Source organism: Monodelphis domestica, chromosome 1 (genome assembly GCF_027887165.1).
Source record: "Monodelphis domestica isolate mMonDom1 chromosome 1, mMonDom1.pri, whole genome shotgun sequence".
Lineage (NCBI taxonomy): Eukaryota > Metazoa > Chordata > Mammalia > Didelphimorphia > Didelphidae > Monodelphis > Monodelphis domestica.
In genome coordinates, this window is record NC_077227.1 from 568,982,124 (window position 1) to 569,126,302 (window position 144,179).

Sequence of the window (144,179 nt, forward strand, 5' to 3'; positions counted from 1 at the left end):
ACCAGATCATTTTATAGATAAGGACATTGAGGCAAACAGGGTTAAGTGACTTGCCCAGGGACACACAGCTAACAAATATCTGAGGCCAGATTTGAACTCAAGAAGATGAGTCTTCTAAGTGATTACCCTAATGCAAATATTGATAATATAGAAATAGATCTTGATCAATAACACATATAAAACCTAGTGGAGTTGCTCATTGGCTACGGAAGGGGGGTGGGAGGAGAGGAGGAACATGAATCATGGAATCATGGAAAAATATTCTAAATTAATTAATCAAATAAAATTTTTTTAAAAAGATGAGATGAGTCTTCTTGACTCCAAGCCTGGCACCACCTAGCTGCCCTTTTAATGGTGAGCCCTGCCAAAATAACATTCTAACAAGTATTTGTTATTGTTAAGATGTTAAGAAACAATCCATCTATTGGAAAGGTGCTAAGAATACAAAGATAAAATGAAAGACAGTCTCTACCCTCAAGAAGCTTACACTATGCTGGGCAGGATATATAAGTTACTAAAATAAGTAAATACAAGATAGTTCAAGGCAATACAGTGGCCACCCAACACTCAGAAATCAGATGAAACTATAATCTGTAAATAGTTAACAAAATAAATAAAAATACAATAGAACATAGATAATGTTAGCATGTGGTTTCCCAAGTCAATATGCAGCTTGCAAGTATCTTTCAGTACAGTTCAGTGGCCCTGGGTTCTATTTGCATTTGACACCACTGATATAGAACTTAACAGGCAGAAAACTGGGGAAAGCTACCCATCTGCAATAATGCCCAAGCTGAGCCTTGAAGGAAGCTAAGGATTCTAAGGTGGGGACAAAATGGACCACAAACATGTAGGCCAGCCTGTATGAATGATGTAGATATTAATAATAGTCAACATATTAGACATGTGCCTTTATAGATATAAATATGTATGTATATTTATACAAAATGCATGTCTATGAGAGGGATGTACAATATTTATCCCCATTTTACAAATAAGGAAACCAAGTATGAGAGTGACTTGACTAAGATCACACAGCTATTAAATGACTAAAGCAATGGGGGCAGCTAGGCAGCTAGGCAGCTCAGTGGATTGAAAGCCAGGCCTAGAGATGGAAGGTCCTGGGTTCAAATCTGGATTTGGACACTTCCTAGCTATGTCACTCCCAGGGAAGTCGCTTAATCTCTATTGCCTAGCTCTTACTGCTCTTCTGCCAAGGCAGAAACTAGTTAAAAACATTTTTTTTTAATTTTGCCAATTACATGTAATAAATTTCCACATAAATTTTCCAAAGCTATATAATCCAAATTGTGCCTCCTTCTCTCCCCCATCCTGGAACTGGTAAGAAATTCAGTCTGAGTTATACATGTATTATCACACAAAACATATTTCCATAGTATTCATTTTTGTAAGTGAATAATCTTATAAGATCAAAACAGAACCCCTAAACAAATACCCAAATAAACAAACAACAAATCACATGTTTTCATCTGTATTCCTACTCCAACAGTTCCTTCTCTGGAAGTGGATAGTATTCTTTGTCTTTCAGAATTGTCCTGGATCTTTGCATTGCTGAGAGTAGCTAAAGTCTATCCCAGTTTATCATTCCACAATATTGCAATTACTGTGTACGATGTTCTCCTGGTTCTGCTTATTTCACTCTGCATCAGTTCACATAGGTCTTTCCAGCTCTTTCTGAAACCATCCTGTTCATCATTCCTTATAGCACAATAGTAGTCCATCACCATCATATACTATAATTTGTTCAGCCATTCCCCATCGATGGACATCCATTCAATCTCCAATTCTTTACCACCACAAAAAGAGCTGCTGAAAATCCTTTTGTAGCTAAGGACTTTTTTTTTAGTGTCTAAGGCAAAAATCAGAGTCAAGTCTTAATTTCTAGACCAGTCCACTATCCACTGTCTCACCTGGTTGCCTCAGAGCTTCTCCCTGTTCCCCTTTCTTTTAGTACTACCAAATATTCCATTCTAATCCAGACACTTTATTGAAAACTTGGCATGTTCCAGAAAAGGGAGTAACTATATTTCATTGCCAACCAGTGACTGGCTTTCGTGCTTTGGAACAGAGTGCCAATGAGTCCAGCTCATCTCTTCTGCTGAAGGAAGAAAGGACCCCTAGCTGGAGTATAACTCTTCTGAGGTCCCACATCCCATCCAGCACATAGCACGTGGTCTAGCACGAGGCAGATACTATTGTCAACCTAGCATTGGAAGGCCATAGAAATGGGATTCTAACCACCACATAGTCCAGATTCCTTTTCCCAGACCTGCCTCACTTGACTCGTAATATGTACTCACCAAACCCTTCAAGAAGGTTGGCTCGCACCACTCATAGTGTTTTAGCTAGGTGGCACTCCATTCATATACTGTTAGGCCTAGAGATAGGAAACCCTGGATTTAAATATGGCCTCAGACATTTTACTATGTAATCTTGGACTTATATGAACTGTTTGCCTTAGATTCTTCATCTGTAAAATGTAAAGATAACTTATATCTCATAGGTGTGGATTTTTTAAAAAATTATTGTAGCCGGAGGATTTAATTTCCCAGCATTCTTTATTCTTCCCGGGGTCCCCTTGTCTTGCATCCCTGTGTTGCAACCTGGCATGGGTTTGTTTATAAATTTAGCTGAAACCCACACTGCAGAGCTTTGGGGATTTTGCTTGGACTCCAATATGGAAGGTGGGAGTCTCTGGCTCTTTGCTCTGCTCACTTGGCTGAAGGAACCCTTTTCTCTCTCACTTTGTTGTTATTAAATCCTATAAAATTTAAGTACTTGGAGTAGTCATTCCTTTTTAGTCTCACATAGGGTTATTCTGAGGAGCAAATGAGATAATTTTAACACACTTAGCACATTGTCTGGAAAGTAGTAAGACTGTCAGAAATTATCATAGGAGGAAGGGCTATACTCATTCAGTCTGACACCGAAGGACAGAACTAAAAGCAATGGGTGGAAGTTCAAAGAGGCATATTTCAGCTCCAAAGAAGGAAAGGAATTTCTTTTCAGGCAATAGTCAGGCTTAACTTCCTGAGTGCCTTTGAACCCTGAGATTCTGTGATTCCATGAATATGTTCCTTCTAAAGGTATCATGGAATCAGCCAACAGAGGAGATGTGAACTACAGAGTTGAAACAGAGATCAATTGTTAAGCAAATACAGGAAGGAATATATCAAACTCCAGACAGCTAAGATATTCACATTTTCTAAGACCAGATAAATTTCCCACATTTCACAGAATCATAGACTCTCATCATTGGAAGGGACAATAGCAATCGTTGAATTATTCATCTCTTAAAGAAAAAAAGTCATGAAACTACAGGGCAAATATTTCTAGACTGGAAATGAAAATAACTGGGTTCCAGGACTACTTCCGCCATTAAATAATTGTATGGCCTTTAGTCAGTCACTTCCCCCTTTGGCCCTCAGATTCTACCTTTATAAAATAAAGGGGCTATAATAGTGATCTCTCAGGTCCCTTTTAGTGCAAAAGTTTTATGATTTTGGAATTCCAAGATCATCATTTTCCATCTTCTCTGTAAAGATGGGGCACATGTAGACTTTAGTGGGTTTCTAAGGTCATTGGGGTGGGCACACATGAACAAACTTTAACAAGAGTGGTGTCAGCTATATTTAAGAGCAAAGACATACAAACCCAAACCAGTTTTCAGAGAAAGAAGGTATCCTATTCCTATTGGATTTGCATAAGATCTTGGACACAGATGACTTTGATAAAGCTGAATGCTAAAGGATGGAAAAGTCTTCCTCCTGGGCAGTGGCTTGGCATAGTGGTTCCTTGGAGCCAAGGTTACCCAGGAATCAAATATCAAACCTAAGGACTAGGGACAAAAGAATAATAATAAGAAGCCACATTTAATTAGCACTTTTAGGTTTACTAGGTACTTTCCTCACCATAATTCAATAAGGTAAATATTACAAGTATAATAATCTCTCTGCACTGAAACTACCATTCAAAAGAGCAGTTTGGAACCATGCCCAAAGGGCCATAAAACTTTGCATACTCTTTGATCTAACAATATCGCTACTGTTTGTATACCAAGTGATCAAAGATAGGGAAAAGGATCTACTTATATAAAAATATTCTAGCAACTTTTTGTGGTGGCAAAAAACTGGAAACTGAAGGGATTTCCATCAATTAGGGAATAGCAGAACAAGGTGTCACTTATTACTGTAATGGAATGCTATTGTGCCATAAGAAATTATAAAGAAGATGATGATTTAAAAAAAAACAGCCTGGAAAGACTTATATGAAATGATACAAAGTGAAGTGAACAGAACCAGAGAGAATGTTATACACAGCGACAGCAATAACGTATTATGATCAACTATGAATGACTTGGACTATTATCAGCAGCGCAAGGATTCAAGACAACTCCAAGGGATTCATAACAGAAAAAGGTATCTACTACCACAGAGGAAAGGAGGAAGAGAATAAGGATCACAAAATGTGAGGAAAACAATTATTAAAGTTTCAATCTACATATAATTGAGAAAAATATAAGAAAAAAATTAAACACTTACTTTATTCTAAAAAAAAAGTTCAATAGTCTCCTTTTAAAAAATGTAAAAACTGAGAAATAAAGAAGTTAAAAATCTTTCCCAGGGCCACAAAGCCAAAAAGTATTAGAGGTGGGACTCAAATCTGAGTCTTCTGAAATTGAATATCCCACATATACCAAATAATCATAAGTGTTTTTGGTGTTGAGGTGAATTATGATCCTAAGACCAGGACTCTTCCCATGACTCTTCACAGAACAAGGACAGAGTTCACTTAGGAAGAGGAAATGCAGGAGTTGAAGGAGCTGAAAACCAACTATCAAACATTCCTCAGAGAGAAAAAAGGATATCTAAGTGAAGCAAGAAACTGTTCTGAGTCCTCTCTGAAAAATTTTTGAAATTCCTGAAAAAAAGGAGGGCTATATTTGGGGAGCTAGGTGGCACAGTAGATAGAGTGCTGGGCCTGGAAGTCTGGAAGACCTGAGTTCAAATCCAGCCCAGACACTAGCTGTGTGACCCTGGACAAGTCACTTAACCCTGTTTGCCTCAGTTTCCTCATCTGTAAAATGAACCAGAGAAAGAAGTAACAAACCACTCCAGTATCTTTGCCAAGAAAACCTTAAATGAGTTGAGCATGATTGAACAACAATTACAACAAAGGAGGAGTTGGGCAGTAGGACCTCCCTACTTCTCTGACTCTTAGTAAGTCCTCAAATGTGTGCGTGCAGAAGGTAACATCCAGTTTCATTCAATAGTCATTCATTCATTTGTAATCGGTATTGTACTCAGCTCTGTAATTAGGTTCAGTGTTAGGACCCACATTCATTTCATGTCTCCATCAGGTACATTCTCTACTAACAGAGCAAGCAGGACCCATGAGTCACATGGTTAGATAAATAACAAGTTAGAGAATCATTTTTGGTGCTTAGTCATAAAAGGATTCCCTTTCCCAGATCTAAACAATTCCATGTGCTGATGGGAGAAGGGAACAAATCCCTGAAAAGCTCATTCTCCAAGGTGCAGAAGGGTTGTTTCCATGCTGTCTGTCTTGTCTCACACTTGGGAAAATCTCTTCTGTCTGAATTCTCACAACTGTCTCCCAGCAACCAACTGGGCTTAGCTGCTGGAGTCAGCTCCACCTCCCTCTATTGCTCCCTGGCAGCTGTGACTCTCTGTTCCCTCTCTGCCCCTACTTCTCCACTTCTGCCATCATCTGCTGAGGATCTGCCCTCTGCTATCACCCTCCAAGGCCACAATCCTCTGCTTCTCTGTCACACGCTACTTCTATCTCAGCAGCTGTCATCTATTAAAATTTCATCCTCCAGTGCTCTCTACCTCCAAAGTTGATGGCTGATGCTTCAATGCTATCAGATACCATTTAGTGTGAACTTGGGCAAGTCACTGAACATCTTGGTGGCTGTTTTCTCTCCTGTATGTTGCATCTAAAGGCATCGAGATGACGCAATGGCTAGAGAGCCAAAACAGGCATCAGAAAGACTCATCTTCCTGAGTTCAAATCTGATCTCAGATATTTAGTAGCTGTATAACCCTGGACAAGTCACTTAACCCTGTTTGTCTCAATTTCCTCATCTATAAAATGAACTGGAGAAAGAAATGGCAAACCACTCCAGTATCTTTGCCAAGAAAACCCCAAATGGGGTCACAAAGAGTCAGACACAACTGAAAAATGACTGGTCAGCAATAACATGTTGTATCTGGGGCTCCAAATGTGGGAGGGGCTCTTGCCCTCTGATCCTATGACTCCCACCTTCACAATCTAAAGTTCCCTCCTTTGTTTTTATTCTCTGCTCCTTTCTACACACTGCCATTGCTCTATGGGTCTTTTCCCCCCATTTGGAAGTTCTGTCCCATTCCCACTGCACTTTCTGTGCTTCCTCATGTAATCAATCACTCCTTTTAGAATGTAACTCTCTCCTCCCAGCCCCCACCTAACCCCTGCCTCAACCTTGGGCCACTTAGCTTGGACAAGTCACACATTCTTTGGTTCTATTGATCAACAGTCCCAGAGCTTCTCATGAGGACTGACATTTAGACTACTGTGACACTTCCCAAAATCTTTCCCTGTCCCCATCTGATTTTCTTCTCCACCACCACCCCACCACACTTCAAAGTGCACTTGTTCACTTGCTAGATGATTATCACATCTAGTTGAGTCTCCCTGGCATAAGAAGATAAACATCCCCAAATCTTTCCATCTTTAAAATTAGACATCCATCGTGTCTCTTAGCAAATTGTTCTGGGTCATGCAGATTACTGAGATCCTCAGATAAACCTCCAGAAAGCATCAGGAATATTAAAATGGGGTGGGAGCTGGAGGAGTGGGGAGGGAGTAGCTAAGTGGCTCTATCGATTAAGAGCCAGGCCTAAAGACAGAAGGTCTTAGGTTCAAATCTGGCCTCAGACACTTCTTAGCTGTGTGATCCTGGGTAAGTCATTTAACCCTGTTGCCTAGCCCTCACTGTTCTTCTGCCTTAAAACCAATAACATCAATTCTAAGACGGAAAGTAAAGGGTTTAAATTTTGCTTTTAAAAAGAGTAATGTAGGTATGCTTTTTTAAAGCTAGAATGGATAGAGAACTAGGCTCATAGCCCCTTTCTGAAGTTATTGGCTATTAAATCCAAACAAGTAATTTAACCTTTCAGCTTATCAGGCAATTCACTAAGTAATCAAATACTTGTTAGGATACATTGGTTGAGAGCGTTTCTTTCACACAGAGTTACTGACAGCAATGAATCAGAAGTCCAGGTTAAACATGTATACACAACCCCTCAGAAAATTGTTCCATATAGGCTAGGTTAGTGAGTTTCCTCACTGAAAAGGGAGTATATGTCATCTGCTAGAGGAGAACCAAGCCACTTCCTTCTAGCTTTTCATACAAAATGTTTCAAAAGTCTTTGTATAGTTTTAAGCTATTAAAACGGAGGCACCTTGTAGATGATCCTATGAGAATAGTGCATAGAATATGACCAAAAGAAGGTGGGCCATGGGCACCACCTTCTGGAAAAGGACTGAACTGTGGAGAATAACAAAGCAGAGCTGAGGGTCAGAAAGTAGGAACTTCAGAAGATAGAAGGGGTCATGAAAGACCCACCACCATCTGCTGAGAGTGGAAGAGAGCCCTAGCAAAGCAAAGGTGGGGGGACACTGAAGGACAGCAACAATCTATAGCATCTTCTGGTAGAGAAGATCAAATGCAAGAAGAATCTAGACAGAGGAGCAAGGAGGGTAAACAAATAATTATCACCGCCAACTAGAGTTCAGTCCAAAGAAGTTAATATGCTGTATCTTTGTTTGATGGTTGCTTACCAGAGTAATAAGTATTGTCTGTGGATTCAGATGTGAATCTTGTCTATATCTACTAACTTTTCAATGAAATTGTTTAGCTACTGAGCTTTGTAAACCTGTGTGCTTGTAAGGGGAAGGTGGTGACATCAGTAAAAGTAATATTAGATCTAAAATTCCCAGATCATCTAGTTTAGTGAAGCAATCCTGAGAAGTGAGATGTTTTTAGAGTGTTTCTGACACAAGGATATGCAAAGATTAAAAAATAGTCTCATGGATCTCATGGAATTTACATTCTAGAACAGAGGTAAGTTGACTAACAAAAATTTGAAAGTTCCTCAAATATTTTCCTACTCCCTTCTCAAATAATAGCATCTATCTCACAGGGTTGTTGTAAGGACCAAATGTAATAATATTATAAATAGATATTTGTAATATTACTTATGCATTATAGGGTAAGTGCTATACAAATGATTGCTATTTTATTTTTACCAATGCTACATGAAAATATTGCATAACGCAGGGAGACAGCACTGAGAAGTTCTATTTTTCTTTATTTTTTTCTCTTGTTCAATAGCTTTGAATATCCACAGGCCTGTGGTAAAAAAAAAAAGGTAGGGGAAGACAAGATGGGCATTATTTGTAAGCTCTAAGCTATTGCTTTTTTTTTAAAACAGCAATGGTTCTTTATGAAACAAATAACTTTCTGCATCAGAAAACTCCAAAGATAATCGATCCCAGTCAGCCTAATGACTTTAGTATAGCAAGGGAGATGGGAAGTTATGCCAGAGATCTTGGAGTTTATTCCTAGAAGCTGAATCATCCAGTGATGAGCAGTGAAGGAATCCCACAGTAGAGGAGAAAATGCTTTGAATAAAGTATATTTGTCCTTGTGGTGCTCTTGGGAGATCTGTGTTCTACAGAATAGGTATCAATTGACCCCAGGTGTCATAGATTCATCAGAATCCCACATTTTCTCTAAGCATAAAGTTAGTTATCTAAGTAGTATCCAGATACAACCACAGGATTCACAATCTTATTGGATTTAAAGATGAAAGGGTACCTCAGAGATCTACTATATCTATTAAATACCAGAAATGCTCACAGATAAACTAAACTAAACAAAAGGGCTGGCCTCGACAATGCCCAGTGGATCCTTTGCTGGGCTTTTTACTCAGAAGTAGCTGTCAGAGTTATGACTCGAAAACACTTGCAGACCAAAATGAGAAGGAAAGCAACAAATTGGGAGAACATTTTTATAACAAAACTCTCTGACAAAGATTTAATTTCCCAAATATATAAGGAACTAAGTCAAATTTACAAAAAAAAATCAAGCCATTCCCCAATTAACTAATGGTCAAGGGACGTGAATAGGCAGTTTTTACAAAATGAAATCAAAATTATCAATGAGCACACGAAAAAGTGTTCTAAATCCCTCTTGATTAGAGAAATGCAAATTAAAACAACTCTGAGATACCACCTTACACCCAGCAGATTGGCCAATATAGCAGCAAAAGAAAGTGATAAAGGTTGGAGGGGATGTGGCAAAATTGGGACACTAATGCATTGCTGGTGGAGTTGTGAATTGGTCCAACCATTCTGGAGGGCAATGTGGAACTATGCACAAAGGGCTTTAAAAGAATGCCTACCCTTTGACCCAGCCATACCACTTCTGGGTTTGTACTCCAAAGAGATAATAAGGAAAAAGACAAGTACAAAAATATTTATAGCCATGCTCTTTGTGGTGGTAAAAAAAAAAGGAAAATGAGGGAATGTCCTTCGATTGGGGAATGGCTGAACAAATTGTGGTGTCTGTTGGTGATAGAATATTATTGTGTTCAAAGAAATAATGAACTGGAGGAATTCCGTGTGAACTGGAACGACCTCCTGGAATTGATGCAGAGTTAAAGGAGCAGAACCAGGAGAACATTGTACACAGAGACTGATACATTATGGCACAATCGATTGTAACAGACTTTTCTACTAGTAGCAATGCAATGATCCAAGACAATCCAGAGGAACTTATGAGAAAGAACGCTCTCCACATCCAGAGAAAGAACTGTGGGAGCGGAAATGCAGAAAAAAAACATATGATTTATCATGTACTTTGATGGGGATATGATTGGGGTTTTGATGTTAAAAGATCACTCTCCTGAAAATATGAGTAACATGTAAATGGGTTCTGAACAATGATACATGTATAACCCAGTGGAACTGCTTGTCAGCTCTAGGAGGAAGGTGGGAAATCATGAATCATGTAACCACAGAAAAATATTCTAAAGGAAAAAAAAAACACTTGCAGACAAAAAGTGCAGATCTGAAAGATAGAAGTGTGAGTATCTATGTATAGGAACAAGGAGAGAGGCATAGGGAGGCATCATTGAATTATGAATGGGAACTCCCTCCATCAAAGCAGATCTTAATTTGTTTTCATAGGATCAAGACCTTGAGTTAAAAGTGTCCTTAGAGCAGAACCAGGAGAACATTATACACAGAGACTGAAACACTGTGGCAAATTGAATGTAATGGACTTCTCTACTAGCAGCAATGCAATGACCCAGGACAATTCTCAGAGAAAGAACCTTATCTACATTCAGAGAAAGAACTGTGGAAGCAGAAACACGGAAGAAAAACAACTGCTTGATTACATGGGTCAATGGGGATAGGATTGGGGAAAGACTCTAAATGATCACCCTGGTGCAATTATCAATAATATGGAAATAGATTTTGATCAATGACACATGTAAAACCCAGTGAGATTGCACATCAGCTACAGGAAGAGGTTGGGGGAGGGGAGGGAAAGAACATGAATCTTATAACCATGGGAAAATATTCTAAATTAATTAATTAAATAAATGAATTTTTCAAAAACATGAAAAAAAAGTTTACAAGCCTGTTCATCTTATAACACTTCTGTGTTGGCACACATGCCCTGGCATGCTGGAAGGGGCTGCTCCATTCCCCCTCTCCACCACACCTGAGGAAAAATTTTTGCATGTCCCGTCCTTCTGTCCAGCAGCCTAATGCAAGCACTTCCTCCCTCTACTCTCTCTGGGATAATGGGGGGCGGGGGGAGGAGGAGGTTCACAGGTGGCTTGAAGGTGCAATTTGGGCATGAGATCTTTAAAAGGCTTACCAATGCTGACCTAGATCTTTACAAGTGAACTGACCTGTGGAGATGTCATTAAAGGTATGAAAAATCATTATTTTTCAAAAAGCATCCCCCCCCCCCAACTTGGTTCCTAGGAAGCTTTGGGAAAGGAACAATTTCCTGATGAAAATCAATTCTTCCAGGCACTCAATATTCAGCATCAAGTGTCTAGAAGGGAAGAGTTCATAAATAGCTTCCCAAGACAACTGAGTGAAAAGGGACGTTCCCCTCCTGAAGAATAGGTGAAGGGGAAGGGAGAGGAAAAGATCTGACAAAATTATATTCGCTCCACTCTAGGATAGGAGAAAATGAAGGCAGATATTGCAAGTGGTATCCAGGCTGGAAGAAAGACACAGTCACTGGTGTGGTGGCCAGATCAGGGTGGGGTAGTGACCCCAATTATTGCAAATGGAGGACTGGTGGTGCATGCAGTTGGGAAAATGGTTTCCTCAATTTATGCTCCCAGTTATCAACCCTTTCAACTTCTTTCTCTGCACTCTAGGCTCTAGACTCACCTCCCATTAATTGGAGTCAGATGGATCTGTGTTCAACATTAGCCTCAGATACTTCTTGGCTGTGTGTGTGACCCTGAGCAAGTCATTTAACCCCAATTGTCTAGCCCTGGCCTCTCTTCTGCCTTGAAACTGATACTTAGTATAGTTAGTAACAGTTTAAAAAAGAAAAAAGATAGCTCAAATGCCTCCTTGGGCATAGGCTTTCCTGATTTCCTTTTTTTTTAAACCCTTACTTTCCGTCTTGGAGTCAATACTGTATATTGGCTCCAAGGCAGAAGAGTGGTAAGGGCTAGGCAATGGGGGTCAAGTGACTTGCCCAGGGTCACACAGTTGGGAAGTATCTGAGGCCAGATTTGAACCTAGGACCTCCCGTCTCTAGGGCTAGCTCTCGATCCACTGAGCTACCCAGCTGCCTCCCCTGATTTCCTTTAATCATAAAAAAAAATGTCCTCAAATCTTCCTTTGTGTATGCACTTTTCAACAAATTAAATAAGTGAGGAGATTCTTTACAGATAAATTCTAGCACTGCAGTTTATATCATAAAGACTTCTCTGGGGCAGTGAAAGGTTAAGTGGCTTGTCTAGTGTCATATAGTCAGCATGTGTTAAAGGCAGGAATAGAAACCAGGTCTTCTGCCCCCAAGCAGGCTCTCTCTCTCCACTATGTTATGCTTCCTCTCAAATAATGAATGGGCATTTATTATTGTCAAAAAAGAACTTTCCACAGATAGAATAAAATGCCTAAGAGTAAACCTGCCAAAACAAACCCAAAGAGCTATAAAACTCTGTACATACTGACATCTAGTAAAACCAATGCTGGATCCATTTCCCAATAAGATCAGGGTAAAAGGAAAAGAAGCTATATGATCCAAAATACTCACAGCATCTCTCTTTGTGGTGGCAAAAAACTGGAAATTGAGGGGATGTCCATAAATTGGAGAATGACTGAACAAATTGTGGTATATGCTTGCAATAGAATACTCCTACATCATAAGAAATGATGAGCAGGCTAATTTTTTAAGAACTTGGAAAGAACTATATGAGATAATGAAGAATGAAATGAGTAGAACCAAGAAGGCATTATATACAACTACAGATTTAATATTTGAAAATTACTTGTGAATGTTTACCTCCAGAGAATGGACTGAGAAATGGAAACATGGAAGACACCATCACTATATTTTGCTGGATAATGCCTTCTATAGTGTAGGGAAGGGAGGAAGGTGCTGAATAAAATAAATTAATTAATTTTAAAAATTAAAAAATAGGGAGCAGCTAGGTGGCTCAGTGGACTGGGAGCCAGGCCCAGACATGGGAGATCCTAGGTTCAAATCTGGCCTCAGAAACTTCCTAGTTGTGTGGTCATGGGCAAGTCACTTAACCCCCTTTGTCTAATGCTTACCATTCTTCTTTTTGGAACCAATATCTGGTATTGATTCTAAGACAGAAGGCAAGGATTATTAAAAATAATAAAAATATTTAAATATTAAAATTTTGTTAATTTAAATTAAAAATAAAAAGAAATTTCACTCCATTATATAGCATTGCCATTTCTGTACATTGTCTTTATCTCCCTTACCAGATTATAAAATTCATGAGAGCAGAGACTGTAAAGGTCCAGCTCATACATATAATTATCATGTGAGTTTGAGTCACCTGTGGAGGGAGGCTAGAAGCTGTGAAGCAATGGGTTAAGCTTACAGGCTAGAGAAAATAAGCCATAGAAGGATCAGAGAAACAAGAACCACAGAGACAAGACATTGGCATGGTATCTATCATCAGGTCAGCCTGTCAGCTTCTCCTCAGATGGTCAGAGAGCAAGCGTGAGTGAGCTGAACTGATTTTATTAAGGAAAATGGCAATGGGGGTTGCAGGATGTCAATCAAGCAGATGGTATGACAGAAATATTAGCATAATATTGGCAATCAATTACAAAATGAAGAAATGGATACCAAGACAATGGTATAGCCAGTGCCCAGACAAGAAGCTCATTTGAAAGTCCTTCTTCCTCCAGAACCCTGGCACTATCTCATTCAGATGTTGAGTGTATGTCTTTGACATTACAAAGAAACTATTGAAATTGCTTGCCAGCCTTCCAGACTGCAGATCACCATCACCAGAAAGGCTTGATTTCTGAGTTCCACAAAATTTAAGACCCAACCAATTTAAGGATTCAGAAATCAATCATGTGAAATATTAGAAATATATCCATAAGTCTGGTCCATGAGCACTTTTCTCATTAGAGTCAGCTTTTGAATACATTTTTAACATCTTCATGATTTATTATAACTGAAACCCTAGAGGGACTATATCATATTTATTTTTCTATCTCGCATAGCAATCAACTAACAAGCATTCATCAAATCTTCATTAAATGCCAGACTCTGTTTTGAGCTCCGGGTATCAAAAAAAAAAAAAGTTGGGAGGTAGGGAATAGTCCCTGCCCTTAAGGAGTTTACATTCTACTCAAGGGGGCACCTAGCTAAGAGCACAATAGATGATTGTCAAATTGAATTTGTAAAACAGTCATCATTCTGTCTTGGGAAGATAGTGAAAGTACAGAATCATAGATCTAAAGTCAAAAGGTGCAATCTCTCTCATTTTGCTGATGAACAAGCTGAGGCCAAAAGAAGGCTACTCAACTTGCCCATGGTTGCATAAATCATAAGTATTAAAGATAGTATTTGTACCCAGGTTCTCTGATTTTCTACTGTACCTCCTTTGTATCTTCTAAAGTCTTCTAAAAATGTCCCATGTATAAAAGAGTCATTCAACACTGCAGGTTGGCCTACAACAAACTCCACTGGCCATCATCAATTCTGGGGGAAGGCTCCATTGTTTAATTCAGGGTACCAGACCCTACACTTGAGGATCCTAGTGGGACAAGGAGTCAGGATCATTCATTTGTCTCTGTTTCCACAAGCACCTTCTTGTTTCTGGGCTGTCAGCTCTTAGCTGTGGGAGAAGAGATATTATTGTCAAGCACATCAATGCCTAATAACAAATAAACACTTATTCTCTTAGAAATATTGGACTCTCTGATGGAAAAGATCTTTCTGACAGCAAATGCTAAAAGTGATAGCTTAATGGGATCCTGGCCAAGAACACTTAGGTCACTTTGTTCCCATTTATTGGTACTAAAGGGGAACATGTAACTTCTCACTATCTTTCAACTCTTTCCTGCAGGATAACTGGATTCCATCTCTTCCAGGGAATGTTAGAGGAGATTCTAGGAAAAAGAGCTTCATAAACACAAATTCCAAGATCTATGTTATATATTTTGACCTGGTTTTCTATGTGCAGGATACAGAAGTCATTCAAGAGGCAACTCCTCTCCCTCTCTACATCCCCTGCCTCCCAAAAATCCACCTAGAGATTGTTCTTGCAAAAACAAACAATACTGCTCCATTTGGTTGTCCTTGATATCTCAAGTTTTATCACCCCACTAGGCTCAGAATCTTTCTTCTGGAAGTCACATTAAAAATCATCTGGTTGCAAAAGTCTTAAAAGAGGTGGGACTGGATCTGACCAAGATTGCAATGAGATTTTGTTAGATGGAAAGAAGACGTTACTGGCATAGGTGTTGAGAAAAAGTGTGAAAGTAGAATTGGATGAGATATACACAGGACAAAAAGCAGATTAGTCTGGGTAGAAAAGAGGGCACCTTTGGGTGAACAATGAAAGATAAGGTTGAAAAGGGAAGTTCGGGTCTGCTCATACAGTCATGAATGCCAGACTTAGACTGGACAATGGTGAGCCAACAAATGTTTTTGAAGTCAAGAGCATTTACTAAGCACCTTTTATATACCAGTCACTGTACTAAATCGTGGGGATACAAACAAATTTAAACAAAGCAAAAAACAATCGGTTTAAGGAACTCATACCTAATAGATTGGAGCTGTGCTTTGGGAAAATCTGTCTGGTTGCACGTTTAAAGAATAGATTGAAGGCAAGCTGGGATTCAGAAACTATTGTAATAGTATAGGAAAGAAATCCTAAAAACCTAGGCTAAGTCCCTATTATACATGATCCAAGAACCACCAATTGGTGAAATCTGATAGGGATAAAGTTGCCACCTGACTAATTTGTAGAAAAGTATTATGGAACATTCTAACATGTTAAATTGGGGCAACTAGATGGCATAGAGGATAAAGTACTGAGCCTGAAATTAAGAAGATTCATTTTCCTGAGTTCAAATCCAGCTTCAGACACTTAAAAGCTGTGTGAACCTGGGCAAATTGTTTCACCCTGTTTGCCTCTGTTTCCTCAATTATAAAATGAGCTGCAGAAGGAAATGGTAAACCACTCCAATTTTTTTGTAGAGGAAACCCCAAATGGGGTCATGAAGAATCAGCACAACTGAACAATGACAATATCATGTTAAACTGGAAACCTACTATTGATCTCACTCTGTCCTTCTTTTTCTATCCTACCTCTACAAACCAGATAGCCCAAAGCCTAGAAAAATGGGTAGATACTTTTATCATGTGATTTGAGGCATCAAAAGGCATCCCCTTCCAACCTATCACACAGTCAAAAAAATTTGCATTTTGTGTCTCAAGAAAGTTCCCATTAGGATACCTTAGGGAGTAATTAGCAGCTGTTAATATATGAGCATGATAATAACTCATTTCCATAGGCTTTAGGGCTTCCAAAGTACTTTTTCATTATTTAAGTTTTGGGGGTTGGCATGACCTTGGTTATCCTTGTTCTTTAAATAAGGAAATGGGCTCAGACAATCCCAGTGGCTCACTCATGATCATGCATAGCTAGTAAGTAGCAGAAGTGGTATTCAAACCCAGGTCTTTCTTAATGCCAAGTCTAATGTTTTTCCTTCCAATAGCATGTCAGCTTAGCATAAGATGATTTCTCAGATTAGTAGATTGTCAATTATAGGGTATTAGGAGAAGAAGAAAGTGGGAAGAGAAAGATTTGGAGAATAGACTATAGTGCCCAGGTAGCAGGATGGAGAGGGTTGGTTTCTGGGGCCTCAGAAGGAGGGGCTGAGAAATGGTGGGGAAGGAGATCACTCCTTTTGCCTCTTACCACCAAGGCTACAAATTGACCATCAGTTTGGCTGTTCTATTTTCCTGGCTGCATTGATGCTTACTGATTGGCAACTAAAACAGTCAATGAGCAGAAATAGAGAAATGCTAGCTGATATTGAATGTGCCCTCTTTCTCCCCTCTCCTCTGCTAATTAAGCACAAGAAGTAAGTCCAGGGCAACATCTGATAATGCAAAGTCTGCCCTGGCAATGTCAGAGTCATAATGATCAGTAAATATGAAGTACTTGACTACTGCTTCATGTATACTCTCACCTTTTAAGTACCTGGTGGTGGTGATGATGAAGAAGAAAGAGACTCAAGTAGCTTATATTCTGTGATGCTGTGGTTCACATGACTCAGGTCTAGATTTGCTGCTGGCATCCAATCTATTTCTGGGAAGAGCACTGATCTGGATTTGATTCAAGAGATGGAGACTCAGACTCCAACGTATTAACTGTGTGACCTGGGCAAATCACTGCCTCTCAGTGAGCCTTAATTTTCTCTTGTAAAAAGTAGAAGGGGCAGCTAGGTGACCCATGGATAGAGCAATGAATTCAGAGTCAGGAGGACCTAGGTTCAAAACTGGCTTCAGCTGTTTCCCAGCTGTGTGACCCTGGACAAATCACTTCACCCTATTTGCTAGACCTTTCTCTTCAGCCTTAGAGTTGTTACTAAGACAGGAAGTAAGAATTTTTATTTTTAAGTAGTAGATTGGACTACTGGATTTCTCGGAACCTTCCAACTCTAATGTTTTATGGTCTAAGTCTTTTGTAGTTCTGCCCTTCTGTATTCTTAGCTGTCTTTCAGTTTTGATGTTTTCTTTCTGAAGTTCTTTCCCAGCCATGCCATTTTTATATAGGAAAGTCCATTCCAGGTCTGACATTTCATGTCTAATATTCTAAGCTCTGGCATTTCATGAATAATTCCTCAGAGCTCCTGTAACAGTTATTGTCTGCACCCCTTAGCACAAAGTCCCTTTTTAATCAGGTACTTCTGGGAAAGTCACATGACTCTGACTGGGCTATAAATTTCTAGGGTCTTATACTCCATACAACCCAAATACCTGGCCCAGTGCTGAGTATGTGATCAGTGCCCAAATAGCATCTATTACTTACAAAGTCTCTTTCAACATATAGAAAATGGGAATTTTAGTTTATTTTAAGAACATTATTTATAATATCTATAACAATGAAAATATCTAAAATATTAAATAGTAATAACATTCTTATAATAACGTGATATAGTAATGATTTTAAGTCATGCCTTAAAAATCTCCCTGGTTTTGTTCATGACTCAGGAGAAAAATACATGCAGACATACCTATAAACATATGCATGTATTCCACACATATGTATATGCACATAGGTATGCATGCATGTGTTTGTCTATGGGATTATTTGATTCCGAGTTCTGCAAATAAGTGTCTCATGTTGAAGTTCATGGTGCAGTTCAAGTCCCTTTTGAGTGCACCAAATGAGAAGGTTTCTAGGACCCAGCTCATTTGGTCTTCCTCAGGCTCTTCAGAGTGATTACAGGGTGGGAGGTAGGCTTCTGGGCTTAGTGGTATGTATGAATGAGAGGCAGAGAGAAAATCTGAACTGAAAAGATTTGTGGTAGAATAGCTCTGCCGTCGCCAGGCAACTGACCTGACGCAACCAAAAAAAAAGTCCCTTAAAAAAAAAAAGAATAGCACCGCGAATTCACAGGAGCATGGGAGAAAAAGGGAGGGAGAAAGAGGGAGAGGCAGCCACTGAGACAGTAACCGAGAGGCAAGGAAGGAAGTAAAGCCGCAACCACAAATAACAAGTTGAGTGTATGAAGGGGAAGAGAGAGAAATATGCCTCTGGAATATTAAACGGGACGGCCCCATCTCTGTGTGTGTATGTGTGTCTGTGTCTGTGTGTATATCTGTGTGAATGTGCGCGCGCGCGCGCGCGTGTGTGCCCCAGGGCACTCTGATGCGTGGATGCGTTCAGAAGACCATGAAGCAGGACTGAGACTTCTGCTGCCACAGGCATTTGAAGGACTTTGATCCCTCCTCCAGGTGAGTTTCCCCATCCGAACATTCTCTTCTGACAGGTTCCATTTGGAAGAGTCTGGGAACAGGTTTATCGGGCGACTGAACAAAAGCTATGGCAAATATTCTGGTGGGAAACTGATTTGGCTTTGGCAGGAATGGAAGAGGAGAGTCTGAGACCTATTGGATTTTTCGTTTAGGGGTTTTTGTTGTTTTGGTGCATGGCTTGGTTTTCTCAGCTTCTCAAGCATCAGTTATTGCAACTGAGTTGGAGGGGAGGTAGGGGAAAGAGGAAGAGAAAGAACAATAGCAACCCCTATCCCAAAGTATCTTCCACATCTCTCTCACAGACCTATATGTAATTAGACCAACACAGCACACACATACACACGGAGACCCACAACTCCATAGGAGAGTGGAACTGGGGGCTGATGGCTTACCCTTTGGCTGACGTCATTTAGCATACGAGGGGAATCCCTGAGGACAGAAAGGCTGGGTGGTGGGCTGTTTAGGGATGGACAGCTTAAGTATCAGAATGCCATGAATTATTTCCCTAGCTCTATTCCCAGATGTCATGGCAGGATACCTAACCCATATGTACCCCAGGCACAGTGAAATAAAAGTTCCCAGTTTCTGTTAGTAATTGCCCCCAAACAAGAGCTGATGAGATGAGAGGGAGCTGTTCAGCAGAAATCCCTAAGAGTAAGTTACAAGGACAGTAATCAAAGTTTTCATACCTTCAGTTGCTTTAAAGACTAAGCAAAGTGAGAAACTCCCACCCTGCAGAACTCTAAGATTTCTCTTTCCATAAATCATAGGCACTGGTGTCTCCTTACATTTGGCTTTTTTTTTTTAAGCCAAAAAAATTGCTTTGCTTCTTTTTTGGCTGCTTTTGTTCTAAATGGTACTTAGACCTGGGTTTGTGGCTTTGGGTATCATTTGGGCTGATTAGCAAAGTGCCTGGAACATAATAAACCTTTTTGGTTGTTAAATGATTGTGCAAGGCAGCTTTGCTCTGAGTTGGTGGTAAACAGATCCCCCCCCCCCTTTTTTTTTATTCCAGACCTCAAGCAGGGTCTCTCAAACCAAGTTTCTCCATAAACTTCCAGTGAGTTTCTGGGTAAATATGACACCTCCCCCCCTCTCCCAATGATTGCCTTGGAAAGTGCCCTGTCAGCAAGGACTTATTCCAGATTCTGATGTCTGAAGGAAGCAGAGATGAGCTGGCTTAGAGGGACAGTTTTCCCTTTAATCTGTTGAAGCCAGTCCCTACCAACTCCTCAGCCATAAGCCAAAAATATGGAGAAGACTGAACAAACTCCTGGGAAATAAAGGCAGATGTGGTCATTTCTAGTTTGAAAGCATCCCACATTGGAGAAGTTAGGGGATTAGGATCCATGGTTTCTGCTTCTGGTTTAGGGTGTTTTTTTTTTTTTGTTGTTGTTGTTTTTAACAAAAAACCTTGACAAAGCTGCTTAGAGTTATTCTCAGAGAGAAATCCTGACTGAGTTTCTTGTCACTGGTCCTGTGACTTAACTTTCTCCTCACTCAGCACTCAGAGGCTAACTTCTTTATATTTTCCACCCTCCCTCTTTGGGATCTTTTAGAGTGATAAGAGTCATCTCTTGGCTGAACCTGGGATCTTTCTTCTTATGAACTTTTAAGTACTTTAGAAAAAAATAACATGACTGAATCCAACCAACTTGAAAGGCAGATTAATCATTCCCTCAGTTTAGTCTTCTGTCCTATGCACTCATCACCAAATACTGCCTAAGGCCCACAAATTCCATATATATATCAATATTCTTGCTCCTTTCTCACCCCATTCCCCAGTTACATTTGCCATTTTAATCTACAAGCAATTGTGTTGAATGTCCACAATGAGATTTTTAGCAGCCTGACTTCCTCCTAAAGAGTGTCATCATGATTAAAAACAGTTATCTATCATGACCTAGTTACCAGGAGGGCAGGAGTCTTTATAGGACTGGTCACATAGTCTAATTGTACTGAGTCAGCAAGCAATACGCTTGACTGACTGTGTAGGTATCTCCTATATTTGTTGCTGTTGTTCAGTCTTTTTTTCAATCATATCTGACTTTTTGGGACCCCAGCTGGGGTTTTCTTGGCAAATATAGTAGTTTGCCATTTCTTTTTCCAACTCATTTTATAGATGAGGAACTGAGACAAATAAAGGCTAAGCAATTTGCCCAGGGTTACACAGATACCAAGTATCTGAGGCTGGATTTGAACTCAAATCTTTCTGATCTCAGGCCTAGCCCCTCTGTCCACTGTGCCACCAATATATTTCCTATATATTCTTTAAAAACTTACCTTACCTTCCATCTTAGATGAGATGGTAAAGGTTTCAAGGCAGAAGAGAGTTAAGGGCCAAAAATAGGGGTCACACAGCTAGAAAATGTCTGGGGCCATTTTTGAACAGCATCTCCTGTCTCTAGAACTGACTGTCAGTCCACTGAGCCACCTAGGTGCCCCCTATTTCCTATATATTCTAATGAAAACTTACTTTGACTCTACCCACCAATTCTATTTTCTTTGGTAAGTCACTTTTTTCTTCTAAAGCAACAACTACTTTACTGAACCTTGTATGTTTGTGTTAAGGGAAGGGGATGAGGAAGCAGTGTTAGGAATTGGGGTGGGCTGGGACAATTGCAAAAGGAAAGAAGGATGGTTTCAGCTTGTAGGTGCATTCTAAGGTATAGCAACAATGCTGACTAAACTCGCCTTTGCTAGTAACTAGCCCACCTCTTTTTCAGATCATACATTTCATTGCTATAATAAATTTTATTGGAACTTTTTGCATGTATATCACAGTTATGTGCCAGAGCTTACTTAGGCCCTCATAAGTCTCTACATTGCCCTCTGGATCATATGTAATTTTAATTCTTTAAAGATCGTGGTCTTGCCTGGGTAAGTTCATTGGGCCTGCTTTTTACAGAGAGCTTTGCTCTGCTGGTTGGTAACAATTTCCATTTCTCCCAACTTTTGACTCAGCTGAAATCTTTGGCTCCTTTGAAACCCTTGATCCCAGGACCAGAAAAGCCTCCCTTTCTGTTCTGCCTCCCCAGTCTTAGCTCTGAAACCTGCCATTTCCTAACAAGCAGGACTCCAGTTCCATGCATCGACCTTTCTTTCCCCTGAATGACTCTCTACTATGACTTCTTAGGATTGTTTCTCCCTGTTTTTAAACTCTTAGTCTCTGGTACAGAGTAGAACCCACCAAGGAAATTGATGTTCCATGGCAAGACTGTCATCTCTGTCAATTGAAATACAAATGAAAACACTTAAGTTTCAAAAGGACTTTTTGCCTCCTATAAACAGTAAAAGTGGCCACTCAAAGTCAGTGTGGGTCTTTGCCACACATCTTTACTCAATCATGATTCTTCACAATTTTCTAAATGCCATCCATCCTGCCTTCTTTCTCCTTTAGAACTCTTAGTCCAGCTTTTTGTCTGTCTAAAGTTCTTGTCCAAGACGTCCATAATGATGGAATGATTAAGTAGGCTGCCCAGCAGCTGCATGTCACAATCTGGACAAATAGGCATTTTCATGTCCTTGGTTCTTCTTGTGTTGTGTCGAGTTGATGTTGTCTTTAGACCAGCCAAGAATCTCAGTGAGGCAGTTCTACAATAATCTGGGATTTAATACAAAGAATGAAGTGTCATCCACAAACAAGAATATTTGGAAGACCTCTCTGTGTGGAGGTTCTCAACTGAAGATCATGAAACTTAATTTTTAAAAATACCATATTTAGATAATTGTTTTTCAATATAATTATGTTTCTTTGAAAACCTGTGCATTTTACTTTATTCATTTAAGAACACTCTTCTGAGAAAGGGTCCATAGGCTTTGCCAGATTACCAGAGTTTATCTCACAGTCTCTCTCTCTCTCTCTCTCTCTCTCTCTCTCTCTCTCTCTCACACACACACACACACACACACACACACACACACACACACACCCCAATTCCTGAAAAAGGACATTCCCCTTTTGTTAGGAAGATGCACACCTTTGCCAATCCTATTTGCCCCAATTGCCAATCAGGTAATTGGTAAACAACTGTATCTCTGTGGTTCCATATATCAAGGAATACAAGGAATAGCATATACATAAGCCATACCTTGTTAGGGCAGAGCCCACAAGGCTGCATTTTGTTCTGCTGAGCCCATAGCTTTTCAAAAATAAACAAGAAACAATAAACAAAGCAAGCTATTGTATCCTCTGCCACCCTCAATCATTTGTGTGAAGATGTATTCTGCTATAGACAATCATGGGCAGTTACTTGCCTGTTTTTATTTTCTTCAAGGATACTTTCCATACCTATGTGGATGAGGACAGTTTCATAAAGATTTTAGAGATAAGAAAATAGGCCTGTAGAAATGTGTTGTCTTCTTGGTTACAGCCACACACACACACACACACACACACACACACACACACACACACACACACAAATCTGTCAATGATTCACACACACACACACACACCATTCTTTTGGAACTTTCTTCTTTTTGAGATAGCTCGACACTTGATCCCTAAGAAGCAGCTAGGTGGCTGTATGGATAGAAAGCCAGGCCTGGGTTCAAATCTAGCCTCAGATACTCCCTAGCTATGTGGCCCTGGGCAAGTCACTTATTTCCCATTGACTATTTAGTATCAATTCCAAGACAGAAGGCAAGATTTTTTTTTTAAACGAATCCCTAAGCATGAACTTCTTGTGTTATAAGAATGATTAAATCCTACCGCTCTTTTGATTTCATATGAAACTTGACATCACATATAAGACATTTTGTTAACAGAAAAGTCTTGAATAAATTTAAATTATGAGAATCATTTTACCTCAGAACTAACAGGGACTTCAGAAAGATTATCTTGACCCCACCTTCACCTGACCTTCAATCATTTGAAAAGAATCAATCAGCCATTAAATGCTTATTAAGGATTTACTATGTACCAGAGACTGTGCTAATCTCTGGAAACACAAATGCAAGAAAGTCCCTGCCCTCAAGAAGCTTACAATCTAATGGGAGAAAACAACCCCCAAAAGACGACTTGGGAGCATGATGGCAAAACCCCAAAAAGTTGAGTTGACCTGGATAGCTTTCTAAATAAAATTCTGGGAAGAGGTCTCTACCTTCCTTTCAGAAGGTTCCCAAGAACAGAAGGTGTGGGTCCCATCACTGATATAGTCTTTCAAGATAGTGAGTTTCCTGGAGCCATGATGGATAAGTCCAAAGGAAATGGTTATGAAAGAACATTTATTAAGTACTTATTATGTGCCAAACACAGTGCTAAGCACTTGAATACAAATTGTTGTGTTCAATTCTGTGATGCCATTTGGGATTTTCTTGCCAAAGATACTGGAGTACTTTACCATTTCCTTCTCCAGCTTATTTTACAGATGAGAAACTGAGGCAAACAGGTAAAGTAACTTGGTCAGGGTCACACACTAGTAAGTGTCTGAGGCCAGATTTGAATTCAGGAAGATGAGTTTTTCTGATTTCAATACCAGCCCTCCATCATCCACCGCATCACCTAGCTTCCCAGGATCAAAATATAAAAAATCAAAAACAATCACTTCCCTTGAAGAACTTATTCTAATAGGGGAAACAAGAAAAATTGGAAGATAGGAGCTAAGGTGGTTATTGTTAAAAAAAATGTTATAGGGATGTTAAGTAAAGCCATAGGAGAGAAGATTAACATAACCTGATTAGTAGCAAAGGCAGGTTTGAGTTTTGATTATGGTTCCAGAACTGAAAAAATGGTTGTGTACGATGAAGAGGAAGGAAAAGGATTAAGAGTTCAAATGTGATGGGCAGAAATTCTGGACATATAAATTATTTCTATACTCTTAGCAAATCTAGCCCTTATTTAAAGGACCACTCTAATAAAGAGAATTTACTATCCCCTAAGGCAGCCATTTTCACTTGTACTTAGTTTTAGTTTTTAGGTGGTATTTCTTTAAACTAATCTGAAATCTTCCTCTCTACAATTTCTACTCACTATTGCTACTTCTGTCCCTTGAGGCCAAAGTATATACCTATAGTCCCTCTTCAACCTTAAAGTAATAGAGAAAAATCTATCATATCCCACTCAAATCTTCTCTACTCCCAGCTACACATTTCAAGTTCTTCATTTGTTGGACATATGCCATGGACTTGAGACTCCGGACCATCAATTCCCTCTGGATGCTCTCCAGCTCATCAATGTCAATCCCAGTATCCTACCTGATAGAACAACTCCACAAATATAATAAACCAGTGCTTTTCTTGACCTGTAAAAGCACTGATCAAAGAATGAGGCACTTAGTGGGTTACATTAGACTATTAACTCAAACCAAGAGTTATAGCAAGAATTGTGATATTAAGCAAAGATAAAAATTAGAGTGCTCCTAATGCCTGTGGCTCAAAACAACCATCTATTTTCATGCCAACCCTTCAACCAGGGTTGGGTCTTTAGGAATCTGATCTCTCCCCTTGACTCTACTGCTAGTTCTGAATGGAAAGCAGAAACGGCAGTCATTGATTTTTCATAGAACCATCAGGTTTTCTAACATAATGAGAATATTGCTTAGCAATTCCCTGTGCTGTTTAGAAAAGCTGGTGACCTTGACTGATGCTCAGGGCAGCAAAGATAGGATTGAATTAGAAAATAGACAATCTCTGAAACTGATATGGTTTTGTTATATTAAATGAAGTGATGGATTGGGGTGAAAGAGAAAAGGATAGGGAGGACTGTCTTCAAGCCAAGACAAAGTCTTAACCAGACTCTACAGCTCAGCTCTCCTCTTCCCTTCACCTTCACCTTCCAACTCAATTTTGGTGCCAAGTCAACTGGCCTACCTCAGTTTCATCTCTCCAATCAAAATTCGAACTGCAAGTTGCATCAATATTTACTGTACTTTGCTGGGCAATTACTGAGAAAACCCAACTCAGAAGCTTTAGTGCTATATCTAAACCAACATGTTTTACAAGTAGGTTAACCCATGGGCCAAGCAGCCCTGTCATAATTCAGGAAAAAATTCAAGGACTATTATATATTATTTACTTCAATTGCTTAAGTTTTTATTGATGCCTTTTGTTTTCTCATTAACTTCATTTACTAACATATTCCTCTCCCCTTTACTTTTCAGAGAGTCATCTCTTATAACAAAGATTTTTTTTCAAAAAGAGAGAACCAAATTCATAAAAATCAACCCACTGATATAACTATATATGCCATTTTCCTCATCTATAGTTTCTCAAATCTTTAAGGAAGAAAGCATGGCAGATTATCTTAACTCTTCTCTGGGGATAGGATTGGTCATTATAATTATTCACTTTATTTTATTATTCCTGTTTCGCTGTTTTGGTTGTTTTGTAACATTGTTTTGCTGTTTCTTTTTCTTCTCTTTTTGCCTTTGTATCAGTTAATATAAAGTTTTTCATGCTTCTCTTAACTCTTCAGATTTGTCATTTTTTATTGCACAATAATATTTCCTTCTTTTCATTTACAACAATTTGTTTATTTTAAAGGTCTTTTAATGAAACCTTTGAAGTTGGAAAATATCTGGGGGGGAAAGGGATTTCACAATGCCATAGGATAGGACATGGTAATATATTTCTTAGGGGACATTGAGGCTTTGTAAACTTGGATTTTGTTAACAGAAAGGCAAAGAAATGAACAAATTCCTATGTGGATGGAGATTTTTGTCTTTTTTTTTTTTAATTCTTTGTATTCCTAGTCAGTGCCAAGTCCAATGATGTGAAAAAGATTATGTGTGTTTGAGGACAGCCTGTGCATCTCTGTGCCGAAACACAAGCCATTATAAAAATAGGGCAGCTTCCACAGGGAATGGAGGGAAAGGGAGAACTATAAAACACTGGGGCAAGAGCTATGAACTTATTGCCTTTGGAAATAGAACAAAGTGTGAGTTATAATTCTATTTGTAGAGTTAAGAAGAGGTGACATTTTAGAATTAACTGTTACATTCTACTCAGCCCTGGATTTGGAGTCAGAAGACCTTGGTTCCTGGCTCTGACAGTAGCAGTGTTATTTTGGGCAAGCCTTTTCACACCTTAGTTTCCTTAGCTGTGAAATGAAAGCAATAACACTCGTACTACCTATCTTCCAGGATCATAAGGAGGATCAAATGAAGCCATGTGGGACAGTTGGAAGACAATTGGATTTGGAATCTAGAGACTTGAGTTTAAGGCTTTGCCCTGCCACTAACTAGTTATGTGAACTTAGATGAATCATCTTAACCTCACAGGGCTACAGTTTCCTGATCTATAAAATGAAGGAATTGGACTAGAGAAAGGAATGAACAAAAAAACATTATTTATGTGCCAAGCACTATGCTAAATGTAGGTATACAAATACAAAATCACAGACAGTTTATATAGTTTCTCTTGGGAATCTTGTTAGCAACCCTGGATTCAATCATTATCTCTCAGCTATTGATTCTTAAATACTCTTTGTCTAGTACTAAACTCTCCTCTGAACTCCAGTCTCACATCTTCACTTATCTGTTGGACATCTCAAAGTGGATGGCTGTAGATCTCTTCACCTCAACATGTCCAGGACTGAACATATTGCCTTTCTCTCTGACCTCTCTGACCCCTCCCCCTCTTTTGAACTTTCCTATTACAATATCAAGGCCACCATCATTCTCCCAGTCATCAAGGCTCACAACAAAGGTATCACCTTCGATCACTCTCTCTCTCCCCTTATATCTAATCTGCTGTCAACTTTTGTCAATTCTACCTTTATAGCAACTCTTATATATGGTCCTCTGACATAGCCACCACCTTGACACAGGCTCTCATTATCTCAAGCCTGGACTACTGCAATAGCTCTCCTGGTTAGTCTCTCTTCCTCAAGTCTTTCTGCGTTCTAGTCCATCCTCCATTCAGGTATCAAATTATTCTTCTTAAAGAGCAGATCTGACCATATTCGAGAAGTATCTAGCAGTGCTATGGATAGAGTACCAGGTCTGGCATTAGAAGACTTGATCTCAAATACTGCTTCAAATATTAACTAGCCTTGGGATGCTGGGCACACCACTTAACCTCTGCCTCAGTTTCCTCAATTGTAAAATAAAGATAATAATATCATCAACCTTGAAGGATTGTTGTGAAGATCAAATGAAATATTTGTAAAGAGTGCCTGGCACATAGTAGGTGCTAAATAAATGCTTATTTCTCTGCTCACCTCCTATTTAATAAAGTATAGGGTTGTTGTTGTTTTTATTTTAACCTTTAAAAATTTTTTTGAGTTAAACTCTCTTCTCTATCCCTTCTCCTCTCTCTGAGACAGGAAGGAGTTTTATATAGATTTTACATGTACAATGATATAAAACATTTTTCCATATTAGTCATTTTGTGGAAGAGAATTTGAACAAAAGAAGTAGAAATATAATATGTTTTGGTCTATATTCAGACTTTGTCAGTTCTTTCTCTGGAGGCAGATGGCCTTCTTCCTCATGAGTATCCAGGGACTGTCTTAGATCACTGAATTGTTAAGAATAGTTATGTCATTCACAAATGTTCATCACAAAATATTGCTGGTATTGTGTATAATTTTCTCCTGGTTCTGCTCACTTCACTTTGCATCAGTTCATGTAGGTCTTTCCAGGTTCTTCAGAAATCATTTTTTATATCATTTCTTATGGCACAATAGTAATCCATTACAATCACATACCACAACTTGTTCAGCCATTCCCCTATTGATGGACATGTCTTGAGTTTCCAGGTTTTTTTGCCACCATAAAAAAAAGCTGCTATAAATATTTTTATAGAAAATATTTATAGATACGCTCTTTGTGGTGGCAAAAAAATTGGAAAATGAGGGAGTGTCCATCAGTTGGGGAATGGCTAAACAAATTGTATCTGTTGGTGATGGGATACTATTGTGCTAAAAGGAGTAATGAACTGAAGGAATCCCATGTGAATTGGAATGATCTCTAGAAATTGATGCAGAGTGAAAGGAGCAGAACCAGGAGAACATTATACACAGAGACTGATACACTGTGGCATATTCGAATGTAATGGACTTCTCTACTAGCAGAAATGCAGCAATCCAGGACAATTCTGCTATCCACATCCAGAGAAAGAACTGTGAGAGTAGAAACACAGAATAAAAACAACTGCTTGATCACATAGTTCGATGAGATTATGATTGCAGATATTGACTTTAAATGATCACACTATTGCAAATATGAATAATAAGGGGGGAAGAGGAAGGAGAGGGAAAGAACATGAATCATGTGACCATGGAAAAATATTCTAAATTAATTTAATTTAAAAAATTAAAAAATATTTTTGTACAAACAAGTCCTTTTCCCTATTTTTTATCTCTTTCAGATACAAACCTAGTATTGCTAGATCAAAGGGTATGACAGTTTTAAAGCCTTTGGGGCATGGTTCCAAATTTCACTCCAGAATGGTTGGATCAGTTAGCAATGGTGCATTAGTGTCTCAATTTTCCCACATCCCCTCCAACATTTATAATTTTCCTTTTCTATCATGTTAGTGAATTCCTATTGTTGTTTAGTCATTTCAGGCATGTTCAACTCCTGGGTTTTTTTTGGCAAAGACAAAGGTTTGTCATTTCCTCTCCAGCTCATTTACAAATGAGAAAACTGAGGCGAACATAATGAAGTGACTTGCCTCAGGTTATATATCTGATAAGCATCTGAAGACAAATTTGAACTCGGGAAGATGAGTCTTCCTGACTACAGTCCTGGCACTCTATCCACTGTATCACCTAGCTGCCCTTCCTATTACCTCAAAATCAAATATAAAATTCTCTGCTTAGCTTTTAAAGTCTTTCATAATTTGGCCTCTTCCAACCTTTCCAGGCTTCTTATATCTTATTTTCTATAACATACTATAACTTAAGGTCCACCTTCTGCAAGAATCCTTTTCTAGTTCTCTTTAATCTTTGTGCCATCCTTCTGAAATTATTTTCAATCTATCCTGTATACACCTTGTTTGTACATTGCTTTTTGCATGTTTTCTCCCTAATTAGATTGTGAGCTCCTTGAGAGCAGGGACTGTTTTGGTTTTTTTTGGTTTTTCTTTGTATCTCATATTCTTAGCACACTGTCTGGCACATCGTGGATGCTTAATAAATACTTGTCTACTGCCTAACATTCCTTGACCTCAAGAAACTTATATTCTAATAGAAGGAGACAACATTTAGGATAGTGGATTTGGAAAGTAATAGAATGGTCAATTAAGTCTTTGGGGATTGGATTGACAGGACCTTGCTAGTTGCAATGACCAAGCCAATTTGATTAGAGATCCAGAAATGAAAAGAGCCTAGGTGGACAAGGAGTGACAAAGGTGAAATATGAGATGGCTAGGAAGTGAAATGGAAAAGTTCAATATAACAGGCAACTAAGGCAACTGTCTGATAAGGAGTCATTCCCCAGGATCAGAGTTCCAGGCATAAAAGAGTTAAGCCCACCAGGGTTGGATTTTTGATCTGGGTGGCATGGCGGCTGGTAAGATTGCTAGAGAGTGAAATGATCCTTAAGGTTCCTTCTAGTTTTGTCATTCTATGTTATATGAAAGTGCTCTAGAACCACAAATAACTGAATATAAACCCCTCATTTCTTTGTTCAGTTAAGTATTATAGTGGCTTTTGACAAAACAATACAGTTGTGATTCCATCCTTCAAGGCATAGCTTAGGCTCACATTTTTCCTGAAGTTCTCCACCACATGTAGCTAGGTAGAAGGACTCTAATTCCTGTCCGTGTTCCCACTAGAAAATTTGATAAAGTATCCTGACTCCTAACTTTTACAATTGAGTATGACTTCAGACTTTTTCCCATGGCTAATTGATGTTTTCTTTAATAAACATCTCTCTTGGAAAATTGGCACTATGCCAGGGACTACTTCTCAGGTTATTGATGACCATCCCTCCCCCCTGCCATGCTGGCCAGGAAAGGCAGCCGCTCCCAGGGACTGGCAGCTAGAGAAGAGACATAGTTTTTCTGTTTCCCAGGAAGCTTCCTAGTTTCCCCATTGCTGCCCTCAACTCACCCCTTTCCCTTTGTCAAGTCAGTTAATGAGATCTATTGCCCCCACTGAACAATGACTTTCTCTACCATTCTCCAACACCACCCACCCTCCCCAAGAGGAACCACAGTTCTTTCTCAATACATTTCTTTCCCATTTCTTTTAACTGGAAAAAGACTAGAAAAGGGCTAACTGTACACAGCCTGATTGCTATAAATATTCTTGATAAAGCCAGAGCTTTGTGAGTCTGCTTCCAAGCAGCTGGAAACAGTATCCCATCAATTATTCAACATTTACAGAGCATTTTGTATTTGCAAAGGGCTTAACAAATCTTTAAAAAAAAACAAAACAGTTCTTCCCTCACAGGCTCCAGGAAAGGAAATCAATGATTACCCCCATTTTCCAGGTGAGGCAATGGAGAAAGAGTTATGAATTGAGGCACCACAATTCTTCTGGAAGTTTGGACTCCTTTCCCTGAAAGGCCTTTTGTGAGTCATTCTCTCTCTGCTTTATCATCTGTAAAAAGATAACAGCTCTTCTAGCTAGCCTTCTCCTACCTTCTCATTCCATTTTAGAGTCATAGAATGTAAGCATTTGAAGGAGACTTGGAATCCATTTAGTCCAAATGCCTTATTTTAGTGGTGTGAAAATGGGGGGCCCATAGAGGGGAAATGGCTTGTCTAAGGCCCTATAGTTATAAGCAGTAGAGCAAGAATTAGAATTCAGGTCATAGGGCCATAAGTTTAGGGCTGAAAGGACATCAGAGGCTGACTGGTCCAACCTGGTCATGTTACAAGTGCAGAGATTAAGGTGCAGAAGGGAAAGTGATTCTCTCAAGGCCTAATAGGCAATAGTAGAAGAGGTCATTTTCTAGGTTCTTTAATAATGTACTATAATGCCTCCTCAGAGCTCTTTCTATTACACTGTTACCCTTCTGGCCAGTTAGAAGTTAAGCAGTTAGTGCTTAGAGTGTCAGGCTTGGAATCAGGAAGAGTCATTTTCCTGAGTTCAAATTTGAACTCAAACACTTACTAGCTGTGTGACCCTAGGCCAGTAACTTCTTTGCCTCTATTTCCTCATCTGTAAAATGAGCTGGAGAAGGAAATGGTAAACCACTCCAGTATCTTTGCCAAGAAAACCCCAAATGGGATCACAAAGAGTTGGACATGACTGAAACTACTCAACAATAACATTATGTTTCACATACATGAAATGTTAGAAGGATTAGCAAGAAATGTTTTAAGGAAGCAGGAGTGTTTCCTCTAAAAATAGAGGGAGTTAAGAAGCAGGCTTGAACCTAGAGATCTATCAGCCTTTGAGCTTGGCACAATGGAAAACAAAAGTACAAGAGGTTATCAAGACCTTTGCCAGTCCAGTAGAGAAAAGAGAACAAATGCCAAATATGCTATAGAATTGACAGAACTTGGCAACTGATTAAATATAAGAAGTGAGAGAGAAAGAGTTGAAGAGGACTCCTAGAAGAGGAGCTAGGTGACTCTGTATATAAAGAGCCTGGGCTAGAGACAGGAGATCCTGGATACAAACATGGCCTTAGACACTTCCTAGCTATGTGACCCTGGGCAAGTCACTTAACCTCAGTTGCCTAGCCTTTATTGAACTTCTGCCTTAGAACTGATATTTGATATTGATTCTAAGACAAAAAAGAAAAAGAAAAAAAGAAAAAGTTAGCAAATTTGATATTGATTCTAAGACAAAAAGAAAAAAGAAAAGGTTAGCAACTTTGATGACTAAAATCATGGTGCCCTCAATAGAAATAGGGAAGTTAAGGAGAGGTTTTGTTTTTGTTTTTTTTCTTTTTGGTTTTTGTGTTCCCAGAGTCTAGCACAGTGCCTGGCTCATGCTAATGTTTGTAGATTGATTAATTTCTTGGAGGAAGATCACAAGTTCTTTCTTAGGCACATTGAGTTTGAGATGGCTTGTGGGCATCCAAGTGTCATCCAACAGACAGCTGGTGATACAAGATTAGAGCTCAGGAGAAAGATGAGATCTGAATATATAGATCTGGAGTCATCGAACTAGAGATGATACTCGAATTCTTAGGAGCAGATGAAATCACTGAGAGAGCATGTAGAGAAAAAAAAAAGTAGAGTATCTAGGACAGTACTATAATATTAATTCCAATTTATCTTGCATGTATTCTTTTCATATATCCAGTTTGGAAAGCGAGGTGGTACAATATATAAAACACTGCGCCTCAATTCAGGAAAACTCTTTTTCCTAAGTTCAAATCTGGTTGTAGACATTTACAAGTTGTGTGACCTTAGGCAAGTCACTTAACTCTGCCTCAGTTTCTCCATCTATAAAATGAGCTGGAGAAGAAAATATTCCAGTATCTTTGCCAAGAAAACCCCAAATGAGTCACAGAGTTGGACAAGACTAAACAACAATAACAACATATTCTATTTCAACATAGTTGTTTGCATATTATCTTCTCCATTAGACAGTGAGCTCCTTGAGGGCAGGGACTGCCTTTGTATCCTGAGTGCTTAGCATGGTGCTTGTCGTGCAGCCAACAAGCATTTGCCATATGGTAGGTGATTAATAAATGTTTCACTTGGCCTGAGAGAGGTTGTGAGATGTGGATTAATGATCCAGAGGAAGAAACAGAATGAGAGGTCAGATAGGGAGGGAAAAATCAGGAGAGTACAGTGTCATATCAAGAAAACCCAGGAAAGAGAGACCTGTCCATAGTGTCAAATGCTACAAAGACCAAGAAGTGTAAGAAATGAGAAGAGGTCAGTGGACTCGGCAGTCAGGGGATCACTGCTAACCTTGGAAAGAGTGGCTTCAAGTTGACTCACAGCATGTCAGAGTTGGGAGGGTCTTTGAAGATTATCTGGTCTGATGCCCTCAAAACAGAGACTCAGAAAGCCTTTCCCAAAGTTGAACATCTCATAAGTGGCAAAGTCAAGGCTAGAACTTATGTCTCAAGTCAAAAACTTTATGCCTCCCATACAGTAGTTCTGGCTATTAGAAAGATAAATTCCTCTTCCAGAGAGAGCGGGTTGTTAAACATTTACCCACACACCATTGTTCCAAGCCCAGGACTCTTTCTGTTCCAAATTCCTATCTCCCATGCACTGTGTTAAAGACATAGAATGAGCAATAGCCCAGAAAATAGAATGCCCCTGGTGACTACAGGAAATGAAGAAGAAATCATCTTGAATGGAGTACATAGTTCACATAGGAGAACAAAACATTGTTCCTCTTTAAACAAAGAGGCCATACGCAAATAACATCATGCATTGGCAGAACTCTTCTTCCCAGAACTCATACTAGACCCAGGAAGGGAATTTGGATATGGGAAACTCAGCATTTCGACATGATACAGTGGAAAGAGTATTGGGTTTGGAATCAAAGGATCTGGATTCAAAATCTGCCTTTGCTTCCTTTGAGACTTCAGGCAAGTTCTTTCACTTCTCTAGATCTGTTTTCTCATCTGCAAAATGGCAGGGAGCAGGGCAGAGAAGGTTGGGACTAGTTAGTTTCCAAGGCCCCTTCGAGCCCTAAACCAATGATCCCATTATTCTAGATATATCGCATGCCTGCCTTTGCTGGAATGGGGATAGCATTCTTTCATCAAGGGCTAGAGAATGATTCTTTGAAAAGGGATCTCAGCTGCTATTGTTGAAAAAAGCATTTTGAATGGAGTGTCAGCAAAGGCCAGAAATCCTGGGAGTAAGTAATGTCATTGGGGCCCAGTAAGCACCTTTTTTTTTTCTCAGCTCAGAGACCCCCTTCACTGTCACTAAACAGGAGCTCCCAGGAAGATAAGGCAGGGAAGAATAGCAGCTCAAGGCTAGAGCAGCATGTGTCCCCTACTGCTCTAATTACCATGGCAACCTCAGTCAAGAATTTAGAAAAAAAATATAACACACCCATAGCTCTTCACTGCTGGTTCCCAGTAGACTCATCCAGGCAGTGCCAGGAAGCCTGAGACAGCTACTTCAAGATTCTCCTAGGGTTTCTCTCATCAGTATCCTGAGCCCCTTTCAGAGTTAATCTGTTTCTCAGTCTGATTTGGAAAGTAGAGATCTCAGATTCATTTAGGAATCCCAACTCTATATCCTCAATTGAAGATAAATATTAAGGTTTTAATAATAAAATGAAAATGTGACCAAGACCCCAAATATCCTAGGTTCTCACTTTTGCTGTTCAGCTGAGTTCAGGGCAGCCTAGCTGCCTATTCTCTCATCCAGCGGTAGAAAGAGATCTTGAAAGGAAAAAAGAGAGGAAGGAAGAAAAGAATGAATGAAGGAACGAATGAATGAACAAAGGGAGAGAGGGAGGGAGGGAAGGAAGGAAAAAGAGAAGGAGGTATGTGGGTACATAGGTAGTTATGTTGGCACATGGGTAGGCAGGTAGGTGGGTATGTAGGTGAGTAACATGAGATTTTTACTAAGGCTCTGAATCATATGGCTTTGTCTAAACCTTTTTTACTTCTTCCCCAACCTACTCCCCTTATCTCACAAAATTTCCAACCAGAGCCTATATTACAGGTGCCATAGAATACAGTGGGAGAGGTGGAATCCAGAACAGAAGGTATTGTTTTTTTAAGTACCAAGGAGAGACCAGGTGTGACTTCTGGAAGTTGTGAAACCAGAGCTAACCTGGAACCTCTACTACCTCATTCATTGTTCCCTCTTCTCTCTATCCCTAGTTGAGACTAGGTTTGAGATGTTATTTACTCCTAATAGTACTGCTGGAACTTTTGAAGAGCAAAATGTCTTCAAAGCCCCAAGGAATGAATGCCTAATTATGGAATTTCAGGGCCCAGTATTTTATTTGCCAAGAACTTGGACCAATGGATAGAAGTTACAAGAAGGCAGTTTGTTTTTTGGTGTTTTGATTTTTTTTTTTGCTCAAAATAAGCAGGAAATTCCTAATGAACAAAAATGAAATGTACTACTGTGGCTCTCTAGGGATTATGGTTATATGATGCAGTGCCTTTCTGGTACACGTAGGTACAACCACACAATCTCCCACCAATTTCTGCTACCAACTCACCTCTTCCTTATTAAGTCTTGTAAATTCAGGTTCAAATGTTTATTTGAACCTAATGTTTATAACCTGGAAGAATACTCCTTGTAAACTATCCAAAATGCAGAAATTCTCTCATTAACACAGATCATTTGAGTAAAAGGAAGGAAATCTCTCAATCAAAAATTATAAATTTGTAGGTTTAGAATAAAAATTAATGTTAATGGCCACATAATTTATTAGTAGGGTTAAGAAACATTTAAAAAAGGAGATAAATACATCTTCTAGCTATAGAAGACAACAGTAGGATTCAAAACTAGAATTTGATCTTTATCCCTTCTTACCTACACCTTCAGTAGCTTCTGAGGAATATTCTTTAAAAGAAAGGGATTGAAATTTTAATTTCATATGAATATTTCCCAAATGAGGACAAAAGAAATTTTTGACTGGACTTCACTCTGATCAACAGTTACATCTGCCTATGTGGCTTAATCTTAGCTCCAGAACACTCTTATCATGTGCTGGCCTTCTCTCATTCTCCAATATGGGTACTTTTCATCTTTCATCTTGATTCCTCTGGTCCCAAAATTGGATAGCAGTCCCTTTCTCAAGGCTAGTAGAACCTCCGGATATACTAGATTCTTCTGAATACCTAAATATACTCTTGCCCCAAGAATTCTCTATTCAGCGAAGTCCTCCAAAGTATCTTGGGAAGGTTTTCCAAAGTTTCTTTGATTGTGAGTTTCAGGAACATGGTGCTACATTGCCTAATGGAGGCAGTGAACACTTCATGGGAGCAGTGAACTCTTTTTTTTCTTGATTATTTTTATTTTACACTGTAGCCTCTCTTTCTGTGGTAGCAAGGAATTGTAAACAGAAGGGATATCCACCAAATTGGGGTACTACTGCACAAGTTTTGATACATAATTGTAATGGAATACTATTGTGCTATAAGAAATGATGGGATGAATAATTTAAGAAAAACCTGGAAAGACTTACATGAACTGATTCAAAGTTATGTGAACAGAACCAGAAAAACATTGTATACAGTAACAATTTATATGATGAACATTTTTGAATGGCTTAGCTATTCATAGCAATACAGTGATCCAAGAAAATTCTCAAGTACTCATGATGAAAAATTCCATCTAGGGGGCAGCTGGGTAGCTCAGTGGATTGAAAGCCAGGCCTAGAGATGGGAGGTCCAAGGTTCAAATCTGGCCTCAGACACTTTCCAGCTGTGTGACTCTAGGCAAGTCACTTGACCCCCATTGCCTAGCCCTTACCACTCTTCTGCCTTGGAACCAATACGCAGTATTGGTTCCAAGACAGACAGTAAGGGTTTTTTTAAAAAAAAAAATTTAAGAAGAAATAAAAATTCCATCTACCTTGAGAGAAATAACTGATGGAATCTGAATGCAGACCAAGCCATATTATATTTCTTTTTTATTTTGGTTCAATTTATCTAGTTCTGAAAGGGGAAGGTTGAGGTCCTCAACTAGTATGGTCTTTCTATCTATTTCTTCCTTAATCTCCTTTAGTTTCTCCCTTAAAAGCCTAGATGCTATGTGCATAAATGTTTAGTAATGATATTATTTCATTGTTTATAGTACCTTTTAGCAAAATATAATTTCCTTCCTTATCTCTTTTAATCAGATCAATTTTGACTTTAGCTTTTTTCTGGTATCATGATTGCTACCCCTGCTTTTTCTACTTTAGATGATGCATAATAAATTCTGCTCCAACCTTTTACCTTTAATTTGTGTGTATGACCCTGCCTCAGATGTGTTTCTTGTAAACAACATATATATAGTAGGATTCTGATTTTTAATCCACTCTACTATCCACTTCTGGTTTTTGGGTGAATTTGTCCCATTCACATTCAGTGTTATGCTTACTAATTGTGTATTGCCCACCATCTTATTTTCCCCTTTAGATCCTGTTCTATTCCCTTTCACTCTGTTCCTCCTCATCAATGTTTTGCTTTTTGTCATACACCCCCACATCCCACTCCCTCCAATTACCTCCTCATTGCCTTGTCTTATTCCCCTTCTACTTCTTTTTAGGGTAAGATAGAATTCTATACCCCAATAAGTATATTTATTTTTCCCTCTCTGAGCCAGTTATGATGAGAGTAAAGTTTAATCATTGCCTGTTACTACCCTTATCCTCCCCTTTCTAAAATGGCTTGCCATTATTTCTTTATGTTATATAATTTACCCCATTCTATCTCTTCCTTCCCTTTATTCTCAGTGCAATTATCTTTCACTCGAGTTTTTTGTTTCATATTGTTTCATATCATCACATTTACATACACATCTTATCATCATATACATCATATCATCATAATCATCTTACTTCCCCACTCTCTAAATATATTCCTTCTATCTTCTCTACTACTAAAAGTAATTCTTGAGAATTATAGATATCCTCTTTCCATGTAGACGTAAACATTTTGACCTTAATGAGTCCAAATCTTCTCTTTCTTATTTACTTTTTTTAGGCTTCTCTTGTGTCTAATGTTTGGACTTCAAATTTTTTTGTTTAGGTCTGGCTTATTCCTCAGGAATGTTTAGAAATCTTCTATCTTATTGAATATCCTTATTCCCCCCTAGAAGAATATACTCAGCTTTGCTGGATAGATGACTCTGGGTTGCAAACCCAGATCTTTCACCTTCCTGAATATCATAGTCCATGCCTTCCAATCCTTTATTGTAGAAGCCAATAGGTCCTGTGTGATCTTGATTATAGCTCCATGATATTGCAGCTTTCCTTTCTAGTTCCTTTCTAGCTCTTTGCAGTATTTTCTCCTCGACTTGGTGACTTGAATTTAAATACTATATTCCTGGAAGTTATCATTTGAGGATTTCTTTCTGTAAGTAATCTGGGAATTCTTTCAATTTCAGTTTTATTTTCTTGTTTGAGGATATCTGGGCAGTTTTCTTTGATAATTTCTTGTGTTATGATGTCCAAGGTTTTTTCTTGATCATGGCTTTCAGGTAGTCCAATAATTCTCAAATTGTCTCTCCTGGATCTATTTTTCAAGTCAGTTGTTTTTAAAATGAGATATTTCATGTTTTCCTCTGTTTTTTTCATTTCTTTGATTCTGCTTTATTGATTCTTTATTTCTCATGAAATCATTAGTTTCTAGTTACTCAATTCTAATTTTAAGGACTCATTTTCCTCTGTCAGCTTTTAGTTCTCCTTTTTCATTTCTTCTTGCATTGCTTTCATTTCTCTTCCCCACTTTTCCTCTGCCTCTCTTAATGGGTTTTTAAGTCTTTTTTTTTGAGCTGTTCCAGAATCTGTGTCCAATTCACATTTTTCTTTTGGACTTTGCATATGTTTACTTTGCTTTCACTGTCCCCTTCTGTGTCTGTACCTTGTTCTTTATCTCCATAAACTTTCTTTATAGTTAGGTGCTTTTTTGTTGTTTGCTTATTTTTCCTAACTAATTATAGGTAGGCTCTGTTTTCTGGGAGGTTGGGATACCCTCTTAAACTCCAGCCCTTTCTTGCTTCTCAGGGCAGTCAACTCTTCATTTTCAGAACTGTTCAATCAAAAGATAGGCAGTTATCTGAGTGAATATTATGGAGAAGAATAAATTCAATTAAATAAGCATTTATGAAATGCTTAGAAAAATGTTTTGTTAGCTATTTAAAGTGTCCATCAAAAAGAGGTTGAATTAGATCTCCTCAGGTCCTTTCTCAATTCCAGGATGTTATGGTCTAGGAACTAGGAAAAATGTTTTGAGATCTTTTTTTGAGACTCTTATAGTCTATCACATGAGAATTCTAACAACTTTATCTGCTCTCCAGACCAGCCCTTCTTGCCTTCTCAAAACTCTTATTATAGAATTTCATGGACAGTAGTGGCTGCAATGTCTTTAGCATCATAATTTTCTATGACTCAGACATATGTCTATGAGAGAGAGGGAGGATGATATCTCATACTTCTGCCCCTGTTTCCTAGGAATTGCCAGTGGCTCCAGAAATCCCCCATGGGTATAGCAGATTTAGAATGTCCCAGTTCTTTGCAGACATGATCTCATGTATTCCAGCTCAGGTTTGAAGAATGGGGGAAGAGGGAAATGGCTGTGTTGCTTTAATAAGTGGAGAAATAGAAGGATAGCAAGAATCATGGTACTGATCTAAGATGCTAAGACAAACATTATGTAGATGTAAAACTGTTCTCTTCTACTTTGTGTAGGGCCTTTCTTCTAGGAGTTCCTTAAACTTCTGTGTTCATTCTGACACATTCTGAACTTATTTTCATTATTTCCTTTTCTTCCTTCTTGCATGTTTCTTCTTCATCCCAAATAGATAAATCATTGATCTGTGGATCTAAAATTCTAGAATTCACATCAGAGATGCATTTATGGAAATAGAGGATTTAGCATTTCTGCATGAAATAGCAAGGAGAGCACTGGATTTGGAGTCCTGATTGCTCTGTGTGACCTCTAGCAAGTAACTTAATCTCTTGAGCAGGTAACTTAATCTCTCTGGGACTCAATTTCTTCATATATAAAATGAGTTGGACTAGAAGCCTTCTAAAACCTCTCATTCTATGATTCTATGAATCCATTATAATAATAATTGCTATCATTTATATGGTGCTTTACAAATATTATCCATTTTGTCCTCACAGAAACCTTTAGAGAAAGGCTCTATTATTATTTCCATCTTACAGATGAGAAACTGGAGGCAAAGACAGAGGTCAGGTGATTTTCCCTAGGTCAAATAGCTAGCAATTATCTGAGATCAGATTTGAACTCAGATCTTCCTAATTCCAAGTCTCTCTCTGAACAAAGGGTAGTAGAGTGGAAATTAGAAGACTGTAGTGACCAGTCTCACCTCTTCCATTCATTAAATGTTTGCAACTGACTGAGTTACCTTAGGCAAATTACTTTGCTTCTCTGGGCTTCAGTTTCCTTATGTGTTCTTTATGAAAAATATGAAGTAAACAAATGTCAAATGAATTCTCCAGAATCACATAGTAAGTATCTAAGGCTGGACTTGAACTTGGGTCTCCTTGATTCCAAGTCTATCCACTGAGCAAAAATAGGGCAGATTGGTGTTGAAAGGGTAATACTAGGAATTAGAAGGCTTAGTGACCCATCCCACCTTTTCTATTCATTAACTATGTCACTTGGGGGAAACTTTTGCTCCTTGGGCTTCAATTTTCTCATCTTTTAAAAAAGGGAGAGGGGGAATGAAAATGTTTTACCTCAGTTTTCCTCATAACATCAAGATATTAGAAAAGATAATCTCCAAGGTCCCTTCCATCTCTAGATCTATAATCCCATATCCCCACACTTAGACTGCATAAGCACCTGTCCAAAAGCTATCTGATTCTTATCCTAGGATGGAGGTTGAGTTAAAGACCTTGAAAACCTTTCCAACTCAAGGAGTCTATGTTTTTGTGTTTTTTTTTTTGTTTTATTATCCCAATACTCCTCTCAGAGTTTCATTGATCCTCTAAGTGGTTGATTATCTTTCTCTTAACACACAATCTTTCCTGCTTTATTTTAATATAATTTTTTCAATTAGAAATCTATTTTCTTTACCTCTTACCTCCCCATTGCAAAACAAAAACAAAACTCTTATAACAAAAAAGTCATACAAAACAAATTCCTGTCTTGACTGTGTCCAAAAAATATGAATTGCCCTTAACCCATCTAGTCTTTTCCACTCTGGAGAAAAACAATGGATCAGTGCCTCTTCCCACCAAAATTCCTGCCCTCTCAGGGATCTGATCTCAGCTTGCTGTCACGAGGGAATATGAACACAAATTAATTCACACTAACCAATTTGAGGTTGTGAACCTTCTCTAATGTCTAAATGTTCCTGTGGTATTCTTGGCTGGAGACTGGCCAGACCAGATCCTGATTATTTGTCCCCCAACTTCTGCTGCCACCATAATTTGAAGCCCTGGTATAAGATGTACTTACTACCTTTTACCTCTCTACTTTCTTATCTCATCTTTGTGTACCCCATATTTCTAATACTTATGTACAAGGGAAACATGAATATACAAATTCAGAAATCAGATAATCAAGGGAAGATAATTAGAAGCACCTTACCAAAATGTTCAGGACTACTCAGTACTAGGCTACATTAAAGATGTTCGAATACTTGAGTTCTCTAGACCTAGCTTGGCTTGCTATTTTCTCTTGGCCTGAGATATATTGTTTCCTTGTGATTCCAGAATAATATTCTTTATCCCTGAGGACACCCCTATGCTGATTGCAGTTGGGGAGAAATAGATGGAGTTTATTGTTCCATTCCATAGCCAAGGAAGTTAAGAGGCACATCTGAGGAGGGAGAGTATTTCAGGTATGGAGAAGAGTCACTGCAGAGTCATATGGAGAAGGGCAACTGAGTGGCTAATTGGATAGAAAGCCAAGGTCATTCTGGGTTCAAATCTGGCCTTGGATACTTCCTAGCAGTGTGACCCTGGGTAAGTTACTTCACCCCTTTTGCCTAACCTTTACTGCTCTTCTGCCTTAGAACCAATAAACAGTTTTGATTCTAAGGCAGAAGAAGGTAAGGGTTAAAAAAAAGACTGTGATGAGCAGTGAACAGACCAGTATTGGATCAGAAGGTATATGAAGGGGAATGATGTATAAGAGAACTAGAAAGAGAGGAGGGTGAGATTGTGAAAGCCTTTCAGTGTCAAACAAGGCATTGTACAGTTGGTCCTGGAGGTAATAAATGGGAGTTACTATAGTTTATTGAATAAGATTAGATCTGAGCTATAGGAAAATCCTTTAGGCAGCTAAATAGATATGGGGAAAGACCAGAAGCAAGAAAACCATTGAAAAGGTTATTACAGGAGCCAACTAGGTAGCTCATTGGATTGAGAGTCAAGGCCAGAGATAGAGGTCTTGGATTCAGAGCTGCCCTCAGTCACTTCCTAGCTGTGTGACCCTGGGAAAGTCATTTAACCCCCACTGCTACTACTTACCACTTTTCTGCCATAGAAGTAATACACAGTACTTATTCCAAGACAGAAGGTGAGAGTCTAAAATTAAAAAGATTATAACAGTAATCCAAGCCAGAGGTAATGAAAGGCTGCTGTGAGTGAAAAGAAGGGGACATATTTAAAGTACAATGCTGACAAGATGTGACAACAGATTAGATAGGTGGGGCAGATGTTATTATGTTCATTTTACCAATGAGGAACCAATCTCAGGGAAATTAAGTGAGTTGCCCAGGGTATTGGCAGATATGTGGTACAACTGGGAATCTAATTTAATCCAGTTCTGCTCTTCCAATGTCAATGCTCTCAAGTCCTTTGGTGGGTGCCCAAGGTGAATAAAATCACCAAATGGGCAGGAGAAAGAAAGAGCTTCTCCTCTTCAAAACAAGGGTGCTCCCTCCATTCAGAGCGTGAGAACCAGCAAAGCAGAAGCCAACAGTACTTGTTAACACCAGCGTACCCTGTCGAGGAAATGGGTTTGACAGGTTCCAGAGTAAACAGATTATGTCACAAGGTGGCAGAGATGTGAGCTGAATGATTTCACTGTACCCACCTAAGAGCTGCAAGGTGTTTCCGTTTACCTTAGTGAGGCTGAGAAATGAGACCAGGGCTAGGAGCCAGCCTTAATCTGGAGCCTCACCAAAAAGGGAAGCCAACACTCTCACACAGGCAATCAGTCAGGTATTTTTGAAGTGCCTACTATGTGCCAGGGGATAAAAAGAAAGGCAAAGCAAAAATAAATACCCAAGTCCCCGCTCTCAAGGAGCTCACTGTCTAATGGGTACTATGTATGTGCACAATGCAGAGTCATCAGATACTCATACCTGATTGCTGTGAAAGAGCTAATCCCACACACTCCCTTTTTAGGAGAAATCACAGGCATCCCTGGGAATATCATGATCTGATGCAACTGGGCTCCCTAATGACACACATCCCTTTTGCTACTCTTGCTTGATCTCCTCCTCCTCCTCCTCCTCCTTTTGTTTCTATATTGCCCTTATTTCCCAATACAGTTCCTTCTCCCCTTCCAAAGAGCTGTCACTTTTAACAAAGAAAAAAAGGAAAAAGGGCATTTCAGCAATAATATGGATGAATAAGTTGTGGTATTTGAATGTGATTAAAAACTACTCTAAGATGTGAACAAAGAGATGATTTCAAAGAGATATGGGATGACTTGTATGAATTCATACAGAGTGAAAAAAGCTAAACCACAAGTCACTTATCCTATAATATTAGTATTATAAAAATGAACAATTTTGAGGACTTTAATGAATTGACAAAGAATGAAATGAGCAGGGACAGCTAGGTAACAGTGGGTAAAAATATGTGCCCAAACACATCCAAGCTGTGTGACCCTGGGCAAGTCACTTAACCCCAATTGCTCAGCCCTTAGCACTCTTCTGCCTTAGACCAATACCTAGTATTGATTCCAAGACAGAAGGTAAAGGTTTGAAAAAATGAATGAAATGAATAACATCAGGAGAACAATTCATGCAAAAACTGTGAAACAAACAACTTTGAAAATTGTCAGACCTAGAATCAACACAATGACCATCCATGATTCCAAAGGGCCAGTGATAAAACATGCTATCTGTAACAGTCACAGATTTAGGGTATGGAATGAGATATACATTTTTGTTATAAGGAGCTTTTTTTTCTTCTTTATTCTAAAGGAGTGAGGGATGGTAGGAAGAAGAAAATAGATTTCCATTCATTAAAAAATAAAGAGGCAGAGGAATACCACTACTGGAACCATGTTGCATGTATGTAGAGATGAAGTCACTGTATTATAAGTTCTATTCATACTTTGTTACAAGAGATTTCTCATGTAGCAGGAGTAATCTGTCAATATAATTTCTATTTAACAAAGTATTTTAATTAAAACTTTGAAAGTTTAAAAAACAAAAACATAAAACCTCAGAAACCAAAACAACACTCCTCACCCATGTTCCCCATCCTTGCAAAGAAGGGAGGGAGATACATTCTCATCACTTGGTGGGAGAGGTTGAGGGAGACAAGTTTAGTTGTCATAGTTACAAAATGTTGCTTGTTTTTTCAAGATACCTCTGGATTCGAAGGATAAGAGATCCTCTAGCTTCATATGTTAGACCAGCAGTTCTTAACCTGAAAGTCTGTGAACTTAGTGGGGTTTTCATTTTTATTGTCATGCAAAACACACTTCCATATTGTTCTTTGTTATAAGAGTAAGCTCATACATAACCAAAACCCCAAAATAAAGCCATAAATGCACTAATGTGAAAAGACAACTCCAATAATTCTTCCTCTGGAGGTGGATGGTGTTCTCCCTCAGAAGTCTTTCAGGATTGTCCCAGATCAGTGCATTGCTAAGAGTAGCCAAGTTTTCACAGATAATCATTGTCCAATATTGCTGTTACTATGTACAATGCTCTCCCGGTTCTGCTTATTTCACTCTGCACCAGTTCCTGCAGATCTTTCCAGCTTTTTCTTTTTTTAATAAATATTTTTTCCATGGTTTCCATTCATGTTCTCTCCCTCCCCTCTTCCCTCTTCCCTCCTGGAGCTGACAAGCAATTCCACTGGGTTATCCATGTATTATCACTCAGAACTTATTTTCATATTATTCATTTTTGTAATAGAGTAGTCTTTTAAAACCAAAACCCCAAATTATATTGGCTTTTTAATTTTTATTAATTTTTCTCATTTTTATTTCCAGTTCCAAATTTCCTCCCTCTATCCCTTTTTCTATCCATTGAGAAAGCAAAAAATACGATACCTATTATGTATATAAAGTCATGCAAAACATATTTCTTTAGTGTTTTAAAAATATTTCAATAACTATGCTTCAGTATAAGTGATTTCCTTTGTAATCCTATCAATTTTGTTTGTGCTTTTAAGTACATTATTTTGAGAAAGGGCCCATCAGTTTCACTACAATAAAGTCAAGAAGCATTGCTTTTGATTTGCTTTATACTTTAAGATCAGAACAAGAATAAAAGGCCTAATGTAACCAATATTATAATTGGAAAGATTTAGGCTAGATGTAACAAAGGTCTTCTGGCCTGGGAGACTTGTAAAATTCCTTCATATTTGACAAATATTTATAAAGCAACGAGCAGGTGCAAAATTCTGGGCTGGTTCCTGGGGGGAGTAAGAAGTTTGGCTTTGACCTTAACTTTGTGGGATTAGCTGTCCAGTAACCTGAAACAGGCCACAAGGGAACTTGTAGAAACTTCTTCTGGGGAGGTCAGTAAATACAGGCACGTAAACTTTTGTAGAATTTGATTGAATTGATGAATTGGAATTACTGTTGTTCAGTCACTTTAATTGTATCTGATTGTGTGTTGACTCCATTTGGGATTTTTTTGGGCAAAGATACTGGAGTGGTTTGCCTTTTCCTGCTCTAGCTCAGTTGAGGAAACTGAGGCAAACAAGTTAACTGACTTGCCCCCAAGGCCACACAGATAGTAAGACTCAGATTTTTCTAACTCCAAGCCTGTCACTCTATCAACTGAGTGCCACTTAGCTGAATTGTGATGAAAGTTACAATCATTTTATTATTATTACTTTTGATTGAATTAACTTGTATCTTTTCTACTTTCAAACTGTGATGTGCACATATAGTTGATTTCCACAACCACGGTGTGAGGAGGGTAGCATAGTCCATCTATTTTGGAGCTCAGGACACAAGTTCAGAGAGTGATTTGCTCAAGGGTCCTCCCATTAAGATGTGGTAGACTCAGAACTCAAACCCTAATTCTTCTTCCACATGACTCTTGGCCCAAAGATCCTCTTTTTTGATGGATGGCTCATGATGTTCTTTTTTCCCATCCATAGCCACCCACTTAGTTCCTGAGTCACGAGGCTCATATTCTTCTCTTGGACACATCTGGCCTTAGATGAGTGTGTAGGAGCCCACTCTAGCCTTCAGGCCCCATGAGTGTTTGTATGATTCAGCTGCATTCCCTTTGCCTTCTATCACCGCAGAAATTCTAGTCCAGCCTTGTTCAACATACCTAGCCAGTTCCAGAAGAGGAGAGTGCTCTCACTCTGTCTACTGTCCTTAGTGACCTGGGCACCAGAAAATTAATGTCAATGAATTTATAAGAACTCATTTCACCTGGTCCACAGAGAGAAGCTTTCAACAAGCATTAACCCCAGAAGAGAGCTCAGGGGGACACCAGGCAAATCACTTAACGTTGATCTTCCTCTTTCCTCATCTACAAAATGGGGATCATTAATAATAGCATCTGCCTCCCAGAATTGTTCTGAGGATCAAATGAAATCATATTTGGAAAGAACTTTGCAGACCTGAAAGCACTCTATAAAAGCTTGGTTTTGCCTAGGAGCAAATAACCAGTATGTATCAGAGACAAGACTTGAACTCAGGTCTGCAGCTGGATTTCTTGAACACTGCCTTCCTCGACACTATTACCTGTTGATAAACATGACATTATTAAAAATGTATTACATTTGCATAGTCATCCACAGATTTTCAAAGCACTTTCCCAAATGATTCTCACAAAACTAAGAGGATATTGACTCTCAGAGAGATTATTATTTAAATAAAATTGCTTGACTTAGCAGTTTATAGATCTGTCACTCAATCTGCCAATTCATTGAGGGTTTCCTAGGAAAGATTTGAAGGAGGGCCAGGGTGTAGATATTAACATCAAGTAATCAGGATTAACACTCAGAACCCCAGAGGGACTACTTCTATTCCTGAGCTACTCTGTGTGTGCCTGCCAATGCCTTACAGAATTTGAATTCAGAAAGATAGGCACCCTGCCAACTGAAAGTCACAATTAAAAATCAATAATGAATGTGCAGCTCCCTCTCTTCCTTGGCTCCTCCCAAACACATAGGGATGATAACAACCCACTCCCAAAGAGCACTGTGGGGCAGCCACTTGGACAAAGAGATCTATAGAGATTCCAACAACATAATTCTCTGCCTCCCATTCATTCTCTGTGGGGTTGTATAAAGTACACTTGATGATGTATCAACTACCATTCCTTTTTAGCTCTTCATAGAAGTCTATCTTACATTTTAAAAAATCTTAAATCGCATCTTCTTCAAAGGGATTTGGGAGAAATAATTATAGTTATGATCGCAGTGTTATGGAACCCTGTGGGAGTTAGGAGTAGCTAACACACACAATGAGTAACTCCACCCACTACATTCTGCAGGGCTTCAAGGAAAGATTTGGCTAAAAGCAAGGACTGATAGGGAGATGCTTCAAGAAGGCATCTTGGGGGGGGGGGGATTGGGGAAATTCTAGTTTTTAAATGCCAAGTACTACTACTATGGTGGGCAGTTGGAGTTTTGTACCAGAGCGCTGAAATTTAGCAGGCACTTTTAGCCCTTGTAGTGCTTCAGGAACAATTGAGTTTGGCACTTGGTTAGCAAGGAGTAAATAGTTAGAATGGTAGCTTAACCTCTCTTCCTATCCCACTAAAGTCATAAACCTTGGACTGACTCTTCCCAGGCTACCTTCCTATACTTTCTCAACTGGTGGTAATGGTCTCTCTAGTAGTTACCTTACTATATTCTGGGGTGTCTGTATCCTCCCACTTCCAAAGGATTCTGTGTCCCAAGGTGGAGTGCCTCCAAAGGTACTTGTGTTCTAGCTGTGTGCTATTTGTCCAGGTGAGAGAAATGTTAGCTAAACTTTTAAAAAGAACTCATATTTATAGGGGGTTTTGTTGTTTCCAAAGATCTTTTCTTACCAGCCCTGTGAAGTAGTATTTTATTATCTCACTTTTACAGGTTAGAAAACTGAAGCCCAAAGAGGTAAAAAACCAAATTGTTCAAACACACCAGTAGTATGTGGCAAAAACTGGCCTTGGAATCCAGGTCTTATCATTTCAAAGTCCAAGGCTTTCTTTACTCTGTCCTCCTCTGCCACTCTGAATTTGTTCTGGTGGCCAAATCTGCTCCAGAGGTAGTCTTCGAGATTGAACAGAAGAAAAGGCATCCCAGCTCTATCAGGGAGAACTCAGAGCAAAAGGTAGGATACCAAGATGGGGAAGGGACCTTAGGAAAGCCTGGAAGTTCTTTTGTTAGGTAGGTGAATGTCTTAGTCGTCAGGAAAGGTGATAAAGTCTCTTTTTGAGAGCCTATGGGAAAAAAGACTTGCAAAGCCCAGTGCTGTGTTCCTGTTACTATGACATCAAGAAGTTCCACCTTGTGACCCACCCTTTTAATCTCTTGCTTTAGTTTCATCCTATTCTTCCAGAGCCAATTGCCATGTTCCTCTCATCAAGAAATTCTACCTTATGGCCCACCCTATTATCTTCTTATTTCATTTCATCTCATTTCTTCTTGCTCATCTATCTGTTTGAAGATGGAGAGTAGAGGTCCAGACTCTGAATGCCTAGACCCTTTGACTGGTTTAATTCTGAGCCAGAGACAGGCTCACGTTCCTTTTTTTTTTTTTTTGTATACTGGCCCCCTCATGCTACAAAATGGGAATCAATCTATCCTTTCTGGCTCCCTGGCCAGGATCTAGGAAGGACAAATGAGATCATCCAAATAAAGTGTCCTGCAGGCAGGTACTGCAAAAGGTAAACACAGAAATTGCTTCCCAAATGGGTGAGTCACAAGTATTCTGGGTAGCAGTAAACTGCTGTGTATATTCAACTCTTTTTCCTTTTGGCTGACATCTCCACCTTTGGAAGGACAGGCCAGAACAGGGTGACTTGCCTCCAGAAGTTTGCTAAAGTCAATTCCCCTGACTTGGAGCTGATTGTTAAATTTTCAGTGCAAACATTTCTACCTCAGAAATCAACAAATGCTATAAACCCAGACTTGATTGCTTGTTGATTGTCTAGACTTAAGAGATTGAGTTATAGTGAAAATGTCAATAATGCATATTAAACTCAATAAGTGTTCCAGCATATGTTTTTCCCCCAGAGGTGATTGTTAAAGATAAGCACACACACTGCCTTGCCATAGATAATTATGAAGTAGACAATTCCATAAAACCACAAACATGTATTTCATAACTACATGTGCAGAACACTGAGCTGATGTTGGGGATCCTGGAAAAGTGGGGTACAAAACTTAAAAAGACATGGCCTCTGAAACAGCTAGGTAGCACAGTGGCTAGAGTTCCAGGCCTGGAGTCAAAAGGACCTGGGTTCAAATCTAGTCTCAGTCATTTCCTGGCTGTGTGACTCTGGACAAGTCACTTAACCCTGATTGCCTAGCCCTTACTGTTCTTCTGGCTTAGAATCAACACTAAGACAGAAGGTAAGGGAGGGAGAATGAGAAATAAATCATGGTCCCTGCCTCCTGGGACTCAAGCTGATAGGAAGATGAGATATCAACACAGAGAACTATAATATACAACGTTAAGTGATAAGTGCACTGAAAAGGTGCAAAACAAAACTAGATCTGAGATTGGAAAGGGACCCATTACCCTCAGGAGGATCCAGGAAAGCTTCCTAGAAAAAGTAGCATTTGAGCTGAAAGTTTAAAGGTTGGATGGGAATTCAGCAAAGAAAGCTGAGGAAGGACATTGCAGATATGGGGAAAGTGTGAGCCAAAGCACAAGGGTATGAAGAAGTCATATTTGGGTGTAGAGCAGGGATTTTTAACCTTTATTATGTCATAAACCCCACTGGCAGTCTAGTGAAGCCAAAGGGGATCCCTTCTCAGAGCAATTTTGTTGCCTACATTCATTAACTGAAGGAAATGCTAAATTTCAATTCAAGGTTAGTGAAAACACAGATGTGTTTTTTTTTCCCCCATTTAAATTTTTAGACTTTCCTCCTCCTTAAAATCTAATCCATGGACCCCAAATTTAAGAATACCTGATGTACAGAATTATACAGTTTGGCTGAGAGAAACATTAGTCCATAGTCAAGTGAATGAATGGATGTATGGATGAATGAATGATAAAAGCATTTATTCAGGTCTTCCTAAGTGCTTGTTGCTGCCCAAGTGCTGAGGATACCAAAAAAAAAAAAGCATCAAGAAAATTCCTGTCCCCAAAGGGCTAACAGAAGAAGACAGCACACATTGGGGAGGGATGTCCAGGGGAGAGATGTTTTGGTCCTCCAGGTCACAGATGTGATTAGAGGAGTCATGGAGCAATTAATTCACATATTCTTTCTAGAACTAAGAAGGTTGATTTGAGTGCTGTGAAGATGCCCCTTAGAATAGCACAAACCTCCAGTTGTTGCCTTTCAGCATCCCAGGAGCCCTGGTGTTAAACTCTTGAGCTCTTTTGTTCACACTGGAGCCCTACTGAGCCTATATACTCATTCCCAAGTGCCCCAGGCACCAGTTACCTGAGCAGAGCTTCTTTCCTGGCACTAAGAAGTGTACTGGTTATTCTTCAGCATATGTCCTACTCTGCCAGCAGGGATAGAGGGCTTGCTTTTCAACACTGCCTAGTTCTCTGCTTGCCCCTTCTGGGTCTTCCTGGCAAAAATTTCCTCCAAAGACTCCTGCATATGCTTGTCTGTTCCTGCCTCTTTGCATAGGACAGAACCATCAAGCCTCCAAGAATGATCTTAAATCCAGCTACATTTCTGAAAGTGAGCTACAATTGCTGTCTTAGTTGTGTCATTGTGCCTTTCTTTGTTGGTTCCAGGGGCTATAAGCAACCCCAATCCTGTGGATCCTCTACATCATCATCCAGGCAATGATCTCAACAGCCTGGGGCTAAGGAGGAGAACAAGAGGAACTGCACTGTTTCCAGCAGCCCTTGATGCTTTGGTGAACCAGAAGATTGTAGGATGGCTACACCTCAGATCCACATGGAAGAAGTGGTGGATGGAGAAGGAGGATACTTAGGGACAACTCCTCCTCCTGATGACCACCTTCTGAGCCTAAAGGTCCTCACAGAGAAACTGAGGCTGCAGACCCGGAGACCTTCCTACCTGGAATGGCAGGCCAAGTTAGAGGAGCAGACATGGAATTTCCCCAGGTCTTCTGATGAACAGGAGGAGAAGGAGCCAAGAAAATCCAGGGAAGAGGAATTGTCTCCAGTAAGGAAGCTGCAACAACAGCTACAAGAGAGTCCCACCCAAAACCAGCCACCTCTGACTCATAGAAAACTGAATACCTTTGAGAGTATTGATGAAGCTTTGCATTGGCTAAGGAAGGAACTGGTGAGTGGTTTACCTTTCAAATTCTTTTAGGAAAATAAAGGATGTTAGCTTAATTCATCCCCAACCTACAAATAAATAAATAGATACCTACCATTTTCCTACTATCTGAGGGCAAAAATAATCATTTTTAAATTGTACAAGTCACCTAGGATGATATGGCCACCTCCATGAAAATAGAGTAGATGGGTTCATTTGCACCCATTTTGTTCTTTCCCAAGCAGAATTATGAAGTGAGCTATTTGTCTTTCCTAATTCCTTTTGCCTTCCTTCCTCCCATTCCTATTTTGAGAAATCAGGGTGCCTAGTGTCTTTGTAAAACTGTTCTCTTTGATGGCAATGACTCTCCTCAATACCCCACCCCAACTAGCCCCCTCTCCTTCATCCAAATTTTTACTCTCCCCTGTCCAACCCTGTAGGGTGACTGTGATGGTAGTGTTATAGGTATGGTGGAAAGATCATTGAAGTTGGATTTGGAAGACCAGTGCTCAAAAGAGACTTGGTACAGCAGAAATTGTATTAGATTTATAGTCAAAAGACTTCAGTCCATTCTCTGTTCCTTATTATCTGTGTGCCTTTAGGCAAGTCACTTAACCTTTCTAGATCCCAGTTCCTGACCAAATGAGAAGGTTGGAGGACCAGAGAGTGTCTGAAGTCCCCTTTAATTCTTAATTAAGAGTTCTATGATCCTGACTCTCACTGTGCCACTTTAGCGGCTCCAGTGAGGATAACCATTTGCCTATCTTTCTGGATTGCTGGGAGTCTCATTAATGAGGCTGATCATAGATGAGAAGTGCTTTTGAATAGCCTCTATGAATGAGTTATAATTAACCAAAATACCCTCTTCCCCCTTCCCCATCATCACTTTCAATGAGGGTTTCCTGTAGCATTCCAAAGCCAGATGGTAAGGACTACTTTTATCTGCCACGAGGAATTAGAGCTGGTCCTCAAAGCAGGCTGAGTAGACAATTGCCCCCTTAGTCTGATTTAAGAAGGTTCTGAAAAACATTTTATGTATGGAGCCTTCATCCAGGCCAATTAGCTTTCCTGATGAAGGATTTAAGCATTGCGTTAACTGGAAGGGAGTAAACCTTTAGGTAACCCAGGCATTAGCAGGGATTAGTTATCTGATTCACTGTAAAACCCTTTTTGTTTCAGGTTTGCTGATGAAAATCCTGCCTGCTTTTATGTCTTAGTATTGCATAACTTAATGGCCAGAGAGATGAATCTCTCTTTAAATTTCACTCAGGCTTAGGTTCCCTTTTTTTTTTTTTTGGACTATACCTGTGATCTCACTTGTATGAGAAGCTGCTGATATCAGGATAGGTCTGAAACTACCTTCCATGCACTGTTTTTTAAAGAGAATTGCGTAGGGCAGTAGGAAGTTAAGTGGCCTCCTATTGATGACACCATCACTATCTTTTGGAGGTCCAGTTTGAACCCAGATCTTCTTGACACCTGACATCCACTCTCTATCCACTGTCTTCTGTATGGATTGTCCTCAGGGTATTATGATGAACACTAATTCTTCCTGAAGATGCAGGGGGAGACATGTTGAAGGTATAGAGGACTTCAGAATCTGGATTTACCCCCAGGATCCCATATTCCTCATACCAGCCTGTCCTTTGTCTCTCTAAAACTAGGGAGCAAAAAAGAAATCACATTATTTGATAGTCTGACCCTTTAGGTTCTTATCCATCTTGATCTGATATTTACTCACAAGACTTCTTAAATACTTATCTTTCATCTTAGAATCAATTCTGTGTATTGGTTCCAAGGCAGAAGAAAAGAAAGAGCTGACAATGTGGGTTAAGTGTCTTACCCAGGGTCACACATCCTGGAAGTGTCTGAACTTCTCAACCCACAGAGCTACCTAGCTGCCTCCAGATTTTGCCTTTTAATTATGCTTTGTACCATATACTTTCTCCTCATCCCCAAATACAGGATGTCAAAACTTGCCTTCTGAGGCTTTGAAGAAGAAAAGGATGGAGAGTCAAGAGGTCTGGGCTCCAGACCTAGCTCTACCACTGACTAGACATATGAGTTTGGGCAGATCACAAAATCTCTGAGCCCCAAGTTTTCTTTTGCAAAAATGAAGGGTTTGGGGGGCAGCTGGGTGGCTCAGTGGATTGAGAGCCAAGCCTAGAGACAGGAAGTCCTGGGTTCAAATCTGGCCTCAGACACTTCACAGCTGTGTGACCCTGGACAAGTCACTTGACCCCCATTGCCTAGCCCTCACCACTCTTCTCTCTTGGAATCATTACACAGTATTGATTCCAAGACGTAAGGTAAGAGTTTTAAATTTTTTTTAAAAACAATGAAGGGTTGTGCTTATACAGCTTATACATTGCTTATATCTAAGGTACTTTCCAATTTTTGTATTTTCCAGTTAGTAACCCAGATGAAATCTCTACCCAAGTTCAAACTTAGGAAAGAAGTTTTTAATATATTCAGGTTTATGTCACTCCTAACCTTCAGATCCCCATGTTGGAAAATTGGGCTTTATATTAGGTTGCACCCCACCAGCATACATGAGATGAACTGCAGGCAAAAGTAACTTGAAAGCTTTCTAAGTGACTGGAGAAAGTCAACCCTAGGTGAATAAGGGAATAGATCATTCCTGATGTGGAATTGCTGGGGGGGGTGGGGGGTGAGAGGAGGAGGAAGAGAGAGGGAGAGGGAGAAGGAGAGTAAGAGAGTAAGAGGAGGGGGGAAGAAAGGAGGGAAGAGATCTAGGGAGAGAGAGGAGGGGAAGGGAAGGAGGGAGAGAAGAAAGGAAGGAGGGAGAGAGGGGGGAGAGAGAGGGAGAAAGAGAGAGAGGGAAAGGGAGAGAGAGAGGGAAAGAGAGGAAGGAGAGAAAAGAAGAGTGAGAAGGAGAGGAAGAGGAGGGGGAAGAGAGGTAGGAAGAGAGAGGAGAGGAAGGGAAGGGGGGAGAAAGGAAGGAAAGGAAGGAGGGAGGGGGAAAGAGAGTGAGGGAGAGGGAGAGAGAGAGAGAAGAGGAGGAGAGATGGATGGAAATATAGACAGAGATGGAGATAAATAGATAATCTCATATAAAAAAAAAATTCTAGATGTTCATCCTTTTAGTAGGCAAGGATATTTATAAGCATTAAATCATGATGCCTCTTTTGTGAAACTATGAATATCATTAAATCTTTATTTCTCTTTTGCTCTTTGCTCGCTGGAAACATATAATCTCTTTGGATCCCTACTCTTGTAGGAGTAGGAATGGACCTATGGTATTGTGATATCTAAGTGAGAAAAATCACTGAGAAAATCTGAGCCCTTTCTACAAATGACTAGTCCACTCTTGCTTTCGTTCTTAGTGGATTTACTGCAAAATTTATTCTCTGGATGGATTGAACTAAGCCCAGTAAAACTCAGTATTCTGTCTTTTCATGATGTTAGTCCAAAGAAATTTCCCCCTCAAATCCACCTTTCATCCAAGTTTGGGTACACTTGCTACAGAGCCCAATCCCTCCACCTCCTTTAGATAAGATTTATAAAGCACTTTATAAATAGCTTAGCACTTTAGGTACATAATAGGTCCTTTTTTTTTTTTGGAAAAAAAATAACCCTTACCTTCTATGATTCTAAGAGAGAAGAGTAAGGAGGGTTAGGCAAAGTGACTTGCCCAATATCCCATAGCTAGGACATATTGGAGGTCAAATTTGAACCCAGGGCCTTCTGTCTCTAGGCCTACCTCTCTTATCCACTTAGCCACCCAGCTGCTCTGGTTCTATAGTTCTAGATGAATACTTTAGTACCCCAAATTGTGAAATGAGAATAACTCCATCCTGAACAGAATTAATCCAATGAGCTTAATTAAACCCTTTCCTTAGTCTATGTTTGTGGATCCATCTCTATGTAGAAATCAGTCCATATGTATATTGACAAATAGGAACTACCCAAAGGGAGAGCTCTATTTGGAGATTGTACAGTACTGAGGTTAATTTCAAAGTATTTTAGTTTAATCAAAAGCAGTGGATTAAAAAAATTAGTAACATTTTCCAAGGGATTTTTACATACAATTAATACTTTTAAAACTTTGCACCTGATGATGAATAAAAGTGCTAAGATGTATTATCTTTGAGTCAGCACTGTTACTAGAGGTTAACAGTTTCTTAGAACACTTCTTGGGTGTAGGGAAGTGGTGCAACATGGGGCATCTAATAATCCTCTTTACGAATAGAAAATTCCATTCTGCTGGCACACAGATTTTGTGATAAATCAAGTCACCTGTGTTTCAATGGAGGCAGAATATTTCACCTCAATAGTAATGATCAGTCAATAAACATTTATCAAGCACTACATTAGGCATTAGAGAATCAAAGGTAAAAGTTAACCAGTCCCCATCCTCAAGGAGCTCAGATTCAAATGGAGACTCTAACATGTTCCTATGTAGAGACATACAAAATACACACACACACACAAGATTTAATGTAATTTTTCAGGGAAAGTCACTGCGAGGAAGGCAGAAAAGGATTTATTCAGAAACATAATTATTAAGTTCTGAGTCATGGCTGACTGCTACCAGGAAGAAGGGCCAATGGTAACATGAGCCATAGGTATGTGCAAAATGCCTATGTACAGAAGATGGAATTTGAAATGAATCTTAAAGGAAAGGAGGAGTCTAAGAGGCAGAGGTGAGGAGGAAGAGAATTCCAGGAATAAGGGATAATCGCCACTGCAGAGGTATGGAAACAGGAGATGAAGTGCCATGTGTGAGGGCCAGTATGTTTGGATGGTGGAATACATGGAGGAGAATAATAGCCATTGATAAGGCTGGAAATGTAACCAAATGGGACCAGGTTTATGAAGAACTCAAAATGTCAAATAAAGCAATATATATTTGATCCTAGAGGTGAGAAGGAGCCACCAGAGTTTGTCCAGGTGAGGGGCTGAGATGGTCAGACCTACAATTTAGGAAATGATCTTGGTAGATTATAATAGGGGAGGGAAGCTCTAGGAAGGGAAACCAACTAGAAAGTAGTTGAAATCAGGTAGGAGGTAATAAGGACCTAGGATAGAGGCTGTAGAGAGAAAGACCTAGGAAAGACTTGTGAAAATAGGAACAGCAAGATTTGACAACTGATTAATGTGTGAGGTGAAGGAGAGTCAAAAATTGAGGATGAGTGCAAGGTTGCAAATCTGGGTGCAGTTCTGGCTTGGATAGTGTACGGATAATTTTAGGGTTGTGACTTAATCTAAATTAATTTGGTCGCCAGAGAATATCCCAAATAAAATACCCAAGTCAGTTTGGTAATTTTATGGTGGTTTAATTAATATAGAGGGTAGCAATTAAGGAGAAGAGAGAGGGAAAGGCTATAGGATTTCTCCTGCCTGGCCTGTGCCAGGGGGAGTTCAAAGACCTCCACCACAAGGTCTTTGAAGATTAGAGGCTTTCCTAAGAGGATAGTGTTTGGAAGGTAAAGGAAAAAAGAATCAGCCTAAACTCTGAGAGAGCTCAGTGAAGATGCCTCACCTGAACTAGGCTACTAAGCTTCTCCCAGTATAGAATCAAGGAAAACTCACCATCAAACCCAGGCAATAGCTTCCGCTATACCACGATGCCAAGATGCTCAGCACACTGCCTCCAGAGCCGCCTCTCCACCAAAAGAGGCCAGAGAGAGGAAGTGATGCAAAATATATAGACGGTTTTTACATCACTTTCCTGCATCTCACATAGTTTAAGCTTGACTTAGGACAGCCCAGGGGTCTGTCAGTTGTTTCTGATTTGTCATTTGCTAGCATGTGTCTGCCATAGGCCATCCTCCTCAATACTTAATACTTAAGTAGGGGTATAGACATTCCTGTTTTGTTAGTCTAAGAAGGATGGAGTAGATCTAAAATTCACACTGGAATTAGGGGGAAATCTTTGCAGGGAAAGTGAAGATAATGAATTCTGCTTCGGAAATATTAAGTTTTCAAATGAAGGGAATGCAATTTTCATACCTTGGGTTTTCTTGGCAAAGATACTAAAGTGGCTTGCTATTTCCTTCTCCCACTCATTTTACAGATGAAGAAACTGAGGCAAATTGGGTTAAATGACTGCCCAGGGTCACACAATTAGTAAATTTTTGAGACTAAATTTAAATTCAAGTCTTCTGGACTCTAGGTCTGGATACTCTATCCACTGTGTCACCTAGCGGCCTGGTATTTACTTTACTTTACCAGTAATAGGAGATATGACCTATGGCAACTCTGAGACCAGCAAGTTTCTGACTTAGAGCACCAAAAGCATTAATTTCAGAGTCAGAAGTCTTGGGTTTGAATCATGCCTCTACATATAATACCCATGTAATCTTGGGAAAGTCTCCTTCAGCTCAGTTTCCCCCTCTGTATGTAATATGAGGATATTAAATTGGATGATCTCTAAAATCATTCTGAGCTTCAACTTTTATATTCCATTGCTCCTATTAGCTTCAGGCACAGTTCTTTACAAGGCAGCTTCAAAGCCCTCGCTGGCTCCCTGAGGCTGATTTACAGCCTCACTATTCCCCCAGACAGACTCTGGGCCTGTGTGAGCAGGTGGTGTTCAATTCTGCATGCTGTAGTCTGCCCAGGTTGCTGGAAAGTGTCACTTCCAGCTTTCTGCTTGTCAGTCTTGTCAGACTTGGGAGGTGACAAGCAGCCAGCATCAAATAGGGCATTGGGGATGGAGCAGGAGGGCTCCAGCAGGAAGACTACAGAGGAAGGGCAAGGGTCAGAGATGGCTGGACTCTCTGTCCTTGCTCTCAAGCTGAGCCTGGAATCCAGAACATTCATGGAGAGAATTCAATCATCCTTTGACTCTGGCCTCTGACCAGTCCTGTGTTCCTCATCCAGATTCCCACAGGCTTCTTCCCTAAGCAGGTTAGAATTTAACTCAAGATAAAAGAGACACTTCCCTCTTTTTTTTTTTGTCTGAGTTAGGGCTGAAGTGGATTTCTTGTCAGAATGATAGAGGGAGAGGGGGGTTGGAAAGGGAGGAAAGAAGAGAAAGGAAGGGAGAAAAGAAAATAAAAGAGGTAGAGGAAGAGAAAGGAGGAAAGAGAGGGAGAGAAGAGGAGAGGAAAGTAATAATGAGATGGGAAAGAAGGGAAGAGAAAAGAAAGACCGAGAAAGGAAAGTAGTGGACATAGAGATAGAGATGTGGAAAGAGATGCTGGGAAAGAAAGAGGGGAAGAGAAGAGAGAAAGAGAGAGAGGGAGAAGGAGAAAGGGTTGAATAAAGCATAGAGAGAGAAAGAAGGAGAGGGAGAAAAGAGTCTTATGATGTCATATCAAAGGCATCAAACACAAATCCTGGCAGAAGCAGATTAAAATGTAATTGGGAAATATTTGACAAAATAAAAATACAACCAAACACAAACAATGTTAATATATGGCTTTCTAAGTCCATTTGCTGCAGCAAAGATCCTTATGAAGGGTTCAGTGGCTGAACTTGTATTTGAGATTGACATCACTGGTCTGATATACAAACTAAATGAAATCCAAATCCAAACTTTGGGAAAAAAATAAATCACTCATCCAGATGTTTTATGTGAAACAGCTGGCTATCTAAGGTGGGGTTTTTTGTTTCCTTTTAAACCCAGGTGTCTGGAATATTGATGCAGACTCAAAGGATCTTGAAAGTTCCCAGTAAGATGAAAAGGAGGCCCAGGAAATTTTTCCCCCTCCCACTCATTTTTGACAACTATAAAATTCTCCCTGGGGCTGTGTCTACATAGTGCCAGACATTTGGATGAAAAGAAGGAAAAAATTCCCTTGAAAGCCAGCTGGTTAGCTTCTTTATTTCTAGAACCTGTTGTAATAAGGGACTCATATCTGGACAGACTTTAGCCTTTTTGTGAAGAGCAGCATTGATGAAAGGGAGCATGAACATGCATACAATTTGGATCAGATCAGATGATGGAGGCTAGAATCTTGGTTCTGTTACAGCTTATGAGGTCTTGGGCAAGTCATTTAACTTCCTCTTCTGTCAAATGAGCAAGTGGAACTAGACAGCCTCTGAAGTCACTGTGAGTTCTAAGTCTATGATTCCTTAATGTTGTGGAAAGGGCCCAGAACTAAAAGTCCTGAGATCTGGCCATGCTATGAACTGCATTACTATTCCCCTCAAAGCCCCATTTTCCTAATGTCTAAACTGAGGAGGCTGGACTCTAATCACCAGCTCATTTCCTATTGAACCTACTCTTCCTCTTCACTTCTCTATTTCTTTTTTTCTTTTTTTGACCCTTACTTCTGTCAGACTAAATGCAGTGCATTGGCTCCAAGGCAAAAGAGTGGTAAGGGTTAGGCATTTGGGGTTAAGTTACTTATCCAGGACCAAACAGCTAGGAAATGTCTGAGGCTAGATTTGAACCCAGGATCTGTAGGCCTGGCTGTCAATCCACCCTTAGTTGCCCTGACTTCCCTATTTCTGTCCAGGGCACCACCATCTTCTAGTTCCCCCAGGTTTGCCAAGTAAATGTTAGCATTCTCACTTACCCCTTATATTCAGTCAGATACCAAATTTTGTGGATTCTACTGCCTCAACATCTCTGACATCTGATCACTTTCTGTCCACACAGCCACCATTTTTGTGTGGGCCTTCATCACCTGGTCTGTTGCAATAGACTCCAAACTCATCTTACTGCTCCCAATTCCCTCCTCTCTGACTCATCCTCCACCCAGTTGCCAAACTGATCCCTACAGCACATCACTCACCATATCACCTTCCTGCCCAAAAAGCTTTGGTGACTTTCTAGTGCCTCCAGGATACAATACAAGCTCCTCTCTTCACACCCTTCACAATCTGGTCCCAGCCTGTTTTTCCATTTTACTCATTACCAGCCTCCCTTCCCCCAAGCACCCACTCTCTACTCTCTGGCCAAACTGAACTCTTGCTCTTCCCCACACACAGCTTACCCCACGCCCCAAATACCCTCACATCTGGCTCTTGGAAGCCTTATTTTTCCTTCAAGGCTCACTGATGGGTGAAGTCCTTCCAGAAGCCTGTCCTGGCTCCCCAGTTGTTAGTGCCTCTCCTGAACAAATCACCGTGTAGCTTACAGAATCAGGTAATCTTGGGTTTGAAGAGATCTCTGGGGCTAAATCTATGCCCTAACAACATGCCCAACAAATGACTGTCCCTCCTCTGATCAAAGATTTCCAGAAAATGCTGTTCTATTGCAACAGGTCTGCTGCCTCCTGACTTTGAGGTAAGGGGAGAAAATGCCAGGCTGTTGTTCCAGTTCTCCTGCCTAGTCTCCAACCTTCCACAGGAAAGAGAGAAATATCATTCCACTGTACCAAGGATCCAGCCTCCTGCTGGAAGAGGAGAATGCCATTCCTTTGGGCACCAGTCTCCTGCCCTTAGGGTAAAGGGAGAATGCTCTAACATGCCGGGTGTCCTGCGTGGTCTCATACCTTCCTTATGGAAAAGAGAAACACCATTTTCAATCATATAACAAATTCCTCCCTTCAAGGGTTTAGAAAAAAGGCATTCCATCATAGCTTGAGCCTGGCCTCCTGCCTTGGTGAAGTAACATCATTCCTTCAAATCCCAGAACTTGTCTCTTCACCTGGACTGCCCAAAGACAGTACAATGAAAACGTACCTGAACTGATTCCTCAGTGGTTAACACACTCCCCCATGTTCATACCTTTACCTTACCAGGGATTCTGAACCTTGACTGTCACTAAAACCCCTTTCTTCATTCCACACTGCCCAATCCCTCATTCCTGTTCTCTTCAACCCAACCCCATCCAATGTCCTACCCTTCCATTGTGCTCTCTGGAAGCCTCCATAGAACAGATTTGCTTTAATCTTTGATCTTTTTCCTTTCCCACTTATCTATCTTTTGACTCTCAACGAGATCTATCTCCTTCTTGATTGCATAGCATCCCTGGCCTTCTTTTCCAGCATTGGCTATATTTTCACTTATTCCCCTAATTGGTTGAGGTTATGGAGTTGGCATGTCCCTTCTTCTCATTTCCACTTCCAGTTTCTCCCTCTATCATCATTAGTGAGAAACCTCTCTTCCTTTATGGTTCACTCAATTTGACTCTACCATCCAAAGTTCTGGTTCTAATTGTCTACAGACCTCCAAGTCATTCCCCTTCTTTCCTCAATGACTTCAGGCTCAAAGCCTGTCTCTTTTCAGCAATTCCTGCCCTCATGCTAAAGAACTTCAGCCTACACATTCATACTCCCACAAACATCCTAATCCCATCATTCCTCAATTTATTTATTTCGTGTAACCTAATCCTCCATCCCACTTCTGCCAAAGGCAAAGGTGGCCATGGCCTTGATTTTGGCCATCATCCACAAATACACTATTTCCATATTTATTAACTCTGAAATTCCCTCTTCTGATCACAGTCTATATCTCTGCCTCTCTCTGCCCTGCCTTGCAGTTCCAAACCTGTATGCACTCACAACAGGACCTTCAATCCCTCAATCGATCATTTCTCTCCCAGGCCATCAATGCTGCATTAGCTACATTCTCTTCTCTTGCTCATCTTAATTCCTAGATGAATCACATCAACTCCATCCTGTCCTCTTCTCTTGAATCTTTTGCTCCCTTATTCTATCACTGATCTTGCACTGCCGAGTTTCAACCTTGGATTACTCTGGCCTTCACTCATACATATATATTGCCAAGCAATGTTGGAGAAGATCATGAAACCGTGCTGACTAGAGCCACTCCAAATTTAAAGTTATATAACATCAAATGGGCTCTAATTATTGCAATACGGTCATTGTACCTCCCTAACATACTCTACCATCCCATTCACCACAGTGGCTCTTTCACCAACCTCCTCACCCTCTCAGTTGAGAACCTGACTTCATATTTTACTGAAAAAAGTGAGGCCCTTCATTAGGAGCTCCCTCTTCTCCTCATCTCACATCACCCAGATTTCTTCAGCCACTCTCTCCCCCTTGACTCCTGTCTCACAGGAAGAGGTGGCATTTCTCCTCAAAAGGCAAATTCTCCCACATGCAAAAGTATTTCTTCCTTTCTTGTCTAGCAAGTTGCTTCCTCCATGCTTCCAACCCTTTCATTTATCTTCAATCTTTCCTGCTGTACTGCTTGTTTCCCTACTGATTGCAAACATGCCTAGGTCTCACCCAAACTCAAAAAAAAATCTCATTTGATCATCAAATTCCATTCCCATTCCCTTTGATGCCATATCTTTTCTCCCTTTTTTGGCTATGCTCCTTGAGAAAGACAACTGTAATAGATGTCGCCATTTTCCCCCCTTTAACTCTTTTTTAACCCTCTATAGCCTGGTATCAACCAAACCAGCTTTTTTCAAAGTTAGCAATTGTCTCTTAATTGCCCAGCCTAATGGCCTTTTTTCCATCCTTACCCTTCACGAAGGGCAGTAAGGTGGTATAATGGATAGAGCATTGGGTCCAAAGTCAGGAAGGCTCATCTTCCTAAATTCAAATCTAGCCACAGACACTTACTAGCTGTGTGACCCTGGGTAAATGACTTAACTCTTTCAGCCTCAGTTTCCTCATCTGTAAAATGTGTTGGAGAAGGAAATGGCAAACCACTCTAATATCTTTGCTAAGAAAATCCCAAATGGGCTTACAAAGTGTCAGACATGACTGAACAACAACAAAAGCCCTTCTTGTCCTCTCCAAAAGCTTTGACATTGTTGACTCTTCTTCTGCTTGACACTCTCTTCCCTCTACATTTCTGGGACTCTTTTCTCTCCTGGTTCTCCTCCTCCTTGACAGCTCATGCCTGCTAAAAGTAGGTATCTCCTAGGACATTAATTCTCTTGGTGATGTCATTAGCTCTCATAGTTTCAGTTATCATCTCAATGCTGATGAGTCTCAGATCTATTTCCCAGGTCTACTTCCCAGTTCTAACCCCTCTCTGTTACCCAGATCAAACCTCAACTACCTATTAGACATCTCAAACTGGAGGTCCCATAGACACCTTTTTACAATTTTATATTTATTACAAAAGAAGGGGCTGTCTTTTGCCTTTCTTTGTACACTTAGCATAGTACACCTATTTTCAAATACCTTTACCTTCCATCTTAAAATCAATGCTGTGTACTGGTTCGAAGGCAGAAGAATGGTAAGAGCTAGGCAATGAAGGTTAAGTGACACAGCTAGGAAGTATCAGAGGTCACATTTGAACCCAGAGCCTCTCAAATCTAGTCCTAGTTCTCAATCCACTGAGCCACCTAGCTGCCCTCATCCTATAGACATCTTTAACTCAACGTGTATGAAACAGAACACATTGTCTTTTCCTCAAAGCCCTCCCCTTTTCTAAAATACCTTATTATATTATCAAAGACACTGCCATTCTTCCTGTCACCCACACTTACAACAGTGTCATCTTCAGTTCCTCACTCTCACACCTCCATTTCTAATCTATTGCCAAGTCCTATCAATTTTACCTTTATAATATTTCTCGTACATGCCCTCTTCTCTCTTCTGGCACTGCCACCATCATGGGGCAAGCCCTAATTACCTCATGTGTAGACTATTGCAGTAACCTGCTGGTTGATCTGCCTACCATAGAACTCTCTTCACTGCAGTTCATGCTCAACTCAGCTGTGAAATTAATCTTCCTAAACTGCAGATCTAATCACAAACTCTCCCACCCCTCCCAGATTCCATAAATTCAGTGGCTCCCTATTGTCTTCAGTTATGAAGATACTCCTATCCTCAATTATGAAATCCTCAGTTTGGCATTTAAAGCTATGCCTCCTCTGACCTTTCCAACCTTATCCCTTACTCCCCCCTCTGTCTGCTCTGCAATCCAGTGGCACTGGCTTCCTTGCTGTCTCTCCTAAGACATTCTGTCGCCCAACTCTGGGCATTTTCACTGGTTCTTCCTCACATCTTCCTCATCAGCACCTCCTGGCTTACTTCATATCTCAGCTAAGATCTCATCTTCTCTAAGAAACCTTTCCTTACACCTAGCCCTCCATCCTAATGCCTTCCTTCTAGTGATTATCTAATTTATCCTTTATATATCTTATTTGCATATAGTTGTCTTCAAGATGGTTCTTCCATTAGATGTTGATCCTCTTAAAAGTAGAGACTTGTCTTTTGCTTTTCTTTAAATCCCCAGCACTTAACATAGAGCCTGGTATGTAATAGTTGTTGTTCAGTCTTAAGTAACGCCTGACTCTTCATGACCCAATTTGGAGTTTTCTTGGCAAATATACTAGAGTAGTTTGCTATTTTTCCTTCCCCATCATATTTTATAGATGAGGAAACTGAGGCCAAAAGGTTAAGTGACTTGCTTAAGGTTACACAGATGATAAGGGTCTGAAGGCAGATTTGAATTTAGGAAGATGAATCTTTCTGACTGAACCCAAAGCTCTAACCCCTGAGCTACCTAGGACCTGCAAGTAATAGACACTTAATAATGTTTCTTGACTGTTTGCCTGACTTCAGTGAATAGATTCTACTTTTGGGGACAGCTGGCTAGCTCATTGAATTAGGAGCCAGACCTAGAGACAGGAGTTCCCAGGTTCAAATCTGACCTCAGATGCTTCCTAGATGTGTGATCCTGGGCAAGTCACTTAACCCCCATTGCCTAGCCTTTACCTCTCTTTTGCCTTGGAACCAATACACTGTATTGATTCCAAGACAGAAGGTAAGGGTTTGAAAAAAAAAATAGACTCTACTCTATGAGGCAGAACATTCTAATTTTGGACAGGGCTAAGATTTTAGACATTTTCTTTGACATTAGTCTTTGCAGTCCCTAGCCATTACTCTTGGTTCTATCTTCTAGGACCTAACAGAATAAGTCTGAGCTGTCTTCCACATGAAAGACCTTCAGATACTTGAAGACAAGTTTCATGTCCCCTAAATCTCCTCTTATCCAAGCTAAACATCCCCACATACTTCAATTATATGATGAGGTTAGACTAAAAGTCTTTCCCTTCTCTGACTCTCAGTTTCTTCATCTTTAAAAGTATGATATTGACCTTGATGATACTGTAAGGCCTCTCTATCTCCATAAAAAGTCTTTAGAGTTAGGTGCTTGTTTGGTTGTTTGCTCATTTTCCCCATCTTTTTGTAGGCAAGCTGTCTTCTGGGAGGTTGGGGTACCTTCGTAAACTTAAACTTCAGTCCTTCCTTTATGCTGCCCTTAGCTTATTTTTTGGATTTCTGCCAGTTTTAATTTTTCTGTGGTGATAATGATAGCCTGAGGGCTGAGAGCTCTGAGAGCCCCCTCCCATTGCAGATTCAATTAACCTTTGAGATGCTGATAGCTTAAAGACTTGCCTCAGTCTTGGGCATAAGCTTTTATATATATATATATATATATATATATATATATATATATATATATATATATATATATATATATATATATATATAACCCTTACCTTCCCTCTTGGAGTCAATACTGTGTATTGGCTCCAAGGCAGAAGAGTGGTAAGGGCTAGGCAATGGGGGTCAAGTGACTTGCCCAGGGTCACACAGCTGGGAAGTGTCTGAGGCCAGATTTGAACCTAGGACCTCCCATCTCTAGGCCTGACACTCAATACACTGAGCCACCCAGCTGCCCCCTTGGGCATAAGCTTTTGATCTCACTCTGAACTTGATCTGGTCAGAGGCTGATCAAATTCTAGCCCCAGGCTTAGGCACAAGGTTTTGGTCTCTAAATGTACTTGAGACCAATGAGGTACACAGTTGATTGCCCTGACCTGGAGCTCTACTCTGAGCCCCTGGCAGAAAAGATTCAGACCCCCCCTTGAGTCAACCAATTACCCCAAGCTGGGATCTGTGTCCTCACCACAGGCTCAGACTGGGACTCCTGGCTCCCTCTGAGACCACACAGATCAGCACTTAGTTGGAGTTTGGAGTTATTTTGGAGGAACTGGGTCTCTGAAGTCAGGAGTTGAGGATTTCAGTGAAGGACTGGAGTTTTGCTTTAGGATGATCTTGTGGTGAGTGATTAAAGACTGACTAATCTCTCATAAGGCTCAGGCCTAGGTCATTTGGCCTAGACCCTTCATACTATTTACTCTCTACTCTCTCTCACCCTTTCCTTAATTCCTTCATTTGTATTAATTAAAATCTCCATAAAACCCAGCTGACTTGGGTATTTTCATATTTGGGAATTTTTCCCATGGCGACCACTTATTTTTTATTTAAATCAAGACACTAAAAATTATCTTTACAGTTTGGCAATTCACAGTCTTGAAACCCACATTTTTGTGGTTACAGAAGACATGACCTCCCTCCTATTCAAAACAAATCCCATTGTATCAAATTCCATTACAAAAAAGGATTCTATATAGCAAAACAACTCCTTACCTCCTGAGTAGCACTATCATATCCTTGTGGTCAAGGACTATTTTGTTCTCATCTGCATCTCCAGTGCTTAGCATAATGCCTTACACACAGGAATACTTCAAAAGCTCTTATTTTGTGCTCTGGACACATGCAGAAAATAGGTTGGCATTTATATAGCTTCTGCACCTTACCATGACCTAATGAGTTAGTCACTATCAATTCATCAAACAACAAGCACTTTTAAGCATTTTGTACATGTGGATCACTGTGCTAAAACATTGGGGGTATAAAGACAAAGGTAATGAAGTCTTTTCCTTCCAGGAGCTTATTTCTCATAATGGAGACAACATCCACATGTGGGAAAATGCCAGATGAAACCAAGTTAGTTTTGAAAGGTTACTTTGGCATTGTTATCCCCATTTTACAGATGAAGGAACTAAAGCTCAGAGATTTGCCCATCAAAGCTGGAATCTGATACTAGCTGTGTCATAACTCTAAGTCCAGAATTCTTTCCAATACCCCCTTCTGCCTGTGACAAGGAAATCACTTTAAAAGACTGATATATATTAATTTAAGGTCGCCAAGGAATTCAGCTATGTAATTCCTAAATGAAAACTCAAGTCAGCAGTCAACCTTTTATGGAGTTTAATTACAAACAGGAGGAAGAAAGGTATTGAGAGAGAGAGAGAGAGAAAGAAAGAAAGAAAGAAAGAAAGAAAGAAAGAAAGAAAGAAAGAAAGAAAGAAAGAAAGAAAGAAAGAAAGAAAGAAAGAAAGAAAGAAAGAAAGAAAGAAAGAAAGAAAGAAAGAAAGAAAGAAAGAGAGAGAGAAAGAGAGAGAGAGAGAGAGAGAGAAGAAAGAAAGAAAGAAAGAAAGAAAGAAAGAAAGAAAGAAAGAAAGAAAGAAAGAAAGAAAGAAAGAAAGAAAGAAAGAGAGAAAGAAAGAGAGAGAGAGAGAGAGAAGAAAGAAAGAAAGAAAGAAAGAAAGAAAGAAAGAAAGAAAGAAAGAAAGAAAGAAAGAAAGAAAGAAAGAAAGAAAGAAAGAAAGAAAGAAAGAAAGAAAGAAAGAAAGAAAGAAAGAGAAAGAAAGAAAGAAAGAAAGAAAAGAAAGAAAGAAAGAAAGAAAGAAAGAAAGAAAGAAAGAAAGAAAGAAAGAGAGAGAGGAGAGAAGGGAATAGGGCTTAAATACCCCTTCTGTTTAGGCTGGGCCAAAAGGCCCAAGCCCTTAGATAGCTGAGGCAAAGAAAAGAGTTCAGTCCCTATCACTCACGTGACCAAAATGGAGAAACAGTCTCAGTGGCCTCCACCTCCAGCCTCCTTCAGAGCAAGCTTCTTGGAGCACAACCTCTCAGAGAAAAACCTCTCCAACCACCACCTCTCAGTCCTCAGACCCCTCTATCTTTAAGGAAACCATCTCAGTTCCCTCCCCTCAGTTCTCACATCTACCAATCACTGTCCATGTCTTCCCTGTGCCAATGGTGGCTCTAGCTTAACCCAGGACCTCCCAGAGGTCTGCCCCTTTGCACATGTCTGTTGAAGGTCATATTCTCAAATAATTAAATTTTGATCTATGCTGCAGCCCTTCCTAAATCCTGTTAGGACTGAGTAGGGTGGAGATTGTAAGTTCCAAGACCTGGTTCTGTCATTCCAAGTATCTCTATTGTATCAATTCTAAAATCAATCATGACTCAAAGAACTTCCTGTTCTATGCTTAAGCATAGGTCAAAGCCCTTTCCATTGTTTAGCAAAAGGTTTCTGTCCTAAAGTAGTCTTAGGTAGGGAGGAGAAGGACCCTCCCTACCTAATGTTGGAAATGGGGAAATTGCCAACATTCATAAGTCTAAGAAATTTTAAGGTTTATGTGCCTCAAAGTAAAAGGTGGGTGTGGAAGTGGCAGAGGGAGGGGGGGAAAGTACTGAAGCAAGCAAGCAAACAATTATTATTGATCGGATTGCAACCAAAAAAGATTAGGTCCTTCATAATAGGTATTTTATGAAGTCATAAGCTGCCCTCACATTCTTTCATGCTTCTTTCAAAACATCTCTTACATATACTGCCTTCTCTTCTTTTAAGTTACTATCATCTAGTTCAATATATGCCTTCATCATCTCTCACTTGGATTATTATAATAGCCTACTGGTCTCCTTGTCTCAAATCTCTCCCTTCCAGTTAATTCTCCACTCAGCTATCGAAGTGAGTCTTGCTCAGGTCTAACCATACCTTCCCTCTACCTCTCCCAGATTCAATAAACTCTAATGACTCCCTATTATCTCCAGGATCAAATATAAAGTCTTCTGTTTGGTTTTTAAAGCCCTTTATAGCCTTAGCTCCTTTCCATCCAATACTCTGTGATCCAATGGCATTGGCCTCCTTGCAGTTCCTCACATATGATATCTCATATCCCCACTCTGCATTTTCATTGGCCTGGAATCTTCTTCCTTCATTATATCTCCTGATTTCTTTGGCTTCCTTCATGTCTCAACAAAAATTCCACCTTCTTTCTACAAGAAACTTTTCCTCATCTTTCCTAATACTAATGTCTTCCATCTGAGATGGAACTTGTATATATCTTGCTTGTACATAGTTTTTTACATGTTTTTCTCCCCACATACCCTCATTAGATTATGAGCTCCCTGAGGACAAGAACTGTTCTTTCTTTTTTTCTTCAGTGCTTTTAAGACATAATAGCTTGGCTCATAGTAGGCACTTAATATTTGCTTATTAATTTGGGAAGGCAAAAGAAGTTCCACATACTTAGGACAGCCAGCCACAGGGAGCTAAACTGCCTACTCCCTCTAACACAATAAGATTTCACATTTCTTTCACCAAGTCAATTAAAGGTTTAGCTGGTGAAAACAAGCCACACCTCTAAGAACCAAGTCAATGCTATTGTCTTTCTCTGAAAAAATCTATCCCACCAAGATGGGACGTGCCTTTGCTCAGGCCACCTGGAGAGCGAGCTGTTAGGAAGGCAGCCCATCACATACTTCCAGCAACGAACCAGGAATGGGGTGCAAAAATAATTTTTAAAGTGAAGAATCACCAAGTAACATGCCTTAGGGAATAGTCTAGTCCCAAGTATAAGGCTTGAAACAGGCAAATTCTGGCAAGAACTCGGGTCCTTTGTCCTGACCAGGAGAGAAAAACAGAAACCATGAATAGGAAAAATAGCCTGTACTCAGTCTAATCAATCTACTCATCAATCCAAATACATAAATACTTATGTGCAAGTCATTAATTCTTCTGGGCTTCAGTTTTCTCGGTCTATAAAATGAAGCCTCTAAAGCCCTTTCCAACTCTAACTAGGTATTTGTTTAAGACCTTTACCCAGTGCATTGCTATTAACTATCTGTGTGAGCCTGGGCAAATGGCTTTCTTTGATCTGTCTGTGAAATGGACAGAACAGAGCTTAGTTTGAAGTCGCTTCCTCTTCCCAAAGATTTCAGTGGTTTTAGGAATGTACGTTTTCTTAAGACAAAACAGACCTACAAAAACCAAGGGAGAGTGAGTGGGAGCAGGAAAACGTGCTTTGGCTTCCCTGACAGCCAGGAAGATTTACCCTTGACAAAGGTGTTCTACATAGCTTAGCCATGACTTCATAAAAGCAGCAAAACATTTCTCTCTACAAGTTGAGGCAGAGTAAACAGTGAGGAGGAAGGACTCAGGAAACTTGTGAGCAATGGGCACCAAGCCCAATGAGAGAGACTTTTTGACCCCAGGGTCAGTTCACAATTCTGGAAGGACCAAAGAACACCAGAACACAAGCATCTCTGAGGAAAGTCTGACATCCAGAAGGCATGGGGAAGGGACAGAAATCGTCAAGGCTAACTCGTTCCCCAATATTCATTGTTCATTGAATGTTCAAAAAATATGAGATACTGTAAGCAAAGCATTTTGCAAACCTTAAGGTGAGGTACAAATGGCAAAAGAGAAAGGCACTGTGGTGGAATGAAAAGGGAAGTTAGAATCTGAGGATCTCAATCTACATCTTATACCTGCTCCTTGCTACCTGTATGACCTTGGAAAAGTCACTTCACTGATGTGGGAGGACTTGGTTTTATCATTGGTAAAATGAAGAAGTTGGACTAAATGACTTCTGAGAGCCCTTCTAACTTCTATGACCTGATCCTATAATTCCTTCCACCTCTAAAGAACAGCTCACCTTAACATATTTCTTATGGTTTGCAAGTTATTCTACATACATTATCTCATTCAGTTCTTATAACATCCCTATGAAGAGAGGGATATGGTTATCCTCATTTTCCAAATAATGTGATCTTAGATCACACTGCATGTAAGCCTCGGGCAGGATTTGAACCTAAGTTTTCCTGTTACCTAGGATACATAGGTGGTGGTACCATGGTGAGAGTGTCAACACTGGTGTTGGGAAGACTCATCTTCCTAAGCTCAAATCCAGCATCAGACCCTTACTGCTCAGTGACTCTGGGCAAGTCACTTCACCCTATTTGCCTCAGTTTCCTCATCTGTAAAATTATCTGGAGAAGGAAATAGCAAATCCCTCCAATTTCTTTGTCAAAAAAACTCCAAAAGGGGTCACAAAGAGTCAAGCATAGCTGAAACAACTGAACAATTTTCCTGGTTTCATTGTACAAACACACACACACACACACACACACACACACACAAACTCCATTCCTTTACAGAATAGGAAAATGAGGCTGAGAGAGAATGCTTTACCTAAAGTTACTAAACTAACTTGACAAGACATGGACTAGAAGCCAGGTCACAGCATAATCAATGAACATTAACTAATAACATATCACCAAAAGAGAACACCAAAACAATAGTTCGGTCTATGTATAAGTACTGATTTTGACAAAAATTAGCCGTGACTTTAGGCAAGTCACTTAAAGTTTATGAGCCTCCGTTTCTTTCTTTTTTGTTGAATCTTATTTTTTAAATGGTATATAGAAGCAATTTTTGACAATTGTTTTCAGACATTTTGTGATTCAGTTTCTCTCTCTTCCTTGCCCCCCATGTTCCCGAGGCAGTAAATAGTCTGATATAAGTTATATCAGTGTTTTCATGCAATACATATTTCCACATTCCCAATGTCATGACTGAAGACATATAACACATATACAACAAAAAACTTATGAAAGAAATAAAGTAAAGGCTGGCATTGAGCCTCAGTTTCTTCATCTGGAAAATAGAAATCATGATTCTTTCTCACATCATCAGAAGTTAGTTGGTACAGTGGATGGAATTCTGGGACCTGGGGTCAGGAAATTCTGGCCTCACACTTTTCTTAGTTATGTGGGCAAGTCACTTAACCTCTGTCTACCTCAGTTTCCTCAACTGTAAAACAAGGATGATAACAGCACTTAGCTCCCAGGGTTGTTGTGAGGATCAAATGTAATAATAATTTAAAAGCATTTTGTATAGTACCTGGCACATAATAAGTACTATATCAATGTTAGCTATTATTATTATTAATTGAGATAATGACAGTAAAAGTGCTTTGAAACCTCTAAAGTGCTTCCCAAATGTAAGACATTTTTACTCTAATCTATTTATCTAATCTAATAATTTTATTATTTATTATTTATTAATTTTATTTAATATATATTATATAATAAATTTATTATTTATTAATAATTTATCTAATCTAATAATTTTACTCTAATCTAAAACCCCTTTCTTATATGGGGAACACTGAGCAGATGAGAGCCTTTTATAAGATCACAGAGCATGTGATTACCAGAAAAGGGATTTGGACCCATCTCCCCCAATTTCCCAGAGTTGGGCTACATTGGTGTGTCCAATATCTGTCTCCATTGCTATGACTAGGTCTCTGCTGATGTTTCTGACTTTGATCACGTGTCCATTTTCAGCATGATATCTCAGTATCTTTATCTCTGGGGCAAATGAATTTATGCACTTAAAGCCCCTAACTTTATCAAGCCTTCTTCTAGACAGGATAAACTTCTCTTGCTTACAAACAACCCTCTGCTGTTTTTTGGCTTCTAGGAAGAGATGAGGTTGCAGGATCAGCAATTGGCCAGGCAGCTGATGCGCCTTCGCAGTGACATAAACAAGTTGAAGATCGAGCAGACCTGCCACCTCCACCAGAAGATGCTCAATGATGCCACCTATGAGTTGGAGGAACGAGATGAGCTATCTGACCTCTTCTGTGATTCCCCTTTGGCTTCCTCCTTCAGCCTCTCCACACCACTTAAGGTCATTGGAGTAACGAAGATGAACATAAACACCCGAAGATTCTCCCTTTGCTGAAGGAGAATGAGATGTGGAGGTCACCCAAAGGGGAATAGTGGTAGTAAAGGGTTGGCACAGGGAAATACACAAGCTAGGATACCCCTTGGCAGTGTGGCAAGGCCCGTGTGGAGATATAGGTTCCAGAACAGTGCCAAGCTTCCCTAAGAAGCTTCCTGGTTCTGTCCAGTGGCTGGGTTGTGTGGGGGTGACTCAGATCTACCTGAAATGGGGATCTAGCACTCTCAGGGAAGTGTTAGTGGGGTCATGGAAGCCTTCAAGACTTCTTATCCACTAGATATCTTAGTGATTCTTCTAGAAAACTGTTTTACTAGTGATCGAGAGCTATGAGTGATTGGTTCCTTCCAACCTCCCACTCTAGCCTCCCCTCCATTCCATGCCCATGTGCCTGTGAAATCACTGGTGCTATGGCCAGGGCTCCCAAAGGGAGGAAAAAGTCCCTCTGCCCCAGGCACTGTGGCCCTGTCCTTATTCCATAAGGATCTCAATGGACATCAGGTATTCTGTACCCTCAAAGTATAAGGAGGTGATCCTTGTGCTTGGAATATCCATTTCAGTGTCAATGTCCCCTCAGTGTTGACCCTAAAGTGCTCTCCACATATTCAATTCAATTCAAATCAATTGAATAAGCATTTATTAAGCATCTATTATGCTTAAGGTACTATCCTAGGCACAGTGGATACAAAGAGAAAAAAAATAATAATGATGTCTTCCCTCAAAGAGTCTGCATTCTCCTGGATGAGTAGCAGGGATCCTACTTTTCCTATTTTTTAAACACCCTTATCTTCTGTCTTAGAATCAATATTAAATATCAGTTCCAACACAGAAGAAGATCAGTAAGGGCTAGGCAGTTGGGGTTAAGTGACTTGCCCAGTCAGAGAGACCTGGCTCTCTATCCACTGAGCCACCTAACTGCCCCTGGGATCTACCATTTTTACAGTTGAACAGCAGATATACCTTTCTACTGGCCCTTCTGGAAAGAGAGCATCTAGCACCAATAGCTAGGATCACATGTTCTTGGGTGCTGGTGTTACAAACCAAGAGTCAGATCCTTCTGGAACGGCTAATCAAATTTGCTTCCAGTTTGGGACTCAGGCTTTTGGGTGGCAATTGGAAGAAACCATCATTTGTGACAGGTAGTCTGGTGGGCCTCCTCCAGCATAACAAGTTAAGGACAGACCCTGAACCTAGATTTTACTATCATTGAGCAGAAAATACCTATTAGAACCTCCAAAGAGCCCCTGTACTGCTGCTTCTTTTCCCCATCTCCCCTCCTGCTCAAGGGATGACATGGAGACCACAATTGATGGAATTCAACTTTCCTCCTAAGGGTCCCCACAGGCTCACCTCGTGGATGCCAGCAAATGCCTCTTCATTGAGGTTGGCAGTACCACTTCCCTAATCTTCCCTCCCATTTTGTTGCCTTCCCACAAAGACAATCAAAATGAGCTATCACCAAGCTTCTCTGTGCCTCCAACTCGTTTCCCTGTTTTGACTGAATTAAGCAGTTATTTCTAAAAGCAGGTAACTGATTGATTCTTTCCAAAGGGAAAAACGGCTTGGGGTGACACCAACACACAAGGCCTAGAAGAAATGCTTTCTCTTTTCATAGGACCATCTTCACCATGATTATGAAGGCCAGCAGCTGAGGGAACTCAGACTCAATAAATCCGCAAATAAATTAATGTAACATTATATGTCAAAATGTCTCCAAGACAGCAATAGTTGAATAAAGCATTGACTTCAGAGCTGAAAAGGACTGAAGATATTGTCATGTCTAATTCCCCTATTTTGAAGGCTTTGAGTACACAGCAACTTGCTCAAATTCTTAAAGCTACTTAGCAGTGTGTTTAGCCAATACTATTTATACTAGAGTCATCATCCAATAGTAACTCCTAACTCTTTAATCCAGTCCTTAAATGCCTATGTATTACAGCTCAAATGATTTCCCAGCCTCATCTCTTCCACCAAATACTCCTCTCTTTTGAGTTTGGAACATCTCAGCCAAACCCAGATGATACGTGGACAGCAGAGAGCAAATGAGTTTATATTTTCAGTCTTTAAGCACAACATCCCACTGCTCTTTTTTTTTTTATTTATTTTAAGGCTCTAAGGGCATTAGTCAACATACTTTTTTTTTAAACCCTTACTTTCCATCTTAGCATCAATACTGAGTATTGGCTCCAAGGCAGAAGAGCTAGGCAATGGAGGTGACTTGCCCAGGGTCACACAGCTAGGATGTGTCTGAGGGCAGATTTGAACCCAAGACCTCCTATCTTTAGACCTGTTTCTCTATCCATTCAATTACCTAGTTGCCTAGTCAACACATTTTTATGGGTCTTTATTCTATTTCTTGATTAAAGCTATTTCCCCCAACCCATGAACATAGCTCTAATAAGGACAAAAAAAGACCCACACCTTGCAGATAAGAACCTGGGCTATAAAAATGTTCTTTATGTGAAAAACATACCCATCAGTAATGAATTCATTAGAATATACAAGAAAAGAAAAGAGCAAAGAAGATGGGTATTAAGATTTTGGGGGGAAATCAATGATTCATAGTTGGTAAACAATGACTTGAACTGCTTCCAAACTTTTCTAGGGAACCAAAGGACTTGGCCATTTCTGTCACCTGAAGCAGGTAACAGAGGGACAAGATAAATATGCCCAGAGCTTTGGTCTGAGAATAAAAGGAAGTTTGTAGCTCAAGTACACCCTTGGTAGGGAAAGTCTAAGAACAAAAAAGGGCTGGTACTAGGGTCCTGCCTTGAATGCATTTTGTAGAAGCTGGAGACTTATCTTAATAATAACTCCAATGTTTATCTAACAACATTAATGAACTCTGAAGAGGCACTCCTGAGCTTCCTGAAGAAAAAGGTCTTTAATACAATGGGGAATGCACTGTCAGTATGAATGAAAACCCAATTTATTATGGGATAGAGAAGCTATTCTCTGCTCTCACACACTTAGAGGCATGTACAAATGTTCTAGTCACAAACACAGAAATTAGAGCCCCCCAGGCACTCACAGGTATACTCACACGCCTCAAACATATGCTCAGCCAGAACAATTTTAGACCTATCTGATAGGACCTGACCAAATTGAATTGCTGTCCTATTTTTAGTCTGAGTCCATACTCTGAGCAATGATCCATCTGATAGATACTGCAAAAAGTCAGCCCTTAAGATAGAAGGGAAAACATGATTTGACTTGTTAGTTGATTCAAAAATTCACCTATTTAACGCACACTTATTGAGTGCAGATTACTATCCTAGGCACAAAGGGGCTACACAAATAAATGTAATCTGGATGCCCCCCTCAAAGAGTTTTTGATCTAGTAATAGAGATGTATGTGAATACCTACCGTTAAGGAACGAGAGCATAGAAGAGTCACAGGTAGAGCATTCTGGGACTTCAGAGAAAGAAGGGAATTTCTGACATGTGACTAGGCTTCCCAACATTCTCCATTTTTCAGGAGCCATTCATTGAGATGGTGGCATTCTCATCACCTTTCCTGTTTGTGCCAGAGTTTTGTCTTAAAACATTTGCTTTGTGGATTGACCCTGCCTTGGGCAAATTGTTACACAGATGAGTTCCACCTCCCTTTTCCCCATTCCTTCCCCCAACCCAAATTTAATTGTTCAATGTAGGCCTTAACCCTCTGCCAATGGAGCCACCAGATTTATAAAGGGTAATCAGTCATCTGGCTCAATTTGTGTACTGTGTCTCCTGCTTGTATCATTTCCTTAATTTGTCTATCTCTTCCCTGCGCCACGCATCTCCTGATGTTCAGCAGACACACTGTCGTGTCTACATAACACTGTCTAATGGCTTCATGCCCATAGTAGCCAAATCGTAGTGTCCCAGAGACCCTGAGATATCCTGACAAATGTCTTCTCTAGTCCTGGATCGCCTCCCATGTATCTCCTAGCAATACCAAGTGCTATTACATAACTGACAGACAATTTCTAATTTTATTTTTTATGATTATTTGTTTCTATATTGCTGTTAGAAAAAGCAAAATAAAAAAATAAAAAAGTGTGCATTTAGAAGACAAGTTGGATGGCTTCATTGTGTCCCTACTATCATCATAGATGAAACATTCCATCATCTTTCTTTCTCTTGGTATTATCTTCTTCCCAAAAAACCTGCATGGTTGGTTAAAATTCTGAGACTGCACAACTGAAGAAGAAAACTCAGGACATGGAGCTCCTGGATATATGCTCCACACTCCCTTCAAATTCATGGCAGGGTTCTGAGAGAAACCAAGGCCATCCAAGCAATTTGGTTTCCTCAAAAAAGAAGGGTAAAGTGAAGGAGGGAATTAGAACTTGGAATATTTGTTTACTCATCTGTTCTATGTCCAAGATTCCATTTCATAGATGGGGTGATGCTGATGAGGTGTGACTATAATTCCCCATATCCATCTAAGGGGTCATCAGAGGAACAAGTCGTTTAAGGTCTATAGCACTCTTCAGAATCTCATGTTGCTTGAATGTTAGATGGGACCACAGATCTTCCCAACCCAGCCTTAAAAATCTTTAATTGGGAGATCATCTGCCAGAGGAGATTCTTGGCTTTTTCTGGGGATCTTTTCCCATGTTATTACCTATACATGTTTCTAAACTGAAAGTTAAGTCCTTGTTGGAAACAGTCATTGTTTGGAGAGACCAGGCTTAGTTCTTATCCTGTCACAAGTATGAACCCATCTACCTCAAGGTAGGTAACTTGTTTTTATAGGCTTGATTTATGGGCAAAGAGCAGGACCAGCCACGGGATGCTATACTGCTAGGAAATTTGTACACACACTGTGGCACAAGTGAATGTAATGGACTTCTGTACTAGCAGCAATGCAATGATCCAGGAAATTCTGAGGGACTTATGAGACATCCAGAGAAAGAACTGTGGGAGTAGAAACACAGAAGAAAAACAAGTGCTTGATCACATGGGTCGGTGTGGATATGATTGGGGATGTAGACCCTAAACAAGTACCCTAGTGCAAATATTAATAATATGGAAATAGGTCTTGATCAATGGCACATGTAAAACTCAGTGGAATTGCTTACTGGTTACAGGCGGGGGGTGGGGGAGAAGAGGGGAGGGAAAGAACATGAATCATGTAACCATGGAAAAATATTCTAAATTAACTAAAGTTTTTTCAATTAAAAAAAAAGAAAGCAATTTGTACACAGTGATACAACTAGCGCCAAAAGAGAATTTGATCTCAAGTCTTCCTGACTTTAAGCCCTGCACACACTATTCGTTTTGCAACCCAGCAGCCATAACAACCTCTCTGGATCTGTTACCTCATCTGTTAGATGGAGCAGTTGGACTAGAAAACCTCTGAGGTCCCTTCCAGATCAAAATCTATGAAGGACCCACAGGTATTTGAAACTGAAATTAATCAATAAACTTTTTTATCTATTAAGCACTTTTGTGCCAGGCACTATGCTACAAATGTGCTATGCTAAGGACTGGGGATATAAAATGAATTATCTATGCCCCTCCAAAAGAGGAAGGATTGGGTCTCACCTCCTAAGGCAGCATAAGATAAAGCAAGGCACAATCCAGAGAAGGTTGTCCTAACTAAGGCCAGCTAGAGAATTTCTAGGAGAGGACTTGGTCATCTGGGGGCCTTTTCTTATGAGAGATGCAATAAGCAAAGGAAAGGACTGGATCTAGACTTCAACAAAAAGGAAATAAAATCCAAGTGGAGTTGCAGGACCAAGCCAGTTTGGACACCTGGAAAGATGGAACTATAAGGAGGGCAACAGGAACCTGAAGTCCACCAAGCTAAATGGTTGATCTGAGGAAGGAGAAATCCAGGTTTCAAAGATAAGATCAAGTAGAGTAAACTAGACCAAAGTGTTCAAGGCTGATTTTGTGGTCAGAGGACCTGAGTTCAAATCTCACCTCTGAGTCTTACTTCTTGTATGAACTTCGACAATTACTTATAAAGTCATAGAGTTAACATTGAAAGGGACCTTGGTCCAACAACCTCATTTCACAGATGAGGAAATGGAGGCTGAGAGAGGTTAAATGACTTGTGTGGAATGATACAGCTATCACTAAAAGAGGATCTGAACTCAAGTCTTCCTGACTTTAAACTCTGCACACTCTATCCATTGTAGAACCCAACAACAGCCTTAGCAACCTCTCTAGCCCTTGGCTACCTCATCTTTGAGATAAACAGGATTCTGAGGTCCCTTCCAGCTCTAAATCTATGAAAGTTGCCATATGTCAGACTCAGAAGTAATTGAAATTAAAATCAATCAACAAATGTTTATTTATTAAGCACTTATGTGCCAGGCACTATGCTAAGGACTAGGAATATAACAGAAAAGCAAAACCAATAATGGTTCCTGTCCTTAAAAATCTCCCATTCTGTTGGAGATGAAATCATGTACATCAAAAAGGTAAGTACAAAGCATGTAGAGGACATGGGAGACAATAGAGGAGAGGACACTGGGAATGGCCTCTGAACTCTTCTTGCCAAGTCACCACCATCTTCGCAGAATCCTGGACAGCTCTTCTGACTTTGTTTTTCCCTAACCTGACTGGACTTTACTACATGCCTAGGGTCTGACCACTTGGACGCCAAGCACTGAAATGTTCTGAAAACAGCTTGCCTCTAGTTCCCATGGCTCCTTCAACAGGAAGGAGAGAAGAAACAAAATTGTTTGGTGATTCTTTTTTAGTCTAGTAGTTTTCAGAGTTGAGTAGCTTTGTTAGAAAATAAAACATCTAAAGGAACTCAACACTGATTTTCCTGAACCATTTTAATCAAAATGGTTAATCTCTTAGTAGGTCTGTCAATATAACCTTTCTGATGTTGAAGAAGGAGGTCAGAGCACTCTTTCCATACCGTCCCCCACAATTTCCTTTGGCTTTTTATCAAGAACAGAAGTGTTTTTGCCCTCCTCATTTCCTGTCTCAAAACCACAAAGTCTGTGCTCTTGGTGGGCTCCAAGAGGAAGGTTAGAGAGGGCGAGTTGGTGGGGAGAGATGATTATATTAGGCTGAAGCCAAGATCAGCCAGAACAAACAAGGCTGTCATCATGATCAGCCCAGTCCAGTAGGACCTGGCTAGACTGATTTACAGATTCAGACACACTTATTTTTAAAGACCCCCACCCCTATTCTGGGCTCAAAGCAAACAGAATATAGCTAGGAATGGAGACAATAAGGCGTCTCCAAAGGAAGTCATTTCATGGACAGAAAACCCTCCAGCTTTTGATGGGTTTGGGAAGTTTTTATTTGTAAGAATGAAAAGTTGTTGAATAGTCCCTCCCTTCCCATACAAGCTGGGGCATGTGACTGGGCAGCCTAGAGGTTCTCTTTAGAATAGTCTAAAACCACCAATTCAACAAGAGAGCCCTCTAAGTACTCAAGAACTTTTTCATAAATTGTTCTAATTGTGTCTTTTCCCAATCTTAATAATAATAGCATTTATATAGTTTTACATATATTATCTCACAACATTCCTAGGAGGTAGGTGCTATTTATATCCACATTTTACATATGAGGAAACTGAGGCTGAGAGAGAGGGTAAGTGACTTGCCCTTTGGCACAGAATTAGTAAGTGCTTGAAGCAGAATTTGAACTGAAGTCTCCTTGATTCCAAGTGCAACATGAAGAAAGAGAGTTAATCAAGGTCACCTGAAGTCAATAAATGGAAGGAAATTGAAGAAAATGGAAAAGGAGGGAGCAGAGGGAAAGGAAAAAGAAGAGAGAAACATTAAGGAAAATCAGAAAGGGGGGGGGGAGCCAGGAGAGTGGGAATGAGGCAGAGAACAAAGCAAAGATTTTTTTTCTTCCTTTCCTTTTCTTTATAACTTCCCTGTTGTTCCTGTATGACCAGATTTAAAAAAAACACACACTTAAAAAATTTATTTATTACCAATTATATATTATAAAAAATTTCCACACAAGTTTTCCTAAGTTATGTGATCAAACTTACCTCCCTCCTTCTGTCCTTCCCTTGCCCCTCCCAGTGCTGGCTGGAGATTCAATCTGTATGTTATAATGTAAAATAGATTTCCATATTGTTCATTTTTGCAAGCGAGTAATCTTAGAAAACCAAAACCCCAAAACATAAACCCAAATAAGCAAGTGAAAAATCATAGGCTTTCATGTACATTCCCAAGCCAACAGTTCTTAGAGAAAATACTTCTTGACTTTGAGTCAGAAGCAAGAGGTCAGCCAGGGCTGCATCTCCAGAATGCAGTGAGGAATATCAAGGCTGCTCCATCTTTTACTCCAGGAGTTAAAGGTAGAATTCATTTGCACCTTGCCATTCTTTTACCTTTTGACTAAAGAAAATGCCATCTGCCATAGAATCTAGTAGGAGTTTTAAAAATAATAAAATAATTAAAAGCTCTAAAGGGTCAGCTCCCTCATGTAAGTGCTCTTTGGTATGACTGAGACTTCTGAACCTATTTTTGGCTCCCAAGATTTCTATTGGTCAGTTATACATAGAAGCCTGAACTAAATAAATGCATGAATATCTAAAGAATCAACTATACACTCAACAGTCTCCTTGGTGGCCAACAAAATCCCATGGGAGTCACTGTGCCCTCTCCAACTACAATGGGAAACAGCCTTAGTTCCAGGAGGATATCGTTAAATCTGTTCTTGGCTGAAGTAGAAATCGACCCAGAAACCAGAAAAAAAGGGGGGGCTCTCCAGGAATGCTTCTTCTAGTCTTCTCCATCTTTCTCTTTCTTTCCTCTACCTCTCCTTCTTCCCTTCTTCCTCTTCACTCTTCTTTGCTCAAAATCATAGAGGCATTTAAGTGACACAGATGGAATTGGAACCCAGGTACAAATCCAGAAAGTTCCACTACACCAAACTGAGCATTATCATTTTTTGATTCAATTCAACAAAAAATTTCTATGGATTAGACATTAGCCCAAGGACTGGATAAACAAAAATAAGATCAAAACATCTTCAAGGAAACTTACCTTCTATTGGGAGCATACAACACAAACACAAATGAGTATATTATAATACAATTTGGAGGAGAGGGACAGACAGACAGACAGAGAAAGCACCAACAACTGTGGGGATTAGGGAAGTCTTCAGTGAAGAGATGGCACTATGGCAGTTTGCCATAATGGTGAGCCACAAGTTTAGCTGAGAGCTATTTTGGATAAAGCCAAAGGAATGTGGCTCTTTCCAAACAAGTTTATCTAGCAGTTAGCATCAAAAGCCTCTTTCCTGGTCCTGTCTGACAAGAAGGCCCAGATTCTGGGCCAATCCCACTTCTCACCTTGGTGGTTATAATAGCATTTTGTTGAACTGAAGTTCTGGGGAAGCATCGAGCTCTTGGTGGTTCTCAGAGAATGATGGGACCTTCTACCTGCATCTCTGCCACTCTTGTTAGTCAAAGTGTCCATTTGCAGTCTAGGGGATGTGGATTATTGTGACTTTACCCAAATTCAACTGTAAGGACCTCATCCCTGCAAACTCCACAATTTCCTGAAGTCCTAGTTAGATGACCTTGGCATAATGAGCAGATAAGCAGGGATACCACTTGCAATGTTTCACTCCTGGCATAGGATCAATAAAAGTCATAAAACAACAATGAGCAATAATAACCTCCTCAAGGCCTGCCCCATCGTCCATGCCTTCCATCCAGGGCAGAGGGAATGAACAAGTAGAGAATGACAAATAGAATGATGTACAGCAGTGACTTTATATGTGTTCAGCCTTGTGGGATTCCTGAAAAGTTGTCCAAGGGAGCTCTCACAGCTTGGCTGAGGTCCTAATTCATGGAATTAGGACCTCAGCCAGGTGAAGGTAACTATCCCTATGATCTAAGAAATATTCAGGGCAGTTTAGCGTTGCAAGGTGACCCTACTAGAAACTTTTGTGGTGATTAGTTGGACATGGAGTATACAATAGGGCAACTTTTGTAGATAACACTTTTATAAAGTAGTATCACAAGAAGACAAGATAACATTAGAACAAATCAGAAATAACAATGTATGTTCCTCTTGTTAGAAATGGTTTGGCACAAATGGCACCTATCAGTAAAGTGGGCAAACTACAAATGTGCAAAAAATGGACTGATGACCTTTTTTTGAAGTTATGTAGTTTTATTTTTATTTTTTCTTAAATTTTATTTATTTATTTAATTAATTAATTAAGAATATTTTTCCATGCTTACATGGTTCATGTTCTTTCCCTCCCTTGCTCTTTTCCCCCTCCCAGAGCCGACAAACACTGGGTTTTACATGTATCATTTATCAAAACCTATTTCTATATTATCAAAATTTGCAATAGAATGATCATTTAAAGTCAACAACCCCAATCATATCTCCATCGAACCATGTGATCAATTGTATATTTTTCTTCTGTGTTTCTACTCCCACAGTTCTTTCTCTGGATATGGATAGCAGAATTGTCCTGGGTCATTGCATTACAACTAGTAGAAAAGTCTGTTATAATCAATTGTGCCATAATGTATCAGTCTTTGTGTACAATGTTCTCCTGGTTCTGCTCCTTTTACTTTGCATCAATTCCTGGAGGTCGTTCCACTTCACATGGAATTCCTCCAGTTCATTATTCCTTTCTGGGCTGATGAATTTAATGCTTTATTACACAATAGAATTATAAGCAAAATGGAAGTAGATCTTGCCATCCATAGGCAAGGGCTTTATCCTCAGTTTGAATAATACTATGAACTAATGTGTATATAGCATTTGAAGGTTTGCAAAGCACTTTGCATATTTCATCTCATTTGCTATTATTTTCCTCAATTTACAGGTGTAAAAACTGAAGCTGAGAGAGATTAAGTGGGCATCTGGGTGGTACAAAAGATAGAGTGCCAACTTTAGAGTCAGGAAGACAAATTCAAATCTGACCTCAGACTCTAGCTATGTGATCCTGGGCAAGTCACTTAACTCTGTTTGCCTCAAACTCCTCATCTAAAATGAGCTGGAGGAGTAAATGACAAATTGCGCTAGTATCTTTGCAAGAAAAATCCCAAATCGGTTCGCAAAGAGTGAGACACCAGTGAAACAACTCAACAAGAGGATCCTAGAGTAACATTCAAGCCCAGGTCTTACTGACTACCAGATTCAACACTCAATCCACTGCGCCATCTAGTGTTCTATAACTTGACATGATATTGCCATGGTTCATGGCAATTTAGAAAAAGACTAAGACATAACTTCATTCCTAAATCCAGAATAGACTAAATAAAAATAGAAATTGGGGAGTTACTTAAATCTTAAGAGGGAGAAACTGAAGAATCTGAACATATTAAAAATATATTCTCTGGCAGATATTACTTAAACCATTTGGAATTTCTATTCAATGTTGACTTCCAATGCCTTTGGGTGCTTCCTTCTCTCCCTATTCAGATCTAAGTAACTCTTCAATTAGAATTCTCCCCCAGAGGAGTCCAGAGAGTGGATGGGTTGCAGAGTTTCATCAGGTTGGAAAATTCACCAGAACACTTAACTTTTGCCAACCCAGTTAACTCAATTAGAGGCTCCTAATGGGACTGGTCCTTTGTATTCTTTAAGGTGACTGGGATGGAGCTTTTGTTCAGACCAACCTCATAGAGATGAATTTTTATTTCTGCTAGTAACCCATGGATATCTACAAGGAAGAGGGGTGAAATTCCTAAAAAAAATTTTTTTTTTTGGTAAATTGGATCTCTATGGTTCTCTCCCTCCTCCCCTGTCCTATCTAGCTCTAAAGGCCACTTAGATCCTGCCTTCTGGGAATCTAGTCACAGCATACTACCATACAAGTGAGGGTATATCAACCAGTGAAATTTGATTGGGAGATCTGGACATGAGGTTGCCAACTGTGCAAATAACCTCTTGGTGTAAATAGGAGCTCTGGAGATATCAGAAGGAGGTATTACTCTTGTAGACCTATTAGGAAGGCAGAAGGGGATGACCACTTCCTGGAGGGATCTGAAGAAATAGGATAAGGAAACAGTTGGGAAATAATTGATTATCAGCCTGTGCAGGTGTGCTAATAAAACTAGGTCATGACATCCAAGATAGTGGTCCTGAGCCTTGCCCAAGCCTAAGGCATCTCTAAAACCTACTTGATAATCCTGAGCCAATCAAGTCCTCATATCCAGATTTGAGGGATCTCAGGGATTAGTACCCCTAAGGTCAATGCAATCTTGATTGCCCTGTGTTTCAGATCATCCTAACTGTAAGATTACGGGGGACTAGAGGCAATATGTATATGTTAGGTTGGTCTTGAAAATAAGGAGCTGCCAAATATACAGGGAGCTGCTGGGTACCAGCAGCCAGTTTACTATCATACAAGGGAATTCCCAACAGGCTGATATAGGTACCCCAGTTTTCACTGGGGTATTTAGAGGTGGACCACTGAGGAGGGAGCATTTCAACTGTGCTCAGTTGGAAGTGGGCATACATGTCTGAGTCACATTTGTGTGGCAAATCAGAGTTAATGAGATTGAGAGGATAAACATCATGAACTCTTGAAAAGAGGCAATCTCCATTTTGTTTATTGTAGATAAGGAAAGATGAAAACCTTTGGCATTGCCCAAACTAGCTCTTGCTGTTAACACCAAAAAATACTAAGTCCCTAGGGTGAGGGGCAAAAGCTATTTCCTCCCTGGAATAAAGCAGCTTTCACCTGGGAAGGAGTCCACTATTCCTTCATTGTTTTTTTCACCAAGCTACTTTTTCTCTCATTCATACTCTCTTTGACTCTTTCATACTGCTAGATACTAGCAGGATTTTTGTGAATGGAAAATTTCGTGTGATTTTTACAGCATTATAGAAATAGCTCTAGAATGGAAAACCATGCTCATCATCAAATGAAAACTCTTTCTGACATTTCTATAGAGAATGAAAGTAGTCAAGGGCTTTAGAACAAGAAAAAAACATGGCTTGAAATCAAATCACACTTGTCTATGAGAGAAAAATTTAGGCTTGTCATGGGAAAATCAAATCCTGGAAACTGTGAGAACTATTTAACATGTGTAAAGATCATAAAATACCTCAAGATTTGACAAAAACTGCTGGGAAAACAGGAAAACATTATGACAAGAAATAGGTTTAGATCAACATCTCACACATAGTCTACCTGTCAGATCTATGGAGAAGAAATGACCAAACATGAGAAAGAGAACATTACAAGATGTAAAATGAATAATTTTGATTACATTAAATTAAAAAGGGTTTATACAAACAAAACCAGTGCAACCAAGATTAGAAGGAAAGCAACAAACTGGGGAACATTTTGATCTCCAATAAAGGCATCATTTCTCATATGCATAAAGAACTAATTAAAATTTACAAGAAACCAAGTCATTCTCCAACTGACAAATAGGCAAGGTATATGAATAGGCAGTTTTCAGAAGAATAAATCAAAGCTATCAATAATCATAAAAAAAAGTTCTAAAGCACTCTTGATTAAAGAAATACAAATCAAAACAACTCTAAGATACCACTTACATCTAGCAGATTGGCCAATATGACAGTAAAGTAAAATGATAAATGTTGGAGGTAATGTGACAAAATTGGGACACATGCATTGCTGGTGGAGTTGTAAGTTGATCCAACCATTATGGAAGGCAATTTGGAATTATGTACAAAGGGTCTTAAAAGAATGCATGCCCTTTGATCCAGCCATGCCACTAATAGGTTTGTATCCAAAAGAGATTTTTTTTAATGGTGATAGACCTGTTTGTACAAAAATATTTGTAGCTATGCTTTTTGTGGTAGCAAAAAAAAAAAAATTGGAAATCGAGGGGTTGTCCCTCAATTGGGGAATGGCTAAAGAAATTGTGGTATATGAATGATGGAATATTATTATGCTACAAGAAATGATGAAATTGTTGATTTGTATAAGGACTGGAAGGACCTACATGAACTGATGTGGGATGAAATAAGAAGAAACAGGAGAACATTGTACACAGTAACTAAAAGATTGTGTGATGATCAAATGTAATTGACTTTGCTACTAACAGCAACAAAATGATCCAGGACAACTCTGAGGGACTTATGAAGAAGAATGCTATCCATGTTCAGAGAAAGAACTGTTGGAGTAGAAATGCAGAAGAAAATATATGATTTTTCACTTGTTTATTTGGATTTAGGATTTAGGGTTTTTGGTTTTATATTACCCACTTACAAAAATGAACAATATAGAAATAAGTTTTGAGTAATAATACATGTAAAACCCAATGGAATTGCTTGTCCACTATAGGAAAAGGGAGGGAGACAATACAAATCATGTAACCTTGGAAAACTTAGCTGAAATAAAATAAATAAAATTAAATACTCCAAGGTATGCTAGAGGTGCTTTAGTATGTTTAGGACTGGAAATCTTATTTTCTAAACTATGGTATGGTCAGTTCTGGTATCTGTTAACTTCTTAGGCAACAATAAATAATTTTTTTTTCTTTTATAAAAAGAACCCGAAAGATACTCCTGAATGAAATGTATATCATTTCATTGGTCATTTAATATTGAGTGGGACCCATGAGGCCATGATGGCAGATGACCAAGATCAGATTGTGGTTTAAAGGAGGGACAAGAGATAAGAAAGTAATCCTAAGAAAGTCCAAGGTCCAAGCTGCTCACTCAAGTTTGGAGATAGATGGCAAGTAACAAGAACCTATGAACTAACAGTAAATATCACACAATCTGGTACAAATATAAAACTGTCTTTCATTTAAAATATGGCACCAGGGAGCAGCTGGGTGGCTCAGTGGATTGAGAGCCAGGCCCAGAGATGAGAGGTCCTGGGTTCAAATGTGATCTCAGACACTTCCTAGCTGTGTGACCCTGAGTAAGTCTCTTAATCCCCATTGCCTAAGCCTTACTAATATATAGTATTGGTTCTAAGGCAGAAGGTAACACTTAAAAAAAATGACACCAATGCAATAATAGCAAGAACAATCCATTTAAAATATGGTATATTTCAGGGAGACAATTTAAACCCACTCTAGTTCTGTCTAGTTTTAAACCCTTGTAAATTCAGCAATTAAACTATACTGGACGAATATTATTACAGACAGAACCATAGAACACAACAAACTGATCAAAACATTTATGAATCAAAACTGAACAACAATGTTTTAAAAGAAGTTACAATACAAAATATTCATAATCTCCAACCTAAGTGGACTGAAAAGTTTCAAAATATAGAGGCCTAACAAGAGAAATTAAAACCATACGAAGCCAGATTAAGGTATATGCCAATGATGGGGAACCTTTTAGAGTTGAAGAGCCAGGACCCAGCCTTCATCTCACCCCCCCAGACCAAGTGCCATGCCCATGCCCCCACACACACACCACTGGGGAGAGTGAGAGACCAGGGGTGCAAGCACTCTGTTACCCTCCAGTTATGTGAGCTGTGATCCCCTCAAACCTAGCTCCTCTCCATCCTGTGTGAAGTGGAAATTGAGGGGACCTTGAAAATTTCAAAGTACACCCTCTTTAGCCACTAGCCATTTCAAATACAACACTTTATTGATAAAGAGAGAAAGAATAAATTTTCCAGGAAAAAAAAAAGACAAAAAGCCCAAGCTTACAAGAAATCTCTTATTTATAGGAAAATATAACCCTCAGGTTAAATGACATCATCCTGCCACATCCACCCCATCATGGTCCAGCCTTCCTGAAGGGGGAATCCTCCAAATGAACATTTTTAGCAAATGGTCAAGGGTAGAAGTCAGGTTTTAATCTGGAGGCAGGGCTGATTGGGAGATTGACAAACCACTACAGAGTTTTTCCAAGCTTCTAGCCCACCTATTCTCCCTGAATCAGGGACCCCTTTGAATGAAAATTGAACCAGTTAGTAAGAGATGCAAATTAAAGCAGCCTAAATTTGCTTGTGAAAGAAACAGGGTAGGCAGCAGTAGAACAGCCAGAATTTCATCCCTAACACCAGAATTTCTAGCTACAGCCCTAACTGGGGATCTGAGGAGAGTAGAACAATATTCCTCAGGCCTAAAACTTTTGTATAATTTACTATTAACCCATCTTTATTTGCATTACCTCATAATATCAAGTAAAGTTGAGGAGTCAAAATTACAGAAATGACAATATATTATATTGGAAAGAGCACCGGACTAAATCAGAAGATCTGAATTTTCATTCCAATTGTGTCACTAATTAGAAATGTGATCTGGGCCAAGTAATTTTCCATTTCATTTTATAAATGAGGAAACTGGGCCTCAGAATTTCTAAAAGACTGCTTCCCAAGTTCCAGTTTCCTCATCATAAAGTATGTGGGGAGTAGAGCAGCAGCTGAAGATCGGTCTCTAAGAACAGGCATTTTTTTTACTCTCTCAGAATGGTGGGAACAAGATGATACCTTTTGGAGGAGGTACACTTTGAAATTATCATTCTCAGCTGGTTTATCTTCACCATCAGAAAGAGTGGAGCAGGGGAGCTCTCTAAGAAGCTTTGAATTAAATCAGTATGGTATAGTGTATAGAGAGCAAGGAGTTAGAAAGTTCTAGGATCAATTCAGAGTCTGACAAACTAGGTGACTCTAGGCAAGTCACTTAATTTCTGCTTTCTAAGACATTTGCAGGAAAAGTACAAAACCATATTGTTAAAGAGAATTCCTTAATGGGAGCTCACGACACCTATGGAAGCAGAGGTCTCATCTCAGCTCTCCTTCCCCCCCAAAAAAATTGATGTTCTAAACAAGGGGAAGGACTAGAGCAGGAATCAGGAAGCACATCTGGCAAGAATCAGGTTCCATCATCTCCTCTGTTTTGGGGGGTCTTAGGTTTAGGTAGTTCAGACTTGAATTCAAATCCAGCCTCAGTGTATAATGAAGTACTATCAGTACTGGATTTGTGTGTTCCGACTGTTATATCATCCAGATTTTTAAAAGAAAAATTAAATAAATTACAGATGGAAATAAATAATAGAAAACAATAGTGGGGAGACTATCATTTTCCCCTCTCAGAATTAGGTAAATCTAACCAAAACATAAGTAAGAAAGAAGTTAAGGAGATTAATAGCATCTTAGAAAAGTTAAATATGATAACTATCTGGAGATAATTGAATGGTACTAGAAGGAAGCATGCCTTCTCAGCAGTATGTGTCACCTTTACAAAAATTGACCATATAATAGGGCACAAAAACAATATATTTAAATATAGGAAAACAGAAATGTCAAATGAATCCTTTTTGAACCATAACATAATAAAAATTATGTATAATAAGAGACTATGGAAATAAAAAGTAAAAACTAACTAGAGACTAAATAACTTAATCTTAAAGAATGAGTGGGTTAAAGAATGGATGATTAAAATAATAAATTATATCATTAAAGAGAATAATAATGATGAAACAATATACCAAGACCCATGAGATACAGAAAACGCAGCAATTAGAGGAAAAAGTCTATCTCTAAAAGCTTACATTAGTAAAATAGAGAAAGAAAAGATCAACAAATTGGGTATATAAATCAATTAATTAATTAATTAAAATTTCCAAGTAAACATCAAATTAGAATTCCTAAGAGCTAAAGGTGTAATCAATAAAATTAAAGGTAAGAAAACAATTGAATTAATAAATAAGTATATGAGTTGGTTTTATGAAAAATCAATAATATTGATAAACCATTAGTTAATCTGGTCAGAGAGAAGAAAACCAAATCATTAGCATTAGAGATGAAAAGGATGAATATGCCACAAATGAAAAATGAAAGTAAAGCAATTGTTAGGAGTTATAAAAAATATTTTCTATTTGTTCTTTTATATAATTTTGACACTATGGAACAGCTTGGTATTAGATTTTCTAGTAGAGTGAATCATCCTCTCTCTTACTGTTTTCTCTGAAACTCTGAGTGTGGGGCATGCATTGGACCCCCACAGGAGGCTTGCAGTAGATCTATCTGAGCATACATGTAATCGAGACACGGTTTCTGGTAGAACAACAATGGTTTAGAAAACATAAATATTCTGCAAAAGCCTTATTTTGACAGTCATCATATTATGAGGTAATCCTTCATTCTTGATGGGTTGTGCATTGGAACAAAAATTCCACTGAGTATGAACAAATTGGAAAGACTTGGTTTTGGAAAGAATATGGTCCTAGCAACAGACTGTGTGTGCTGCCTAAGGACCAATCTAGCTAAATACAGACCTGGTAATGTATGTTATCTGAGAACCAGATTGATTAAGTCAATCAAATTAAATGTTGATAGGAACATGGAGAAACAAACCTAATATTACATTACTACAATTGTTTTATAGAAAACAAGATTGAAATATATATATTAAAAGCTGTAAAACTGTTCATATTTATTAACCTAGTTCCCATTACTAGGATTAGGTCCTATGGACATTATTGAAAGGGTAAAAAGCTGTGTATATATGAAAATATTCATGGAAGCTTTGTTTGTAATGACAAAATAACTGGAAATAACACAAATACAATGATTGGAAGGAATAGCTGAATAGATGGTGGTATTTGATTGAATTGTATTGCGCTATTAGAAGTAACAAATACTTTTCCCCATTGGACTGGGAACATTCCCCATTTTGATGAGAAAACTCCTTGCTATGGGAAGGACCTCTACTCCACCCGTACTTAAGACTGCTTTAGGGAAGAAAATTCCTTGCTAAACAAAGAAAGTACTTGGACCCATGCTTATAATAAGGCAAGGAGTTCTTTGAGCCATGCCTGTTTTTTAGAATTGATACAGTGAGATGCTAGGTACCTAAAAGGGTCGGACAAGTTTTCTCTTAAAGAGATTAGTTGACTCAGCTGTGTTTTCACTGGTTCAGACTTACTGAGGAGATTAGTCGACACAGCAGCATTTTTTCTGGTTCAGACTTACTGAGGAGATTTGTCGACTTAGCAAGAATTCAGATGGGCAGTCCTTTGGAAAACGTCTACAATGGTTGGTAGATGTAAGGACTTAGGGGAGGTGACATAGGAGAAAAACCTCCTATATAAGAAGCAGAATCTCTTGAGGAGAAAACAATCCTTTTGGAGGATCTCTGATGAGGATCGCTTGGGAAGAATCTCTTGAGAGAGGCTCTGGAGAAGGGAAGCTCTTGGAGGACAATCTCTAAGGAGATCTCACTGGAGCTCCTCTGAAGGGACTCTGTCCCTCTGGAGGCTCTGGAGAGAGGCCCGCTGGAATTCTCTCTGGTGAAGTCAGCTGAGATGGAGCTGGCCTGGTGTCACTAGAATCCTTGCTTAGACAGACCTTGTGGTGAGTGTTAAAAGACTGACTGACTGATCTCTCTCTCTTAAGACTCAGGTCTAGGCCATGTTGGCTTAAGGCCCTTCATACTTATTTCCTTTTTCTCTCTTTCTCTCTTTCTTTAATTCCACATTTGTATTAATTAAAATCTCTATAAACCCAGTTGACTTGGGTAATTGAATAATTGGGAATATTTCCCTGGCAACCACCTTATATTTGATTTAAAAACCAAGATACTGTAGTGAAACATATTTCTGCGGTCAAATTTACTCACCCTCTCTTATATCTATCACAATTTATATCTTCCACCATTTTAATCACTACAGTTTAAGACCTCAACCATTTTAAATCTAACGTACTGGAAATATAAGGAAAATAAGGGAAATATATGAAGAAAAGAAAAGAGAATAAGAATAATTCATACCATGATTACATTGTTAAAATAGACACAAAATCAAGATAAAAGTATTAAAGTAAAATAAACCCAAAAGGAACTCAAAAGCAAAGGATACTCATATTAACACATTTATATAATTCACATCTTTTTAAACAAATTATAAACAATGTAGAGTTTGTAGTTTTGCACATTTTTGCATTCATTTCTTTATTTTTTTTGTTGTATATAAGTATATAATAAAATTAAAAGCAAAAAAAAAATCCAACCACAGATATTTACTTAACTGTGTGACTCTTGGCAAGTCATTTAACCCCTGTATGCCTCAGTTTCCTAATTTTTTAAATGGGCATAGGGGCAGCTAGGTGGCTCGGGTCTTAGAGATGGGAGGTCTTGGGTTCAAATTTGGATCACACTTCCTAGCTGTGTGACCCTAGGCAAGCTGCTTAACCCTGTTTCCTAGTCTTTACCATTCTTCTGCCTTAGAACCAATATACAGCATTGATTCTAAGTTGTAAGGTAAGGGTTTTTGTTTTGTTTTTTTTAATGGGCCTAATAATAGCATGTACTTCCCAGGGTGGTCATGAGGATCAAATGATCTACTATTTGTAAAGTGCTTTGCAAACTTAAAGCATTACACAGATGCTTTGTATTACTATACAGGTCTTCCCTCACCACCAGGTTTTGCCCAACCTTGAAGTAAAACCACTGTAGTGGGAGAGAGAGCTGGGGCAGGAAAAGACCCTCTCCCCCGCCCCATGTCCCCAGCTTTGGCAATAAGGGCTATAAAGAAGAAGGCGGCAGGTTAATGCAGTCACAATGACCAGTGACATAGAAAAACTTATGTTAGCAGTCAGAGAGCAGTGAGGTCCTGGGGTCCAAGCCCAGAAGCCAATGGCCAGCAAAAATTGCAGCAACTAGCCTGGAGATCTGAGCAGGTGCTCTTTCAGTCGCCACTGGGTGGTAGCAGCGCCTCACTCTGGAGTTAAGACTGGCACAGTTGAAACATGGGAGAAGTGGGTGTTAATCAGGGATGGGTAGCAAAGGCGTTGAGTGGGAAGATGCAAACGCATCCTGAGCCCCTAAAGATTGGGCCTTCCGATGTGTGGCACAGCAGGAAAGAGGAGAAACTAACTTCCCACTTTCCACAGGAAAATGTGCCCAATTCCTCTTAATTCTAGTGCCTTCCTTGAGGATTTTAATTCCTATTGATCCTGTATATAGTTTACATGGTTGTTTGCCTGTGGTCTCTCCCATTAGATTGTGAGCTCCTTGAGAGTGAGGACAAATATACAGCTAGATACTGCTCCAAAAACTCCAGCTTCCATTCTGATCCCAATCCATGCCCAGCCACCCTCCTAGACTTCTGGATGCCTTTGGATCCCCAGGTCTGAGACTCCATTCCCTACACCTAGAACTAAAAAGGTACAAATGGAAAAGGCCCAAACCCCAACATCTGATGGCCTAAGTTAGGGTTCTGGGGGGGTATCCCTCAGACCCTTCCCTCCTTACTACATGGCGGCACATTTGTGAGGTGAGCCATTTACTCTCAGATTTGAATGTGGAAAAAACCTCAGATGTACTCAGTCAGGGAGTTTTAAAGATAAAATCAGTTCTGGCTGTGTGGAATGAGAAATTAGGGTGTATTCTCAAGGCAATAGTTATTAATATCTCCAAGATCAATACCCCTAGGGCCCTAGTAGAAGTTAGTAATGCTGGTCCCTCCAAGATATCCCTCACCCTTCAGGACAAGATTACTCCATCCCCTTCAAATTAGAAAGATCTCTTTATCTCCTTTGGTCTGAGGAAAACAGTAACAGTCAAGATCTTTAAAATGTTCATCCTGGGGGCAGCTGGGTAGCTCAGTGGATTGAGAGCCAGGCCCAGAAATGGGAGATCCTGGGTTCAAATCTAGCCTCAGACTCTTCCTGGCTGAGTGACCCTGGGCAAGTCACTTAACCCCCATTGCCTAGCCCTTACCACTCTTCTGCCTTGGAACTAATATACAGTATTGATTCCAAGACGGAAAGTAAGGGTTTTTTTAAATTAAATAAAATAAAATGTTCATCCTCCTAGGTTCAGTAAATCTTACTCCATTCATTCAAAAGGAAAACCTCTGTCTCCCACCATTGTAAAAATATTATAATCCCTTTAGGAAGGCTTGATTGTATCAGGATTCTCCCATAAATAAGGAATTTTTCTGTAAATCTTGGAAATGGGGGAGATGCACCATTTGTCTTAGGTCAATGACTTGAGGAAGTGCCCCATATTTCTCTCTCTCTCAATAAAGCATTGTATATTAATTACTGGGTTTCCCCAGTCTTATTTTGAAAAGTGACTAAAAAGGTACATCTTGTTACTTCAAGACCTCTTAAACTTGCACTTCACATATGGCAGTATAGCCAATGGAAGGAGGCTGCTCTCATCCATGGTAAGCCAATTCAGACTGGCCTCACATATGCCAATTCTCCTAGCCCACAAAGATTTAAGATATGAGGTCAGCCATGCACCACTCCTTCACTCTCAGATGAGAAAATAATTGTCCTGGGTGAAAGCACTGCTATGATTCCATTGGTGCATAAGACCATCCACTGGGGTCTGATGAAATGGTGTAAATTTCCATTTCTAAACAAGAGAATACCAAAATTCTCTAGAGGTTCCTGCACCATAGATGGTCCTCCTTAAACGTCCAGGAAAGTTTCCTATGGGACTTTATTCTAAGGACACCCAATTAGATTCTCCTAACATATCCTTGCCACTTCAAGAATAATCCATATGGATTTCAGAGTCACCAAACAAGACAAGTAAACTCAGCAAGAAAAGTAGCAAAGAAAGTAAAACTTATATAATAGTATGGAGAGGAAAAGGAATAGAACTAAGAGAACATCATATACAGCAACAGAAAGATTGTTTGAAGAACAACTGTGAATGTACGCCTCCAGAAAAGAACAGATAATTAGAAATATATATATGTATATGTGGTCAAATGACACCTCATATAGTGCAAGGAGGGGAAGGGAAAGAGGGAGGTACATGGCAAATTGAGTGTAACAAGCAAACAAACTTAAACTGGGGGAAATAAAGACTAGGAAATGGTTTAGTTTGTTTGTTTGTTTGTTTGTTTTTTATTAAGATTATAGAATGGTGATGACTTTGCAATGTTCCATCCCCAGAAGGTCTGGGTTTCCTGATGGCACCCATGCTTTTCTTTATCTTATCAAAGTTGCATCCTACCACATTTCAAGATTGACAATATATTTCTAGTGCTGGCTAGAAATTTCCCAAATTATGTAATCCTAAAAGATCAGACTCCCTTCCCCCCCCCCTTTTTTTTTAAAAAGCACTGTATAAGCCTGTACCTTCCTCTAGTCTCTTGGCAGTGCCTTGGGTCTATCTAACCCTCCACATGCATGTGGCGTTTTGGATTCTCTCAAAGGGAATAAAAATCTGTGCTACAAAGCTGTATGCTTGTCTGTTTTTAAGGTTGATAAGTAATAACAAAACATTCTTCCCATAATCCTGGATTCATACAACAATAGTGGGGAGAACAGACACAACCACAGAGGAGAGGTACACACATAGGGCACATTCTTTAGCCATCATCATCATGCCACCATCACCACACTCTGCCTTACAACACCTTTCAAAATGTTATGGGAAGAGCTGTCCTGATTGGTGAGGATTTCCCACCTAACGAATTACAAAGGCACCCCAATAAAGTTTAAAAGGTTTATTAGGGAGATTGGTGGCAGGGAGGAGGCCCCCAATGGGAGACTGTCTGCTTAAAGTAATCAAAAAGTGAACTTGTTATTGGTTTTACAGGAGAGCTGAATACTTGACAAACAAGGGGGCAGGAGATGTGATTTACAGGTGGCTTTGGGGGTGGACTGGAGGTGGTGATTTCAGTGACCCTGGGAAGGGTTTGAGGCTGACATGTGACCTCAAGGATGGGTTACTTTGGTGAGGGTAGAAGCCTGAAGTTGATATTATGATTGGGGGAAGGGCTAGAGGTTAAAGAAGTTGTTTATCAGGAGACATGAAGATCTCAGAAGGGTGTAGCTCACATGTCATCTTTATCTGTTTATTGGTGGTCATCAGATACAGTCTTCTCTGGCCAGACCAGTTTAGGGGAATCCTTCATTTGTCCCCTAAAACTTCTGGGTTTTCTAGATCCTGCCCCATTTCCCCTTCTCTTTATTTTGGGGTTCCACTACACCTCCTACCTTTGCTTTACTCTGGAAGGAGTAGAAGGTGAAAGGTGAAGAAAAAATCCCTTTTAGGAGAAGTTCTTCCTCCAAGGAAGGCTCATTTTTCAATAACCAATAATGACTATTCTCAGAGAGAAGGGCTTGAAACAACTACTGAAGGACACCAAGAGGAACATGGAGTTACCTCCAACCAGCCAAAGGCTAACCAATCTATAATTCCATCAAGTTATCTACAACTTCTTGTCTCCTACACTTCCTTACAATACCTTTACACCAAAAGAACATTGTACACAAAAAGTGAAACACTGTGGAACTATCCAATATAAAGAACTTTACTACTAGTAACAATGCAATGATCCAGACATTCCCAAGGGATTTATGAGAAAGAATGCTATCCAAATGGAGAGAAAGAACTGTGGGAGTAGAAATGCAGAAGAAAAACATATGACTTATCATTTATTACTTGTTCATTTGGGTATATGCATTGGGGTTTGGGTTTTAAAAGATTGCTCTATTGCAAAAATAAATAATATGGAAATTGGTATCAAGTGATAACATTTGTACAACCCAATAGAACTGCTTGTTGGCTCTGAGAGAGGGGAGAGAAGAGGGAAGGGAAAGAAAATGAATCATATAAACATGGAAAAATATTTTTAAATTTAAAAAAAAATACCTTTACAAAGGCCAGAGTCTGATGAGTCATTTCAAAACCTAAAAGGAGGGGGTAGCTGGGTAGTTCAGTGGATTGAGAGCCAGGCCTAGAGATGGGAAGTCCTGGGTTCAAATCTGGCCTCAGACACTTCCTAGTTGTATGACCCTGGGCAAGTCACTTAACCCCCATTACCTAGCCCTAACCATTCTTCTGCCTTGGAACCACAATACACAGTATAGATTCTAAGATGGAAGGTAAGGATTAAAAAAAAAACCTGAAAGGAGAGACTTCACAGTTCACCTTTATACAAAGAAATTTCACCAAATAGACTTGGGGGACTCAGAGGAATCCCTTGATCAACCCTCTGCTACACTGGTTATGTGGGAATTTATTTTTCATATACTATATTAATTCTTCTATATTAGGGAGAATTACTGTGTATCTGGGAATCTGGGTCAGAGATACCATCTAATCTGCTGCTTTTTGCATTTTCTTTGACCTTTGAAATCCAAAGAAATATCTTCCCTTTTAACAGAATGTGTTTAATAATTGAGATGGAAACACTTTTCACACAATTAAAACTAGAACTAAATAATTGGAAAAACATTAATTGCTCCTGCAAGGTTGAGCTAATATAATAAAAATGGCAATCTAAATTGATTTACATATTCAGTGCCATACCTATCAAACTACCAAAAAACTTTTTTATAGAATTAGAAAAAATAATAAAAATTCATCTGAGATAAGAAAAAAAATCAAGAATCTCAAGGAAACTAAATTTCTAAAAATGTGAAGAATAGTGGCCTAGCAGTACCAGATCTTAAATTGTACTCTAAAGCATTGATCATCAAACCAATATGGTACAGACTCAGAGATAGAAGGGTGAATCAATGAAATAGATGAGGGATAAATGACTTCAGCAATCTAGTGTTTGATAAATGCAAAGATCCCAGCTTTGGGGATAAGAACTCACTATTTGATAAAAACTGCTGGGAAAATTGGAAAACAGTATGGCAAAAATTAGGTTTATATTAATATCTCACACCCTATACCAAGATAAGTTCAAAATGGGTATATGACAAATACAGAGTAATAGTATAAGTGTGTTAGGTGAACAAAGAATAATATACCTGTCAGATCTATGAAGAAGGGAAGAATTTAAGACCAAGCAAGATACAGAGAACATTAGAAGATTTAAAATGAATAATTTTGGTTATATCAAATTTAAAAAGTTTTGTACAAGCAAAACCAATGCAATCAGAATTAGAAGGGAAGGAACAAACTGGGGAAAAATTTGTATAACAAAATTCTCTGACAAAGGTCTAATTTCTCAAATGTATAAGGAACTACGTCAAATGTACAAGAAATCAAGCCATTCCCCAATTGAAAAAAGATCAAGGTATATGAAAAGGCAGTTTTCAGATGAAGAAATCAAAACTATCCATAGTCATATGAAAAAAAAATGTTCCAAATCCCTCCTCATTAGAAAAATGTAAATCAAAACAACTCTGAGGTACCACCTTACACCTAGCAGAATGGCCAATGTGACAGTAAAAGAAATAATAAATGTTGGAGAGGATGTGGCAAAATCAGGACACTAATGCATTACTGGTAGAGTTGTGAATTGATCCAACCATTCTGGAAGGCAATTTGGAATTATTCCCAAGTGCGTGTCCTTTGATTCAGCAATACCACTACTAGGTTTATACCCCAAAGAGATTTTTAAAAACGGGAATAGACCTGTTTGCACAATAATATTTGTAGCTGCACTTTTTGTGGTGGCAAAAAAAATTGCAAAATGAGGGGGTATCCCTCAGTTGGGAAATGACTGAATAAATTGTGGTTTATGATGGTGATGGAATATTATTATGCTATAAGGAACGATGAACTGCTTGATTTCTATAAGAACTGGAAAGACTTACATGAACTGATACAGAGTGAAATGAGCAGAACCAGGAGAACATGGAATACAGAAACTGAAACACTGTGGGATGATCTAATGTAATTGACTCTGCTAATAAAAACAATGTAAGGATCCAGGACAATTTTTTTTTTGTTCACCCATTTGAATAAGTTTATTTAGTCAATTTAGAACATTATTCCTTGGTTACAATAATCACATTATTTCCCTCCCTCCCCTCCACCCACTCTTCCCACAGTCAATGCAATTTCATTGGGTATTACTTGTGTCCTTGATCAGAACCCATTTCCATGTTATTGTTTACACTAGGATGTTCATTTAGAGTCTACATCCCCAACCATATGCCTTCGACCCATGTGTTCAAGCAGTTGTTTTTCTTCGATGTTTCTACTCCCACAGTGTTTGCTCTGAATGTGGATAGTGGTTTTTCTCTTAAGTTCCTCCAAGTTGTTCAGGGTCATTGCATTGCCATTAATGGAGTAGTCCATTACGTTCCATTGTACCACAGTGTATCAGTCTCTGTGTACAATGTTTTGATCCAGGATAATTCTGAGGGACTTATGAGAAAGAATGCTATCTACATCTAGAGAAAGACCTGTAGGAGTAGAAATCCAGAAGAAAACATATGATTTATCATTTGTTTATATGGGTATGTGATTTAGGATTTTGGTTTTAAAAGATTACTTTCTTACAAAAATGAATAATATGGAAATAGGCATTGAGTGATAATACATGTATAACTCAGTGGAATTTCATGTCAGCTCTGGGAGTGGGGAGGGAATAAGGAAGGGAGAGAACATGAATCATGTAATTTTAGTAAAATATTTTTAAGAATAAAATAAAAATTATATTTAAAAAATAATAAAGGAGAGGGAGAAGGGTACTTTTCCTGTGTATAGGTTTCCCATGATTACCTATCATCAATTAAAGATGCCTTGGGATGCTTAAGTAAGGGATGGAATGAGCCCCTAAAAAATCTTTGTTAAGCTGCCTGATCCCACTGAGGGGTTATCTCTGGATTTTAAGAGAACTATATCACTTTATTGGTTATGATACTGGCCTGACCAATAAAGTTGATATGATCAATTAACTTATATTCTTATCTAAAAATCAATCTCTTAGAAAAGTTTAATTGTAACAGTTATTTATTGTTAACCAGTATTGTCATGCCAGAGAGCTAATGTTGCTCTTCAATCTTTTCAGTCATGTCTGACTCTTACTGACACTAGTTGGAATTTTCTTAGCAAAGATACTGGAGTGGTTAGCCATTTCCTTCTCTATTTTACAAATGAGGAAACTAAGACAAATGGGGTTAAGCAACTTGCCCAGAGGCACACAACTAATAAGTGTCTGAGACCAGAGTTGAATTTAGGTCTTCCTGACTCAAGCCTTGCTCTATCCACTTGGGTGCTAGAAGATGCAATAAGAACTCTTCCCCATGCCTTTCCCCTTGAACAAGTAAATGCAGCCCCAGAAAATGGTGCAAACACAGTTTCCTTCTACCATGATAAAATAGTGGAAAGATCACTGGACTAAGAAAGCAAAGGGCCTGATTTTCAATCCAATCTCTGTCATTTATTTCCTTTGTGATCTTGGGCAACTTGCTTCATGTCTCTAGACCGTAGTTTCCTTATATTTATTTGTTTGTTTTTAAATCCGTACTTTCTGTCTTATTAACAACTCTTAAGATAGAAGAACAAGGTCTAGACAAACAGGATCAAATGACTTGCCCAGAGTCACATAGCTTGGAAGTGTCTGAGGTCAAATTTGAGCCCAGGCCCTTTCATCTGGCTATCTATTCACTGAGCTGCCCACCTGCCCTGATTCCTTAAATTTAAAGTGAATTTTGACTAGATGAATTCTAAGGATTCTTCAAGACCAAATCCCATGATCCTAAGTGCTGCTGATCTAAAAATTTGCTCCTTTTGAATAGATTCCCACACTGATGCATAGGGCTTCTCTTATCTCCACATCAGTAACTTTGGGAAGGGAAATTTTTAGTCTTATGAGTGCCCAAGACTAAGACGTTAAATATTTCACCCAGGGTCTCACAGCTAGTCACTTAACCAACTATATCCTGTCCATTTATCTACCCAATCCAAATTCTCCAAATGTAGACATGACCTCGTCTCATGTTATCATATCCTAGGGTTTCCAAAGTTATTGAGCTACCAGCAAATGAAATGAACTTCCAGTGCCAAACTGGGGTGAAATGAGCATTCAGTGGCATGGCAGACAGGAAATAATGAGTTCCCAGTTGCCTGCCAGTAGCACCAGTCCTCAAACTCTGCTGTAATTTCCACCCCCACATTTCTTTATCATGATGATTTTTCACTTTCATTAAATGCCAGCACTTGTTTTCATGTTCCTTCAGAAAGAACATAAGAGACTAGGAAATACAGACAGTCCCTGTCTCATGGCCTCTAATTTTAGACAAATACTTCCAGTGGGCATTTTATGCAAGACTAAGCCCTTTCTCCAAGCCATACTAGGCATCTGGAGCAGAATTGAATTTAGATTTTTCCTTTACCACTTACTAGTTGGGAACCTTTGGCAAAACACAATGCTCTGGGTCTTGGTTTCTTCATCTGTAAAATGGAAAACGTATATTTTCTAAGGTCTCTTTCCTTTCTAAGAGCCTGTGATATACAACATTGTTGTCATAGTTCAGTCATTTCAGTTGTGTCCAATTTTTCATGACCCTTTTTTGGGGTTTTCTTGGCAAAAATCCTTGGAGTGGTTTGCCATTTCTTTCTCTAGATCTTTTTACAGATGAGCAAACTGAGGCAAACAGGCTTAAGTGACTTCCTTCTAAGTATCTATAAAATTCTAGGTATCCATAAAAATAAGTTGATAAGACACAGTATAGAGGACAGAAATGGATAGGAAGGATATGATTACAAAGGTCCAAATCATTTTAGCTTCAATGTAACAACACTCCTTCTGGGATTACTCCTCTGATCCACACTAGCAAGAGTGGGTTCAATCATCACAGGTACAGCTACTACTACTGTCCTAGGAGTTTCCTTTAGGGTCATTATTTTCATAACACTAACTCAGCTAGGTAGCAGAGTAGATAGAATACTCAACCTTTAATTAGGAAGACATCTTCCTGAGTTCAAATGTGGCCTAAGTAATTTACTAACTGTGTGACCCTGAGCAAGTCACCTAATCTTCCCATTAAGCTCAGTTCAAAATATCTCATTTCTCACCCAGCTGTACTATTCTGGGATACCTTTGTCTTCTCTTTCATACCACTAATCAATGGCAATTCCCCTTATTCTTTTCCGCTTTCTTTCTTCACCAATTGGACTGTAAGTTCCTAAAAGGTAGGAATTTTTTTTTTTATTTGTAGCCCTAGCACTGAGCACAGTGCCTGGCATGTGGTAGGTGCTTAATAAATGTCTATTGGCTATTGACAAAAAAAAGTCTGTGATCCACTTATGAGAAAGGGGACTCCACTAGCCAGACTCTTGATTGGAGGGGGAATATCTGTGACATCACCAGCCTGAAGCACAGCCTGAGGAAGACTTTCATGGGGAGCATCACACACAAGCCAAACAGACCTTGAATTGCAGGCAAGGATATTTCAAATCTCATACATGGGGATGACAATAGAAGTGACTGCTGGCCAGGCTAGTCAGAAGTCAGTCACCATAGGCATCCTCCAGATGTTCTGGGACTAACAACCATAATGAAGCCATCACAAGAAAGATGCCACTCAGAATATCAGAGTAGCCTTCTCCAGTATCTTGTCTACTGATCAGCTACTTAGCATGCTTCCTTCCTACTGCATTCTCCAGAGTCACAATGGACTCAAACAAGGGGAACAAGGAATCATCCAGGTAGAGGGGTCCAGGTCCAGCCTGCTGTAGGCTTAGGATGTCTAAGGAAGTTGCTATAGTTCAGGATGTAATGGAAACTGAGAGGGACCAAGGTGCTGATCAAGAAGAGCCCCAATGTAGGGCCATGCTATGGTGGGGTGGGCAGGTGAGCAGAGACTTGTCTTGGCCTTTCTGTCCCTGAGACCACACTCCTGTCCCCAGTCCCAGGATATTCTGGATGTCCAGCCCAAATCCACCAGTGGCTGAATCACTTTGGCTCCTATGGCACCCAAATGGCTCTTGGTTCTTGCAAACTCTTACCCAGAATTATAATGTTCTTTTTGGATGGAGCACTACCATGTTTTTTCACTTAGGTTTGGCTGAAGTGTTTCTTTGACTCCTTCTGAGGTTTTTCAGCTGTTGGATGCCACAGACTGGAAAAAAACTATCTTGGGAGGCAGGCTAAAATAGGTCGAGGTTGACTAAATAAATTATGAAACATTAATGCAGTGGAATACTACTGTATATAAAGAATGATGAGTGCAATGAATATAGAGAAGCATGGAAAAGTCTTTATGAAATGATGTAAAGTGAGTCTCCACCCCCCCACACACACATATATATATATATATATATATATATATCTTTAACAATGTAAATGGAATGATCCACCACACATCAAAAAATCACAACCTTTGTTGTGCATATGTTATTTGCATAACCTTTGACCTAACAATACCACTACTAGATCTGTTTCCCAAAGAGATAAAAGATAGTGGGGAAAGACCTACTTGTACAGAAATACTTATAGCAGCTCTTTTTGTGAAGGCAATGAATTGGAAACTAGGGGGCAGCTGGGTGGCTCAGAGGATTGAGAGCCAGGCCCAGAGATGGGAGGTCCTGGGTTCAAATTTGACCTCATATACTTCCTAGCTATGTGATCCTGGGCAAGTTACTTAACACCCATTGCCTAAGACAGTATTGGTTCTAAGACAGAAGATAACACAAACCAAAAAAGAATTATAAACTAAAGATATGTCCATCAGTTGGGGAATGGCTGAACAAATTGTGGTATATGCTTATAAAGGAATTCTATTATGCCATGAAATATGACAAATGATGATCACCAAAAAATCTGGAAAGATTTATATGAAGTGATGCAAAGTAAAGTGAGTAGAATCAGGAGAACATTGTATACAGTAACAGCAAGAAAGTACAACAGTCATCAGTAAATGACTTAACAATTATCAGAAATGCGAGGATTCAAGACAGCTCAAAGAGACTCATGATAAAAAATGATAATCCACTGCCATATAAGGAACTGATGAAGTCAGAATATAGAGTGAAACATACCAATCTTCACTTTATTTCCCTCAAAAATTTTTCTCTAGTGCAAGTCATATGTCCTCTTACCCAATATGATAAACCTGGAAATATGTATTATATAATAACATACATACAACCTATATTATATTACCTGCCATCTTGGAGAAGGGAAAGGGATTGATATTGGGGGGAAAGCATGGATTGAAAAATGTAGAAAATAATTATTGAAAATTTTAACATGTAATCTAGAAAACAAATTTTTAAATTTTTTAGAAAGAGAGATGAAGATATAGCAAAATTATAACAGTCAAGCATGACTCAAATACAGAAAATGAGAAAACATGTCTTACCCAACCATTTGGAAGAGATGGTAAATCCACGGGTGTTAATAGGTGATTTTCAGACCTTTTCAATTTATTAGTTGTGAAGATTAAATTTAACTCTCTACTGATTATAACAATGAAATTAATTAACTCTCCCCTGATTGTGAATATTAAATTGTAACCCCTGACTATTTTTAGAACACCCTACTTCAAGTTGAATATGGAGTTCTGCCCATTTTTCGATCTAATCACCAAAAGTGTAAATATCCCACTTAATCACTGAGTGGGAGGTCTGTGACCCAAGTGTGAGATAATGGGGGATGAATCAGATACAACTAACTGCCTTCTGGGCAGTACTAGAGCAGAGCTTCAATTGTGATTGGTAGATGTAAAGTTAGGGGAAGACACAGGAAGTTATGCAAGAGAAAATGTCTTTAAAAGAGAGTGATAACTTCCTGAAGGAATTAAATTCTTCATGCTTTCTAGTTGTGGCTGGTGAAGAGGGGCAGAAGGATCTATTGACTGGACCTGAGACCCTGTTCATTAGACTGCGTAAAGATTAAAAATTTAGGGGAGACTGAGGCAGGTAGAAATTAGTTTCCCTCTGCAAGGAGTATTATATTTTTAGAGGTTTATTAAAGGTTAAAGATAAAAGAAAATACAGAATAAGAAAAAACACGTGCCTAGGCCAGAGGCCTAGGCAAGATAACCTCACATCACGGAAGAGACGCGTCTGCTCCAAAGGGGAAGTCCAAAAGAGAGAGCTCCCGCCTATGGGGAAGACCCTTTAAATAAAATTTTGTTCTCGTCCCAGGTGAGAATTCAGTGAGATTAGAGGGCATTCTGGGAGCTAGCAAGGACTCCTGGGGAATGGAGTCCAGAGTTCAAATCTCAACTTTACATTTCCCCCATTTGATCCTCTGGGAAGAAGTCCTTTCCCAAAGGATCATAAAAACATAATCAATTTAAAGATTACAATAATTTGAGGATAAGAGAAAAAAAAAGAACAAAACCAATAATTACTGGATGCATTGACAGAAAGCCAGTTAGGGGGCAGTACCCTTTGGCATGAAAGTATACATACAAATAAATGTTCATCAACCACACCCAAAGTTCATTTTTGTGCACTTGTGGTCTGGAGGCTTCTTCATGGTGACTTCTCCAACAGTTCAGTTCTGGATTCAGAGAGGTAGCATCTTCTTTACCTAAAATTCTTCTCAAAAAGAATTTAAACTTTACAATTTAAATAATGATATTTTTTACATTCCCCCCGTTAAGAGGGTGATTAAAAAAACAGTATCACTTATGGATGCATGGCTGAGGTATGAGGTATATGAATCAATTGGCAAGAGAAATTTTAAAAAATCAGAAAAATCCAAAAGAAAAGAAAAAATTTCTGGATTAAAATATAGACTATCAAAGTCTTAAGTGTAAAAATTCCAAGTAAAAGAAAAATAAATCTATAACAGGTCCTTCAATCAGGGCCCAATCAAAATGATCTAAGCAATGATGCATTTACCCAGTCACTAGTCAGGACTACAGAAAGTTGCCACACTATGAGAGGCAGAAAAGGGGACCAGATTATAGAAGCCAAGTAGGAGCCAAGTTTGGGGATACTCATCTGTGAGTATCTTCAGAGTGAGTATGGACACAAGGAAAGCCTATGTCTAGCATGTTAAACACAGTAACCTCGAGTCTTCACACTAGGTTCAAGACCTTTGTATTGGCCTAGAAGTGCATCAATCCATCCTGGATTGGCTTTTCTTTGGCTCTGTGAAATGGCTCTTGTGTGTATATCTTGTCCTGGAATCAGACAGAATCATTAAGCAAAGTCCCATAATTTATTTAAATAATTAGTGGCATCGTTTTTATAGTCACAAGCTTTTTAGGGCATGCATTAGCAAATGTATTTTAAACTTATAGTTCTGAAAAATCAAAAAGTTAAAGAAAATCTTAATGCTGGTGACATGTGCTTCAAATATAAAAAGGAGAGAAAAAATAATAAAAAAAAACAAATAGTATATTGCACATGCAAGAAGAATATAATAATAAAAGAGCTTTAAAATTCAAAAATATAGCTTATAATCATTGACACTCTGTGTCAGCTAAGAAAATATAAAATACAAGGCTTTCTCACCTAAAATGAGATCCATTTCCTCTTAATATCTGGCCATGCTCTACTGTGAGTATGACAAATGAATTGAACAGTATTACAAATATGTAGATATCAAAATCCCCAAAATTCTCAATAGCCCAATTAATTACAATAGCAAACAAACACATTTTCACATTTCACATAAGTTGCTGTATGGCATTTTTTAAAATCTATGAATTGATGGATCTTTGTCACAATTTTTACAAACGTAGCAATCTTTCAACCTTGGTATTCAAACATATTTTTTAAAACAAAGTAAAACTCATCTTGGGTTAAAAACATAATCAAGAAATCTAGAGATCATTCTGGTGGAAGTTAAGTAGTGAGCTGAAGAGTATAAATAAAAGATGCTCCTTTATTGAAGGCTTTTTAGGGATACAAATGCCCTGAGATTAACTGCCCCAACTTCCATTCACATATTTAGAAATGCGGGAAGGTTGGGGGTTATAAAATGTATTTCACTTCAGCTACTGTAATGTGCCTTACCTCGTGGTAGGGGCAGGCAAAATAACCAGAGATTGTTAAAAAAAAAATTACAAAAATCATATTTAAAAAACCCTTAAAATCAGTTGAGATATTTAGCACATTAAATTTTCCAAAGGTTGTTAAACAATTGTAACCAGTTCTGAAGTCCATCTATCCTCGGCAAAATAGAAAAAAAGCTGTTTTTTTCATATATGGGCTTAATTACAATAATATTTGTTCAGCACAGTTATAGGGGGAAAACAACAGAATTTTAAAAGTAGTTAAAACTCAGTACATTAAAATGAACAGTATAACAGAATAATATCGAATCCAGTAATATATGAACTTAAAGTCACAAAGTTATATCTTAAAATAATCAGGAAAAATGCAATAGAGTACAGAGATTTGTGTAAACCATTGGAGTCTGAAATGCCTTAAAATTTATAACCTCCAGTCTTTAAAGTTCTTTGGTTTTTTTGTTTGTTTTTAATTATCCATTTAAATGTCTATTGTCCGAAGGCAGAGTGGTAAGGGCTAAGCAATGGGGTCTGAGTGATTTGCTCGAGGCCACACGGCCATGAAGTGTCTCAGGCCAGATTTTAACCCAGGACCGCATGTCTGTAGGCCTGGCTCTCAGTTTGCTGAACCACCCATTTGTCCCTTCAAAGTTGAATCTTTGGGCTTAATCTTTCTTCTGGCACACAGGTGAAATCAATGAAATTACCAGAACAGTCAAAAGGTATCCTTTTAAATAGCCCATTGCTTAAAAGTCTATTTGAAAAATCTGTTTCTTCTCCTCTCCCTTTTCTCTCTCCCCTGCTTTGAAACCTCCTCCTACCCCAGTCCATGTGGAGCCCAGGCCACCCATGTGGAGCCAATATCCGTCTCCCCCACCCCACCCCACCCCCGTTTTGTTACCAACTGATAGAAATGAGTCCCAAGCCATCTGCTCCAAGGAACAGGGTTTGTTGAGCAGGCAGGTCACCAGGTGATTGCAATCTTGGTTGAATCAGGTGGGCCAGATGAGCGAGAGAAAGACCGTGGGGTGGGCAAGGCCAGGAGCCAGAGGGTGAGAGTCCAGGAACAGAAGCAGGAGAAGCAGGCAGACAGAACTTAGCAGCCAGGGGCCAGGTGGGTGGCAAACGCAACAGGTCTGGTTCGGGGACTGCAGCTTTGCGAGGGTAAAAAAAAAAACTCGGCCAGAGAAATGTGGCTCAAAAAAAAATTTCTAGGCACTAGATATTAAAAGCTGAACTAAGGATCAGAAAAGAAATCAGAAGATTGAGATATTTCATTTTCCCGAAGTGGTTACACCAACTGTAAAGATTAAAATTTAGGGGAGACTGAGGCAGGTAGAAATTAGTTTCCCTCTGCAAGGAGTATTATATTTTTAGAGGTTTATTAAAGGTTAAAGATAAAAGAAAATACAGAATAAGAAAAAACACGTGCCTAGGCCAAAGGCCTAGGCAAGATAACCTCACATCACAGAAGAGACGCATCTGCTCCAAAGTGGAAGTCCAAAAGAGAGAGCCCCCACCTATGGGGAAGACCCTTTAAATAAAATTTTGTTCTCTTCCCAGGTGAGAATTCAGTGAGATTAGAAGGCATTCTGGGAGTTAGCAAGGACTCCTGGGGAATGGAGTCCAGAGTTCAAATCTCAATTTTACAACTGACACAGGGTGAGTAAAAATCTGACTCTTAACTGCTGGATTTTTCTGAAGAGACTTCCCCAGGTCCTGGGCTACAAGGGTCTAGGTCTATCCAGTTGAAGACTAAACTCCCTTGCCTGGGTTGAGTGAGGGGGCCAGAGATAAATTACTTAGTATTGTGATTTTTAAAACTCCATCTTGCTTGGTCTAGCACCCAAAATTGTGCACACCCACACTACACAGGCATGTGCTAGTCAATGGCAAATCAGAAATAACTAACTGCCCACCTGGGCTGTCCTAAGCCAAGCTTGAGCCATCATTGGCACGTGTGAGGCGCAGGAAGTGAGATAGAGAACAGCCTCTGGAGTTCGCGCACTTCCTGTGGACAGGGCTAGGCACCAGTTTGTTCTAAGAGCTCGAGCAGGGAGGAGACATGCAGGCAGCTTTCCTTCAGATCAGTCACGTGAGTCAAAGCACCAATTCCCTTCTCTGCCTTGGCCTTCCAAGGCCTAAACTCCCTCTGGCTTTGCCAGAAGGTTGAGTTAACCTCTTTCCTTGCCCCCTTCTTTCCTTCTCTCTCTCTTCTTCTTTCTTACTCCCATTGTAATTAAACTGCCATAAAATTCCATTCTGACTTGAGTGGTTCATTTAGGAATTTCATAAGTGAATTCCTTGGTAACCTTAAATGAATATATCTATCAGTCTTTAAAGGTGATTTCACTATCACAGTGTTTAGGCTAGATATGTTACCTTATTCTCTCTTTGATTTCTTACTTCACTCTTTTTATAATTTGTAAATAAATTGTAAATAAATCTCTTTGGAATCAATTAAATTCCTGGTGATCACATCCTTAAATAATCCAGTCCAACCCTTCAGAAAATAACCCCTTTTCTGCCTCACATGGTCAATTCTGCTGATTTTTTCTCTCCTTTTCTTTTCTTTTATTCTTTTCCTTTTTTTGCCCTTTTAGTCTTTAAAAAAACTATTTAACTATTGTGCTATATGAGATGATGAATGATTTCCATATCAACTGGAAAGACCTCCACAAACAGATGCAGAGTAAAATAAGCAGTATCAGGAAAACATTGTATATAGTAACAGCAATATTGTAGAATAATCAACTGTGATAGACTTCGTTACTCTTAGCAATACAATGATCCAGGATAATTCGGAGGGACTTATGACAAAGAATGCTACCCACCTCCAAAGAAAGAACTGTTGGAGTAGGAATGCAGATCAAAGGATACAATTTTTCACTTGTTTATTTGGGTTTATGTTTTGGAGTTTGGGGTTTATAAGATTACCCACTTACAAAAATGAACAATATGGAAATATGTTTTGCATGATAACACATGTTTAACCCCTAAGTAAATTAATGAAAAATTAAAATTTAATAAATAAAATAAAAATACTATTTGTACTATGGGATGGCACTCTGGAAGGGGGAATGGGGAGAGGTACCCAGTATAATTATGATAATATAAAAAAGATAAGGTATCAATAAAAACTTATTTTTAGAAGTAAAATAAATATGCATTGATTTTGAAGAGTCCCTGATTCTATCTTTTGGTCAAATGATAATTTGAGAAATGAATGGCTCTTAGTTTTATAAAGTTGAATAAATTCCTTATATAACTTGGAAATGAGACTTTTATCACAGAAACTTGCTGTAAAGAAGGATCTGTGATTTAGTAAATTAAGTAAATGTAAATTTTAGAGAATTGCCTGAGGCTGACATAGGTTGTCATTTGACCATGACCATAGAATTACTAAGAACCAAACCAAGGTCTTTCTAACTCTAAATCTAGAACTTTCTGCTAAAGCATTCGATCTCCCCTCTATATGTTTGTTTAGTCGTAATAAAATGCTGTCATACAAATTAAATGACTGCAGCTGGCCACTCTAGAATCCAAATTTCCCCACTCCCAGCCCAATGTCACTCTAGAGCTTGCTACCAGAAGCTCTTTATACCTAAGGGAGGAAAACGCTACTACTGTTTCTAGAAAGAAAGTTCTGTTATGCTCTGACTCCCAAGGAAAGGACCCAGGAGGCAGCAGAGACTGGTTTCTCTGAGACAGCCAGGTTTCTAGTCCTTTGCTGGTGAATATTCATGAGCTTGTCTGGTTTCCAAGGTGACTGTAAACACACTGACGCAACCCTTGGCTTTGATGGAGTACTCGCTATCCCAAGTTTCCCCAGCAAAGAGGCAGGGTCAACCTCTCTCTAAATTCCAGCAAACTTCTGACTCAGTGCGGGCTGGGAGGCTGGAGGTGAGGAATCAGAGAGGAAAGTTGGAGGCCCTCAAGAATAGCTCCGAGCTGTTACAGAGGGGGGGCTCTGGCCTGGCCCAGATCAGGCTACATGCCTCTGGGGTCCCTCCCAGCTCTCAGATCCTGTGACCCTCTGATCAGAGGCCCAGCTGGCCACTGTGGAGCCAGGAAACGCTAAGAAAAGAATTTGGCTTTACCATCCTGGATGTAGGTGATTCCATTACCAGAAGACAGTGCTCTCTCACAAACGTCCAGAATGGGGAGCCCTTCTCCAGCATTCCAGAGCGCCACCTTACTTGGCCACAGGAAGCGGTCACCCAGGCCTCTTGACTCAGCCATGGCCTCAACCCCTTCTCTCCGAAGGATGCCAGCAGGCATCAGCCCCCTCCGGACCCAGGGTGCCCAAGGCCGGGAGGCTGAGCAGGCAAACCAGGTCTTTCAGGACAACCTGTGGAGAGAGCTGCTGGAGGCTGAGAATAGGAGCAACAGACTCTGGTAAGCAAACTCCCCTTCCCTTCCTCTTGGGCTGGAGGCAGCCCTCCTGCTTTTTAGCATCCATCTGCAGCTCTCTCTGGGTTTTAAATCCCTTGCTTTGCAAGTAAAAAACAGAGGAGATTATTCAAAGCCCCTCTCCATGCATGCATTCATGGCCTCCCCAGGCTTCCTCCCCGGAGCCTCCCTTCAGGTTCTATTTCCTCCAGAGAGGCTTCCCCAGATCTCCACCTGCCTCACCCCTTAAGGTGTTAGTGCCCTCCCCACTTAGATTACTTAGTGGTCTGTGTGTCTGTTGGATCCCCCAGTAGCAGGTAAACTTCTTGGGGACAAGAAGGGCCTCCTTTTTGTTCTTATACCCCCAGTGCCTTGAATATAGAATTGTCTAGATCGATCAACATTTAAATGATAGTGGGAGTGGGACAATGTGGGAATTGGGAGAAACTTTTGAAGAAAGAATGTTAGAACTGGAAGGAGGGGGAGAGTTTACAGCTTAGAATCCTAGAACTGGGAGAGACCTTAGAACATAGAATGTTGGACCTGGGAAGGACTTTAGAGATCATATAATCCAATCTCCTTATGTTTTAAATTGAAACTCAAGAGGCTCCAAGGTGAGGAGTGACTTGCCCAGGATCATACAGTTGGTTATGGTAGATCACGGTGAAGACTCGAGCTTCCTGATTTCCAGTCCAGTACAATACTCATTTTAATCTCATTTTTTAAAAATTTACCTTCTGTCTTAGAATTGATACTACATATCACTTCCCAAGTAGAAGAACAGTAAGTGCTAGGCAAATAGGGTCAAATGACTTGCCCAAGGGCACACAACTAGAAAGAGTCTGAGGTGAAATTTGAACCCAGGACTTCCCATCTCCAGACCTGACTCTCTATCCACTAAGCCACCTAACTGCCCCAATCTCGTTTTTTCACAAACTTATTTTATTTTTGTCTTAAAGTTCAGAATAGTGGATTGCAAAGTGTTTTATACTACCCATCAACAGTACATATTCCAATATGTGAAAATAACTGTCTTGTTTTTTGGTTCATTTTTCATTTCAGAAATTCCTAGCACCAGGGGGCAGATGGATAGTTCAGTGGATTGAGAGCCAGACCTAGAGATGGGAGGTCCTAGGTTTAAATCTGGCCTCAGACACTTACCAGCTGTGTGACCCTGGGCAAGTCACTTAACCCCCGTTGCCTAGCCCTTACCACTCTTCTGCCCATTCCAAGACAGGAGGTAAGGGTTTAAAAAAACAAACAAACAAAAAATTCCTAGCACCTAGTAGGTGTACATGATATGTTAGTAAGAGCCTTTGATTTGTAGGCAGAGCACCCCATCAAAAAAAGGAAAGTTCTTCTTTTATAACAGTAGCTCCTTCTAGATCTCTAGATTCTATAGTTTGCAAAGCTCAGAACAAGGTTATGGGGAAAGGAGGATTAGCATTATACATTTATTAAGCACCAAGCCAGGGCATTTTCCTCTAAGGTCAAAAAACATTTGGCAAGAATTCACTTTGAGGGGGCATTTAGATGGCTCAGTAAATTGAGAGCTAGACCCAGAGATGGGAGGGATTGGGTTGAAATAGGACCTCAAACACTCCTGGTCGTTGTGAACTTTAGATTACTCCACCCTACTTAGTCTAACAAAAACAGGAATGTCTACACCCCTACTTAAGGATTAACTATTGAGGAGGATGGCCTATGACAGACATGTGCTAGCAAATGAAAAATCAGAAACAACTGACAGACCCCTGGGCTGTCCTAAGTCAAGCTTAAGCTACCATTGGTACATGTGAGACACAGGAAAGTGATGTAAAAACCATCTATATATTTTGCATCACTTCCTCTCTCCAGCCTCTTTCCGCAGAGAGGTGGCTCTGGTGGCAGCTTGCTGAGCATTTCGGCATCTTGGCATGGCAGCAGCTATTGTCCAGTTTTGACAGTGAGTTTTCCTTGATACTATACTGGGAGAAGCTTAGGAGCCTAGTTTAGGTGAGGCATCTTCACTGAGCTCTCTCAGAGTTTAGACTGATTCTTTTCTTCTTTACCTTCCAAACACTATGCTCTTCGGAAAGCCTCTAATTTTCTTCAAAGATCTCGTGGCAGACGTCTTTGAACTCCCCCTGGCAAAGGCCAGGCGGGAGAAATCCTATACCCTCTCCCTCTCTCTTCTCCTTAATTCCTTCCCTCTATATTAAATAAACCACCATAAAATTACCAAACTGACTTGGGTATTTTATTTGGGATATTCTCTGGTGACCAAATTAATTTAGATTAAGTCACACTCCTAAAATTACCTTACACTGTGTGACTCTGGGCAAGTCACTTAACCCCCATTGCCTAGCCCTTCCTACTCTTCTGCCTTGGAAATTATATACAGTATTAATTAGAAGATGGAAGGTGAGTGTTAAAAAAAAACTCAGTTTTAATTTCAGGCCTACCACTTTCTACTCATGTTTCCTTGGACAAGTCATTTCTCCCAACTTTCTCTCAACTTCAGCTTTTTTGTTGTTGTTCAGTGATGTCTGACTCTCTATAACCCTGGTTGGGGTTTTCTTGGCAAAGATACTGAAGTGGTTTGTCATTTTCTCCTCCAGTTCATTTTACAGATAAGGAACTAAGGCAACTATTTGCCCAGGATCACACAGTTGGTACAGGTCTGAGGCCAGATTTGAATTTAGGAACATGATTCTTCCTGATTCTAGCCCTAGAACTCTATCCAATCTACTGATTAGCTGCCAAGTAACCTCAAAAACATGAGGCTTAGCTAGACTAGCATACCCTTCTATGCTCCTAAGAGGTTCCTATTCTCTGATGTTCACTATCCATGCCTCTCCAGCAGGGAGATTCTGATAGTCAATGAATATTCATTTAGAATGTCAAGTTAGGGTAGGTTTATGAAGAAAAGTGAAGAATATGTATCTAAGAACTAGAATTAAATACAGAAATCAATTACCTTTGTTTTACTGTCAAAAATTTCCTGCCAATTCAAAGTAAAAGAGATTTTGTGGAAAGAATGCTAAGTTTAGCACCAAAAGACCAGAGTTCAAATACTGTTTTTACTACCAGTGTAACCATATAAGCAAGTCACTAATCCCCCCTAGACTTTAACTTCCTTAGCTATAAAAAACAAAGGAATTGGCCTAGATGTCCTCTGGGATCTCCTCTAGCTGTGAAGTTTAATGTATTAAATACGCACTCCTTTTTTTTTTTTAAACCCATGAAGATCTGAAATTTCAACCGGCTTGAATTTCCCTCTAGCTATTTTGTATCTGTTAGGATTTCATTTGAGAAAATAGATTTTTTTTTATGTCAATAAAAAGAGTTAGCTCCATACAAATATAATTAGTTAGTGGTCTGGTCTTTTAATAAGATGAAAAGAAGGGGAAGTCTTCACTGAAATTTAATTTAATACATAAATGTAAATTAGTTTAGTAAAACATCATTTTAATCCAATGCAATAACCATTTATTAACTTTATATTACATACAAGGCTCTATTCTGAGCCCTGGGGAGACAGAGAAACAAATAATAAAATATTACTCGGAAGTGTATATTCTACTGGGGGAATTCTTGTACACACGATAAAGATAAGGTTATTTAAGGAAAGACTAGAAACCAATAACTGGAGGGTTCATGGGGCTTACGGAGAACATAGTGGAGCTGGAAAAAAGAAATTCATGCCCAGTATGGGAGATAGCTACTCCTGGAGCCAGGAGAGAGAAGACTTTTAAGTTCAATGAGTAGCTATTAGTTTTTTAAGCTGGAACACAAGCATACATGAAGATATGTTGGAATCAGACTATAAAGAACTTTAAATGCCAGATTGAGGAGTTTCTACTTCACCCTAAAAGCAATAGAGAACCATTGAAAGTTTTTGGAAGGAAATGATGGGACATTTCTCTATATGATGGCTTTTCTCTATACACACACACACATACACACACCCCTACATAGTGTTCCAAAAGTCTTAGTGCGTTTTAAAGGTAATATGCACAAGGACTTTTGGAACATTATATATATATGTGTACGCATACTTGTATGTATCTATATATCTACATATTTATATGTGCCTATGCATATGATGTAACAGTGGCATGAGCAGAGAACATCTATGACAGTAACTCCCCACAGAGGGAGGAATCTAGGAAGCTCACTTTGAGGACATTCATGATGACATCGAATAGAAATGTCTTAGAGAGATAGTAGAGTATGAGTTGATATTGGGTAATTGGTTTATGCCAATGAAGGAAGTGAATTTACTATGAAAAATGGAAATAAGAACTCCCTTATGAATTTAACATAAATTGTTTTCTCTTCCTAGGATTCAAAATTGGAGTTTTTTGAAAGACTATGATCCAATGGTAAGATCCATTTATACATGGTAGTGTTATCTACCTTAATGTCTTCTCGTGTATATTCTTGGGGTGCCTGGATTTTTTTAAACATTATTTTATTTGGTCATTTTCACACATTATTCATTCTAAACAAAGATAATTTTATTTTCCTCCCTTCCCCTCATCACTCCCATAGCTGACGCACGATTCCACTGGGTATCACATGTGTCCTTGATTCGAACCCATTTCCATGTTGTTGGTATTTGCATTAGGGTGTTGATTTAGAGTCTCTCCTCAGTCATGTCCCCTCAGCCCCTGTAGTCAAGCAGTTGCTTTTCCTTGGTGTTTTTACTCCCACAATTTGTCCTCTGCTTGTGGCTAGTGCATCACTTCCTGGAGGTTGTTCCAGTCTCCATGGAATTCCTCCACTTTATTATTCCTTTTAGCACAATAGTATTCCATCACCAACAGATACCACAATTTGTTCAGCCATTCCCCAATTGAAGGGCATCCCCTCGTTTTCCAATTTTTGGCCACTACAAATAGCTCAGCTATGAATATTGTTGTACATGTCTTTTTCCTTAATATCTCTTTGGGGTACAAAGCCAGCAGTGCTTTGGCTGGATCAAAGGGCAGACTTTTAGCGCCCTTTGGGCATAGTTCCAGATTGCCCTCCAGAATGGCTAAATCAATTCACAATTCCACCAGCAATGAATTAATGTCCTGACTTTGCCACATCCCCTCCAGCATTCATTACTTTCCTTTGTTGTCATGTTAGCCAATCTGCTAGGTATGAGGTGATACCTCAGAGTTGTTTTGATTTGCATCTCTCTAATTATAAGAGATTTAGAGCATTTTTCACGTGCTTATTAATAGTTTTGATTTCTTTGGCTGAAAACTGCCTGTTCATAGCCATTGCCCCTTATTAATTGGAGAATGGCTTGATTTTTGGTACAATTGATTTAGCTCTTTATAAATTTGAGTAATTAGACCTCTGTCAGAGGTTTTGGTTATGAAGATTATTTTCCAATTTGTTGCTTACCTTCTTAATTTGGTTACATTGGTTTTGTTTGTACAAAAACTTTTTAATTGGATGTAATCAAAATTGTTTATTTTACATTTTGTGATTCTTTCTATGTCTTGCTTGGTTTTAAAGACTTTCCCTTTCCACAGGTCTGACATGTATACTATTCTGTGTTCACCTAATTTATTTATAGTTTCCTTCTTTATGTTCAAGTCATTCACCCATTCTGAATTTATCTTGGTTTAGGGTGTGAGGTGTTGATCCAAACCTAATCTCTCCCACACTGTCTTCCAGTTTTCCCAGCAGTTTTTGTCAAATACTGGGTTTTTGTCCCAGAAGCTGGGGTCTTTGGGTTTGTCATATACTGTCTTACTGAGGTCACTTACCCCAAGTCTATTCCACTGGTCCTCCTTTCTGTCTCTTAGCCAGTACCAAATTGTTTTGATGACCACTGCTTTATAATAGAGTTTGACCACCTTCCTTTGTAATTTTTTTTCATTATTTCCCTGGATATCCTTGATCCTTTATTCTTCCAAATGAACTTTGTTATGGTTTTTTCCAAATCAGTAAAAACAAAATTTGAAAGTTCAATGGGTATTGCACTAAATAGATAAATGAGTTTCAGTAGGATAGTCCTTTTTATTATATTGACTTGTCCTACCCATGAGCAGTTAATGTTTTTCTAATTGTTCAGGTCTAGTTTTAGTTGTGTGGAGAGTGTTTTGTAGTTGTGTTCAAATAGTTGTGTTCAAATAGTTCAAAGAGTCCTAAGTATTTTATTTTGTCTAAGGTGATTTTGAATGGAATTTCTCTTTCTAGTTCTTGCTGCTGAGCTGTGTTGGAAATATACAAAAATGCTGATGACTTATGCGGGTTTATGTTGTATCCTGCTACTTTCATAAAGTTGTTGATTGTTTCAACTAGCTTTTTGGTTGATTCTCTAGGATTTTTTAAGTAGACCATCATATTATCCGCAAAGAGCAATAACTTGGTCTCCTCCTTGCCTATTTTAATGCCTTCGATTTCTTTTTTCTTCTCTAATTGCTACTGCTAGTGTTTCTAATACAATGTTAAATAATAGAAGTGATAATGGGCATCCTTGTTTCACTCCTGATCTTATTGGGAATGCATCTAGTTTGTCCCCATTGTAGATGATGTTAGCTGATGGTTTTAGATATATACTGTTTATTATTTTTAGGAACGACCCTTCTATTCCTATGCTTTCTAGTGTTTTTAATGGGAATGGGTGTTGTATTTTATCAAATGCCTTTTCTGCGTCTATTGAGATAATCATGTGGTTCTTGTTGGTTTGCTTGTTGATGTGGTCAATTATGTGGATGGTTTTCCTAATATTGAACCAGCCCTGCATCCCTGGTATGAATCCTACTTGATCATGGTGAATGATCCTTCTGATCACTTGTTGGAGTCTTTTTGCTAGTATCCTATTTAAGATTTTTGCATCTATATTCATTAGGGAGATTGGTCTATGGTTTTCTTTCTCTGTTTTTGACCTGCCTGGTTTTGGAATCAGTACCATGTTTGTGTCGTAAAAGGAGTTTGGTAGAACTCCCTCTTTGCTTATTATGTCAAATAGTTTGTATAGTATTGGGATTAACTGTTCTCTGAATGTTTGATAGAATTCACTAGTGAATCCATCAGGCCCTGGGGATTTTTTCTTAGGGAGTTCTTTGATGGCTTGTTGGATTTCTTTTTCTGATATGGGATTATTTAAGAATTCTATTTCTTCTTCTGTTAGTCTAGGCAATTTGTATTTTTGTAAATATTCATATCGCCTAGATTGGTGTATTTATTGCCATATAATTGGGCAAAGTAGTTTTTAATGATTGCCTTAATTTCCTCTTCATTGGAGGTGAGTTCCCCCTTTTCATCTTTGATGCTATTAATTTGCTTTTCTTCTTTCCTTTTTTTTAAATTAGATTGACCAGTACTTTGTCTATTTTGTTTGTTTTCTCAAAGTACCAGCTTCTAGTCTTATTTATTAGTTCAATACTTCTATCACTTTCGATTTTATTAATTTCTCCCTTAGTTTTTAGGATCTCTACTTTGGTTTTCTTTTGGGGTTTTTAATTTGTTCATTTTCAGTTTTTTTATTTGCATTTCCAATTCATTTATCTCTGCCCTCTCTAATTTGTTAATATATGCACTCAGGGATATGAATTTTCCTCTGAATATTACTTTGGCTACATCCCATAAGGTTTGAAAGGATGTCTCACCATTGTAATTTACCTCAATGAAATTGTTAATTGTTTCTATGATTTGTTCTCTAACTAACTGATTTTGGAGTATCATATTATTTAATTTCCAATTAATTTTTTATTTGGCTCTCCATGTACCCTTACTGATCATTATTTTTATTGCCTTATGGTCTGAAAAGGCTACATTTATTATTTCTGCTTTTCTGCATTTGTATGCCATGTAACATGTATGTTTCTGTGACCTAGTGTATGGTCAATCTTTGTGAATGTGCCATGTGGTGCTGAGAAGAAGGTGTATTCCTTTTTGTCCCTATTTGTTTTTCTCCATATGTCTATTAAATCTAATTTTTCTAGGATTTCATTCACTTCTTTTACGTCTTTCTTATTTATTTTTTTATTTGATTTATCTAAATTTGATAGTGGTTGGTTCAGATCTCCTACCAATGTGGTTTTACTATCTATTTCCTTCTTCAATTCTCCTAGTTTCTCCATTAGAAATTTGTTTGCTATACCATTTGGTGCATACATGTTGATTAGTGATAGTTCCTCATTGTCTATAGTCCCTTTTAACAAAATATATTTGCCTTCCCTATCCCTTTTAATCAGGTCTATTTTTGCTTTGGCTTTATCAGATATCATGATTGCAACCCCTGCCTTCTTTCTATCAGTTGAGGCCCAAAAGGTCTTACTCCATCCTTTAATTCTGACCTTGTGAGTATCTACCCGCCTCATGTGTGTTTCTTGAAGACAACATATGGTAGGGTTTTGGATTCTAATCCATTCCGCTATTTGTCTATGTTTTATGGGTGAGTTCATCTCATTCACATTCAAAGTTATGATTGTCACTTGTGGATTCCCTGGCATTTTGATATCCTCCCCTAATTCTGACCTTTCTTCTTTAGCTATAACCTTTTAAAACAGTGATTTACTTTAAATCTGTCCCCCTAGTCCCCTCCCTTGATATGCTTTCCTTTCTAGCCCCTCCCTTTTTTCCCTCCCCCTTCCCCCCTCCTTCCCTCCCTTTTTGTGTTCCCTTCCCCCCCTACCCCCCCTTGATTTTCCCTTCTCCCTTACCCTGTTGGATAAGATAGAATTCAAGATCCCAATGGATCTAGATGCGCTTCCCTCTCAGAGTTGATTTCACTGAAAGTAAGGTTTAAGTAAAAACTCTCTTCCTCTCCTTATAGGAGAATTCTTCCCCTTCCCTTCCCATTGTATCTTTGTGTGATAAAGATTATTCTATTTAGGCTTTTTCCCCTATTTCTTGGAGTATATCTTAGTACCATCAATGATCCCCCCTTTTTTCTTTCTTTACCCCCCTTTCTCCATATCATCTTGATGCCCCAAACTTTCCCTATGCGTGATTCTTCTTACTACTCTAATGATGCATACAATTTTTGAGAGTTACACATTACATTTTCCCCACATATTAATATATATAATTTGATATAAATGTAGTCCTTATAGAAGACAGTTTGAATAAAAGAAAAAGATAACATTTTTCTCCTTTTCCCTTTCCTTCATATTTACCTTTTCATGTTTCTCTTGCTCTTTGTGTTTGGATGTCAAACTTTCCACAGAGCTCTGGTCTTTTCTTTACAAATACTTGGAAATCTTCTATTTTGTTGAATGCCCATGATTTCCCCCTGGAAGTATATAGTCAGTTTTGATGGATAGTTGATTCTTTGTTGAAGACCCAGTTGTCTTGCCTTTCTGAATATCATGTTCCAGGCCTTTCAGTCGTTCAGAATGGAAATTGCTAGGTCCTGTGTGACCCTGATTGGCAATCCTTTATATCTAAATTGTCTTTTTCTGGCTTCTTGTAAGATTTTTTCTTTCGCTTGGAAGCTTTGGAATTTGGCAATTACATTCCTGGGAGTTGTCTTTTGGGGATTTAGTGTAGAGGGTGTTCTGTGAATTCTTTCAATGCCTGTATTTCCCCCTTATTCCAGAATCTCTGGGCAGTTTTCTTTGCTGATATCTTGTATTATGATGCCAAGATTACTATTTATTTCTGGCTTTTCTGGCAGACCAATTATTCTCAGATTGTCTCTCCTGCCTCTGTTTTCCAGGTCTGTCACCTTGTCAGTGAGATAGTTTATGTTATCTTCTAATTCCTTAGTCTTTTGACTTTGCTTTATTAATTTTTGCTCTTTTGCAAGATCATTGTCTTCCAGTTGCCTAATTCTGACCTTTAAAGACTGGTTTTCCTTTTCAGTTTGGTCTGACTTGTTTTTTGAGGCTTCGAGCTATTTTTGCATTTGCGTATTTTGGTCCCTCAGATTGCTGAGTTCCTTTTGCATTATTTCCCATTTTTCCTGCCAGAAAGCTTCCATCTTTTTGATAACTTCCAATTTAAATTCTTCAAGAGCTTGTGGAGAATTTCCATTGCTTTTGGAAGGTTTTGGAGCATTTGTGTTTCCTCTTCTATCTCCTCTGTATTTTGTATTTTCACTCCATAAAATGTGTCCAAAGTCACCCCCTTCTTCTTGCTTTTCTTGGTGTTGGGAAGCTGAGCACTGTTTGCCATCTCTATGGTTTTTTTTCTCCCCTTTCCAGTCAGAAATCTGAGTGAGAAGGGCTGGCTCTCAGTGTATGGGTGAGGCTTTAGCCCCAGGCAAATTATCCATTCTCTGCAGCTGCACTGTCTTCCTGGGGAAGCCCAGGGTCTGCCCTCTGCTGACTGCCTGCGTTTCGGGTGTTATTGCTCTCAGGTATGGGTCTTTGGTGTTTTTATTTAACTCCCAAGACCTTTGGGTACCTCTTGCTTACTTCAGGGGATCCCTTCACGCACTCGTTGATTATAGAGTGCTAGTTTCAGGTTTTACTACTCCCAGGGGTGGGTCCTTGGTGGTCTTACTTAGGTCCCCAGACCTGGGGCTGCCCATTGTTCAATCCTGCAGTGCCCCTCCCTCACTTGTTGATTCTGACCAGTGCCAACTTAAACTCTGGCTCCCTAGGCATGGGAGGTGGGGGGAGGGTGGGTCAGCTTTTCGTTCCCTTATATTGTGGAAATTCTGGAGTCCCACCTACCTTCTGCTTCACCTTAGTGTGGGGTCTCTCCATTCTTATGAGGATAGTTGCTTTTGTTTTGGGGGGTCTTTTGAGGTCATCTGTGTCTTTGGGTCTGAGGAGGGGAAGCCAGATGCATCTACTCTGCAGCCATGCTTACCCGGAAGCTGGTGCCTGGATTTTTAACAGCCAACATCAGAGTCTGAGTGAGCTCTGGTGACTTCATTTAAAAGAAAGATAAAAGAACAAACGTAAAGAAACTAGTTATAGAACACGTCAACTGAATAGCAAATCAAGTTAGCAATCACCTTGAGAGATTTAGAAAACTTTTACATTTATATGTATTACATTGAATAACTTTGACTCAAAACTAAAATGAGATGGCCCTTTCCTCCATTGCTATCAACTCTTATACTTGGAAACTCTTTTCTTGCATCTCTGCCTATTGCAATCTTACCCATTTATCAAAGTCTAACTCAAATGCTAACTCTTCCATGAAACTTTCCTAGACAGATGACTTCCTAGAATTCATTTTCCATGTTAGACCTCTTCTAGCACTTGTCCCTCTTTTACAAGAAGCTAGGTGGTGCAGTGGCTAGATTTCCAAGCCTGGAGTCAGGTAGTCTCATTTTCCTGAGTTCAAATCTACTTCATATACTTACATAGTTCTGTTTGCCTCAGTTTCCTTATCTATAAAATGAGCTAGAGAAGGAATTGGGAAAACACTCCAGTATTCTTGCAGAGAAAACCCTCAATGGGGTCATGAAGGGTCAGACATGACTGACTGAACTGATGTACTTAAAGTCTATTTTGTAATCACCTTGATAAGAAGACCTCCCATATTGGTCTTTTTTTTTCTTCCCAGCACCCAGCACTGTTCCTTGAGCATATATATTTGTTGACTTAAATTAGAATGTAGCTCCCAGGCCATAAAATTGTATAATGTAAGGGGTGAAAGGGATTATTTTTAAAAGGGTTGGACTGGATTATTTACAAGTGTGGTCATCAGGAATTTAATTCATTCCAAAGAGATTTATTTATAATTTATTTACAAAATGTAGAAAGAGTGAAATAAGAAAATCAGAGAGAGGATAAGGTAAGTCTCTACTGAGGTTAGTTTTTTCAGAAAATCCAGTAGTTAAGAATCAGCTTTTCACTCACCACGTGTCAGTTCAAAGGAAGAGATTTTAGAACAGCTCACCAGGAAAAGGTTCTCATATCCAGCCTCCACTTCAAAGAATGAAGAACTTCCAATAGAACTCCATTCAGGAAATTGTAACTCCCTTTTAAAGACACTTTCTCTTGTGTCACTTCCTGTGCCTTCCCCTAATTCAATGTCTACCAATCACAGTTGAAGTCCTATTTTAGGACTGCCCAGGAGGCAGTCAGTCGATTCTGATTCGTCATCCACTATCATACACATGGGTCACAGACCTCCCCCACTCAAGTGTGAATGGGCTGATTACACCTTTGGTGATTAGATCTAAAAATGGGCAGATCTCCATATTCAACTTCTAAGTAGGGTGTTTACACTTTTGGTGATTCAAATCTAAAAATAGGCAGGGGTTACAATTTTAATCTTCACAATCAGGGGAGAGTTAATTTTAATCTTCACAATAACCAGTTCACAGATTATCTTATCAAGACTATGATTCAAATGCCTCTGTTCCAATACTTAACTGTGGAAGTCCATATAAAAACTCAGCTTCACAAAGCATCCATTGCTATCTTTGCAGAAAGAAAGCCAGTATTTCATAACTTTATTTCACTTTACTGACTTAGATACAGTGTGGTCTTAAAGAGCCTGGTAAAGAAGGGAAATAGGAGAACTAAGAGCTATTCATCCTAATTCACACTATGTGTAGACACAAACAAAAATCAATCAAATGGCCAATTAACAAATATTTATTTACTATGTGCAAGTTACTATGGTTGATGCTTGGGAGGAGAGCAGGATACAAAACTGGTCAATTTTATCAAGCAATTGACTAAGGGACTCAAATAACTGGTTTGGCTAAGGTTTCACAAAACTATCAGTTGTTTGAGTGAATTGACCCAAACAGCAGATTGTATTGGGAAAACCAAGGCTCAGAGTAGCTAAGTCACCTGCTAAAAATCACAGCTAGGAGTGACTAAAGAGGAATTTGAATCTTGATCTTCTTGAGTTCAAGCCTACTACTCTTTTTTTTCTAAAGTTTCACTTTTTTTTAATTTTATTTTCTTTCCAATGAATAAAAATCTGTCTTCCTCCCCATTATTTCCTACTCTCTTTGAAAAAATAAAAATAAAAATCTTTGTAACAAATATACAATCAAACAAAACTAATTCTCACATTGGTCACATCCAATATATACATATATTTATAGTGGCATGAGCAGAGAACACCTCTGACAGTAGCGCTGACAGCATGATATAGTATAAGAAGCAGTGGGTTTAGTCTCAGGGCATAGAATTATTTGAGAAATGAAATCACTTGCTACCTTAACTACAGTTTCCAAGACTTAGAAAAAAAATTTTAATGATAATCTAATAACCTTCTATACAAAATACTCTCTCATTTTTTAAGTTGGGCCAACTAATGAGTTGTGTGATGATAGGCAAGTTGATTTAGTTCTCTGTGTCCTTAGTTTCCCTCTCTGTCAAAATCTGTGAATGCTTACCTCAGTGGGTCATTAGGAAGATCAAAGAAAGAAATGAATATAAGCACTTCACAGTCACCCTACACACACACACACACACACACACACACACACACACACACACACACACACACACACATTTAACAAAAACAGACCTATTATTTCATCAATGTAGAGAGTGTCTGGTGAGGGTCTCTCATGGCTAATGCAATCTTGTTCTTCCTTTGCAACTTAGCCTTAGAAACTTGCTCAGGCACAGCAAGATTTTGTGATAAGCCCCAGGTTCCTACAGCCAGAAAGGCTCAGAGGCAAGATCTGAACCCAGTTCTTCTAGACTCAATCCACATACTAATCCACAGACAGCATGGTAGCATAGTATTGAGAGAGAGACGGCCTGGAGAGAGACAGAGGTGTTAAGAGATCAACTGAGATAATAATTGTAAGATACTTATAATGTAACAATATAATATCTTATCACAATGTAACAGTGTAACACAATAGTATAACAAAGCTAATAGCATTTTCTGGCATATATTAGTGTTCTTAATCAGTTCTTGCTCCCTTCATAAATCCTTTAAGTACTCATAAATATTAACTGGTAGCATTATTAGTAGTTAGCATCGTTATAATGCCAAAATGCCACATGATTATATGTGTCCTTATGTCATGCCAATATTTTCGTGCACATATTTTATATAACATATGAAATGTGGTTTTCTTTTTCAGGGTAATAAAAAGGAGCATCCAAAGCTACCAGAATACACCTCCTTATTTTCTGACACAGTTCCCAGTACTGCTAATCAAGTCATTGGCAGTAGGATGAATACAGAGCTAGGGAGGAGGATAGCAAGCATGGATTTCTTCTTCACTGAAGGAAATCGTAAGAAGAAACCTAACAATGATTTTCAAACCATCTAGAATTGCCAAGAAATATTTTATGCTCTTTGCAAGTGGGCATCAAGTTTAAGGCAAAGCAAATAATGAAAAACAAATCAATGGAAAACAACACTCTTTCACAACCAGGTTTTATCAAAGGATCTAGCAACCTTCCTGAGATGTACCAAGGCTAAGCTCCAAGGAAACATCATAGAATCATCTGTATAACATTAGAGCTGGCAAGAACCTCAGGGGTCCCTAAGGCCAAACCCTTTGCTTTATTGAGAAGGAAACAAGGCCCAGGACATGGGCACGGTTTGCCCAAAGTCACACAGCAATTTAGTGTCCTGGCTGGACCTTGAACTCCCCTGACTCCCAGTCTAGTTGACTTGACATCCCAACTGACTGCCTCTAAATTAACTCTGGCCATGAAAGCCTTTCCAAAGAGATGTAAACATCCTTTGTATAAGTTTTCAAGGGTATTATTAACTTGATCTTATTACTGGCCAGGCTGAACTGTGGGAGAATTGATGTTTTCTGATTCCTGGGGGGAAGGTGCTGTTGCTGCCATTGGGAGACTGGGCCATTCAAGATTGCTTGGCAACCTGCAGGTGGCACCCCACATCCAGGCATCTCTTAGCAATCAAGCTAACTCTCCAGCGTCATAATGAACTGTCCCTGTGTTCTTCTTACAAAAGACATGAAACAGGATCTGGAGCCATCAGGAAAATGAATCATAGGGCTGCTTACAGAAGTTCTAAACAATCTTCCATCACTCTTGAATGGTACTCACAGTGGAGGCCCCATTTCTGTGGAGCTCTCAGTCTTGTACTGCCTCCCTGGTAGCATTCAGCCAGCTTGGAGAGTGGGATTCTATAAATATAATGAGGGTAAACTGATATGGGGCGGGAGGGGGGGTGCCAAAATGGAACAGAGGATAATCCTGGGGATAGTTGTGTAGGAGCCATGAGAGAAATACTGATCACAGTTTCTTTGCTTCTTTTAAATTTCTTCATCATTTATTCATTTAACAACATTTATTAAGCTCTGACTATGCTAGATTTGGGGCAGGGGAGTGGGAATATAGAGTTTAGGTAAGACTGTTCCTGCCCCCATAGAGTACCTAAGAATTCTCCATCCTTCTAAAACACAGAGCACCATCAAAACAATATAATGGGTGATCTAACACTAGCCCAGACCCCAAGCCTTTACTTACTCACTCCATCAACAGCCAGCACCCCCTAACTCTGCAGAGCCAATACTCATGCCTTCCATCCCTGAAGTACAACATCATTATTTCAGAGTCAATGCTGAATTTATACAAAGGCTGTAACTTGGATGATTGCTATATCAAGTCCCAGATAAAATCCTACCTTCTATGCGAAGCCTTTCTTGATGACCCTTAGTGATAGCGCCTTCCCTCTGTTGATTATCTTCAGTTTATCCTGTATATAGCATGTTTGTACCCAGTTGTTTGCATGCTGGCTCTCCCATTAGACTGTGAGCTCCTAGAGAACAGGTACTCTCTTTTTGCTTTTCTGTATCCTTACAATTTAGCACAGTACCTGGCACATGGTGTAAAAATAGACTCAAATTCAGGACTCCAATCCCCAGAATCCTTTGCTTCACTTCCCCAGAGTGCTTTGTAATCACACTGAATTCTTGCCTGGGCGAGAACACAAATGATTATTTAAAGGAGTTCTCCGCCTACTGAGGGGTCTTTTGGACTTCCATTTTGGAGCAGACGCATCTCTTCCATGATGTGAGATTATCTTGTCTAGGCCTCTCTGGCCTAGGCACGTGTTTTCTTATCCTGTATTTTCTTTAATCCTTAATCTTTAATAAACCTCATGAAAATATAATACTCCTTGCAGAGAAAAACTAATTTCTACCTGCCTCAGTTTCCCTAAATTTTAATCTTTACAATGGTAAGCATTTAATAAATGTTTATTGACTGATTGACTTACTGTGTCTGCGTATGCAACATTAACATTAAGGGTGTTGTGTTGTGTGTGGTTGGACTTGATAGTACAATTCTCAAGGTGCAAGACAAGTGGACCTGTGTCATAAGGGCTAGCCTGAACAGAGAACTTGGAAACAATTCTTGATTACTTCTTGACAATGAACTCTATAGATATCATAGGATGCAACACAGAATGTGATGAAGAAACAAAAATGCTTTGAAGCTCCCAGGCTATTTGTTGCAAGGAAGGCTGAAGGCCCCTGAACAATAGCTTGAGAGTTTAATGTTATTGCTACAGGAATAATTCACTAAATTATTTTCACCATTTGGAGCAGCTGATCAAGATCCTACTAACAGAATTGCATGTTCCTGGTTTTTGTCTCCCCATAGTTTCACTAGCCACCTTATCCAACCTAGAGAAAGTCAGCTCAGATGCCCCTCTCTCTGGATTGGTAAATCCTTTCTCTAGACCATTTCAAGAAAAACTCCAGCCAAGCTTTACTCCACTCCTGTCTTACCTGTCATTTCCTTCACAGCCTCAATTTCCTTGTTCCATCCCCACCCTCACCTCTACCAATGGATAACCTTTTAACACCAGCTACCTCCAAGTTTAGGAATAATGAACCTTGATCATATTAACTCTGCCATTGTTTCTAAATGAGATGTGCCAATATACTCCTCTATATCTCCATCACCACCCTGTAACTTTCTGAACCTAAGTACTTCTCCTAGGATCCTTTGGATATTGTTTTCCCCCATTAGAATGTAAGCTCCTGGAGGCAGCTAGGTTGCTCAGTGGTCTGAGAACCAGGCCTCGAGATGGGAAGTCCTGGGTTCAAATGTGACCTCAGACACTTCCTATCTATTTGTCCCTAGGCAAGAAACTTAACCCCAATTACCAAGCCCTTGCCACTCTTCTGTTCTTCTTTAGAATAATATAAAGACAGAAAGTAAGGGTTAAAAACAACAATAATAATAACATAAGTTCCCTGAGGGCAGAGACTGACTGCTTTTTGTTTTGTATCCCTACCTTTGCACAGTGCTTGAAATATAGTAAACACCTAATAGATTTTTTCATTTATTAACCAGAAATCAAAAGATTTATAAATAAGTATATGACCAGAAAAAGTGGGAGATGAATCAGGAAATTTTAGGACACCCCACCTACAGACATGATGAGAGATCAGTGCCCAGAGAGGGCATGAAACATGAGCAGTCACAATAAAATGACTGGAACATTAGGAAGTCAAGTTGAGTCATGTAAGCAGTCAACTCCCTAGCACTTCCTGAATTCTGACTTGGAGCACAAACTCCTTTGTCTGACTCTCTGCTTAACAGTCTGTCTTCTCCCTCTACTCATTCTTATTTCAGTACAGTACAGACACTCTGGTATGAACCCAAACTGGCTTTGTGATTTACATTGGCTTTGCTTCCAACTCAGGTTTCACCTCCTCTCCCCAGGCAAACTGAGCTCCTACCCCACCTACTCATTCCCTTGCTTCCCAATGCTTATGTGTCCCACAAAATGGACAAAAAAGAATTCTCTTTCCTTTCTTCATTCCTTGGAGGAGAATTTCATAGATCACTTATTGATAATTGAAAATATCTTGTCAATCTAATTCTCTCCTTCTAACTTCATAGGATAAAATCATTTGTGTCCCCTTGGAGCTCCAGCAGAGCCATATATTTTACTCCACATATTTTCTATGCTACTTTTTTAAAGTTGGTAGTCCTTATAGACTAGCATGATGGCAAGAGTGCTGGGAAATATACAATTCATATTTCTAGCTCTACAACTTATTGTATAAAATTTTGATAAGTCACTTTACTTCTTTAGAACCACATCAATTCCTCTTCTGTAAAATGATATGGTGCAACTAGATTATTTTAAAAATTCCTTCTAACTCTAACATTCTCTGATCCTACACTATGGCTACCAGTGCTATGTTTTTTTGATCATGGCAGGAAAGATGCCAACAAAGGCATAAAGTAGGGGTTAATACTTGTCCAAGACCCAGAGAAAACTCCTAAATATGAAGTAGCCCCCAGCAGCAATTGGGATTCCTTCCTAGAGCCTTATTTTCCATGAGATTAGATCCCAGATGTACCCAGGGTTCCAACCAAGCTTGAGGCATCTTGAGTAAGCATGTCTGCATATGTGAAAGGAAACGTAATTCTAGATTGGAGAAGAGAATTCTAGCGTGGCATATCTTGTGTATGGTTTTGGGGCATCTAGGCATCTCAGTGGCTAGGGTGCTGGGCCTGGAGTTAGGAAGACCTATGTTCAAATCCAGCATCAAACACTCACTAGTGGCATGATCCTGAGTAAATCACTTAACTTCTCTTTGCCTTAATCCACTAGCTGAAACCACTCCAGTCAGACATGACTGAGCACACACATTGTTTTGGGGTCACAAACCCCTTGGGAGAGACACATAGAAAAGCAGCAGGCATATAGGGACAGTGAATTCTTCAACTTATCCCTGATTTCCGCCTTGCCTTCTTAGAGATTGCTAGAAGGGATTTCCTTGAATAAGGCCAGTACCTCTCATCTTGTTTGAGTTAAGACCTGTATCTTACTTCTAGCTAAAGAAAACATTTTGTCTTATATATTCTTTAGTAATCTTAAGCTTTATGATTTTTTTGCATCCTGGCTGCTGTTTGTTTGAATAAAGGGGTTTACTCACTATTTGCTATTTGTGAGGGCCTTTTGTGTAACTAATGTTCAATGGGAAGGTGTTACACTAGTAAGTATAAACTAAGGGTTATCTTAAGGACTCCCCCTTAAGAAAAGTGGCATTGGGTGCCCCAAAGCATCATACCTCTAGACCAGAGATATTTGAGAAGGGCAGATAGATATATCTAGCCTGATATCTCTTTTGGAGACTGGAGTAAAGACTGCCCAGCTTTGTGTTACTACAAGAGCCTGCTTGTCCCTTTCGACCTCCTTTCCCATTAGCATGCATTGGTCTTAGCTCTCTTCTCCATAAAGATGGGGTCAGGTCTCAAAACCTATCTATCCATGCCACCAATGAACCATGTCTATTCATTAAGACCACCTAAATGAACACAGATATCTCACATGGACTCAAACCTACCTTACACTGGAACTGGAAGGAAATGTAAAGAGGATTATCTGCTCCTTTCCTATCCTCACATATAACAGATAGAAAAATGAGGCTCAGAAAGGGAACATAACTTGTCCAAAGGGCACAGCCAACTCTCAGACCTAGGTTTCCTGTCTCCTAAGCTAGTGCTTTTCCTTTTTAAGCAGCACACTGCTTTTCTACTAGGGTAAACATGGCCAAAAATTTGAAGTCAGAAGAATCTGGAGAAAGTTCTGGCAAGACAACTTAGTGAGTGGTTATGACTAAGCTCCACTCCTTTGTACCAACTCTGAGTAGTGCCAAATAAAATAGAGTAACAGAAAAAGGGAATGGGGAGGGGAGAAGCAACAGACTCACAAGGAAACTAGTAGAAGACTGAAGATAAGAATAAGTGAAGAGATCCCAGTATAATGAATCAATGCTATCATATAAAAGAAAGCCAAGAGAAATCCCCAAAAGGAAAAAGAAAACAAGGCAACAACAAATGGACCTCTAGAAGAGAAACTGGAATTGCTATGCCTCCAGTCTCCAGAGTGGTTAAGAAATACAGTAAGATGTCAAACAATTAATTGAAGAAAAAAAATTTCTTAAGCTCTTCCCTGTTCAAGGCACCATCCTAGGTGCTTGATATACTAAAACAAAAGTAAAAGTCTGTGGCTTCAGGGACCTTCCTCAAAGTGACAGATTCTTCCTCTGCCCAAAATATGAATACAAAGCCAGTAAGTAGCCTTTTCTGCAGACAAAATACTTATTCAAAATGGAATGCAGTCAGTGATTAAAGAACCATGATCTTGTCTCTTTAGCTTACCTTTTGTTCTGATTCTAACTCATTTTCTTACCAAATCAGAAAAGAACTGGGGAATGTCTAACCCTAAATTAGGTAGTGATCAGTTAATGGAAGAATTCAATCTCCACTGTGGATGATAGTGGTTGAAAAGGACAGGGATGATCAAATCTTGGAGACGCCCTGCCAGTATTTTGTTAGCTAGGTGTAGTGGCCACAACTAAGAATTATCACCCTTTCCTCATCTGAGAGAAGTTCTAGTTACTCTACCCTAGCAAATAAGAGTTGAGATGGCTTGGGTGGTCCAGAACAAATGAACTAAGAAGTTAATTGCTCAAAGCAATACTCAACAAGAGATTACACTGTACTAAGAAGCTATTAGAGCAATAACCTATTAGGATTATATCCCAAGGAGTCACAATAAGACCACCAGAAACCACCAGAGCAATATTCCCAACAGAGATACTGTGGGATTCGCAAAGAGTATACTAGCCAAGATAATGTGCATAGACATTAGTTATCATGACAACATGAGATAGTATACTCAGGGGAAAGCAGGTCCCACAAGAGCAATTTAAGGATGGTACCAGATAACATTAATAATCCTGAAGCATCAGATATGCCTCTCCAAGGCTGTGCTCTGACTGTGATTTTGCCCCTCTTATAATAAGTTGTCCATCCATATGCGCGAGGTCATCTGTATTCTCCATGTACCCTTCATGTATGATTCCATGTGCCCATATTCTCCTCATTGGTGATGTGTATATTTCTAGAATATGCCCTAGGCTTATAGGGAGCATTTTCTATTTTAAATTTTCTTGCTATACTATTTCATAAATGACTTTCCTTTGAAATTATTGTGTCCTTAAACTGACTAAAGAAAAACTAAACACATCACTGGGGGCTCACAAGCTATGGTTTTAAATGGTTGTAGATTCACAGGGTGCCTTGAAAGTGGGTTCAATTTTCTGAGCCCTCATATTTGATAAAGGGGTACTCCAGGTTCCATACTTACAATTTATAAGGAGTTGTTTTTTAAAAACATTTCCTTTCTCTCTACTAACACAGTTCCTAGCCTAATTCAGGCCCTCGTCATCTCTCAAACGGACTGTGAAAAGAGATTCCTAATTAGTCTCATTGCAGCAAGTCTCTCCATTCTCTAACCCATCCTCCATCCTACTGTCAAAAGCGATATTCCTAAAGGAAAAATCAAACAGCATCATTCTCCTAGTCAAAAAGCTCCAATAGCTTCCTATTCCCTTAACAATCTAATACAAACTCATCTGGGTAGTATTTAAGGGCTTTAACACCCTGGGTCTGACATCCTTTAATGGCTTTATTTCACATTACTTCCCTTCACACACAATACTGTAAAGCCAGACTGACCTTCTTGCTGTTTCCTAAATATAACATGCTGTTCCATGCTTTTGCATAGGTTGTTCCCCATAACTGGAATATATGTCTTTATCTCCTCCACCTCTTAGAATATCTAACCTCCTTTAACGTTCAGCTCAAATACTGTTTCCTCCCTCCAGTAGCTGGTACCCCCTTCACCTCATTTTATACATTTTTGTGGGTTTTGTTGTTCAGTCATCTTCTATCATATCCCACTCTTCATGACCCCATTTTGCAGTTTTCTTGGCAAAGATATTGGTGTGGTTTGCCACTTCCTAATTTTACAGATCAGGAATTTAAGGCAAATGAGGTTAAGTAATGTAAAAATTAAATTATCTCTAATAATAAAAATATTATATTTTATGAGGTTTATTAAGGATTATTAGAAATCAAGGACACAAAATAAAAACCATGTGCTCATACCAAGGACTTCTGGGGATTGAAGTCTAGGGTTCAAAATCTCCATTTTTATATTCTCCCTGAGGCCTGAGGAAGACTAGTCTCTCCAATGGGTCTTGTAAACATACTAGCCAGGAAATTACAATAATTTTAGGATAAGAGGAAAAGAAAACAAAACCAATAATTGCTAGGTGCATTGACAAAAAGTCAGTTAGGGGCCAGTCCCCTTTGACATGAAAGTATGCATATAAAACAAATGCATTTAAACCCCACAGAGTTCAAATCACCACACCCCAAAGTTCACTCTGGATCTTCTGGTGCACCATGTGGTCTGTGGAGGCATCTTCATGGTGTCTTCTCCAAACAGTTAACTTTCTGGATTTGGAGAGGTAGCATGTTTCTTAACCTAAAATTACTCTCAAAAGGAATTTAAACTTTGTAATTTAAAATAATAATAATTTATACATCCCCCTCCTGAAGAGGGTGATTGAAAAACACAGGGATCACTCAGGGATGCATGGCTGAATTCTGAGGTACATGAATCAATTGGAAGAGAAATCAAAAACATCAAAAAAATCCAAATAAAAAAGATAATTTCTGGATGAAATATAGACTATCAAAGTCTTATGTGTAAAAATTCTATGTGAAGGAAACATAAATCTATAACAGGTCCTTGAATCATGGCCCAATTAAAATGATATAAGCAATTAAGCATTTACCCAATCAGTAGCCAGAACTACAGAAAGTTGCCACACTATGAAAGACAGGAAATGGACTAGATTTTTAGGAGCCAGGTAGAAGCCAAGTTTGAGATACTTGGTAGAATGTGGAACAAGGAAGACCTGCCTTTAACACATGTTAAACAGCTGCAACCTTGAACCCCAAACACGTACAAGTCCTCTTGTCATGGCTTAAAATTTTCATCAACCCCATTGGGATTGGTCAGTCTCTTTGACCTTGTGTTCGATTGGCACTATGCAGTTTAGCTTTGTGCTTCTTTGGCACTGTGCAATAGCTCTTTTTGTATTCTCTTGTCCTGGAATCAGACAGAATCATTAAGCAAAATCCCATGATTTAAAAAAAAATAATTAATGGCATTATTTTTATAGTCTCAAGCTTTTGGGTATGCATTGACATTATAGCAAATGTATTTTATATTTTAAACTTATATTACTACAAAATCAAAAAAAGTTAAAAAAATCTTAATACTGGTGACATTTGCTTCAAGTATAAAAGGAAAGAAAAAATACTGAAATAGTATATTGCACATGCAAGAAAAATATAATAAAGTTTTAAAAATTCAAAAATATAGCTTATAATCATTGACACACTGTGTCAGCCATGTGAGTACAAAATTATTTTCACAAAGTAACAGTTTTTTTATAAAGAACAGTAGTACAACAGGTAATACACATTCAAAAGGTATCAATATCCCCAAAATCCACAATAGCCCAGTTAATTATAATAGCAAACAAACCCACTATCATTTTTTATATGAGTCTGCTGTATGACATTTAAATAAATGCATACTTGTCACAAGTTTTTCAGGTGTAGCAATGTTTCAACCTTGGCTGAGATTTTTAAAACAAAGTAAAACTTATTTGGGTCTAGAACATCATCAAGAAATCCAGAGATCATTCTGATGAAAAGGTAAAGTGAGCTGAAGAGTTATAAATGAGAGATGCTTCCTTTTTGGGACCCATCCAGGGGTACCATGCCCTGGGATTAACTTCCCAGCTCCTTTAGTATGAGACTGTGATGTCCCATCCATTCACATTTTTATAAATGTGGGAGGTGGGAATTATAATTATATTTCACTTCAGCTACTAAAATGGACCTTACCTCCTGTTAGAAGCAGGCAAAATGATCAGAGTTGTTGAAAAAAATCTAAAAATCATGTTTGAAGACCCCTTAAAATCAATTTGAGATATTTAGCTCATTAAATCTTCCAAAGGTTGTTATACAATTTTAACCAGTTTTGATGAAGTCCATCCATTCTCTATGTGACAATTTACAAAGTCAAAATAGAAAAGGCTGTGTTTATATGTGGGCTTATTCAATAATGTTTGTTCAGTATAGTTATAGGGGAAAAGCAACAGAATGTAACAGTAGTTAAAACCCAGTACATTAAAATGATTCAGTGTAACAGAATAGTATTGAATACATTAATATATGAATTTGAAACCAACAAAATTAAATCTTAAACAAAGCAATCAGCAAAATGCAATAAAATACAGAGATGTTTATAAAACATTGGAGTCTAAAAAGCCTTAAAAATAAAACCTCCAATTTCTTTAAAGTTCATTTTTGCTTTGTTTTGTTTTTTATCCATTGAGATTCCTTTTGTCAATACTGTGGAATTCCCCATATTGAGGAAGAACATGGTTTTTAGGAATCTCAAATTGGGCAGGTCCAAATGGCAAAGAGTTGCAGGGAGATGAATTTCTCCCCTGAATCTCAGGTAAAATAAGTAAAAGGATCAGTGCACTCAAAAAATATCCTTTCAAATACACAATTCACTGCTCTCTCATAGAACATGCCATATTAGTAATCAACTTCGTGTTTGGAAAAGTCTCTTCCTTCTCCTCATTCTCCCCCCGGCCCCCAGTCCCCTGACATGTGGAGGCTAATTGTTACCTAAGGAAAGAACCCACCAGTTTTTACCAATTGGTTTGTGATTCCGAAGACACAAGGGCAGCTACAAGCAGCCTGGGTCCTGGGGCTGGCCTGGGGTGATCTGGCTCGGAGGAGTAGAGTTGCTGGGGCTGGGGCCGGGGTGGGAGAGTGATCTGGGTCAAGCAGGTCCGGAGCAGAGGCAGGCACAGATGGATGAAGGCAGAAACAGGCAGCAGGAGTGAGCTGAATCAAGAGAGCCTTGGCAGGAGAAACATGGCTTTAAAAAAATTATCTAGGCTATCTTAAAAAAAAAATTGAGAAGTTCTTGTCTGAGTGGTTGCCATAAACTTTAAAAATTAAATTATCTCTAATAATGAAAATATTATATTTTATGAGGTTTATTAAGGATTATTAGAAATTAAGGATACAAAATAAAAACCATGTGCCCATGGCTGAGTAGCCCATTCAAAATCCCTGTACTTAGCTTACTTGCTACATCATTGCAGTGGAAGAGAAGAGAGCATGGTAGGCATTACTGCCAGTTAAATACCAATTGTGATCTCACCTATGTGGAGACTCAGGTGAGATTATAGGGAATTCTGGGAAATACCAAGGAGTTCTGGGGATTGGAGTCTAGGGTTCAAAATCTCCATTTTTACAGTCACTTGCCCAGGGTCATACAGCTACTAAGTGACTAAGGCCAGATTAGAACTGAGGAAAATGGGTCTTCCTGACTCCAAGCTGATAGTCTATCCACTATGTCATCTAGCTGTTTTTTTATACATTTACTTTTTATATATTTTGTATCTACTTATATTTGTATATGTTTCCCCCAAAAGTCATTGAGAAAAGGAACTATTTCACTTTTTCCTATGTATCTCCACTACCTAGCACATTTCTGACATGTAGGAAGCAGTTTATAAATCTTGATTAAAGTAAATACAAAGTATATGTATAACACAAAGTGATTTCAAATAGAAAAGCTAAAAACTAGGTGAATGACAAAATGTCTCAGAGAAGGTGACATTTAAGTCATGTTTCAAAGCAAGCTAGAGTTTCAAAGGATCCATTGGAGAAAGAAATAGCAAACCAATCCAGTGTCCTTGCCAAGAAAACCCCATGGAGAGCTATGGTCCATGGGGTCACAGAGTCAGACACAATTGAACAACAACAAAGGGACTCCACAAGACTGAGGGAAGAAAGGAGTTCACTGGAGGTTTCAGGGACCACTTAGCCAAAGGAAGGCCTGCTATCTATAAAACTGGAAATAAGATAGCTGAAGGAAGCATTCAAGACCATGAACTTAAAAAGGGATAACAAAAAAAAGGGAAAATCTCAGCAAAGCAGTGAACTCTATGAAGTGTAGGATGACTCAGAGAGAATGAAAATTGTAGGTGTGGAAGAAGGAATAACAGCAAAATGAACATATTTGATGTTGGCGACCTCCCTACCATCTACCATGCTTTTCTGTACCCTCCTCCTTCCAATCTCCATCCCCTCACCTGGAATGTCCTATTTCCATTCACTAACCCTGATCTTTCTTAGGCAGCAAATTTTCTTGTTACTATGTAAACACTAAATGGAAAGTCCTTCAAAATATAAGGGAAAAAACCTTCTATTAGTGGGATACATCACTAGATTTTATAACAGATTAGGCTCCTGTTCTGGGGGGACAGATTGAAAGACTATTTGGAAGTACAGTTATGAAACATATGAATGTCTAGTGATTATGCCTCCAGGAAAAGAGAGAAAATTCTTTAACAATGGACAGGGCTGGCTGGGCAGAGGTGAGGATCCCAACCTGTGTCACTCTCTCTGCTATGTGACTGAGCTTTCCTTAATGTCCTCATGCTATAAACAGAGGGACAGAAGGAACTGAATGGAACAGGGTCAACTGCAAGAGTATATGAGAAATAAGAGAGATTCATCAAATGTAGTCTTTCACAGAAAAAAAGCATGCTTAAAAACAATTACTAGTCCCAAGAGGGAAGAGGAGGGGAGGGGAGGGGAGAGAAGGGAAGCCCCTCTAGAAGGGGCATTATGTCAACATGGAAAGATCTCTTTAACCAGTATGGTGGTAAGAATGAATTATGTAGGCAATCACCTGCTCTACCAATGTAGTAACTATAATGGTTAAATTGATGTTTTGACTAAATAAGAGAGCTATAAAAATGTGGTCACTGATTATTATCCCTTAAGTCAGAAAAACTGTTAGCAGTTTTTAACAAATTTGTTTAATTGGAATATTAGTAAAAAGAGGGAAATGTTGAAAGGAAAGAGGTAAGGATGCCTAGCCTTCCCTAAATGCTGATCCTGTGAAATGAAGCTCACTCCCTGCAGAATTCCAATCTCCTTGTGGGAATCCTAGTCACTCACCAGCAAGCCAGGTAGGATCCAGGCAAGGTCCTAATGCAGAAAAACCCTCATGAGCTAAGCTCATCGAGGCAGCAGTGAATCCAACAAGAAAGTCCCTGACTCGAAGAAGTTCCAAAACCAAAAGTCAAAGTCCTGAAGTCAAAAACTCCAGTCAAAAAGCCCAAAGCTCCAAGTCAAAGCCCAAAAACCAGCTCCAAGTCAAAGCCCAAAAACCCAGAGGAGCTGTCCTCCAAAGAAGAACTCCAAAGGAGAAGTCTCAAGGAGAAGTCCCTTGGACAGGAAGTTCAGGACTTTTTATAGTCCTTTTTTCCACTTTCTATCACTTCCTATCCCTGCCCCACTTTATGGGAACCAATTCCAGTCTTTCAATTTGCCTAGAACTGGGGGTGGGGGGGTGGGAAAGGGGCAGTGGCCTCTGGAGTTGTCACCCACTCTAGCAAGTGACTTGTACGAACTCTCATACTTAGTGACTGGTAAGGTACTAAGTAGGGGTACTTAAGTTTTTGATTGATTAACTTAAAAGTCACTGTTTGATAAACAAAGAGCTTGATTCACTCTTCACATAAACTAGGCCCTCATAGAGTCTATATTTCTTAAACATGGGGAAAATCACTCTTATTATGTCTGCCTTACAGCCACAGAGTCTTAGCTTTTCTATAGTACTGACTCAAATCATGAGCCTCCAGTCAATAAACTCCAAGACTCTTGTGTTTTTCAAAGCACATGGGCCATGAAAAGAGATGTGATTGTTAATTAGGCATAGCCAAAATAAATATGACAGCACGGAAGTAGAAAGTTTATTCAACATTCATTCCATATGGATTCCATAACCATGCCTCTTCTCTTGCTAGTTCTTCCTGTTACTGCCATCAGTGCTGGGGCCTCCTCACCCTGGAGTAGCCTCCTATCCCTATGGAGTGCTTAAGCTGGACTTTCCCTCCACACAGCCTGCCCCTTTCTTCCACTGGTGACCTGAGGTCTCCATTTTATGGAGGGTCCTGGCCAGTCAGACTTCATTCCTCTCCTAGTCTTATTCCTGACTTTGTGGACATTTAAACTATGCCCTGAATGGAATATTTTCATCTCCTCCCTCCCCTTTTCAGATTCCTTTTGTGTGTTGTCTTCCCTCATTAGAATGTAAGCTCCTTGAGGTCAAAGACTGTCTTTCTTTGTGCTTTTAGTCATAGCCTTAGCACTTAGGCCAATGTCTGGTACAAAGTAGTCAATAAATATTTGTTTCCTTCCTTTCTTGCTTCCTTCTTGCCTTTTCCCCCGGTAAAGAAAAGAGATTTATTTCTTCCACATGAAAGAAATGCTTAAAACACAGAAAACTCAGACGCACACAATAACAAAGACAAACATAAAGCAGTAACTTCTAACTACTGTCTACTAACTAACAAACATACTTTTCCAGGAAATTGATTCTTAAAACATCAAAGTTCCTCAAGGGCTATGCCTCCTGGGTTGGGCTCTTCCTTCTATTAGTGGCTATCTCCTCCAAGATTCCTGTGGTCGCTCTGGGGAGCATAATCAGTATTGTTCAGTAGCATTGACTGAGGGAAACCAGGTGAGGGAAACCAGGAACTCTTGAAGATTCCATCTCATGGGATTGCTGTCAGGCTCATCATATTTCCCGGCCTCCTGGCCTCAGAGGAGCTCTGCAGATGTGTGACTCTGTGTCTCTTCTGGGCACCCACTGGGGTGAGTCTTCCAAAACTGGACTGGGTGGGAAGTCCCCCTTCTTGGAAAGGCAGGCAGGAAGGAAGGAACTAATGAACGAAGGAATGAAGGAAAGGTTAAGAAATGTACTGAGCTAGGAACTGGGAAGGTTCTCAAGGAGTTAATAATCATTGGAGAGGGAAATTATATGTGTACACATAAATATAATACAAATTAGAAAATGACAAGTAAATAAAAAAAGCACTATAGTAAGTCCATAAGTAGAGTATGAGTCAGTATAGCATTTTGGCTTGAAAACTGAGCTCTGATTCAAAAGCTCTGGGTTCAAAGTGTTATCAATGACACATACTGACTGTTGCTTTGGGCAAATTACTTCTCAATGTGTTGGGAAATTCTCTAAATCTATAACTTGCAGAGAGCAGCTAATGGGCAATGTTATAGGAAGATCATCTAAAGGAGCACTCTGAGATCATATGTAACAAAAGATGAAATGATTGAGAAAACAAAGTTTTGATCTTTGGAGCATATTGATTTAACAATTGCCCCACAAGTCAGGAGCCGATCCTTTACTCAGTTTAGGACTGAACCCTAAATAAAGGTGGAGACAGATTTTTATCCATTAAAAATAATCAAATAGGGTCAATTAATTAAAAGTAAACAATACAAGATTAGGTCATCTGATTCTAACTGGATTAAAGATTAGGGATTTTGCAAATTGGAGGGGAGAATAAACAAATCCAATTCCCTGAATTCAGAAAAAGAGGGATCCCACTCCTCCCCAAGTGTCTGTAAGCAATCAAAGAAATATAGAAGCAATAACTGATTGATCACTATGGGGCCAGATTTCAGATGAGACATATAGGTTGCCTGAGATGTGCAATAAAGAGAAAACTTGATCAGTCTTGGGATCTGTCTATGTTTCTGGTCCTTGGATAAGGAGCCTTGAACAGCAACTGGTCACTTTTCCCATCTCTACAGGGCTAGGTTCAAACTGTGCAATAAGGTTTTCTCACAATTCCAACAATTGTATATAAACACAACTACAAAACACTTTTCAGACAAATACAACTAAATCTAAACAACTGGGAAAACATTACTCACTCATGGGTAGGATGAGCTAATATAATAAAAAATGACAATCCTATCTAAATTAATTTACTTATTCAGTACCACACCTATAAAATTATCAAAAAAAGTTTTCATAGAAATTAGAAAAAATTATAACAAAGTTCATCTGGAAGAACAGAAGATCAAGAATATCAAGGGAAATAATGAAAAAAATGTGAAGGAGGACAGTCTAGCAGTCCCAGATCTTAAACTGTACTATAAAGCAGTGGTCATCAAAACAAGATGGTACTGGCCAAGAGACAGAAAGGAAGATCAGTGGAATAGACTTGGGGTAAGTGATCTCAGTCACCTAGTGTTTGATAAACCCAAAGAGCCCAGCTTTTGTCTCAAGAACACACTATTTGGTCAAAATGCTGGAAAAATTGGAAAACAGTATGGGAGAAATTAGGTTTAGATCAGTATCTTACAAGCTATGTACCAAGATAAATTCAAAAAGGGTAAATGATTTAAATATAAAGAGTGAAATCATTAACAAATTAGGTGAACATAAAATAGTTTACCTGTCAGATCTATGGGAAATGAAGGAATTTAATTTTTTTTTCCACTTGAATAAGTTTATTTAGTCAATTTAGAACATTATTCCTTGGTTACAATAAACACATTATTTCCCTCCCTCCCCTCTACTGGCTCTTCCCTCTGCCAATGCACAATTTCATTGGGTGTTACTTGTGACCTTGATCAGAACCTATTTCCATGTTGTTGTTTACACTAGGATATTCATTCAGAGACTACAGCCCCAACTATATCCTGTTGACTCATGTATTAAGGGAGGAATTTAAGACCAATTCCCACAACTGAATACATTTTTCTCACAAGACAGAATTTGAACTAAGCACATAATTAAATAGAAAGGGAACTAAGCAAACACCAGGACTGAGCCACAAGAGGGAATCAGTGTGGTTCACTCCATTCCCACAATTAACCATTTGCTCTCCCAATCTCCTCAATTCCTTCATATAGGTCTAAGGGGCAGGGGCAGCAGAAAGAAACATACAAATCATTAGGAAAGTATAGAGGAGAGTTAAATTCTGAACTCATAACTCTTGAGCAAAAATGCCAAAAAGGGACCTCCATCAACCATCATTACCATTTCTCCATTCAAAGATGCTGCTTGGTGAAATTAACTTGGAGGCAAAATGATCTGAGTTTGAATCTCTTCTAATCTACTTGCTAACTATATGACCCTGGATGAGGCACTTAATCTCAGCCTCAGCTACCTCATCTGTAAAATGGGAGTAACAATAGCATCTGCCTTAAGACAAAACTTCAAATATTATATTCATTGGCATTCAGTCATTTAGTTACATCTGACTCTTTGTAACCCTATTTGAGGTTTTCTTGGCATAAAATACTAGAATGGTTTGTAATATCCTTCTCCAGCACATTTTATAGATGAGGAAACTGAGGTAAACAGGGCTAAGTGACTTATTCAGGGTAACACAGCCACTAAATGCTTGAGGCCAAACTGGGAAAAGAAATAGGCCTGGTGTTCAATCCACTAGTTGCCAAAATAGTTATGCATGTGTGTATATATACATATATATATGGTGGTTATTATTTATCTAGCACTTCAAGATTTAAGAACTGTGGCAAAGGAAAGAGATTGTTCTTCTCTCCATTCTATAGAAAAGGAAACCAAGTTTCCAAGCAAGTAAAATGAATTTATTCAGGTCCCACAGATAGTAACTGTTGGAATCAAGATTCAAATTCAGGTTTCCTGACTGCTGTTCTCTATCTACTACACCCCTTTTCCTCTTACAATTAAATAATTATCTCTAGCCCCACTTAAATATGGGTAAATATGACTATGGAGAAGGCAAAGGAAAGCAGTGGACAGTGACTGTCTCTCTTTGGCCCTTATTTGCTTGTTCCTAATTCATAAACTGAGCCACAGATCTTCAGTGAGTTAAAAAACTTAATTGCTTAAAAAAAAAAAAAGCTCTGGTTGCTGGGATAAGGAGAATGGGTTAATAACCAACTATTATTATTTTTAACCCTTGTCCTCTGTCTTAACAACAACTCGAAGACAGAAGGGCAAGAACTAAGCAATTGGGGTTAAGTGTTTTGCCCAGGGTCTTATAAACTAAGAGGCATCTGAGGAGAGACTTGAGCCCTGGTCCCCAACTCCAGTCCTGCTGCTCTATCCATTCTGCTACCTACCTTCCCCCAGTAAATGATTATTCTTTTTTTTTCCTTTTAACAGATTTGTGATTTTATCAATAAAGGGAGCTCTTGGTGTAATGCTTCTTTTACCAAGGAGGAAGAGAACTTTCTCATAATTTATGATCTTAGAAAATTGTCTAGGATATAGAGAGTCACACAATTTATATCTGCAAGAAGCAGAACTTGAACCCAGCCTTTTTTTTTAACTAAAAAAGAGTCAAGCTCTCTACCCATGGCACCATGGCTACCTCTCAGTAGTTGATTGTTTGTCATTCAGTCATTTTCAGTTGTCTGACTCTTTGTGACTCCCTTTGGAGTTTTCTTGGCAAATATATTGGGGTGATTTGCTATTTTCCCTGCTGGATCATTTTACAAATGAGGACATTGAGGCAAACAGGGTTAAGAGACTTGCCTAGGAT

The 144,179-nt window shown here is 39.2% G+C and overlaps 2 protein-coding genes across 4 annotated transcripts; both read left to right on the top strand.

Moving 5' to 3' along the window:
• Nucleotides 1-18,072: 18,072 nt before the first annotated feature.
• Nucleotides 18,073-77,237, top strand: FAM167A (family with sequence similarity 167 member A). Of its 3 annotated transcripts, none has more exons than XM_007476246.2 (4): nucleotides 18,087-18,598; nucleotides 51,160-51,679; nucleotides 72,917-73,126; nucleotides 74,793-77,237. In XM_007476246.2, the coding sequence occupies exons 2-4, from the start codon at nucleotides 51,305-51,307 to the stop codon at nucleotides 74,868-74,870; spliced, it is 663 nt and encodes a 220-aa protein (XP_007476308.1). In that variant the 5' UTR covers nucleotides 18,087-18,598; nucleotides 51,160-51,304; the 3' UTR covers nucleotides 74,871-77,237. The 3 variants fall into 3 exon arrangements, with proteins under 3 accessions (XP_056669403.1, XP_007476308.1, XP_001372467.2); XM_001372430.4 differs by lacking the exon at nucleotides 18,087-18,598 and adding an exon at nucleotides 50,171-50,275; XM_056813425.1 differs by having other exon boundaries at nucleotides 18,073-18,598; nucleotides 72,917-77,237.
• A 34,192-nt stretch (nucleotides 77,238-111,429) lies between these two features.
• Nucleotides 111,430-128,111, top strand: C1H2orf50 (chromosome 1 C2orf50 homolog). Its single transcript, XM_001381611.3, has 3 exons — nucleotides 111,430-112,048; nucleotides 116,370-116,409; nucleotides 126,000-128,111. The coding sequence occupies exons 1-3, from the start codon at nucleotides 111,810-111,812 to the stop codon at nucleotides 126,189-126,191; spliced, it is 471 nt and encodes a 156-aa protein (XP_001381648.1). The 5' UTR covers nucleotides 111,430-111,809; the 3' UTR covers nucleotides 126,192-128,111.
• The last annotated feature ends 16,068 nt before the right edge of the window (nucleotides 128,112-144,179 follow it).

Bases quoted from the DNA above. Each gene is read 5' to 3' on its own strand.
- C1H2orf50 (XM_001381611.3), top strand. From the start codon at position 111,810: ATGGGGAGCCCTTCTCCAGCATTCCAGAGCGCCACCTTACTTGGCCAC. The intron at 112,049-116,369 runs GTAAGCAAACTC...TTCTCTTCCTAG, and splicing joins AATAGGAGCAACAGACTCTG to GATTCAAAATTGGAGTTTTT. The intron at 116,410-125,999 runs GTAAGATCCATT...TTTCTTTTTCAG, and splicing joins TGAAAGACTATGATCCAATG to GGTAATAAAAAGGAGCATCC.
- FAM167A (XM_007476246.2), top strand. From the start codon at position 51,305: ATGGCTACACCTCAGATCCACATGGAAGAAGTGGTGGATGGAGAAGGA. The intron at 51,680-72,916 runs GTGAGTGGTTTA...TTTGGCTTCTAG, and splicing joins ATTGGCTAAGGAAGGAACTG to GAAGAGATGAGGTTGCAGGA. The intron at 73,127-74,792 runs GTCATTGGAGTA...CTCTTTTCATAG, and splicing joins GCCTCTCCACACCACTTAAG to GACCATCTTCACCATGATTA.